The 144179-nt window shown below is 38.6% G+C and overlaps 2 protein-coding genes and 2 long non-coding RNA genes across 5 annotated transcripts; 2 read left to right on the top strand and 2 right to left on the bottom strand.

Annotated features, from left to right (window-relative positions):
- Positions 1 to 47021: 47021 nt before the first annotated feature.
- Positions 47022 to 60353, top strand: LOC311277358 (uncharacterized protein). The gene is made up of 3 exons (XM_084387652.1): positions 47022 to 47060; positions 58045 to 58225; positions 58383 to 60353. Exons 2-3 carry the CDS (start codon positions 58051 to 58053, stop codon positions 58511 to 58513), a joined length of 306 nt encoding a protein of 101 aa, XP_084243778.1. The 5' UTR covers positions 47022 to 47060; positions 58045 to 58050; the 3' UTR covers positions 58514 to 60353.
- A 23606-nt stretch (positions 60354 to 83959) lies between these two features.
- Positions 83960 to 86355, top strand: LOC311277515. The gene is made up of 2 exons (XR_014625277.1): positions 83960 to 84226; positions 84384 to 86355. It is a non-coding gene; the product is annotated as an uncharacterized lncRNA (long non-coding RNA).
- Positions 86356 to 96096: 9741 nt separating this feature from the next.
- On the bottom strand, positions 96097 to 98610 carry LOC311276649 (GTPase IMAP family member 9-like). Of its 2 annotated transcripts, XR_014625110.1 has the most exons (5): positions 98571 to 98610; positions 98343 to 98413; positions 97584 to 97644; positions 96224 to 97430; positions 96097 to 96176 (listed from the first exon to the last, which is right to left on the bottom strand). XR_014625110.1 is itself a non-coding variant. In XM_084386430.1 (4 exons), the coding sequence occupies exons 2-4, from the start codon at positions 98406 to 98408 to the stop codon at positions 96595 to 96597; spliced, it is 963 nt and encodes a 320-aa protein (XP_084242556.1). In that variant the 5' UTR covers positions 98409 to 98413; positions 98571 to 98610; the 3' UTR covers positions 96097 to 96594. The 2 variants fall into 2 exon arrangements, 1 of the variants encoding a protein (XP_084242556.1); XM_084386430.1 differs by having other exon boundaries at positions 96097 to 97430.
- Positions 98611 to 115229: 16619 nt separating this feature from the next.
- Positions 115230 to 121697, bottom strand: LOC311276622. The gene is made up of 3 exons (XR_014625102.1): positions 121651 to 121697; positions 116150 to 117490; positions 115230 to 116047 (listed from the first exon to the last, which is right to left on the bottom strand). It is a non-coding gene; the product is annotated as an uncharacterized lncRNA (long non-coding RNA).
- Positions 121698 to 144179: the final 22482 nt, after the last annotated feature.

Genomic DNA, 144179 nt, shown 5'->3' with positions numbered 1-144179 from the left:
CTCATCCACTCCTCGGCCCCTCGGCTCCTCATCCACCCCTCGTCCACTCCTTGGCCCCTCGTCCACCCCTCGGCCCCTCGTCCACCCCTCGGCCCCTCGTCCACTCCTCGTCCACCCCTCGGCCCCTCGTCCACTCCTCGTCCACCCCTCGACCCCTCGTCCACTCCTGGCTGGCTCGCTTATTATGTGGTGGCAAATTCAAAGTCGTTTTTGGTTCAGGTCTCAAAAAAACTCTCAGAGTCGAAGTTCCAGGTCAAAAGAATTAACTTTATTGTACAGACAACAAAAAAAACAGCTGGTCATCTGAGGATATCATGGCCAGTCCTCATGTCTTATACCTTTTTCTCATCGCTAGATGCCCAAAGTGCACCCTCATATCTATCTCTTCTTCTTTGTCACTCCTTGTGTCCTTGCCACCATTAGAAACATCTCCCCCTAGACCTTCTTCTATTGGGGGAACATCTCAAAACAGGTGTGTGTGTGTGTGTGTGTGTGTGTGTGTGTGTGTGTGTGTGTGTGTGTGTGTTTTAGTGATGTATGTCTCGAGATTGGTCTCGAGACCAAGACCGGCCTCGAGACCACTTTTACGTGGTCCAGGTCTTGTCACGGCCTTGACGGTCTTTGGTCTTGGTCTTGTCTTGGTCTTGGACCTCTCGGTCTTGACTGATCGCAAAAAAACACATATCAGTGACATGATGGGTTTTAACTTCATTCTGGAGATTTTGGGTAACTGCACAACTGACAAATGACTTTGAGCGCACCGCCAACGGTGTGTGTGTGTGTGTGTGTGTGTGTGTGTGTGTGTGTGTGTGTGTAGCGACAAAACGACCAACTTTCAGATCCTGCACTTAAGCCTATAATTTCGTTTTTAAAAAATGTAATTATGTATTTAAAAGTTACAGAATGGATTCATTTGGAGGCATTTGCTTAGATGAATTTGTGTCTTTGATATCTGTGTGTGTGTGTGTGTGTGTGTGTTGTTTGATTACAGTATTGTATTTATGATGGTGTTAGACTAAATAAATGGTCTTTTAAATATCATCTGCATATCTCCGTTGTGTTGACTAAACATTAGGCCTAATCCAAGTTTATAATTGTGTATCTTTAATTTGATGTTACGATTTCATCTACACATTAAGTATAATTTCAATTGGTTACATATTTCTCATTCTTTAGACAGTTGTTGGAGGAGCAAGATGGTGTTGGAGGTGTTTGATGTTTTGTCAGATGAACCAGTCAGTACCAGTCATGTCAGTCCTCAACAGTACACTAAAGTTAAGGGAGTCTCAATCCTCTAATAGTGCAGTAACAGCCGTCATGCGATTGCTACACATAGTTGATCTCACCCAGTCTGCAAAAACATTTACAGTGAGCTCACAGTCACACACATGACATGGTCTGTCTCTGTATTGTTCTTCCTGTGTAGTTGAAGTAAACCGTCTAATATGTATTGAATGTAAACTGCGGCTGAACCCTAGTATGCTGCTGTTCTTGAATTCATACAAGTTATTGCTTAGCTTCAACACTAGTCTGTTTTTTTTCCCTCCAGTCTCGACTTGGTCTGTCTTGGTCTTGGTCTTGCCTTGGTCTCGATACCCTCTGGTCTTGGTAGTGTCTTGGTCTCAGTTTAGGCGTCAAGTCTAGTGTGTGTGTGTGTGTGTGTGTGTGTGTGTGTGTGTGTGTGTGTAGAGAACTCTGTTTTCTAGTGGATTAATTTTTCGGTGGGGCTTCTGTCACTCTCAGACGAGCTGTTCTCCAGTGAACTGAACACACACATGAAGATTGTTTGTTGTGTAACGCGTTGTGTCCGGAGGAAATATGGAAAGCTCACTCAGTTGAGTTATTATTTCAGAGACCAGTGTTGTGTGTTCTTGAGAGCATGATGAAGGGTTTGGTCAGAATCAAACTTAAAGGCTCATCTGGATCACAGGAGACTAGAAATCACAAATATACATCAGATTATCCATATTGTTTATGATTTGTGTTTTATGTCCTCAATCTATAACACCTTCTGTCAATTGAACACAATCACACATCTGTAAACACTGATCTGAGACTGTAGAAAGTGATGAATCTCTGAATGTGGAACTTTAACATCATGAGTGTGAAGAAAATAATAGTAAATCTAGCAACACAGTAAGAGTAATAATGATCAAACACTCACAGTTTGGCGTTATTATTATACTCTCATGTCTATCAAGTCTCTGTCCTCTTTCCTCTGGTGATTCACTGGTTTGTGTCTCATTTCTGTTCTCCATTTTTCTCTCAGTCTTCTTGTTTTCTGCTGATCTGTGATTTCTGCTGATTTTCTTTCTCCTCTTCATTTGAATCTGTTCAATCACACAGTTTCATTAAAGATATATTCATGTCATGCATTCATTTCTCTTGTATTCAGATTCTGCACAAATCTGTTTGAAAAAATACAGAGATTTATTATATAGTTAAAATGAAAACATTTGTTAGTGATTTTTTAATACATATTTATCTTTCAGTTTCACTACTTTGTACACTCAGTTCATAATTTTTTATCTTTCAGTTTCACTACTTTGTACACTCAGTTCATAATTTTTTAAAGAAGCTCCAGTGTTACTTGAGAGTGTGAGGAGCAGAACTGACTTTATACACTTACACACGCCACTCCCAATCCTCATGAGAAATCTTATCACCGCATTTATATCTGACATGTTGCAGGTGTAAAGTGTCAGACTGAGGAATCCCACACATCTCTCTGACCTGTCTTACAGGTTTAGCCCCCACAGACCCTATAATGTCATTCCGCCTCTGGCTCAGAGTTAAGACACACCTAAAGTTCTGTATTTTGGTGTTTCTGAGGTGAATAACGCTGAAGGATCAGCCAGATATTTAACTGTACATGATGAAGAAACACACTGATGCAGATTGTTTACAAGAGATTCTGTGGACAGGATTATGGCCAATCAATAATATCATCTTATTTATGATTATCATCATTTATTATAAGAACATTACTGGTCATCCATATCTTTAACACACTCTGGCAACTTGGATAATATACAAATGTAATTTTGTCTGTAAGAAATATATAGTTGATTATTAATAATCATAACAGTGGAAACTAATCTCATGTTTTCTAATAATTTTACAGACCCACATTTGACACACAATAACACTTTACATTCAAACACAAGCTCTTCTTTCTGCTCAATCTTTATCAGCAGGAAATATTTACACATCATAGTAAAGTTGTAAGTTGTTACTGTATAATTCAGTTTTCATAAATCTTTTATTGTTCAGTCAGATTTGTGTCATCAGCTCTTCCTCTGCTCTAACATCATTTTACTCATTTTATCCTCATGAAGTTCATCATGTAGAGAATAACACTGGATCTGAGTCATTTAGACGTCAGATGCTGAACTCTTATCTTTACCTCACATCAAATCCTAACACTGGATCTGAGCCAGATTCAGACACATCAGTCCTGCCAAACCTGTTTCATATATTTCATATATTCTGTTATTCAAAACACACACAGATTTGTACAGACGTCAGAATGGGGAAGAAATGTGGTTTATTTAAACCTTTGCTTTGCTTTTATTGCTTTGCTTGAGTCATTATTGTTGATTTCAGAAACTCTTGATCTACTGGGATTTCCACAAACAGCATCTCTAGAGTTTACAGAGTAAAAGTGTGTTACTGTAACTGTGTGTTATTGTATGTTCTGTATCATATGAGGTATTATTTCTATATGTTGACCAATAGGCCTGTGTTTCAGTGGCCGACACAGAAACTGTTATCTAGAGATCCAGAGCTGATGACTGATATAATGATGATTTAAAGGATTAGTTCACCCCAAAATGAAAATTTCCTAATAATTTACTCTCCCCAATGCCATCCAAGATATCCATGTCTTTCTTTCCTCAGTGGGAGAGAAATTATGTTTTTTGAGGAAAACATTCGTGGATTTTTCGTCTAACAATGGATTTCATTGGTTACCATAGTTTTTAAGTCCAAATCAATGCAGTTTCAAACGTCTTTGAAGTGTTTAAACGGGCTGTACGCGATCACAGCTGAAGAAGAGGTTGTTATTTAACGAAACGATAGGTCATTTAAAAATAAATAATTTATAGACTTTTTACCTTCAATAGTTGGGATTGAGCTGATCAACAAACGGACAGGGAACTACGTCATCATGTTGAAAGGTCACGCCGGCGCCGCTCCACTGTTTACAATGCGACCGTACGTAGGAGGATAGTTCAAATAGTAATGTTTGCTATTATATATATAGTAATAGTATTCAGTACTCAAATCATCATAATCACCACGATCTTTATACAGTCTGTGCAGTATTTTACTGAGGTGTAAGTCCAGGGGTCAGACAGTAAAAGTCCTGCCATGTTTATTCCACTCATGAACCAGCGGATTTCACTAATTACTTCTTATCTATTATTGTCTCCTGGCTGGAAAACTGGGCTAATTAGCAAATCCAGGAATCGGAACAAAATACTGAGGAGGACTTTTACTTTCTGAACCTGGACTTTACACCTCTGGTATTTTATTATTGGTAACACTTTAAAATACGGATCCTTCGTTAATGAATAACTACACAGGAACAAATGAGTAACACAATATTAACAATCTAGTAACTACAGTTAACTAACAAGTAACTCTGATTAACGAATTAGTAAGTAATAGCACACAGATTTAAGTGGTAGTTCACTATTAACTAATCAATAACTACTATTTTTTAATACTTCCCAGAGAACTAAATAATTTTTAAGAATTGTTTTTATAAATGCACTTGTCTGGAACACTTACCCTGTGGCCGATTTTCCGGCATTCCTCTGGACTGGCTTTGAATAACTTGATCATGGTGAGTACTGGAACATACTGAGTCATCAGCCATCCAAATACCAGTTATTTTCATTCCTGCGTAATAATCAAGAAACTTTGCTGCCGTACCATGAGTCCAGCAGGCGTAATGCTGCAACACAATATTTATTGTATTTCTATACAATCACCTGCAGAAACGTGCAATCCTGTTCATTTCCTGATTCTTCAGCTTCTGGGAATGACCCGCCAATCTCAAAATCAAAGCTACGCCCTTGAATTGGAGAGGGAGAAGAATGTGTGTGTGTGTTTTCTGCCCCGCTCAGGTGTGTGTTTTCTGCCCCGCTCAGGTGTGTTTTCTGCCCTGCTCAGGTGTGTGTTTTCTGCCCCGCTCAGGTGTGTTTTCTGCCCTGCTCAGGTGTGTGTTTTCTGCCCCGCTCAGGTGTGTTTTCTGCCCCGGTGATCTTGACTTTGAGCTCATTGAGTCTGAGGAGAATCTCTGCAACTCTTCCTGACTCTGGGATTCTCACTCTGGACTTTTCCTTTATAAATATTCAGGGATTTTATTAACAAACCATTCCACATCTCTCTTCTTCTCACAGGTGAGATATACGTTTGGTTTTGAATAGTCTACATAATTTAATGATTAGTTTTAGCCTACTTAATTGAGGAGTTTCATTTTCATATATGGATGACTGGATTATTTGCCATTTTATCATACAATGTTTTAATTGCTTAAACATTTGTCTCAGGTTTAAAGTTTATATTATGAAGAAATGCATGAAAACACGACGAGTGAAAACATGAATCTTGAGAAGTTCAGACGGAGCAGCTGCAGTGATAAAGACTGTGAGTAGATTAATATCAGTCATTCATATCATCATATTTCATCAGTCAAGATGCAAAGAAGGAATATTTCAGGGAATCTTCTGCACATCACTAGTGTTTGTGTTAATGATGCAAATGCCATTGAATTTGTCCTTATTTGTACATTTTACCAGTGGAAACTGGAAATGACTTTTATTACAGAATGAATGCTGATGTTGGTGATTAATGTTGTGGTGAACAATTTCATTCTGATAAGAACAATTCTGACTAATCTATCTTGATCTACTTTAATGGTGTATTAAAGGCTTTAAAAGCTGAAAAATATTTTACAACAATAACATGAGCTAATGTGAATCTATCAGTTCAGTCTCTGTATTTAAAACATGAGCTGTTTTCTTCATTTCCAGTCTCTGTTGATCCAGTCGGAGCTGTAAAGTGTCGTTCTGATGAATCAAATATGATCAAACATGAGGTGAGAAGAGAAAGATCTACTGAACAGATTCAAATGGAGTTTATAAATGAAATCACACATCCAGAAAACTGCTGGAGCCTCAGAAATCACAGATCAGCAGAAAACAAGAAGACTGAGAGAAATGGAGGACAGAAATGAGACACAAACCAGTGAATCACCAGAGGAAAGAGGAGAGACACGTGATAGATGTGACAGTATGAAGAAACTAAAGCCACACTGTGAGTGTTTGATCATTATTGAACTTAATTTAATCTTTCATCACATTTTAGATTAGATTTTAGATTTTAAATTATCACATAAATTTATAGAACATAATCCCATAAACTCCAAACAACATATATGATGATAATCTAATATGTATATTTCTAGTCTCCTGTGATCCAGACGAGCCTGTAAAGTTTGATTCTTACGGGCCGGTGGTGTGATCACTGATGAGCGACTCCTGTGAGACGCACCGGTCTCGTATCTCTCACAGAGGAGCGGAGGCATAAGAGGAGGAGCGACGACAGTGGAGAGCGAGAGAGGACAGGCCTGGACTTATGTTGTGGTTTATGTTTTATTATATGTGACTGCAGTCGTCAGTGAGAGGCTGCTCTCTTTTACTGACGTTTAGTATTTGTTTCATTTATTGAATTAAAGTCTTTGAATGTCCCGCCTCCTTCTTCCCACAATAATGAAGTTTTCTACAATGTTGATCTACAGGTTTTGTAAACTCAGTGTGGAAGTCTTTGGCTGAGGTTTATCAGTACATCTTTCATAAGCTTTCATTTCCATCACACTTTCAGTTAAAGGAGAACTCCGGTCAATTTTAACATTGAGCTCATTTTTTTGTACATTTGGAGTGCTGTCAATACAGAGAACAACGACAAAAATCGGTGTTGCCTACACCGAGTTATTCTATTTTTAAAATTTGCACCCTATTGACTTCAATGGGGCAAGTAGTAAGCCTGCTTTTTAGCCTCTTAACATCCTTTAAGTGTCATTACAAGTGCACAGAAAATGTGAGTGATTCCTTCCGAGTGAACACGGGTGGATCTGACTGCAGTAGATGTTAGAGATATTAATAAAAATGAAGTTAATTCAGCCAGCGCACATACCTTTGTTTACATCCTGTTTTCGGTGGAAGTCCACAGTAGTCGATTGTCGAGTTCACGCGCATAGGTTTAGTACCTATGATCACGCGCGTGAACTCGACAATCGAAAAAAAGCAGGCTTACTACTTGCCCCATTGAAGTCAATAGGGTGCAAATTTTAAAAATAGAATAACTCGGTGTAGGCAACACCGATTTTTGTCGTTGTTCTCTGTATTGACAGCACTCCAAATGTACAAAAAAATGAGCTCAATGTTAAAATTGACCGGAGTTCTCCTTTAATAACAGACAAACAATATTTATGACCCACAAAAGCAACACACTTGATGTGATGAAACTTGCTCTATATGTATAGATTATGTGGTGGCAAACTAAATTCTACCTCTGAATATGAGACAAACATTTCCAATAGTGTTTGATGAGGTGTATTTTCTTGCAAGAAAAGGCCAGCAGAGACACAGACACACAGAGAGATTATAGACTGACGGTGAAGTGAATTGTTCCTCTTTTATAGTCTCTCTGTTATCTCTATAGGGGACAATGATGGTCTTTACAACCATACCTGGAACATTCTTAGACTTCATATACATAATATACTTCATTCTTACATAATCATATTTTACCCTTGAGTGGAGGCTCCAATATTAGAATAAGGTGTGTGTGCTCTTTTACTGTTATATGATGGTCACACACATCTTAAAGATAAAATTTCTTCCACAATTACAAAATGTAAAAATACAATAGAATTAAATGTATTTAAAACTAAAATTAAAGATCAGCTGTGAATACAAATGTTTGTAATCCTTGAGATATTTATGTGAAGAAACATCATTCAGTCTTTATATTGTCTGTGAAAGTGTGTTTAAATAAGACAAAGTGTGTCTGAGAAGTGCTTCTGTGTTTAACCTGTTAATGACCTTTCTAGATGTTTGACACTGAAACACAAGAGATGAATCTGGATCATCACATCCAGTCCAGAACCGCATTACCACATGTATTTATCACAAAGCTCGTAGATCATTGTAAACTCACAGATCTGATGCACAAACACACTGTAATCCCACAAGCTTGCTTCCACCTGCACATGTCCTGACACCGTCCAACATTTACGTGCTTCCCTCCATCACACACCTGACTTCTCTTCTTCTTCTTCTTCTTCTTCTTCTTCTTCTTCTTGTTTTACGGCGGACCGCAAACAAATATGTGCATTACCGCCACCTATCTCAAAAATGGACCATTGACACATACTTTAACCTATCAACCAACATAAATTCCCCTTATTTACCCACATAAAAGCTTCATAGAATTTCATCCGGCTCTGCATGTTCAGCTTCTCCGTCCACTCTCAGCCCCCACACCTGACTTCTCTTCCTCTCTGGTTACCTTTATACTAATTAGACTCAAACTCACCCGGTGTCCAACAGTGGAACTACAACAGACATTATATTATAGAGCATAGTGGCTCCTACAAGTATGAAGTAGACTGGCAGTCATTTATGTTTCTGGAAACCGGTTTGCTTTGAGCTCATACTACACAGATGTGTTCAGGCATATTCACTGAAAAGAGACACACAGGGAATGTTGCACATCTTTCCTGAACAGAGGAGAACTGGAGAGAGAGATGAGGAGCTGAGTCAGCACTTTCACATCTGTTGTTTCACACAGTTTTCCTGCTAATCTTCCTCTCGACTGCAAACACGTATTTAGAAAATGCAGCTCAAATATCCAATAAACCCTCATTACAACATATTTAACTAATTAAAAAAACGCATAAAGATACATGTAAATATAATTAGACATACTAAATGAATAAATAACTATACAAACAACTGGATCTCCTTATGACTCAAACTCAATGTTAATGGTCAAACACATACAACCACAACATAATGCTCAGACATGAACAACATTTAGTTCTTATTATTAAACAAATACCTTAATCTAACTTTCTACCTAATGGTATACACACACACACACACACACACACACACACACAGGCTGAAAATCAGAATTCGGTACAGAGAAATATCAGATAAGGAAGCTGCTCTTACAGTGACGTAAAACACTTTATAGAAAAGTTTGTGTGGTTTAAATGACAATGACCACACACACACACACACACACACACACACACACACACACACACACACACACACACACACACACACTCACACACACACTTACACTTACACACACACACACACACACACACACACACACACACACACACACACACATGCTGAGAATCAGAATTCGGTACAGAGAAATATCAGATAAGGAAGCTGCTCTTACAGTGACGTAAAACACTTTATAGAAAAGTTTTGGTGATTTAAATTACAATGACCACACACACACACACACACACACACACACACACACACACACACACACACACACACACACACACACACACTCACACACACACACACACACACACACACATACACACACACACACACACACACACACTCTCTCACACACACACACACACACACACACACACACACACACACACACACATGCTGAGAATCAGGATTCGGTACAGAGAAATATCAGATAAGGAAGCTGCTCTTACAGTGACGTAAAACACTTTATAGAAAAGTTTGGTGATTTAAATGACAATGACCACACACACAACACACACACACACACACACACACACACACACACACACAGGCTGAGAATCAGAATTCGGTACAGAGGAATATCAGGTAAGGAAGCTGCTCTTACAATGACGTAAAACACTTTATAGGATGTACAGTAAGTTTGGGTGGTTTAAATGACAATGACCACACACACACGTGCACACACACACACACACACACACACACACATACACGTGCACACACACATATTCACACGTTAAACACTTTATAGGATATAAGTTTGGGTGGTTTAAATGACAATGACCACACACACACACACACACACACACACACACGTGCACACACACATATTCACACGTTAAACACTTTATAGGATTTAAGTTTGGGTGGTTTAAATGACAATGACCGCTTTGTAATTCATGAAACTCTAACAAGCTGGGTGTCTGAAAAACATGACACACAACAAACAAACAACAACAAGATAGCAAATACTTTACATTTAGCTTATTAAATCTTTGTCCAACTGTAATCACTTGACATCAACACAAAATATATGGACACATTTGGAGGAAATGAAATATTTTGGCATTCCTCCACCACAAACTCACAATTTACAGCACTGGAGGAACTCGATGCAGAGACCCTGCACACCTCATCCTAAGAGGGGTGATTTTACCACTGTCTCGAATTTAGAGACGTATACTGCCTTACAGGGCTATGGGGAGTAGTGGCTTTAACAGAGAGACTCTAAGAAGAGGAGGCCTGCCATACTCACACCCAAGTGGTCTTAAACTGTTTTTTCTACTTGTGAGAAACAACTATGTTAGATAAATCCAGCTCAGAGCCCGAGAGGCGAAGGGCCAAAAAACCTCTCTGCCATTTAAGAGAGTGACCCCTTATCTACTGTACCTGTGGCAGGGCCGGCTGCCTGCATGGGGCTCTAAGGCCTCAGTATGATGACTCTCGCATGAGAGGAGACCTGAAAGAATCACCAAGTGGATTCAAATTTATAGACACTCTGTTGAGCTCTAGAGAGCGGAGGCCTCAGCAGATAACTCTCTGGAGGGAGAGGAAGCCTAACCACGCCTCTAAGCCCACAGGGAGGCAAACCTGCTACTTGTGCAATACTAGCCGACTTAAGATCTGGGCTAGAGACTCAGTGAACAAGTAGCCGAAAGGGAAACCCATCCTTCAAGGAGGGGAACAGAGACTGAATAACCCTGTAGATAAAACATATATTAAAAATTTTTTTTTTGGGGAACATTCTGTCTACGTTTGTTTTAACTGCAGGAGGCACCTAGTGCTATGCTAACAGCGCTGTGAGGCTACAGGGGTTGTTTCTCACTGTGATCGGTTGGTCTTAGGTTGGTCACACAAAAAAGACCTGAGCCAGACCATCAGAATAGATTATCCTCATCGGTCCAGCTCGTTGGGCCTGATGTTATGGGCGAAGGGGGAAAGAGAAAGAGGAGGGTGTGCACAGGGAAGGAGGCAATTACCTGCCTCTGCTTGTGCCAGGACGCTCGTGTCTACTTCCCTGACACCCTGCCTCTTCCTCCTGGACGTCTGGGGTTAGACCATGACCCTGGTCCAGGTCCACCTCTGCCATGGAAACTCAAGCCTGATGGTGGCGCTACATCACCTCCACCAGCTCCGCATATGCGGGGCAGTGGGGCTGGGCAGGTTCAGTTCCATTTTGGTATCTTTACCTGCTTCTGTCCCATCCTGCTCATCCGGGCTCGAAGCCAATAGAGCACTGGCTGGTGGACCAGAGGATGTCTCAGAGAGTGCATCCCCGCCCAACAGCTCATTCTCGCCACCCGACGACGAGTGTGAGAGAGTCACTCCACTCTCAAACTCGTCGTCGAGCTCCCTATGAGATCCCCACAATCTGAGTCTACTCTCGGACTCGGCACGAGCGGGACCTGAACTACGGGGCAAAGATGACAGTCCCTCTTCTCTCGAGAAGACAGACGAGAACGGAGACAGGAACACTTCAGAAACACTGCAGGAACACTACAGGAAAACTGCAGGAACACTGCAGGAACACTGCAGAAACACTGCAGGAACAGTACAGAAACACTGCAGGAACACTACAGGAACACTACAGGAAAACTGCAGAAACACTGCAGGAACAGTACAGAAACACTTCAGGAACAGTACAGAAACACTGCAGGAACACTACAGTAAAACTGCAGGAACACTGCAGGAACACTACAGAAACACTGCAGGAACACTACAGGAAAACTGCAGAAACACTGCAGGAACAGTACAGAAACACTGCAGGAACACTACAGGAACACTACAGGAAAACTGCAGAAACACTGCAGGAACAGTACAGAAACACTTCAGGAACAGTACAGAAACACTGCAGGAACACTACAGTAAAACTGCAGGAACACTGCAGGAACACTACAGAAACACTGCAGGAACAGTACAGGAACACTGCAGGAACACTACAGTAAAACTGCAGGAACACTGCAGGAACACTACAGAAACACTGCAGGAACAGTACAGGAACACTGCAGGAACACTACAGGAACACTACAGGAAAACTGCAGGAACACTACAGAAACACTGCAGGAACACTGCAGGAACACTACAGGAAAACTGCATGAACACTGCAGGAATAGTACAGAAACACTGCAGGAACAGTACAGAAACACTGCAGGAACACTACAGGAAAACTGCAGGAACAGTACAGAAACACTGCAGGAACACTACAGGAAAACTGCAGGAACACTACAGAAACACTGCAGGAACACTGCAGGAACACTACAGGAAAACTGCATGAACACTGCAGGAATAGTACAGAAACACTGCAGGAACAGTACAGAAACACTGCAGGAACACTACAGGAAAACTGCAGGAACACTGCAGGAACAGTACAGAAACACTGCAGGAACACTGCAGGAACACTACAGGAACACTGCAGGAACAGTACAGAAACACTGCAGGAAAACTACAGGAACACTGCAGGAACAGTACAGAAACACTGCAGGAACAGTACAGAAACACTGCAGGAACGCTACAGGAAAACTGCAGGAACACTGCAGGAACAGTACAGAAACACTGCAGGAACAGTACAGAAACACTGCAGGAACACTACAGGAACAGTACAGAAACACTGCAGGAACACTACAGGAAAACTACAGGAACACTGCAGGAACCGTACAGAAACACTGCAGGAACAGTACAGAAACACTGCAGGAACACTACAGGAAAACTGCAGAAACACTGCAGGAACAGTACAGAAACACTACAGGAACACTACAGGAACACTACAGAAACACTGCAGGAACACTACAGGAAGACTGCAGAAACACTACAGAAACACTGCAGGAACAGTACAGAAACACTACAGGAACACTACAGAAACACTGCAGGAACACTACAGGAAAACTGCAGAAACACTGCAGGAACACTACAGGAACACTACAGAAACACTGCAGGAACAGTACAGAAACACTACAGGAACACTACAGGAAAACTGCAGAAACAATGCAGGAACAGTACAGAAACACTACAGGAACACTTCAGAAACACTACAGGAAAACTGCAGGAACAGTACAGAAACACTGCAGGAAAACTACAGGAACACTGCAGGAACAGTACAGAAACACTGCAGGAACAGTACAGAAACACTGCAGGAACGCTACAGGAAAACTGCAGGAACAGTACAGAAACACTGCAGGAACAGTACAGAAACACTGCAGGAACACTACAGGAACAGTACAGAAACACTGCAGGAACACTACAGGAAAACTACAGGAACACTGCAGGAACCGTACAGAAACACTGCAGGAACAGTACAGAAACACTGCAGGAACACTACAGGAAAACTGCAGAAACACTGCAGGAACAGTACAGAAACACTACAGGAACACTACAGGAACACTACAGAAACACTGCAGGAACACTACAGGAAAACTGCAGAAACACTGCAGGAACACTACAGGAACACTACAGAAACACTGCAGGAACAGTACAGAAACACTACAGGAACACTACAGGAAAACTGCAGAAACAATGCAGGAACAGTACAGAAACACTACAGGAACACTTCAGAAACACTGCAGGAACACTACAGGAAAACTGCAGAAACACTACAGAAACACTGCAGGAACAGTACAGAAACACTACAGGAACACTACAGAAACACTGCAGGAACACTACAGGAAAACTGCAGAAACACTGCAGGAACAGTACAGAAACACTGCAGAAACACTACAGGAAAACTGCAGAAACACTGCAGGAACACTACAGAAACACTGCAGGAACAGTACAGAAACACTACAGGAAAACTGCAGAAACACTGCAGGAACACTACATAAACACTGCAGGAACAGTACAGAAACACTACAGGAACACTTCAGAAACACTGCAGGAACACTACAGGAAAACTGCAGGAACACTGCAGGAACACTACAGGAAAACTGCAGAAACACTACAGGAACACTACAGGAAAACTGCAGAAACACTGCAGGAACACTACAGGAAAACTGCAGAAACACTACAGAAACACTGCAGGAACAGTACAGAAACACTACAGGAAAACTGCAGAAACACTGCAGGAACACTACAGAAACACTACAGGAAAACTGCAGAAACACTACAGGAAAACTGCAGGAACACTGCAGGAACACTACAGAAACACTGCAGGAACAGTACAGAAACACTACAGGAAAACTGCAGAAACACTGCAGGAACAGTACAGAAACACTACAGGAAAACTGCAGAAACACTACAGGAAAACTGCAGGAACACTGCAGGAACAGTACAGAAACACTACAGGAAAACTGCAGAAACACTGCAGGAACAGTACAGAAACACTACAGGAAAACTGCAGAAACACTACAGAAACACTGCAGGAACACTACAGAAACACTGCAGGAACACTACAGAAACACTGCAGGAACACTACAGAAACACTGCAGGAACAGTACAGAAATACTGCAGGAACACTACAGAAAAACTGCAGGAACACTACAGGAAAACTGCAGAAACACTGCAGAAGCTGTTTCAGGATCTTTAAACCAGTCTCTGATTTATTGTCATCTTGATCAGATGATGCTGATCTGCACAATAAAGAGAAGCAGTTATTAAAATTATAATAATACACTTGTGATATAATGTGCTCAGAAGGGTTTAAGACGCTAAAATGTTATGGGTTACAAAAATGAATATGAACAAATCTGTTGAGTGTGAACACTGTGAAAGGTTGGTGATTTAAATCCGACACTACAAGTAAAGTAAATAAAGATGAACAAATAATAAAATACTGCACAGACTGTATAAAGTAAGATTACGGTGATTGTGATGATTTGAGTTTACAGTGACTGTATGAAATAATGACTGATAAATCAGCTGGTATTTGCCTATTTAACTGTCTGTACAAATGATTTTTCCGTCATTTGATGTTATTATTAAATCATCATTATATCAGTCGTCAGCTCTGGATCTCTAGATAACAGTTTATGTGTCTGTCACTGAAACACAGGACTATTGGTCAACATATAGAAATAATACCTTGTATAATACAGAACACTTTTACTCTGTAAACTCTAGATCAGTAGATCAACAGTTTCTGAGCTCAACAATAATGCCGTAAGCAAAGCAATAAAAGCAAAGCAAAGGTTTAAATAAACCACATTTCTTCCCCATTCTGACGTCTGTACAAATCTGTGCGTGTTTTGAATAACAGAATATGAAATATATGAAACAGGTTTGGCAGGACTGATGTGTCTGAATCTGGCTCAGATCCAGTGTTATTCTCTACATGATCAATGTGATGAGGCGTGATAGAAAAATGGTCCCCCACAAGAAAATAATGGCAAGGCCGCAATAGTACTTCTGGTGCAAGTTGTTTTATGTTTTGTTTTGTACTTATCTGGTGTTTGTGTGTGTTTATTAAGGGCTATAGGATAGGATGTAGTAATGGAGTGGACATGAATGCGTTATGTATGAAACTGTAGCGTTAACCTGACCCTAGTGTGCACCCAAGGGTAGGATAAACATGCGAACGGTTGAACAGTGGATCATATGCATGTGTGAATACAGTGTTGTCGCGATCGTGACAGAGCCCTCTGTCACAATCAACTTCATGAGGATAAAATGAGTAAAATGATTTTAGAGGAAGAGCTGATGACACAAATCTGACTAAATAATAAAAGATACATAAAAAACTGTGAATAATACAGTAATAACTTACAACTTTACTATGATGTGTAAATATTTACTGCATGATAAAGATTGAGCAGAAAGAAGAGCTTGTGTTTGAATGTAAAGTGTTATTGTGTGTCAAATGTGGGTCTGTAGAATTATTAGAAAACATGAGATTAGTTTCCACTGTTATGCTTATTAATAATCAACTACATATTTCTTACAGACAAAATGACATTTGTACATTATCCAAGTTGCCAGAGTGTGTTAAAGATATGGATGACCAGTAATGTTCTTATAATAAATGATGATGATAATCATAAATAACATGATATTATTGATTGGCCATAATCCTGTGCACAGAATCTCTTGTAAACAATCTGCATCAGTGTGTGTTTCTTCATCATGTCCAGTTAAAGATCTGGCTGATCCTTCAGCGTTATTCACCTCAGAAACACCAAAATACAGAACATGTTTCTGATGCAGAAAAGCTCATAAAGCGTTCATGACTGGATTACTGTAATGCATTACTAGATTATCCTGATCATTATCAATCAACAAACTACAGTTATAGTGCAAAATACAGCAGCTAGAGTTATTACCAGATCAAGACAATATCATCATATAACACCAGTTTACCATCTCTACACTGGGAATCTGTTACTGACTTAATTATTTGTGAAATAAGTTAATTTACAGATAAAAAACAATGCTCAATTAACCCAGAGAACGAAACACAGGTAATGTGTGTGATGCTCCATTGGCAGAGAAGGCCTAACAGTGCTTTGTTCCTCCTACATCTGTTATATAAGCGAGTGTGAGCGGTGAGATCAGCAGTGTGTTCTCTGTATTCAGTGTGTTCTCTCTGTCTCTACTGTTGTCACTGCATGACTTTATCTTTATAGTTTTCTCTCTTCTTCTCACAGGTGAGATACATGTTTCTAAATGCATAATTTAATTATTCATTCAAGCCTAATTTACTGAGGAGCTTTATTTTCTGACTGGATTATTTGCTATTTTAACATAGATGCTTTGATCACTGCTACTTGTAAATTATTGAATGTTTGTAATAGTGTAATCATCATGTCTCTCTATATTTATCGTCATTGATTAAATTAGATGTAAGCCAGGAAGAAACACATGAAGACAAAGGGTATGGAAGTAAAATAATGGCAAATGCTTTTGAAACCAAAAAAGCCTGTTGAATTGCACTACTTGAAAAAAAAAAAAAAAAATGCATTGTATTAACCATGCTTGTATTTTAATGCATTGTATTTTTAGGGCTTGCATTTTTATGGGCTGAAATTAAGCATGGCTGAATATTTAAGCTGTGAATATTTCAATTCAAATCATTTCAAACACATTTTCATCATTAAAAATGCAATAATCCATATTCATCTTTCATATTTCATTTCCAAAATATTCAAACTGTTTAAAAATACAAACTATAATATTCAACAGGCAATTTTCGGTCCATTTTATTTTTCTTTGCAAATTCGCTTGCACAAATTCAGTGGTTCAAATTCGACAGAAAATTCTAGTTGACATCCAGGAACTGCAGGAAAAGCAGTAGATTACCGAGCATACTCTCCATCTGCTGTTAGTCGACCTCCCCAGCAGGGGGTGCAAGCGCGTGTTGATGCATTCCCCAGATGCGGATGTACAGATCCAATGTTACATGTGAGGTTGACATATATTTTTCTTGGTTGTTTAGTTGCCTTAACTTTATATTGCGGCGATGTGCTGCATGCAGAAGGCATGGGTTTCCATGCAATAAGAAGGGTTTAAACCCTTAAGAAGGGTTTCCCTCAGTACTTCAGGACATATAAAACGCTTAGTGTAGCTTAATGGACTAATACAGTGATATAAAATACCAAACTCGCAGGCAGGCAGATGGACTCAGAATAACTTAACGCCAAAGTTTAATGCTGAGCGTTTCCCAGTGATATACTGGCATAAAGTTGACTTGACGTTTGCACATTTAGGGACCGTCTCTAAAGTTACATACATTAGCATTTTAATAGAAAGACTTACAGTCATAAAACCAACTGTAAAATCATGTAGTGTCAGGCATAATGCGCACCCTTTATATTTTTTATATTTAATCAAATAAGTTGAAGTTTGCTATAGAGGGTTTTCACGACGCGTCATCAATCCGGAAGTCGGCCATTTCGGAGGCACTGAACGTAAACAGTGCCATTGAACTGAACGGACTTGCACATTTGGCTGATTATTGCTTCTGAAAAATGGTCGAGTTTTTGGACTGTACTCATCGGTCGCACCGAGAAAAAACATTTCTAGTTCTATAGACTGGCGAAAGTTAAAGAGAAGAGTGCAATAAAACTGATGAAAGATGGCGTTTGTGGTTGAGAGAGGCACAGCATCAGCCACATGTGTAAATGCAGCGTTGACTATGGCTAAAATTTTGACGTAAAATAGTTAACTATGGGTACATTCACACCGTCAGTCCAAATCCGATTATCTTTGTATCCGACTGGAATATGATCTAAAATGATGTCCACACTGTGTATCGCAACTGTTCAGATCCGATTTGTGTGTCCACGCAGCTCTTTGACAATACGGCATTGATGTTGCGTTGATGGAGGGGTTTGCATTTGCAATATAAATGTTTTCTTATTTAAATTTTACTATATGGAAATGTGTCGCCGCCGCGCTGGACTACAGCGTCTTGAGCCTGCTGCAGAACTGTAAGAGGCTGGTATGCACAACTCTTTTACACATTTACCCAAATAATTATACGCCTGTTTAACCAAAGCTAATTTGACAATGTCACTTCTCTGTGTTTTACGGCCCTGACGAGAACGTCGGTCTCCTCGGCTGTGAACCGCGCCTGACAAATCCGCCGTTATAATAGCAATCCGCCATGGAACAAGCACGCCTGCTCTTAAAGGGAATGTGAAATGACGCTCTGATTGGTTTATTTCACGTTACGCCCAAACCACACCTATGAATAATGAAGCTACTTCAGACCAACACATTTTAGATTTGTGTCGGGTGCAAGAGTCATTTATCCCGCCGGTATAATAGCAACAGCGCCCGAGATCCGCCCACAAAGTTACTTGCATTTCATGTAATTTCACGTTTGATACTTGTGATTCAGATCGTTAAAATAGGGCCCAAAGAGTGAAAACATAGAGAAGGAGTGAAAGCAGATCAGTGAGACTAATATAGTAGACTAATATCTGTATAATTTAACCATGTGAAAACCATCTTCAGCTATTTATTCATGAGTGTTCTGCATGAAAGGCTTTAAAAACTGACATACAGAACATTTTACAACTATAACATGAGTGAATCTATGATCTGAACCTATATCATAAGTTCAGTCACTGTATTATAATTATGATGATAACGGGTTGATTTCTTCATTTACAGTCTCTGTTGATCCAGTCGGAGCTGTAAAGTGTCGTTCTGATGAATCAAATATGATCAAACATGAGGTGAGAAGAGCAAGGACTCACATAAAATCACATTTATATATTTGTCATTTATCATCAACATATACTTCAACATCTTTATTAAGAAAGAATATTGTACTGTTAATATGAGATGTTGTAATAACACTGAGCTCATGCAGATGTTGATCAGGAGTTGATCTGATGTCGTGATATAATGTTATATCGCTTTAATTAAACTGTGATTGATCTCTGAATTCAAATGGAGTGTAGAAAGAAAATCTCATATCCAGAAAACTGCTGGAGCTTCAGAAACACAGAGCAACAAAAAACAAGAAGACTGAGAGAAAAATGGAGGACAAAAATGAGACAAAAACCAGTGAATCACCAGAGGAAAGAGGAGAGAGACTTGATAGACGGGAGAGTATAGAAATAAAGCCAAACTGTGAGTGTTTGATCATTATGGAACTTCAATCCTTCATCATAGTTTTAATGTTAGATTTACTGTTGTTCCCTTTCAGTCGGTCTCTCGACGTTACGGTGGACCAACGAATAGGAATCTCACCAGTCTCGAGTGTAACTAATCGAGCCAATGAACATTGGCATGCAAAGATTTGCAGCGGCTGCTCTGCCCACTCAGAGCGGGTATATAATGAGCAGAAGGTGCAAATGCATCTTTAGGCTTTCGCTGAGGAGCTGAGCATCTGTTGCTCCTGCTTCTGAAAAATCGAATCATTTCGAGCCAAGGGAAGAAGCTTCTGATTGCTGTGTTTTGGCGATACGGTGCTTGCAGCGGTGGTTACACTCAGAGCAGTTCATTCCCCCTACGGAGAATACCTGGGATGATCTCAAGATTTCAGTGAGGGGATCTTCTGTTCTGCCCCTCCCTCTTCCACACCGCAGCCAGTTGAGCTTCCGAGGGAGCTTGCCGGACCGTCTAAACGATGTGCACCAGTCTTTCCTTCGGGGCTCCAGCCGATGACCGGATGTCAATCGCAGCATTGGAGGGTGAGCTTGAAGTTTCTGGGGAAAAAGATTCGGCTGCGCTGCCCCATTTGGGGACAGTAGCGTTGTCTGACTCAGAAATGATAGCTTTGCTTTCTACGGGCCGCCAAGAGCGGGGGGCTCATGTGGAATCCTCCACCGACCTCGAGGCTGGATGATTGCTTTCTGTGGTCGGACCGTGCTGGTTCTCAGCGCCCTACCTCAGTATCTTTCTTCCCGGAGGCGAAAGATGAGATTATTAAGTCATGGACGGCACCTTTCACTGCCCGAAACCAGCTTGGTAACTCCTCCCTAACTACCCTTGATGGCGGGTCCGCTGAGGGGTACACGGAGATTGGACGGGACACGGAGGTTCTAGGTGACCTACCTCATATGGGTAGTGAACACCACTTCAGCGTGAGCACAGTCTACGGAGAAGACCCCTGAACTTGCTTGATCAGAGCCATGCTTTCCTTCTTGCAGCAGGGGTTGGAGCGAAGGCTGTCTTCCTCCACCCTTAAAGTCGTTGCTGCCGCCATCTCAACTAACCATAACTTGGTGGAGGGTAAGTCAGTTGGGAAGCATGATCTGGTCATCAGGTTCCTTAGGGGGGGCGAGAAGATTAAATCCACCCCGCCCTCCTTCTTTACCCTCTTGGGATTTGTGTCTGGTGCTCAGAGCACTCCAGAATGCCCCATTTGAGCCCTTGCAATCAGTAGACTTGAAAATCTTCTCTCTAAAGACATTGCTCCTGGTTGCACTGGCCTCCATTAAGAGGGTAGGGGACCTGCTGGCTTTTTCTGTCGACGAATCATGCCTAGGGTTACTCTGAGACCTCAACCTGGCTATGTGCCCAAGGTTCCCACCAATCCCATCAGGGACCAGGGGCCTCATTTATAAACGTTGCGTACGCACAAAAGGCGGTGTACGCCGCTCTCTACGCAATAATTGGCATTTATAAAAAGCAAACTTGACGGGAAAATGTGCGGTCCATCACGCAAACTCTGACCCAGGCGTACGCACAAAAACGGGTGAAATGAGAAATGGCGACACCGTCGGCAGATGGAAGAAACACGTGAAAGTGTGTGAACCTGTAGACCGTTGTGCAAAAGAAATGGCAATACTGCCTCTCATAAATAACATGAAGACTTCACAAAGCAAGTCTTACAATTAAAAGCCTACACAAACACCCGTTTGATCGATCTGCAGTGTAAAACAAACGAAATCAAACGAAGATTACAACAGAAATGCAAATTAACACATATTTGCAAAAAGAAAAGTGAACTATGTTCTGCAATAATATTGGCATGTTATGCAATTCATCCTCATAACACATCTGTAGCTTGACAGATGCAATCAAATGGATGGTAATAAAATGCCATGATGCCATCACAATGCGTACTGACGCACAATGGCTGATCTTGCGTTATGTTTCTTGGTTTTCCTCTCTGTGTTTGCCATGATTTCGCAATCGATGAATATTAACTTGTGATCGTTTCACGGACTATTTATTGGCAACTATGGGCGTGACATGAAGCCGCAAAAGCTGCGCTACATTTAGAATTGATTGTGATTTATTAAGGGAAAACTGCGTAGGATGTGCGTGCGCACGGTTTTATAAATCCGAATATTTCTGTGCGTACGCACGTCCTATGTTTCATCCGTACGCCACTTCTGACGCAAACCCTACGCATAGTTTTATAAATGAGGCCCCAGGTGGTGAACCTGCAATCGCTGCCCGTGGAGGAGGCAGACCTAGCCCTGACTTCGCTGTGTCCCGTCTGCGCTCTGAGACGGTAAATGGACCAGATTACGTAGCTTTAGGACCTTCAGCTCTCCGTCTGTTATGGAGGCCAGCAGAAGGGAAAGGCTGTCTCAAAGCAGAGGATGGCCCACTGGTTGGTGGATGCCATCGCCTTGGCTTATCAACCACAAGGCAAGCTTTGCCCGCTCAGGTTGGGTGCTCACTCTACTAGGAGTATTGTATCCTTCTGAGCACTGGCGCATGGCACCTCTCTGACAGATATATGTAGAGCTGCAGGCTGGGCGACACCCAACACGTTCGCTAGATTCTATAGCCTACATGTAGAGTGGGTATCCTCCTGTGTTCTCATCTCAAACAGGTAGAAGACACCGCTTGGGCCCGGCTTGTGTCAGCTTGCTGTGCCAAGATATGCGCTATTGCTCCAGAGAGTTCCTACAGGTAAATCCTGTGAGTCCTCCATCACCCTCGGCTGCCGGACGTGGCAGAGCGATTATGTGTGACCCTATGGGGATCCCATATGTTTAATATTCCATGGCTGCTCCTAAACGGAAACTTGTGTCTTTCCCTTAGCGGTTCCATCACCATGGTTGCTGTACCACCGCTGGGCGGCCGGGTTACGGCTCGGCTCCTCAGCGAAAGCCTAGAGATGCAGTTGCACCTTCTACTCATTATATACCCACTCTGAGTGGCAGAGCAGCTGCTGCAAATCATTGCATGCCAATGTCCATTGGCTCGTTTAGTTACACTCGAAGTAGATTGGCTCTCTGGCTAGGTTCCTATTCGTTGGTCCGACATAACGGTTCCGTTCCTTCCTTCTGGCAAAGAGGGTTACATACGTAACCGAGACTTTTTCTCTCCTGTCATAAAATGGCACATTCAGACAGAATTATCAGATTGACTTTCTGCAGTTATGAAACATTTACATATTTTATTTAATTGAGAGATTAGTTACTGATCAAGAACATATTAAATGTATAAATTCAAAGCAATGTATATAATGATAATCTAATATATGCATATTTCTAGTCTAATGATCCAGACTGGCCTGTAAAGTTCGATTCTGATGTCAAAACTGAGGTGAGATTCTCTCATCAAACCCTTCATCAGTGGGACAATCAGGAGCTGCTGAATCATCATCATCACCATCATCATCTTCATCGGTCTATTCACTCGTGTTTTCTGGAATCTTCTACACACTCTTCTGAACACAAACACACTCACCAAGAGCTTCTTTTTCAGTCTGAACTCTCATTGTTCTCCATCACTAATCAATAGTATTAATCTACTGTAAATATTTCACACACACTGTTTCTGTCCCTTTAATGACAATGACTGATGAAGCTTTCAGTGTCCTGTATATAAGACAAAATACTTTTAAGAACAGTCTTTTAAGAGAAACACTAAAAGACATTCTCTCTCTCACTCTCTCACTCTCTCCCTCTCTCACACACACACACACACACACACACACACACACACACACACACACAGCATGTGTTTTGATTGTGTAAAACTGAAGCTGCTGAAGAAACCTGAGCTAAAACACCAGGAGAACAAGCAAACGCCACAGAAACACTTCAGGACTCAAACTGGGACTTCATCAGTCTTATCACCTGTTATTATAAAAAAAATTTTTTATGTAGATGGAAACAAATGTCTTTCTTTATTACTTGTGCTCCATTAAACATTATCTCAAAACTTCTTGTAGCTTTTCCTTGTAACAAACACGTACACACAAAGTTCATACCTCGTAGACACAGCACAAGAGTAATCCTCCAGCACACTACACTGCAGTGCACTCACAAACTGTGTGCTTCCTTATTACCAACCGCTCACACACTTGTACTCAGATGCTCTAATTATACACGGTCACAGCGCCACTCAGTGGACAACAGCAGCCTGCAACACAACAAACGGCTCCTGCATTCACTGCTGCATCATTTACATTTATTCATTTAGCAGATGCTTTTATCCAAAGCGACTTACAAATGAGAACAATAGAAACAGTTAAACTAACAGTAAGACAACAATATGCAAGTGCTATGACCCTTCTTAGTTTAATCTAACGCAGTACATGTAATTTTTTTCTTTTTTTTTATATAATAAAAAATAGAATAGAAGAGAAAGTGTTAGTATTACTGGATCAAGTGCTGCCGAAAAAGATGCATCTTCAGCCGTGTCTTGAAAATGGACACGGACTCAGCCGCTCTGGTTGAGTTAGGCAGATCATTCCTCCAGCAGGGAACAGTCATGGTGAAGGTCCGAGAAAGAGATTTTGTGCCTCTTTGAGATGATGCACCACAAGACAACGTTCGCTTGCAGGCGCAAGTTTCTGGATGGCACGTAAGTCTGAAGTAATGAGTTTAGGTAAAAGGAAACAGAGCCAGGGGTTGTTCTGTAGGCACTCGTCAGTGACTTGAATTTGATGCGAGCGGCAATGTGCAACCAGTGCAATCTTGTGAGGAGAGGAGTGACATATGCTCTCTTCGGCTGGTTAAAGACCACTCTGGCTGCATTCTGGATCAGTTGCAGAGGTATGACAGAGCAAGCTGGGAGACCGGCCAGGAGAGCATTACAATAGTCCAGTCTGGATGGAACTAGCGCTTGGACAAGGAGTTGTGTAACTCTGATAGGAAGGGCCTGATCCTCCTAATGTTGTACAAGGCAAATCTACATGACCGGGCAGTTCTATTGATCATCAATCACAACTCCAAGGTTCCTGGCTGACCTTGATGGAGTTATGAATGATGAATCTAGCTGAATGGAGAAGTTGTGATGTAGTGTTGGGTTGGCCAGGACCACAAGTAGCTCTGTCTTCGCAAGGTTTAGTTGAAGGTGGTGGTCCTTCATCCAGCCAGAAATATCTGTAAGGCAGGCTGAGGTACGATCAGCTACCGTCGGATCGTCAGGCTGGAATGAGAGGTAGAGTTGTGTGTCATCAGCGTAGCAGTGATGGGAAAAGCCATGTTTCTGAATTACAGATTCTAGTGATGTCATGTAGATGGAGAAGAGAAGCGGTCCCAGCACTGAGCCCTGAGGCACTCCAGTAGCTAGATGTTGGGTCTTAGACACCACGCCCCTCCACGACTAGGGCTGGGTAGTGACACAAATTTCACAATTCGATTCGATTTCAATTCACAAGGTTGCAATTCGATTTGATTTCGATTACGATTCAATTCGATTCAATATTGATTATTTTGGATATCAGGTACAATACATTGCAAATTTTCTCAAGGAAAACAAATCTCTTAACTATTATTGTAAACTATGGGAGTTGTAGCCTATTGGCTTCATTAGCCTACTATAATATTGAAGATAAAATGAACTGATTTGTATACAAACACTTAAAATACACTTTTATTTATTTTTATAATAATAAAGTTAATTAACTATCCAGATCGTTTCCAGCAGTAAAAGGTGCCATCCATGATCTAGTCAGCTCTCCATGCACCTCGGGAAAGAAAGGCACTGGGGTGGCGGGCTGAGAACCTGCACGACCCGCCTCGAGAAACCAATCATCCAACCGAGACTGAGTGGGACACAGTGGAAGGGTCCACTCAGCCCGACAGCCGCGGCGGCCCGCATCAGCATAGCTGATAACTGTGGATTCGACTTAGGCAACATTTTCACAGTACTGTAGCTTTGCAGAAAGGTTTCTTCAAGCATCTCAGAGACGTTCCCGCAGTTCTTCTGGATTTAGTCTGTCTCAGTTTCTTCTGTTTCTTCATGTAATCACAGACGGACTCGATGATGGTGAGATCAGATCATACCGGCTGTTGTCAGACTCCTTGTGCATACACAAATCTCACTGGATTATTACAATTAATGGCAAAAAGAATGTTTGGAAATGTAAACTGATATTTCCTACTGACACACTATAGCAAAAGATATAAATAACTGACTTAAAACACATTTTTTTTGGAGGGGGGGGGGGGGGGGGGGGGTATTAACATGCCTAAGACTTTTGCACAGTAATGTATTTTGAACACAATCTTTCAAGAGCAAGCGGTTTGCGAATCCTGCATTGAACTCCGAGATTTGAGAAGCAGTCGTCAGTGAAATAAAGGGAAAACAGCAAAAGTTTAGGATTATACTGCTGTGATACCGTGGTAAAGATGAACTTTAGCCTCTGATTCTTCACTCGTCCTTGGGCAGTGAAAAACACTGGCTTTACCTTCACATTATAGAGCACAGCGCCTCCTGGATATGATGCTCTCCAGTGTCGACATGATCAGCTGCTGGTTTGAGGCTCCAGTTTTCCCTGGTGTCTGAGTGCGCAATAAGTGGGCGGGTAATATGCTAATGTTTCATCTTGACGTCACAACGAAACGGCTTATGACTCGTTTGAAAATTGATTCATTTCATTGACTCAGAGTCGACTCTTACTTTTGAAAGACAATAACTTTATATACGGTGAACTTTCAGATTTAAAACTTTGCAGGAAGTTTTCATTCACTCAGAGCTGTGTTACACACTACATGAAAGGTCATTCACTCAGAGCTGATACACACTACATGAAAGGCCATTCTCAAATATCCATAATAGGGGCCCTTTAAGGACAAAAATATCCCCATTGAAACACATTAAAACTACATTTTTTATCCCAGGGCCATTTAACTATAAAATGATGCAATCTTTGTCAAGAGGCTTTCATTCTGTTGGCAAAGGCTTCAAAATGTAATCAATTGACGCCAATTGGATCAATCATGCAGTGATAATTGTGTGTGTGTGTTGGTATGGATGTCACAGTGTGGTTTGTATGCGTGTAATCAAGAAATCGTGTGTGTGTGTGTGTGTGTGCATGTAATATTTGAGAGAGAGAAACTCTACTGCAAATCCCAAATCCCACCGCTGTGTCCCAGAGGAGTGTTACTGCATCTAGTGTTGAAACTCTGTTACTGCACCAAACTAATCTTAAACACATCAACCTCAAATCTGGAACAACTTACTTAGATTTCTGGCTTTGATTTTCTAGCAGTTTTAGAGTTAGTGCTGCTAAAGTTTTGAAGTTGAAAGCTCCAGTGCTACCAACTAAGAAAGTTAATTTGAGCCCTGTAAATCTAGTTTTATATGTATTGTTACTGTATATGAGTTTTCATCTTAATGTTCCTCATCGGTCATTAAAGAGAATGAAGGAAAACACCAACCTGTTTGTTCCTCTGTATCTTCATCTCTCATTCTGCAGGGTTCCTCCTCAAACTTCATCTTTCAGTCGTTTCTCCTGTGGGAAGATGGGAATAATCCCAGGATTTAATCTCTCATGGCTTTACTGACTGAAGGAGTGAACTGTCATCACACAATCCTCTCAGTTATCCAGCTTCATTTACAAACAATTTAATTTCAGTTTCTAACTCATCTAGCTGCTTTCTGTGTCGCTTTTACATTATATTTATCATAGACTGATTCAGTTATAGAATTAGGGAGATTTATGCTTCAACAAATAAACATTCTTGAACTCAAAATGTCTTCATTATATGTTATTTCTGAAATAACAAATTCTTCAGTTGCTCATATTGTGTGACATCTTGTCTATCAGGTTTCAATCATTTATTACATACAATATTGCTCAACACAATTCATAACCTTCACAAATGTGTCATGTGATCATCCAGTCAGAGCTGAGTTTACGCGCGTAAATCTAAATCGGACATGACGACTAAAGGGAAAAAAATCGTTTTTAAACTCGGATTCGGATTAATTCAGAGTTTGACCAAACATTTGATATTTATATTTTACCTGGTAATTAATATAATTAATACAATGAATGTACTAACATTTTGACACAGCAGATTTCCAGCAGCGTGTTGTTCTTGTCCTCCAGTCTCCTCCGTTTCTCCTCTGACTGTGAATGAAAGCAGCGGCTCGGGTCAGTGTTGACACCTTGTGGACAAACTCATTAACACACACATGATTTAATATGAGCTACACTAGTTTTCTAGCCTGGGTTTCCCCATACTGCCTTGAGCAGCGCGATTTTATTCACGCTGCAAGGTAGTCTGGCTACCATGGGCTAATTCTTCCCCTGAAATAGGGAACCAATCACAGAACGGGGAGGGAGCAGCAAGACGATGACGAAGTATATGTGACACACCGAAGCAGTTTGTTTATCTATGGATCCAACATGACAGACGTAAAAATATATGCATATTTAGTTTAGCAAGCAAACACATCTACAAAAATATGCCTGTATTTCAAGTTGATAAAATAATTTAAAATCCACATCAGTTTATTTGTGCCGACGCGCCACGCCCTCCCAGGATCTATAACGTTACCTAGGCTACTTCCACTTTTAAAAATTCATCATAGCCGCGCGCGCGATCTGCTTGCAGTCGTCGAGATGCTGAGGAGTTGAAGAAAATAATAGCTAGTGGAGCTTGTAAAGTTGTCGACAATACGTCATCAAAAATCAAGTCCAGTGTGTGGGAGAAATTTGGAGTTATCTGAAGAAAATATTGTAAAAGGCTTTGCTGCAAACATTTTCGTGTTGGATAGCCGCAAATGTGGAACTTCATCCCTGAGGAAGCACACAGATAACTGGTAACAAAGCCGTTCTATCGAACGGTATTTTTCATATTTAACACTGTTAGTATGTGTGGTGTGCAGGGCGTGTTTGAACCCAAAATTGTCAGATGTAGGCTAGACGAAATTGCGTGGCATAGTGGTGTAGCCGCGTCTGTTCGATTTGTGTGGTAACGTTAGCCATGTTCTTCATGTACCGGCCTTTTGACAGCTTCGGCTGAAGTTGTCCTTGTGTTAATTGTCGTGTAATAACTTCTGTATGACCTGGCAATAAACATTTTTGTAAGTGTCTATAATGTGATAGTCTAAACTGATTTTATTTCGGGTGCGGGTCGGGGGTCGGTTTTTATTAGTGCTGCTGTTGGAAAACGGGTCGGGTGCGGATTTACAAAATCGGACCCGTGCAGGACTCTCTGGTGTACACATAAATCTCTGACCCATCGTCGTCTTCTTCGTTGAATATCTGTCGCTCTACTTACGTCATCTGGTATAATTTGAAACGATTGGCTATAAGCTACGTACAGGCGCATTTGATAGACATTTGTAGCGCCCAATAAACGGCTCTGGGCATTCGTAAACCACGCCTCAAATACGAGAAAATGAACATGTAGTATCCAGACCACAGCTGTGTCCCAAAGTGAAGGATGCGTCCTTCGAAGGCCGTATTTGAAGGCCGGATGGCCGTATTTGAAGGCCGATTGCGTCACCGCGGCGCGACGAAGGACGTCCCAATTCAATTCTCCATCCTTAGAAGGTCGCATTTGAAGGCCGATTGCGTCACCGCGGCGCGATGAAGGCTGTACCAATTCAATTCTCCATCCTTCGAAGGCCGTATTCGAAGGCCGGTTGCGTCATCGCGCCGCGACGAAGGCTTCCCTGATTCAAAAGCGACGCCAAATGCACCCTTCGTTTCCCCGTGAAAAGAAGGATACATAAATGGACACTTAGCGGCCTATTCTACCCCATAAGTCATTGCGCGCCGTTGACGACAGCATTTATTTATTTATTTTTAAAGGCGGCCGAGACTAGAGATCGGTGGTGGACAGCAAATTCACATTTAAATGTAAGTATTATGTTTTCATTTACTCGAACTCTAGCGAAACCAGAGTTAAATTTTCTTATAAACTTCTTAACTCCTTCGTCACCATTGCGTGGCTTCATTTATCAGGTAGTTTTAGGCAAAACTTGTGGTAATGACGTTATTAGTATAACAACCTATTTTTAATATTTGCACTTGTGTATTATAAGAAATATCACTCACCCAATAAAGCCCAAAACAATAAGAAAAGCAGTAGATAAGGCAATGGGGTTTCACTTTTATGTGTTTTTGTAGTGCTGTCATGCAAGCTATGTGGTTTTAACCAAATTTTAGTATACAGAAATATGATTTCTTAAGTATTTTGTATGCATGTCTTGATGTGTCATATTTTGCAGTGTTAACAATACACTTAAGATTGCTCCTCTGTGTTAAGTACCCTTTTCTGCTTTTTTAGAACAATTCAGGAAAAAATGGGTCTATATATATATATATATAAAGAACAGTAATACACACATCTTTGCTGAAATGTATTGTCCTGTTGTTGTTAACAAGCCATGGTTCATTTGCTCTGCCTTTAGGATTGCAAGTGTCCTGAGACAGGAGAGGGTGTGAGTGGGAAACCCACTGCTGAAGCTTGGCCCTGGTTTGTCCTCATGGATGAGGTGTTGGGACAGATGCATTGCACCAACCCCCCTGTCCTCATCATCGCCTCAATCCCTGAGGACACACCAGGGCCGAGTTCAGTAGTGGGTGCCCACGGTGAGGAGGAGCCAGGGGCAGCACCAGCACAAAGGCGGCGAGACAGGACGAGTTTTTGGACTTGATCAGAGAAGAAATGCAACTACAGAGGGAGGCAGAGGCAAGGAGTGCACAGGAAAGAAGGGAGAGGATGGACAGGCTGTTTTCTCTTCTTGAGAGAATGATTAAAAAATATATTTTCTACATATTCTTGTTTAACTTTTTTCACTTTTATTTTTTAAAAGAAAAATGATGTACATTTATTTGTATGCAACTTTAATTGTGTAAATAAAAGAGAATGAATTGTTCTGGACATTGTTTATTTTTGTAATGACAGTAATACTTTCTGCATGAAACAAATTCTATACCTTTTTATTTTTTCAAATAAAATTGGTAAATGAAAATCATTTGTTCTATAGGCTACATTAAAGTACTTTTTCCAACTATTTACAAAATACGTTAAACATATCAAAATCAACATAAACATTTAATTTTACAATACATAAAATAAGAAAAAATTGATGTAGACTCTATTGAGCTGAGCTGCTGGACCGGGATGGGCTGCCCCTGGTAATGCCTCCTGCTGGTGGGACATCATCTGGGATGGTCTCTCCAGAGTGTTAAAGTGCATATTTCCACTATCCACTAAGTTGTCTACCAACAGGTTTGCAGGGCTGATTCAATCGACGGCTTTCTGAAAAAAGTACTTTTAATAACTACTATTGCATTTATATTAGGCTACTACTGCATTACTGCGTAGGCTATGTTGCATTTTACTTCTGTATATTTTCAATATACAGTAATATCTGGTTGTTACATTATATATTTTTGTGTAGTGTAATGTAATCACATTGTGATGTGAGGGAAAAAAGTACTTCAGGTTACTTCACATTTGTAAGTGAATACTTAACGAAATATGCAGTTCCGAAAATTAAAGTAACAAAATGTAGGCTTATTGTCACAATATTAACAAATTGTTGCTAATTACAGCAGCGTCCCATATCAAAGGGCGCATCTGAAGCGCTCGGACCGGTCTAGCCTACGGGGGATTGTTCTTGTCGCCTGGCAACCGTGACAGCTGCAGATGACGAGCGCGAGAAATACTGGACTTTTTATATTAAATTGGGTTTTGTATTCAAACAGGGCTAAACCGAAAATACATGATTCGGCAGCGCCGGGGCACACCATGACCTCCAGTAAAATATAAAACATAAAAATGACAATAGCCAATTCTGGCTCCATAGCTGTTTACTCAGTTATCAAAATGAATGATCAGGATAGCAGCTGTCCTCTCGCACCGTTGCTTGGCGCCAGGAGCGGTGATCGGGAACACCTGGTTGCACAATTAGGAAATCATAGGAAGGCTACATGGTGCGTCCTTCGAAGGATGCAACCTTCAACTTTGGGACACAGCTACTGTGTTGTCGTCTCCTTTATTTGACACAAACAAGTGGTTTTGGTTAAGTTTAAAAAATGTTTAAACACATTTCAGTCTCGTCCTTTTTCGTCAACGATATTGCATGTGTTGATACAGTCACAGTTATCGTTTAATGACAAGGGTGTCGTCTCTCATCGTCTTGTCTTAGTCAGGGGAAAAAAGGTCGTCAACAAACATTTTTCGTCATAGTTTTCGTTAACGAAATTAACACTGGGCCCAACGTGAATTTGATGTCTAGCTAACATTGGGGTCTGACGTCAAACTGATTTCCATTTTCAACCAAAATGCAATGTCCAACGTGGGAGGTTTACCCAACATCGAGTTGACGTCATAACCCAACGTCAGACTGACGTTTACTTTCAATGTTGGACAGACATTGCATTTTGGTTGAAAATGAAAATCGGGTTGACGTCATAACCAACATCAGTCTGATGTCAATATCCAACGTTGGAAAGACGTTGCATTTTGGTTGAAAATGAAAATCGGGTTGACGTCATAACCAACATCAGTCTGATGTCAATATCCAACGTTGGAAAGACGTTGCATTTTGATTGAAAATGAAAATCGGGTTGACGTCATCACCCACCGTCAGTCTGACGTCAACTTCCAACGTTGGACAGACGTTGGATATTGACGTCAGACTGACGTTGGGTTATGACGTCAACTCGATTTTCATTTTCTATCAAAATGCAACGTCTTTCCAACGTTTGGGTCCTACGTCAATCTAACGTCATATTGACGTTGCTGGGTAGTCATTTGTGCACCTGCAATGAAGAACTGTTGTGTTTGTGGGAGAGAGAATTTTTTTTGCAAAAAGTTTGCAATTTTCTCCATGACTTCAAATGTACTGATACACACATGTGGGTGTTCTCTACTGTTAACAATTTTCTTGTATTTTTACAGTACAGTACTGGCAGCAAGGTTGCCAGCAAGTTACTATATTTTGATTTACAGTAGCTGTACTGTAATTTACTTTACAGTACACAAGATCAGTACTGTAAACTACAAAACAGTACTTTACTGTATTTTTACTGTATTTTTGTAATGTTTCTGCTTCTGCTGTAATTAATTATACAGTATTGTACTGTAATATCTATATTGATACAATATTGCTAAATATTATAATTTTCAAATTACTAATAATATATATTTATATAATATGTAGTTATTACAGTATATACATTTACAGGTAATAATATTATAATGCAACTTCAGAATAACTGCAAATCAATCAATCCAAACAATGTTATTGTCAAAAAAAAAAAAAAAAATTAATCAATTACACTGTATTTGTGAAAAAAAAACATTTAATTTAGGAACATTGCATGTCCAGTACACCAGCACTTAAGGGATAGTTAAAGGAACACGCCGACTTTTTGGGACTTTAGCTTATTCACCGTATCCCCCAGAGTTAGATAAGTCCATACATACCCTTCTCATCTCCGTGCGTGCCGTAACTCTGTCTGACGCACCCACCGCTAGCTTAGCTTAGCACAAAGACTGGAGGTAAACGGCTACAGCTAGCATACTGCTCCCAATAAGTGACAAAATAACACCAACATTTTCCTATTTACATGTTGTGATTTGTATAGTCACAGCGTGTACAAATAACAAGGTCACATGAGACACAGCCATCTTCTAACCGTACACATACTGGGAACTATATTCTCAGAAGGCGAAGCACTGCTACTTCTGCGGAGTGATTTGCTCGCAGCACCTGAGAAGCTCGGTGGTGAGGAGCAGAGTTCGCTCAGAGTGTTGCGCTAATCACTACGGCCATGTAGTAGTGCTTTGCCTTCTGAGAATATAGTTCCCAGTATGTATACGGTTAGAAGATGGTTGTGTCTCATGTGACCTTGTTATTTGTACACGCTGTGACTATTCAAATCACAACATGTAAATATGAAAATGTTGGCGTTATTTTGTTGAAGTTCCAAAAAGTCGGTGTGAGAAGTTGAGAAACTGCATGACTTGCAGCTGTAGCTGGACATACTTTAAAATTTGGCTGGGACTTTGAGGTGGTACTGGAACCTGGCGGTGACCAAAACATGACATGACACACAAAAACACGTATGACAAAACCTGTTATTCACAGCACCAATAAAGATGAGCAGACCGTGTAAGAGAGAAATTGTAAAAGAAAATTCTGTAGAAATAACAAAAATGTAAAAAAAAAACAAAAAAAAACAGCCAATTAAAAATAATAATAATAAAAATGTAACCTTTAGATTTTAAAAGTTTAAAACATTGTATTAACATGGCTAATACTTACAGAAAACTCCTTCCCAGGCTGCAAATAAAATTGTCCCACACTGTAGAGCTGTAAGAAATCAAAATACATATTATTCAGTAAACTGTTATGTTTTTGTTGAGGACATATATTTCATACATCTGCTTAAAATACATCTAGGTTAATAAAAATAAGATTCACTTTAAGCTTCACTTGACCTCTCTAAATATTCTAACTTGCTTTTTTGGCATGCTTTTTACTTGTCTTTGTTGCCTAATAGATCATTATTTACACCTTTATTCATATTTTTTATTATTATAATAATCATTATTTGTCATTACAAATCACAATGCTACAGAACTGGGTCTCCTGCCTAAATAGAAATGAAATAAAAGGCTAAACTGGTACCAATAGCCAAACTCTCTTAGCCCAAATCTCCCATTTTGTGTTGCAAAGGAAAGTGCAGTATTTTTAACCCTTGTTTTCACGTGTTTTTGTGTCTTAAAGACTTATTAAATTTGATCCAGTATTTATCATAAATGTTCATAAAATCATCAAGTTCGCCATCCGAGAAACGGACTGCAAATATAGCAGTTTGTGCAAAATAACGTTATGTCTATTATAACTTATAAGTGCTTGTTTTTACCACTGACGGGCTCGGATGTTATGGAAAGGATCCCTACAGATAAGTTAACAGTTAACGTTAGACATTTTTGTTATCATAAGATCCTTCAAACGTAACATGTCAAATGCAGTAGTTTTATCTCGCAGACCATCATATAACACATTTAACGTTAATTAACCACCTCGATTTGTCCTTCCACCGTTCCAACAATCACCAAGTCTGTTTTGGTGGAAATAAACCGTAAGGTAATGTTAATTCAATGTTCAAATCTCGAGTTAGATTTGAAAATGTCGGGACAAGCAACGGGGTGAAAGAGCAGATCTAACTAACGGTGTTTTTGCAACCGTCGCTGGCTAAACTTCCACTGTCATTTGTACACTATAGTGTAAAATCCTAAAACCTTATTATAAAATTCAAAATGAACTTACCAAATTTCCAGATATGAATGAATAGGGCATTTATATAGCGCTTTCATATGTACTACTGTACACCCAAAGCGCTTTACAATCATGTCAGGGGATCTCTCCTCAACCACCACCAGTGTGCAGCATCCACTTGGATGATGCGACGGCAGCCACAGATATCCGCAGAGTGAGATCCATCCATCCAGTGAGTGATCTGCATCTGCCTGCAGTTGTGCTCTGACGTCAGTGGGGCGGCGCGCGCACTCTCTGTTTACAGCAACCTTGTATTATTGCTAGGCATATTACAGCCAGGTTACAGCTAGGTTACAGCAACACTAAAATTTACTGTAAAATGTTCCCGCTCAAACAAAATTACCCACAATACAATGCAAATTACGGTACTTTACTGTAATATAGAAATGCAGTATTGTACTGTAGATTATTACAGTACTGTGCTGCTAAATCTACAGCGACATTTAAAGGGATACTCCACTTTTTTCGGAAATATGCTCATTTTACAACTCCCCCAGAGTTAAACAGATGAGTTTTACCGTTTTAGATGAGTAAACCATGGGTGCAGCAGGCGTAGTATGACGCAGCGCCTGAAAATAGGTCTAATAGGTTAGACAAACTTAGTCCCGGTCACGTTGGAAGAAGTTACCGAGCTGGGGACTATTTTTAGGCGCTGCGTCATATCACTACGCCTGCTGCACCCATGGTACAGCCGCACAGTTCCTTGATTATTACGCTGGAATGAGAGTAGTTCCTAGCCATATAGGCTTAGAAAATCGCAACTTTTCATTTTCCGTCGATCTTAGTACACGGTTTAACTACAGAAGAGTCAAGTTTTAAATAGGAAAAATATTGAAACTCTTTGGTCATTTTGAAAGAAATGCTACTGGACTCATCAGAATCAATGATCTATGCTAAGCTATGCTAAAAGTGGTACCGTCAGACCCGGAGTTCGGCTGAATGGATTCTAAAACGGTAAAACTCAACTGTTTAACTCTGGGGGAGTTGTAAAATGAGCATATTTCCGAAAAAAGTGGAGTATCCCTTTAACACAGATTCCCCTGTCACATGCGCTCAGTGTGTTTGGACTAAAATACCTTCATACGCAAGCTTAAACCTGTGAACATGAACGGAGAAACACACACACACCGCATCGGGTCTACACACTGCAGACGAGTAACAACAGCAAGATTACAGAACAAATGGACATAAACAGAGAACACACACATGATAAACATACACTGATTTATCTGAAAAAGTAGGAACAATACAGTAAAGACGACAGAACAATACAATATAAACAGAAAACACACACATCAACATAGGGTTGTAACACTTTATAATAATGTTCCTTCATTAATGAGTAACACACTATTAACATTCTATAACTACTATTAACTAACAAGAAACTCTGATTAATGAATAAGTAAGTGCTCAGTTAAATGTGTTATTTCACTATTAGCTAATCAATAACTACTATTTTTCATCCCTCACTGAAGACTAAGAACTAGCCTACAGGTTCATAATTGATATTAATAATGTATAACGGTAACCCATTAGTAATGAATCAAGTGTTACTACATCCTTCTAAAGGAACTAATAATTAGGATCAGTTTTCTAAAGTGAAGATCATGGAAACACTAGTAATGATTAAAGTGTTTCTAAATCCATCAGAAGGATTATATTCAAAATCTTACAAAAATATCAAAAGCTTATAATGACTTCAGTCAATATTAGGTAGTTATGCTTTTCACTCTAGAATACTGATAATACGAATACAAATAATTAATAGTTCCTTTAGAAGGATGAAGTTACTTGAGTCATTGATAGTGGGTTACCGTTACCTTTCATTATATATTATACTTTATTCATGATAATTATGAACCTGTAGTTTCTCAATGTTTCGATTTTTCTCAGATTCCAGATTTTCAATAGTTGTGTCTCGACCAAATATTGTCCTATCCTAACAAACCATACATCATTGGAAAGCTTATTTATTCAGCTTTCAGGTAAAGTATGAATCTCAATTTCAAACAATTGACCTATGTGACTGGTTTTGTGGTCCAGGGTCACATATAGTGTGTCAGCGCAAATTTAAACTACTATTGTTTATCGTTTCGTAACCGTTTATAATGTTTTTATTAGTTTGCATATTTTGTGTCCCTGATTGAATGCAGACATTCACACCATGTAATGTGTAAAGAGTTAAAACCCTGTTAATGATCAATAAGTTCTCTAGACGCCTGACAGAGATAAAGTCAGTCTGGTTAGTAATAAGTGAAGCTGTTTGTGGAGTTGTTAAATCCTCTGCTGAGATCTGGCTTTCCTCTTCAGGGGATTTCATCTGAGGCTGAAGTCAGTCGTAGATCTTGTGTTTCTGCTCGTCTCTTCTCCTGTTCTCTTCTTTCCTTGTTAGCAGGTTTGTTAAGGCTGAGATGACTCAGTAGATTTGGTGGTTAGTGGCTGGAAGTGGCAGCTCATCTGGTGCTACTCATATATTGTAGGTGTATAGGCATAACTCCCACCCCATTACTTTCTGTTTTATAACTGATCTGACTACAGAATCTCTCAGTGAAATGAGTTTCTCCCCATCTCTGCTCAGGCCATCACAACTTTTGAATTCCAGGAAATGCTGAAGACAATCCTTACTGAACAACACCACATTAAACCAACAAGGCACTCACAACAACAACACCAACAACAACAAAATCTCTCTATATTTCTCCTCTGCTCTTGCTTGTCTCATAATCTAGCTTTCTAAAGTTACTTATAGTTAGTAGAATGTCTAAAGTGGACTATCGAAATAAAGTGTTACCATGAATCATTCAAGTAAACAGAATATCGACCTGATTCTGTCTTGAGTCGTGAGTCCTGCAGTGAATACAACATATTACCATAACTGAGTCATTCCTGTCTCTAACACTAACAGTAAATCTCTGGTCATTTATCTCTAACTTCTTTTAACACGTAAGTGAAGAACGTAAAAGACCTTCTCCGTAAGTATATCAGGGCTTTAACACACAGATCATGCTTTGATTCAGTCATTTTATCATTCAGAAAACCATCGTATGACCCATATTATTATTCCCTTAAATACTTTAATAAGGCACATGGCTTTGGTAAGAATGGTTTATGTGGTTGTTTTGGTTGTTTTGGTGCGCCTACCTACAGTATATTAAAATAGCTCAAGAAATAACCCGCACATATGCAAATAAGACAAGAGTTTGCTCACACATGGACCTGGCTCTGATAAAGGGTTGAACTCAAAAATGTTCTGGACGATAAATTAATGTGAGATTTTGTACCTATTTTTCATGTGCAGATCTTGTCATTTTTTGATTTGAGTTATTTTTGGATCTACACACCGCAGTTTGTTCATTCATCTGTTTTGGACTATTGTTTGATATGCTTCTCCATTCTCTCTACAGCTCAAGAGAGAAATATATATGAAGTGCCAGTGGTAAAGTCAGATCACTCTGAATGAAGTCTTTTTATGTAAGAATACAATTAACCCCTTAAACCCTAAGTGTCCCGCCCCCAGCAAAAACAATTAATAACCAAATTACTAAGCAACCACTGAATCGAACAACACAAATGTACATTTTAAAGCTTAGAATCTCAGCTTTTTAATGCATCTGATCACTTTGATCAACTCCTAACGAGTGCTGAGTAATCCCTCTAAAACGGAGTGTACCGTCCGCAGGCGACACCTAGCTGCGAACAAAATAATCATAATATTTTTCAAAAATCTTACCTTGATCAACTTAAAATAAGTGTCATTTGAAAGCTTAGTCTGAAATTTACAATGAATGTAGGCAATTTGAAAAAAGTATTGCTGACTTATTTGCTGATAAATAGAATTCATTTTTTTCATAATCCATAAAATAAAAATGTACTATTTAATGCAATGTGTCAAAAACATCATACAGCTCATGAAACATTCACAGATCGTTGAAAATGGCACTTCATTTTTTACAGCATATTATTACCATTAAAATGAACCCAAAATGAACATAATCTATTGCTTTTATGACAAGATATTCTTCATGGAGAAACAATTTTAAAAACGGACCGTCAAGGACTCAACAAAAAGGCTATCTCTGTAACTTTTGATTCCTTTATCCAATCACCACAAAATGTTATCCAGATGCAGCTCACATGAAGAGGGACTTCACCAAAAAAAGAATTTTCCTCCTACCTTATTTCCTTCCTGAGTTATTCCATGACAAATAAGAAATATATGCAAAATCATAATAAAAATTATATATATATTTTTTGTCTTTATCAGCAGTTTCTCGGCAGGAGCTTCCTCTGTCTGACATATGATCCTCACATGGATCCATGCTATCTATAGTCTCCTCATGCATTCAACACATGCATATAAAACTCCATAAGATAATACAACTGATTATGAATATTAATAAAGAATAATAGTACAGATACATAATATTTGATAATAAAATAATGAAATTATATAAAAGAAGAAATTTTAGTCTTCATGTTCAATGTGTGAGGACTAAACAAAAAGGCTCCCTTTGTTCCAAATGCTGTAACTTTTGAGTACTTTATGCGATCACCACAAAAGTTGATCCAGATGCAGCTCACATTTATTTTTTACAGCCATTTTTGATCATATTTACCAGGGGTGCCATTAATTCTGACCACAACTGTATACCGTAAATTCAATCTGGAGAACAGAGCACAGATGTGCATGTTGTCCTTTTTCACACTATTACAGCTGAATGCAAAAGGAAACAAGAAATGAATCATGAGGAAAAGAATAAAGCGACTGAAAAAGAGCTCTTAGATATTCTTGTTATAGCATATCATGATAAAATAACAAACTGACAGCAAACTTATGATTTCAAAGTATTAATTTCAGTCTTTTTGAATGGAAGTTCCCGAACCGTAAGTGGCTCAGATAATTCAACACGTAGTAAGATCGTCAGGAATAAGGTGAATTGGCGCTATGTATTTTTAATAATAGGCTACACTTTACAAATTATATATACACACAACAGATATGATTATTTATTTGCAGTTTTGTTTTATTTTCAGACAATCAGTATTATATTCTGGCAGTTTCTCTGTCCTTATGTGTCCTCGCCACTGGTTTGTCACTGGAGCCTGGGTTCTCCCAAGGTTTTTTTTTTTCTCCATTAGGTCACCTGATGGAGTTTTAGGACACCATTGGATCACTTGATGGAGTTTTAGGACACCATTGGGTCACCTGATGGAGTTTTAGGACACCATTGGATCACCTGATGGAGTTTTAGGACACCATTGGGTCACTTGATGGAGTTTTAGGACACCATTGGGTCACTTGATGGAGTTTTAGGACACCATTGGGTCACTTGATGGAGTTTCAGGACACCATTGGGTCACTTGATGGAGTTTTAGGACACCAGTGGAGTTTTAGGACACCATTGGATCACCTGGTGGAGTTTTAGGACACCATTGGGTCACTTGATGGAGTTTTAGGACACCATTGGGTCACTTGATGGAGTTTTAGGACACCAGTGGGTCACCTGATGGAGTTTTAGGACACCATTGGGTCACTTGATGGAGTTTTAGGACACCAGTGGGTCACCTGATGGAGTTTTAGGACACCATTGGGTCACTTGATGGAGTTTTAGGACACCATTGGGTCACCTGATGGAGTTTTAGGACACCATTGGGTCACTTGATGGAGTTTCAGGACACCATTGGGTCACTTGATGGAGTTTTAGGACACCATTAGGTTCCTTGCCACTGTTGCCTTTGGCTTGCTCAGTTGGGGATATTCTGGGGATATTTAATTAGATTTTATTAATCAATAAATTCCACTAGAAACAAACCTTGTTGTATTATTTTAATTTAATACTGTGAAGCTGCTTTGATACAATCTGTATTGTGAAAAGCGCTATACAAATATACTTGACTTGATTTGACTTTGTCATGAAATCATTAAAGTCAGTTTAATTAAAGTCAAGGAATTATCATATATCAGGAGAACACATATGAAATCATTCATCACAAACTTTAATAGTGCATTCGAATTAACACAAATATGGACACATTCAATGGCATATATAGTTCAGAAACACAGATGATTCCCTCAAACATTTACTGATTGAATTATGAGTGATTGTTTTACTCACAGGACGGTCTAAAATCATTAAAGCTGCTCCATCTGACAATCTTCACAAGCTTCATGTCTTCAGTGGTTTGTGTCTTCATCTCTCTCTCTCTCTGCATGTGTTTACGCCTAGTTTCCATCTACTGTAATTTAAACAATTAAACAGATAAAAAGAAAAACAATCAATATTAAATCTCAAGAATATACTTAATGAAGAATAGATAAATAAAGCTGTTTTATTAGCTGTTTAAAAAAAAAGAAATTTTATTTGTTTATTTATTATTACTTATTATTTATTTTTATCAGTTCTAAATTGTTAGATGCCTACCGCCAATAGAGAAGGAGAAGAAGAAGAAGAAGAAAAACAGTTTGAGTTCAGTTTCAATTGCAAATGGAAAGTTTGTGCAATATGTTGTAAGAATGCCTCAAACTTTTAATAATTAATAATTAAGTAAATAATTACTTACTTTTTCACAGAGCACTGGTATACTGCAGTTTGTGTTAAATTGTGTTTGGGTGGTTATTAATAATAATAATCATTTTTATTTATATATCGCTTTTCCAACACCCAAGGCCGTTTTACAAAGATAGGTTCAGGAACAGAACAAAATGAACATCACCATTAAATCACAATACTGATACCAAAGACAGATACAGAGGTCATATCATATCATAACATATCCATAACAAGGTATAATTTAATTAATAAAGAGTAATATACATGGATAAAATGTGTTTCTAAGAGGTTTTTGAAGGAGAGAAGGGTGGAGGGTTGAACCACAACACTAAAAGACTTTTGGGGCATCCAAGGCTTGAAGGTTCCCATACTCTGGTAAACAGTGGTTAAGTTTTTAGTTTTCGGCTGTTTCGTTATGACTATTAGTGATCATGTTCGCGGTGTGAGTGGGTTTGTCAACTGAGCTTAATCTTACTTCTGGTAAACTTGAATGTTACAACTTTCCTCTTTTCTGCACTTTGGCAGGGGAGAGTTACGGGCGGAGTGTGTGTGTGTGTGTGTGTGTGTGTGTGTGTGTGTGTGTACGAGCCAGGTTCATACAACAGTCTGCTTCCTTTTTACTACTAAATCCTCCTTCAAGCACTATTTCATGTTGCATGTTCGGAGTGTTCTGTAATATGTAAAGTATTGGAGTAAATGTAATTAGTAATTGTACTTAAGAATCTTTTTGGCTACTTTGTAGTTTTACTGAGTATCAAATAAATTAGCAACTTTTACTCTCTTGACTACATTTTTGAATAAGTAAATGTACTTTTTACTCCAATACATGTGTGATGAGTAATGCAATTACACATTAGAAATGTATTTATTAGAAATTCATTTATTAAGATTAACCCCTTAATCATCTCGTTTTCGAGGGTGTCGCACCACACAGTGCATAACAGTCACTATTTCAAAAACACAACAAAAACAAAAAATAAACAAATACAAATTAACAATACATCAACAAACAACAAAACACAAACATTAATTGAAAAATAACACCACAAAGTCGGAATAATAACAAATAATAAATGTACAACAAAGTATATTCATCAATTAATCTAAAAATAGATAAACATCTGATATAAACCAAAAATATATAAAGAAAACTAACAGTCACCTTCAATGATAGCATGTACAGTCCACCGCAAAATGAGAGTTTGTTTAAACATCCAAAATGATGTAATAGATCGAATATCTGTCAATTATTCCAGTCTATTGGTGCTTTGAACATAAAAGCTATTTTACCAATTGTTCTTTTCACACGAGGAACAAATAAGTCTGGACAGATTGTCTCGCTTGATAATTTAAAAAGAAAGGTACTAAATATTGTTGTAAATAATTAGAATATTTAAAATAAGTAGATTTTAATATAAATAAAAAGCCAATGATAAATGTAGTCTAAAATGCAAAGATGGCCACTGAAGTGCATAATACATTGTACAGTGATGAGTTAAAAAAGAGCATTCCAAAACTGCAAAGTCTATTATATACCGTATTAAGAGGAGCAAGATCTGATTTTCATCACAATAATCAATGAGACATTTGAGTTGAGAAACAACTTTCTTACGAACACTGTATGAGAAACAATTTCGAGATCGATGTAAAATACAAATTCAAAAATGGATATGATTAATATGTAATTTGCAAATAAATATTTAAATTTAAATAAGTAAATAAATAAATAATAAATATGTAACGTGCAAATAAATACCCTCTTTACATGATACTAAGAACAATTTTTTTAGATTTAAGTTTCTGTCTAGAACCAAAAATCATAATATAAGATTTAGTTTTATTAAACACTAATTTATTATCCAAAAGCCAATCTTGTAAAATATTCAAATCATACTGAAGTGATAGTTGAATCTGTGAAATATCAGAATTAAATACATATATGAGGGTATACGGCATATAATACTCACCCTCTTCACTTCTGATTTGCTCCCATCTGGGCGTAGACTCAAAATTCCCTTGGCTAGAAGAAACGTGTATAAAAAAATCATTTTATCACCATGTAAATCTGGCAATTTATGTCCAATCATTCTACAACTACTGATTATCTTAAATCGTATAGCTTTCTAAAGTGATTCAATAGAACGGCTGGCATTATAGCGTATGTTTGTTTTGTTTTTTTAGTAAATTTTGTATCTGTGTTGTTAATGTGTGATGTGTGTTTTAAGCAGTAATGTGAATGCATGTACAGTATGTCACCAGTGTCAAAGATACATTTCCGCTCTGTGACAAACAGACTGGACAATAAAGTTCAACTTCTGTGAGTGGAATTCCCAGAGTGGCATTTAAACTCACCAGTGGGATTCTGGGTCGACACAAGAGAGTTTATCTCATCATTGCCTGTGATGTAAATAAAGTGACAGTAGTGTGTAGGAGTTTAAACGCCTCATTAGTTTTGATTTGACATCAAAATTGGATTGTGATCCAATCGACCAAAACGAATCTTACAGTTTTTTGTTTTTTATCCTTACGCATAATTTCTGAAACTATGGCTCCTCTTGTCAAAACTACAGAGCCCCACACATGACATGCAGGGAAGAGTAGGAGGCTGAATCATGTGCACGATTTACTTTTTTTTCTTGCATGTCACGTCCAGGGCTTCGTAAAACTCTACACACACACACACACACACACACACACACACACACACACACACACACACACACACACACACACACACACACACACACACACACACACCACATGATCAGCCACATACACACCAAACTACACACTGATGTGAAACATGTAAAACACTTCTCTCTTGTGTCTTTAGCTTGTTCAGTGCAGTGGAGTTTCCCAAAGCCCTCACACGTACATGTGCACAAATACACTGTATATACAGTATGTGACTGATGGATTTTACAGTTATGGAACTGAACTGAATCAACACTGAACTGACTTGAATTGAATGGCTTGTTTGAGCTGCTTTATAGCAGAATCTGAATTTACTATTGTGAAGCTGCTGCGAAACAATCTATATCGTATAAAGCACTATATAAATAAAGCTGGCTTTACTTGTAATATTTAGTATATATATATTTTTGATTTCTAAGTGATTAATTTAGGTATACTTACACTATAAATCAGAATTACAAGAGGGTAAAAAAATTTTTTTTCTTCTTCTGAAAATATTGAGTTTTTCTTTCTAAGTTATTGATTTATGTACTCATTAACGGTTGGGATTGTCCACATTTGACTCTCAAACATCAGTTGAAACAACCGCATTTTTAGAGTGTATTAACTATTGACTATTAACAGTGCCTAAAATTACTACTTACAATATTTGTAAATGTAAAAAAGTGCGTTAGGTAATGTATGATTTTAATGACACGTGTTAGCATTCAAATGTAGATTTTAATCATCAGTCTGTTTAAATCATTTGTAGATTTTTAAGAACTACATGATCATATGAATTGAAAGTTTAATGACATTTGTAAGCATAGTAATTTACATTAAATAATGATCTGTTAATGATCATGATAAATAATCTAATGTTTAATAAGTTCATTAGTAAACATTAACAAGCACATTATGTCACATTTCTAGCCGTGTAAATATAGGTTACAGTTTTTCAGCCGGTCACGTGATTATCACTTTCAGCGGAGATGCAAAGCTCTTGCCCACACACAATATAACAAACTGTGCAGTGTGTTTCTCAATAAAAAAATTTAAACAAAATTCATTTTGACCTCATCAGTTAGCCTATTTTTGCTACTTTTGTTTTGCTTTTCTTTGCTTTACCCCCGGGCTTAAAGTAAAAATATGATGTGAAAAATAGTAGTATAATTTAATTAAATGCATTATGGTGAGATTACTACATTATCTGTGTTAATTGAGCACGAACCATGCGCTGTCACTGTAATTCAGCACAGCAGAAATAGACGATCGCTGTAAATGCACTGCTAAAGCTCTAACCTAAACATGGGTACGGGAAAACACACACCACATATGGCAGACAGAGTGTGTGTGTGAAACAGGCGTACTTTACATTTGTCCTTACAGTCATTGCCTAGTTATTCAGATATGTTGGTGTGTATGTTCTCTGTTTATGTCATCTTGTTCTGTCGTCCTTGCTGGAGTTGTGATCTGTTACCTTGCTCTGTAAACCTTACTATCATTCATGTCCTTAATACCATTACCTCACACAAAGCTGTCAAAATAAAAGCATAGGTTTACAGAATAATTCCACTGATGTGAGAAGGTTATGAGTAGCAGGGGAATACCTCTAGCTCTAACAAGACTACAGTAAGGACAGCAGGGCAGGACGACAGTTAAGATGATAAATCGACATAAAGAACACATGAACATATGCTAATTTATGAGTTATATTATGAGTAGCTGGGGAATACCTCTAGCTCTTATAACAAGACGAAAGAACGACAGAACAAATCGACATAAACCAAGAACATACACATGAACATACTAATTTATATGAAAAGTAGGTACAATACAGTAAAGACGACAGAACAATACTCTATAAACAGAGAACATGAACATATTAATTTATTTGAACAACTAGGCAATGACTGCTGTTTACAAGGATAAACGTAAAGCACAAAGCAGTGACTCATTTGTGAAGATACAGGCAAATTATCAGTGCAGGAACCGCTCGACCTCAGCGCTGCATTAGACATGTCGATCAACACACTTCTAGACCGGCTGGAGAACTGGGTCGGGCTCCTAATGCTTCAGCTCATACTTAGAAGAGAAAGGTTTTTATGTGAGTATTGGTGCAATTTTGCGTTTAAAAGACGTCTAATAGCCAAACAAACACGGGCCAGACGTCTAGGCTAAAACAAGGCAACATTTGGGGTGTGAGAGGCGTGGTCTACATGTGAGAGGAGGAGTTTACAAGTGAGAGGCGTGGTCTACATGTGAGGGGAGGAGTTTACAAGTGAGAGGCGTGGTCTACATGTGAGGAGAGGAGTTTACAAGTGAGAGGCGTGGTCTACATGTGAGAGGAGGAGTTTACAAGTGAGAGGCGTGGTCTACATGTGAGGGGAGGACTTTACAAGTGAGAGGCGTGGTCTACATGTGAGAGGAGGAGTTTACAAGTGAGAGGCGTGGTCTACATGTGAGGAGAGGAGTTTACAAGTGAGAGGCGTGGTCTACATGTGAGGGGAGGAGTTTACAAGTGAGAGGCGTGGTCTACATGTGAGGGGAGGAGTTTACAAGTGAGAGGCGTGGTCTACATGTGAGGGGAGGAGTTTAGAACTGAAGATTTGCCACTCTGAACACTCTGATCTCTCAGAGCTGCACTGGATGTTTCCTCTTTTCTGCTCATCACAAGGTCAGTAAAACACTTTCTTTTTTGTTTTGTGAAGATATTTTATTTATTTATTTAAATCTGGACATTTATCTTTCTATTTTAGTGAAACTGAAGTGGAATTTTTAATGAGAAATTAATACATTTGAGAATATAGGCTATAAAACACATATATCACAAACTATTAAACATACAGACAAACAGATGAGAGAAAGAGAAAAATGGCAAGCAAAAAAGACTAAATATGCTAAATAGCTAAATATGATCTAATACAATATGTGTATATATGTATAATGACTGTGTATGTATATATATATATATATATATATATATATATATATAATAACTGTATATAATTTATATATATATACAGTGCTATGCATAAGTTTAGACACCCATGCTAAAGTTGACTAAAAAGAGGAATAAAAAATCTTCTTTTGGAAATTGAACTTAATGCCTTAATTTAAAAAATTAGGAAAAATCCAACCTTTAAGGACACCAATTTTCTTTGTGAATGAATAATGTATCGTAAATAAATAAATGTTCTTCCTTAAAATACATGTTGCATAAGTTTGGACACCCCTATGTTAAATTCCCATAGAGGCAGGCAGATTTTTATTTTTAAGTATTTTTTTTTATTTTTTGTTTAGGATACTATGCATCCTGATAAAGTTCCCTTGGCCTTTGGAATTAAAATAGCCCCACATCATCACATAGCCTTCACCATACCTAGAGATTGGCATGGGGTACTTTCCATAAGATCATCTCTCAATGCAAATCAAACTAGCTATTAGGCTAACTGAAATAAAACCATGCCAATCTCTAGGTATGGTGAAGACTATGTGATGATGTGGGGCTATTTTAATTCCAAAGGCCAAGGGAACTTTATCAGGATGCATAGTATCCTAAAAAAATAATTAAAAAAAATACTTAAAAATAAAAATCTGCCTGCCTCTATGGGAATTTAACATAGGGGTGTCCAAACTTATGCACCCTGTATTTTAAGGAAGAACATTTATTTATTTACGATACATTATTCATTCACAAAGAAAATTGGTGTCCTTAAAGGTTGGATTTTTCCTAATTTTTTAAATTAAGGCATTAAGTTCAATTTCCAAAATATGATTTTTTATTCCTCTTTTTAGTCAACTTTTGCATGGGTGTCTAAACTTATGCATAGCACTGTATATACAGTCATTATACATATATACAGTCGTTATACATATATATATATATATATATATAGACTAAGTTGATTCAATCTGTTAGGAGTAGCACCCATAAATACGCTACTCTGACTCCGTACATACATACACATATATATATATATATCGTTTGGTCAACCCTCTGGGGAAGGTCCTGACCCCTATATAGCCTATAGCACAATAATCTACACTGAGACTCTGAGCCTGTATGAAGCTTGAGTTCACCTGTCCTGACTTGATGTAACACAAACATACAGGCTCGTACACTTGCACCGCACATGATGAGAGATTAATCTCTAATGGACTTTAAAATACGTATTTGTAAGAGAAGTTTCTTTCATCTGTGACATCGCTTGTCATACGTCATTAACAACTAGTTTGTTTCGTATACAATGCGTAGAGTTCTTGTAAATGCAGTTGTCCCCTGCTTTTTTTGGGAGTTAATTCGGTTTTCACTCTTGTAAATGACTGAATTGTGTGTGTGTGTGTGTGTGTGTGTGTGTGTGTGTGTCAACACCTCAGTAGGATCAGTAGTACATGAACTGAAGGGTTAATTTTATTTTAGTGCCTAAGAATCAGAAACGTTCATCAAGCCATAGAGTCCTCATTACACACACACACACACACACACACACACACATGTACTGTATTCTTCTCAACAAGAAAATATGTTGTTTTTCTAGAACATCAGTTTTCCCGACACCGACAGGATCAATGTTAAAAAGACAAAGATCAAAACAGTTCTTTAGCTCGGAGTGAAGGTGTTTGCGAGTCGAGCCGGCGGGGGAAGAGTGAATCCTACATGTGTTTGTTAATGGTTTGTTAACAGTTGCTCAGGCTAGATGATTAAAGAATGACACTTCATCAAAAGCTTTCCTGTGATTCTCGATGCTCGCACACAAAAACCTCTCATACTGATTTTAGTGTATATATTTGTTTTTACTTTTGTTATTTCAGTGTTTTTTAAAGAAATGTTTCAGTTTTTACCCCAACCCATAGTGTGTGTAAATAGTTGTGCTAAAATCTTTGTGCGTATTTTACACGCAAAACAACTAGTCTACACCTGTTTCCTGTTTTTGTTTCCTGTGCGGTTTACGGCGCCTTTTTAAGAAAGTTGCAGGTTAACTTTGCTCATTCTTGTCTATTGCATATTAATTGCACATTAAGGTTTGGTTGAAAGTGATTCATTCTGATGTTTCAGAAATGAAGTGAGAGTCACACATCATATACAGAGACTAAATAAGGCTAGTTCTTGTGACACTGTTTTCTGTGTTTCTACGACCGAAACTCAGTGAGAAAAATTCATTTTTTCATCAGTGAAGCTTTTAACCTGTTAAGCTGCAACCCCACTTTTGAAAAATCCCCAGAAATGACATACCCAAACTGAAACAGATACAGTTCATGAACCCTTTGCATTAAAAGCACAAGTATGATCTCATTTGAAAGCTGACACCTGGCAGTTTATTGTAAATGTAGAATTAATTATTGTCATAATGACAAAAATTGTTATAAATAGCTTCAAAGTTTTGTAAAATTATTAGAAATTAATTTTTATGAAACATCCTCATGAAAATAAAATTGAAGTTGGCACTGGAGCAATCTAGAAATGCACTACAGCTAAAGCCATATGTCTAAACATTCTATGTTTAAAATCTGAAGATAATAAGTCCAAAACTCTGTATTTGGTTAAATGTTTTTCAAGACCATGTCAAATGACTTTATTTTGATTTGACGCTAAAATGCTACTGATGTTTATTGTCATCTTCTAACCATCTATCCAGTATATTGTCTCTATTGTTTTGTGGTGCAAACGATCCCCATTCAGTCTCAGTCTCTCCTGCACACATTCACACCTCTCCAGCCTGGTTATGGCTCGAAATATGCATTTCTTTTGTCTGCATTATAGCTACTAACGACTGGCTATTCACAGGCTATTCATAGGGTTTCAGTCCCTAATTTCTTTTCTCAAAGTTTACCACACATTTTAAACTGTATCAAATGCATTTCTTGAATAAAGACACATTTCAGTAAGCATTAAAAAAATAATAAAAGTATAACTTCTAGGTAGCAGGTGCACCTAGGGCTAGCTAGCATGTTAGCTTAGCACACCATCAATACACGACAATTTATGAGATTAAAACCATGTTTGTGCTCTAAACTTACTTTTTAACGCACGTTGAGTATTTTAAATAATCTTCTGTGATCTAATTTGGCTTCAGATAAAAAAATCAGACAGAAAATATACTATTGGATAGTGTTCTGCACAATGATAGTCTATATAGATTAGCATTACATTATAAATATAATCTATTATTATGAAAATACCTGGCATGGCTTGAAAAACACAGGTAACTCAAATATCAGTGCAATCATGTTTATTGTCTTCAAAACATCTGTATCTGCATGTTACAGCGCGATCTCTTGTTAGCTTTGTGTGTATCAGCAGAGCCCGTCTACGGAGAGCCTGTCCACTCCCTATTAAGCCCTATTGTACCGAATTTTGGTTGTAGTACCACCAGAGTTCCACTGGGGGCGCTCGCCATGAGTGCAGAATCAATGGGAGTCAATGGGGCTAGACGGCTAAATTTGTCTCTTTCACCCGATTGCCGTTGAGAAATCTCAGATCTGATTGTAGATTTTGCAAGTTCAACATGGGTTTTAGGTCGAAAGTTGAATGAACGAGTACTTATGTCGTTTTGATTTCTTACAGGTTGAGTTGTTGTTGCCCATAACACGCTAGCATTCTGCTAATGACGTCAGCATTCTGACGTCATTGACATTTTGAAAGACTTTTTTAAAGCAAATAAGTGACTCTAAAAAATCTAACACCCAGCAATGTGTAATTTCTTTGCATCTCCTTTCGAATACAACATTCAAATTACTAGATAAAAAATTATATCCTGAGAAAAGTGGATTTTGAGGGGTATACCGCCATTGACCTCCATTCATTCTGCACTCGTCCTGTGAGCGCCCTCATATGGAATCGGAGTGGAACTGCAACCAGTTCAGAAGCCGGAAGTGTAGTGAGAGTGAAACTTCTCGCCATATTAGACATTCTCTGGTATCAGTGACGTCCTGGAATGTCACATGGTCATGGCTCTTCTTCATGTTCCATATATGGACTATTATTGTGCATGTAGCGCCCTCAGGCTATTGGTATGAATTAAAAAACACAGTATCGGAATACCAAATGCTCATAAAGATTACATCGACGCATTTGGGTATAAATTCAATAAATATTATTCCTGTCTATAGAAATAGGATGTAAATCTATGAGAATCTATCAATATTTCTCCAAATCTGCACATTTTTGAGCTAAAGCCCTGAGGGACGTTGTTTTGTGTATCGCTGTCATGACGACAGCACGGAGTTTTTTATGAATGAAAGCGGCTGACGCGCATAATTCATATTAAAGGTATCGACTCATTTTTTCATTTCATAACTCCTGACACAAATTAAGACATAACTGTCACTATGAGTTTCTCAGAATACAATAGTGGTCAAATACTGAAACTTGAGTATTATATCTTTTTAATTATGTAGGGGAGAGGCGGGACGATTGAAACGCGGGACGGATGAAACACTGAGATTTTCTTGAAAACCACTCACGTCATGTACGTCAAATTTCGTCAGCACATACAGCACACAATGCCTAACATACCCGCGAAAACATTTCTTCTTTACTTCGCGTCGTTTTGGAGTTAAAGCCACAAAGCTGTTTTTGAATGCGGTGAGTGAATTCTTTCGTGCGGTACTTTTTTTTGACTGACAAGTTGGATTTATTGTTTCATGTGCCATTGTAATGATAATACGGCAGGTGTATTAGTACTGCAACACACCCTTAAGTGGGCAATATCAGAGTTTTTTAGTTTAAGAGCAAAAGAGGTTTAAATGACAGGATGCGCTGTCGGGACGGTTGAAACACTGTTTAAACCGTCCCGCCCGCGCGTCCTGCCCGTTAAACCTGGTCATAGCCTATACTGTTCATAGATTCATATACTGTTTCTAGACTTGTGTTTCTTTTAATGCAAATTAATTTTCAATTACGCAACACATGCTATCTCTGTAATAATCAGCAATTGTCCAATCTTCATCGTCTGGTTGACCTCGTTTTCTTCATAATAACAGGCTATTCAACTAGCAAACACTCAATATGACTCAAGGAAGAAATGTAAGAAAATTAATAGTAAACGGATTTGTCTGTCTTCGTCAAAATAGCCTGTTAGAAAGATTACAAAATGCGCATAGGCTTATCGCCTATTGTTTATTGGTGCGACAGAACAAAAACAATATGTACATAAGTTACTTGTCAGGTGTTGTTCACAAAAAAAAGCATTAGATGAATAGTTGCCATTTAAACTGTCATGTTTCATCCGTCCCACCCCTGTGTTTCAACCGTCCCGCACAGGCGGGACGATTGAAACAAAGCACAACTCCTGTTCAAAGTCATATTTTACTTAAATAAATCTATATTTGTACCGAATAACACATGATACTAAGAGAACACATATGTGAGTTGTTAATCACAAAAAAAATAAAAAATCTATCTGTAACCTTATCTTAAAACGACATTTATCTGAAAAGTGTTTCAACTGTCCCGGCTCTCCCCTATAGTTTGTCAAGGTATAACATTAAATCTGATAGTAATTTTGAATTAAATAAATAAATAAATAACGCTTCAGTGCGCGGGCGATGAACTGAGATCAGCATTAAATGTAGCATTAATGGCTTATTTTCAGTGTCGAGCAACAACAACCTTTCAATATCACGGGAATTACCCTAAACATGCAGACCCGACATCAACAGATGAAACACACAGAGAGAAACACAGAGACACACTTCCTTAAAGGACTTCCTGTGTGGTTTCTGTATATTCGCTAAATATTATGCACTCTTTTTGCAAATCTCTACACACGTTCTCACTCACTAAACTTTGCACTGCAATGCACTTGTGCTGCAAACCTACAACTACAGCACAACTAGAGTTAAACACAACTACAACAAGCGTCATCATTTACACACAACGGCTCAAAATTATTCACACTTGTTTCTAATGATGTAATCAAACCAACTGTACAAACTATGAAGTTTCAGAAGAGATCAGAGGAGATCAGAAGAAGTGAAAATGAATCATCAGACTCAGAATAAACAAAAATCGGCACACTGCTACTTCTGCTCCCAAAGATTTATAAAAAAAGCAACGTTTCGACCCAAACAAACGGCCTGATGAAGACCTTTAGGGTCGAAACGTTGCTTTTTTAAATAAATCTTTGGGAGCAGAAGTAGCAGTGTGCCGATTTTTGTTTATTTTGAGTTTACTTCCTCAATATGGCCAAACTTTATGGACTTATGATCATCAAGCATTATTTAATATCCGTTCATCTGTACCCGACCTCTCTGGCACTGGACAATACTTTCTTCCTTGGCTTGTGAGACCTCTGGTAAGGACGGCATCAGTCAATGCCAGATCCCTTGCAAACAAATCATTCACAACGACTTGGATTTTTTATTTACTGTCGAACATGGCTGAATGCTGTTGATCTCGCCCCTATTATGGAAGCAACTCCGGCTGATTGTGACTTTCTTAGGCTGGTGGACTGGCCATTATTTTTAACAAACGTTTTAAATGTCGCTTATTGCCATTTATGAACTATCAGAGTTTTGAAGCCCAAGTGATGATGTTGTATTACAAGAAACCAGTGCTTTGTGTAAATGTTTATCGTGCTCCTAAATATCACAAAGACTTCATTGAAGAATTCTCAGATTTTTTGTCTCACATTGTTCTAGAGCTGTAATCGGGCCTTAAAAGTTCGGCCCGAAAAGGCCCGAGCCCGACAGAGTTTGGCCCGAGCCCGACAAGTGCATTTTGATTGACAGCTTTTTAAAAGCCCGAACCCGTTTACAGCCCGACTGTCCAAAAGGCCGTCTATCAGCAGTGATAAGAGTGTCGGAGAATAGCGCGGACACGCGCTTCACACCGCGAGCCGGCACACGCACCACTCGGCGGAAAAGGGAGAGAAAGAAAAAAAGAGACTGCGCCGCACGCACACAGCACCTTTGTCTTTCGTAAAAAAAGGAGTAATTTATACATTTTTTAACATCATTTATTCATGACTAACGGAGGCTAGAGGCCACTTGGAAGTTGGAACAAAGAAATAAAATAAGTCCTCCAGAGACCAGCCTCCATTTCACCTCCTCAAGATCCATTTTCACGCTAATCTAAACACATCACCTGACCGCTCATTTACCACGCAACCCGAAGCGCGAGCCCGAGCCCGGCCCGAGCCAGTGTAAAATAATAGAAATTAAGACCGAACCCAACCAAACCCGTCGGGTCCCGTCGGGTTCGGGCAAAGATCTTCAGCTCTACATTGTACTACTGTCTGATTCAATCTTAATTGTTGGTGATTTTAGTGTATGTTTGCTGCCCAGGAAAACCTATGGTAGCTGAATTCATAGAAATGTTGGACTCTTGATTTAGTCTGTTAGGAGTAGCACCCATAAACTTGGCCATTCTCTCGATCTCGTTCTGTCTTTAGGAATCTCGATTTGTGATCTTAATATCATGCCTCATAGTTTTTCTGATCATTGTCCAGTGGTATTTAATGTGTGTCCTTCTGCTCCTGTGTCGATGGTATGTTCCCGTATATTCACTCCACTTACAGCATCAGAATTTCTAAACGCTTTTATTGCCTCTTCACAAATCCCTTGTATCGAGTCTGCATCTCCCTCTGTCGATCCAGATGAGTTGATTTCAACATTTAATTCTGTCTGTATGAACATCACGGACTCTATTGCTCCATAGAAAACGAAGGAAAGAAGAGCCAGAACAGACTCGGGCTCTTAGACGGGAATATAGAAGAGCAGATGTTAAGGGAAAGTCTTGCAAAATACCAAAAAGCTGTGAAATATTATAGAGCAAGTTACTTGTCTGATTTGATTGCTAAAAACCCGCCGCGTGAGCTTTTTGCTGTTATCAATAGACTGCTTTGTCCAAGTACAAAACTTAGCTTTACTTTATCATCGGCAACGTGCGATGTGATTTTTTGTTGAGAAAATAAATGGAATCAGAGCAAGTGTTTCATCTATGGTTGCTAACCCAGTGCTAACAGATTTAACTGGAATGTATTCTTTTAGTCAGTTTGAACTGGTGTCACTCTCTGACATTAGAGACGCAGTTGCACTGTCCATTCTTAAGGAAGGTGCTGATAGTCGGCTCAAGTATCTTATCTATTATTATTAGTGGTCTACAGAATGGCATCGTACTACGTTGCCTAAAGCAAGCTAATGTTAAGCCCTATCTTCTAAGTCTGGACCCACATGGTTAAAAAAAAATTATCTACCAATTTCAATTGTCTGGCTTGTCTAAGGTACTTGAAAATGTTAATAAAAGTACCTTAAAAATAATAATATTTTGGATAAATTTCAGTCTGGTTTTAGGGGTGGTCACAGTACAGAATCAGCCCTTTTGAGAGTTGTTGATGATCTTCTTTTAATTACGGATGCAGGTAATCATGCAGCATTTATTTAACTGGATTTGTCAGCAGCCTTGAGACTTTGCGTTTTCCCCCGTTCCACTGCCTGTGTTTGGCGTCTTGCGTCTTCGCTTTGAAAGATTATGCTTTCTGTGTGAACCGGCACTGAGTGAGTATCATAAGGTAATATGCAGATTTGTGTGCTGTGCCTTTTAAAATGTATCATGAGTTCTGAGCGTTCTCACAACTCTGTACTCATTCATTTGTATGTTCATCTTTTTGTTTGGGCTGTTTAATATTAGGATTTTTGTTTAAAAAAAACTCTACCATAGCACCGCCCCGCAATATCAAGCCCCGCCCATTAATCCCGCCCCCAGCACCCCCCTGGTAAAATATGTTCCCGCGGCTGGCGTGCGCCTGGCAAATCCGCCGTTATAATAGCAATCCGCCATAGAACAAGTGCGCCTGCTCTTAAAGGGAATGTGAGATGTCGCTCTGATTGGTTTATTTCACGTTACGCCCAAACCACACCTATGAATAATGAAGCTACTTCAGACCAACACATTTTAGATTTGTGTCAGAGAGTCATTTATCCCGCCGGTATAATAGCAACAGCGCCCGAGAACCGCCCACAAAGTTACTTGTGTTTTGCGCTTGATACTTGCGTTTCAGATCGTTAAAATAGGGCCCAGAGTGTGTGTAAGAGGAGGAAGAGGATGATGAGGAAGAGTGTGTGTAAGAGGAGGAAGAGGATGATGAGGAAGAGTGTGTGTAAGAGGAGAAAGATTGTGTGTAAGAGGAGGAAGAGTATGATGAGGAAGAGTGTGTGTAAGAGGAGGAAGAGTGTGTGTAAGAGGAGGAAGAGGATGATGAGGAAGAGTGTGTGTAAGAGGAGGAAGAGGATGATGAGGAAGAGTGTGTGTAAGAGGAGGAAGAGTATGATGAGGAAGAGTGTGTGTAAGAGGAGAAAGATTGTGTGTAAGAGGAGGAAGAGTATGATGAGGAAGAGTGTGTGTAAGAGGAGGAAGAGTGTGTGTAAGAGGAGGAAGAGGATGATGAGGAAGAGTGTGTGTAAGAGGAGGAAGAGTGTGTGTAAGAGGAGGAAGAGTGTGTGTAAGAGGAGGAAGAAGATGATGAGGAAGAGTGTGTAAGAGGAGAAAGATTGTGTGTAAGAGGAGGAAGAGTGTGTGTAAGAGGAGGAAGAGTGTGTGTAAGAGGAGGAAGAGTGTGTGTAAGATGAGGAAGTGTGTGTGTAAGAGGAGGAAGAGTGAGTGTAAGATGAGGAAGAGTGTGTGTAAGAGGAGAAAGATTGTGTGTAAGAGGAGGAAGAGTATGATGAGGTGTCCTTCACCATGTGTCTTGCTCTTCACAGACATTAGTGTGTGTGTGTGTGTGTGTGTGTGTGTGTGTGTGTGTGTGTGTGTGTGCACTGTGATTGTAGTGATTTGCTAAGGCTGATTATCCTGAGACTGCTCCTGTAACTCCGGTTCCTTTTCCCATGATAACGGAATCTGTGGATGAGAAGAGTGTGTGTAAGAGGAGGAAGAGGATGATGAGGAAGAGTGTGTGTAAGAGGAGGAAGAGGATGATGAGGAAGAGTGTGTGTAAGAGGAGAAAGATTGTGTGTAAGAGGAGGAAGAGTATGATGAGGTGTCCTTCACCATGTGTCTTGCTCTTCACAGACATTAGTGTGTGTGTGTGTGTGTGTGTGCACTGTGATTGTAGTGATTTGCTAAGGGTGATTATCCTGAGACTGCTCCTGTAACTCCGGTTCCTTTTCCCGTGATAACGGAATCTGTGGATGAGAAGAGTGTGTGTAAGAGGAGGAAGAGTGAGTGTAAGAGGAGGAAGAGTGTGTGTAAGAGGAGGAAGAGTGAGTGTAAGATGGGGAAGAGTGTGTGTAAGAGGAGAAAGAGGATGATGAGGAAGAGTGTGTGTAAGAGGGGGAAGAGTGTGTGTAAGAGGAGGAAGAGGATGATGAGGAAGAGTGTGTGTAAGAGGAGGAAGAGTGTGTGTAAGAGGAGGAAAAGGATGATGAGGAAGAGTGTGTGTAAGAGGAGGAAGAGTGTGGCTGCATTTCAACACCTTTCTTACTGTCAGTAAAAGTGTTGTTGTGTGATTACCTCTGTCTCCAACTCTCATGGTGATTACACCTGTGTGTGCCTTTAGAGGGCGTGTGTGTGTGTGTGTGTGTGTGTGTGTGTGTGTGTGTGTGTGTGTGTGTGTGTGTGCCTTTAGAGGGCGCTTTAATTCTGTGGGTGAAATTCCCAAGGTGGCGTAGTCGGGAAGTAATATCAAACTGTTTATGTTGTCTGTGTGATTCAACAGATTGAAATGGAGTGGAGAAAGAAAATCACCGGCTGGAGCCTCAGAAATCACAGATCAGCAGAAATCAAGAAGACTGAGAGAAAAATGGAGGACAGAAATGAGACACAAACCAGAGAATCACCAGAGAAAAGAGGACAGACATTTGATAGATGTGAGAGTGAGGAGATACTAAAGCCAAACTGTGAGTGCTGTTATAGTCTTATAGTCTTGCTAGATTTACTATTATTGTCTTCACACATACCAGATGTGCGATTGTGTTTAATATGTTTTATAGATTGAGAATATAACAACAAATCCCAAACAATATGAATAGTCTGATCTATATTTGTGATTTCTAGTCTCCTGTGATCCAGACGAGCCTGTAAAGTTTGATTCTGATGTCAAAACTGAGGAGAGATTCTCATCAAACCCTTCATCATGTTCTCAAGATCACACAACATCAGTGACGTCCAGATACCAGAAGACCTGAACATCTTCATCATCATCATCATCATCAATCTGTGATGCAGAAAAAAACTGCATATTTGTATTTTAAACCTGTTCTTGCTGCTTCACTGACACACTAGTGTTTCCTACCTCTGATAGTGTGTAAAAATAGCGAACACTTGCACATGCTTATATATATATATATACCTCATCCAGGTCTTACTCGAACCTGGGCCCGGTTCCCCGATAACGCTCACTCTTAGCGCGCTAAGAAGACTCAAAAGATATATCTTACCAAAGTTGTTTATGTTCCTAAGTGTGTTCCCCGAACCATACCTTAGGAAGCTGCTTAAGATATTCCTTCTTACGTGCGACGTTACCCGCTGCTGTCTGTGGAGATGCTGCTGAATCTGCTGATATCGATGGCTTGAGAATCAGTTATTCTCTCGTGCAGGGGCCGTTTATGTGAGAAAGCGGTGATCTTTATAAAAGAAGCACCTCAGAAATAGTAGAAATTACATTTATTAGGACTATATGACTAGATATTATAAAAAATAATCCAAACTATAATAGCCTATAATAGCCTAGCCTACATATTTTAAAATTGTATCATATATTTCTGCCATAATAACCATTTCAAAATGTTTACATGCTTTCTTCTCTTTCCCATTTTTGTTCGCTGAGGTGGAGCTGCGATGAAATATTGTTCTTGGAAATACTTTCCAGCATTTCAGTAATAAAAGCGTACATCTTGCGTACGGTGCTCGGCAGTGATCAAAAAGGATTTAAACAGTGGATTTTGAATCTCTTCTTGTAAACTCAGAGATGTGGATTCAGACGGCAATTAAATTCCCACACGACCTGTTTGTCAAAAAACAGAAGGTACTAATTTGGCCAGGGATTTTTACGCGGGTTGGGTAAGAAAAAACACTGATATTATGGATTCGGACGGCACTAAAATCACAGACTTACCCCTGTAAATGTTTAAAATACCGGACGAGCCCATGAGAAGCAATATTAGCGTCCGAATAGGACTTAGCTGACTGTAGCCTATGCTTTCACTGGCCTTTAAAAGCGCTTAATTAATTAAATTAATAATGTTGTATAATAATATAATTAAAAATCTAACAACAATCATAATGACAATTTTATTCTTTGCATGAAAACACTTGAATTAGCCTAACTGAACACTGTCTGTGTGTATTAAAACTTCAGAATTATATTCATATAGACCTGCAACAGTGATAAGGTGAAGCTAAGAGTGGTCCAGACCAACCTCACGAAAGTGTGACTTACAGAAGATATACTATAGTGTACGAACGTGTCGGGAATCGTGCCATAACGTTAAGAGAGAGGTTAAGGAATAGGTTAAGAACTACTTAGCGATAAGAACGTTTTGGGGAACCGGGCCCTGGTCCTTGTCCTCCAGGTGCTTTAACAAGGAGGGTAAAGACTAAAGACTCCAGCATTAAGTTTAAAACGAATAGCAAGTATAAGCTGACCTCCGTTAAATAAGAAAGAGAAACACACTGGACAAACGGCTGGTCCATCACAGAGAAACACAGTCATAAACACACTTCATGTGTCTTCAGGAGAACTGTGCACTGGAGAACATCTGTGAGTGACTGAAGCCCCACTGAAATATTAATCCACTAGAAAACATAATCTCTCTAAACACACACACCTAAACATGATATTCACGTCCCTTTGGGCCTTTGAATGACAGTGTGGTTTATTTGATTTGTTTGCTTTTGTAATTTATGTGTGTGGTTGTTTTGCCACATCATGCAGTAATTCAGAATTCGGCTTCACTACGGATGCCTGGCTGCAACTTTACACTCCTTTTTTATGTTTCCTTTTGACAATAAATATTTTACTTTAAATGTTTGGCTTTCTTGTGTCCCAATTTTGTTGCTCCCTCCTGAGCCAAGTAACAAAACTGAAATTACCTTTAGAACTCTGGATTTCCAGAGTAATTCACTGCAGCAACTGCAGCAAACGTGTGTGTCCGAGTTTCTTAATTAGTGATTTGTAGAATAGGATTAGTCATCTGTGCTCCTGCAATGAAGAACTGTTGTGTTTGTGGGAGAGAGAAAAAAATCTTCAAGTTCTCTGTGACTTCAAATGCACTGATACACACGTGTGGCTCTTCTCTACAACTACAAATTCCTACGGTGGCCCAGTAGTGCACAACAAAACGAATTTTAAAAAGCAAACATAAGTTCACAACACAACAAAATGAATCCACAACACAGCGGAAATGAATCCACAACTCGTCGGAGTCGGCAGTCTTAATATATCAATACCACGATTAGTTTTAACAGTATGTAACCATTGTATATCAACATAAAATATACTTCAGAATCACCTACATGAGTTATAGCTGCGTATTTATACTGGAGAATGCTTTGACGCGCTACCACAGCGTATCCCTAAGGGAACGTCTGGCAATTCCACCAAGTGGTTAAGAAGCTTATCTTCAGTGATCTGTCTCCAGCATGTTAACCACTTTCTCTATTGATACTGTATTCTGACGTACTGTACATGAAGCGAACAGCCTTAAAAATGAATCATCTGTTCTTCTCGGCTGCAAGGTAAATCACATTTTTATTTTGGTAGCAGTTTTCATGAGGTCTTTGAGATAAAACCATATCTGTTCAGCTTAAACCACTACTGGTGTTTGTCAAAGACCTGATCTGTGATATAAAAGGGAGATAGCTCATAAAACTGCTGATAATCATCTGTCAGTTTCTGTAACCCACACACAATGAAGAGAAACTCTCTTTCCTGCACTCAATGAAGAAGATTCCTCAGTGTTTGTCATTCGAAGGTGTTAAGAATCAGCTTGTCATTGTTCTTGTTATGATTGTATGTGTGAAAAGGTTTTTTTGAACTCTTGAAAATAAAGGTTCCAAAAGGGGGTTTTCACAGAAGAAACATTTTTGGTTCCTCAAAGAACCTGTCAGTGATTTTTCTTAGTTTGAAGAACATTTTAATAATCTGAAGAACTTCTTTAGCTTTTGTGGAATGGAAAGATGTTAAAGATTCTTCATGCATCATCAATGATAATAAATAACCTTTATTTTTAAGAGTGTATCTTGTAACATCAATCAAATAAATGTTAGATGTTTCCACAATTTGTTTTATATATAAATACTGGTTATGGAAATCTTTCACAAACCTCCTGAAGCCAATATATTTAATTTTATTTCACCTGTCTTAAAAACGTCTAATAGACCTTTTCTATTGAACTTACTCTGAAGTGCAGCAAGTTTTTCTATAATGAGTCAACTTTAATCATCATAACCAGCTGAAATAGAGGATTAACATCATAGTTTGATAATAGCGACTACTGGACACCAATTCTAACATTTTCTATGTCATAATCATTTGTTAATAAACAAGTATTCATTACTTCAATGAGCTCATTGTTTCTGCTTTAAATTATTACATTGTTTAATATCTCTATTATGTTCACCACAACTCTATTCAGTCTAGAAGCTGCCAGAAGAGCATGTTAGACACACACATATAGCATGTAAACCAGATCATGTGTGAAGTAATGATAGAGACGTGTGTGTGTGTGTGAGGCTCCAGATTCACACATTTGAGTCTGAAGCGTTTTTTCCGTTTCTGGAAGCGCAGTTATATCAACGAGCAATGAGTCCTCCAACAGAAATCAATGGGATTTTACAAAATGCCAAAAAACAACAACAACAACAACAACAACAACAACAACAACAACAACAACAAACAACACAGAAACTGTATTTCGCTACTTGTTTTGGAACATCAACAAACACCACTTACCACTCGGTGAGTTGCACAGTTTTGAAAACGTACATTAAGGGTTGTTTTAAGGACATGTTTGTGCATGCCCATATAGCCAGCCACTCTGAAGCGGTCAAAGGCGATTCTAAACGAGTCTAAAAGTCGAGACAGGACCCATCGTCAACATTTCTGTGTCCACCACTCTAGTTCATCCAAAACAAACTTGAAAAGAGACTCAAAGTGCAAAATACCGGAATGATCCTTTAAGCGTGTAGAAGAGGTCTCGATATGATCCTCAGACTGTGGAGTTTATCCTCCGTTACTGGGACACTTTCTCCTCCAGATTCACATCAGATGAGAGTCTCTTTCTGCTTCATATGAGACACATGATGATCCTCATTGAGCTTCAGATCAGATTCTCTGATTTCTCTTCACTGTCTCTGATCCTGAAACTAAAGGCCTTTGAGTTTCACCTCAAATCTACTTCTGACATCTAGTGGACAAAGATGAAAACTGCAGATCATATTCTGTGTGTTAGGAGGAATAGAAAACACACACTCATACACATTTATTTACAATGCCTTCATTTCTATTTTAAACAAGTGACATTCTCTCAGTTTAATTCACTGAATGTCCTTCATTATCAACTCACAAATAATAATGTGATTTTACATTTTGTGTGAATGACTGAACTTCTAGCAACTTCTGCTTTAATGTATACTATGATGTGTTTGTGAACAGTAGATATTGAGTATTGAGTAAGTGTTGATCTGTTGTTGTTCTGAACAGCTTCAGTTCGTCTGTTAAAGTCACTAATGTTCTGCTGATGGAAATCAGTGTTAATAAATCAGAGATGATTAAATGAGCAGCTGATGGAGTTTATCAGATCTGAGTTTTACATTTAACATTCAGACTCTTGAAACTCTTCAGGAAACAATACGGCTGCGTCTCACATCAGATATTCAGAGGAGATATTGATCTGAAGAAGTACTAAGGTATGTTCTGTGTGAATGAATGTGTGGATTTATTTTCATCTTCTAGAGAAATGACATCTTTCAGGAGCTTTTAAATGAGGAAAACACATTATACTGAGACTCATGATTGTAATGCATGTATGAGTGATCTGAGTTTGTCATATTGTTGAATCAGGAGCTGATGGAGATTTGCCTGATATGAAACATCATCATCAGCTTCTGCTAACAGAAGAATCCAGAAACACAGTCTCTGGGAAGAACATCAATTATTCCCTGTTTCTAACTCTATCAGAAAGAGAAACAGAGAGATCTTCTGTGTGAAACGACAGATGAAGCACATGATGGAGAAAGCGGAGAATAAAAGTGATTCTGTCATAAACTCATCATCATAATCACAGGCTGCTTTATGATATTAAAGCTGGAAGCGTCACAGAATTCACTGGAACTAAAGAGATCTTGATTCTGATCAAACCATTCAAACCTTCAGAATAATATCAAAACAGCAGAAGTCATATTTTATAGTGACGCACATTTGACATCTTTGTGTTTGACTTCAATAATGATTCCCTTCAAATTACAACTTGTTGATTTTCATATTCCCTGATGAACTGAAATCTGGAAGTGTTTTCATTTGTTGCTGTAAAACACATTTTCATCTGTAGCTTCTTTAACTCTGCTGTGATTCTGATGATCTCCTGTAGAGGGAGACACGAGACTGCAGCACAGGGGCAAAGGGCAATCTGGAGCCGCTTTAGTTCACAGGTTTAGTTTTATTTTAATAATGTTTATTTAGTGCTTATACATACTGTGACAAAGTAACGTCCATACATCAGAAATGTACAGATAATACAATCATGAGTTACATGGTTAACGACACATATTCATTTAGGCAGAAACAATGAACACATTAAAGATGATTACAGTATATTATCTTACAGTGTTCTACAGTATTGTACAGATTACAGTATATAGATGATGATGATGTGTTGATTCATCGGCCAATCAGTGATGACATGATGTCATTTCCGATCATGTGACATTTCCAGCTCAGGTGATTGGCTCGAGTCAGTCCAGCAGAACTCTTTACAATATGCATTAAAGACGACATCCAAACACTATCAGATATAATGTTGCCTTTAATGTGAGGTGAATATTACTAGCTTGTAGCTACAGTGCTATGCATAAGTTTAGGCAACCATGCTAAAGTTGACTAAAAAGAGGAATAAAAAATCATATTTTGCAAATTTAACTTAATGCCTTATTTTAAAAAATTAGGAAAAATCCAACCTTTAAGGACACCAATTTTCTTTGTGAATGAATAATGTATCGTAAATAAATAAATGTTCTTCCTTAAAAAACAGGGTGCATAAGTTTGGGCACCACTATGTTAAATTCCCATAGAGGCAGGCAGATTTTTATTTTTAAGTATTTTTTTTTAGTTTTTTTTAGGATACTATGCATCCTGATAAAGTTCCCTTGGCCTTTGGAATTAAAATAGCCCCACATCATCACATAGCCTTCACCATACCTAGAGATTGGCATGGAGTACTTTCCATAAGATCATCTCTCAATGCAAATCAAACCAGCTATTAGGCTAACTGAAATAAAACCATACCAATCTCTAGGTATGGTGAAGGCTATGTGATGATGTGGGGCTATTTTAATTCCAAAGGCCAAGGGAACTTTATCAGGATGCATAGTATCCTAAAAAAAAAAAAAAAAAAAATACTTAAAAATAAAAATCTGCCTGCCTCTATGGGAATTTAACATAGTGGTGCCCAAACTTATGCACCCTGTTTTTTAAGGAAGAACATTTATTTATTTACGATACATTATTCATTCACAAAGAAAATTGGTGTCCTTAAAGGTTGGATTTTTCCTAATTTTTTAAAATAAGGCATTAAGTTAAATTTGCAAAATATGATTTTTTATTCCTCTTTTTAGTCAACTTTAGCATGGTTGCCTAAACTTATGCATAGCACTGTATTATTAAAAATATGTACAATATATAAAATACATGAAAAATAACGTGCGTCTGAGAATAACACTGCTTCCTCACAGTCAGAAAGTCCCAGTTTGAGTCCTGAAGAGAGAGAGAGAGAGAGAGAGTGTGTGTGTGTGTGTGTGTGTGTGTGTGTGTGTGTGTGTGTGTGTGTGTGTGTGTGTGTGTGTGACTGTGTGTGTGTGCCCTTGTTTATATTACATTGTTTATATTACAAATGTCCCCATAAGAATAGTAAAACCTGAGATCACCTCCATTGTGGGGACCAGCCAGCGGTCCCCACTTTTCAAAAGGCTTATAAATCACACAGGATGAGTTGTTTTGAGAAAGTAAAAATGCAGAATGTTTCCTGTGATGGGTAGGTTTAGGGGTAGGGTTAGTGTGTGTGTGTGTGATGGGTAGGTTTAGGGGTAGGGTTAGTGTGTGTGTGTGATGGGTAGGTTTAGGGGTAGGGTTAGTGTGTGTGTGTGATGGGTAGGTTTAGGGGTAGGGTTAGTGTGTGTGTGTGATGGGTAGGTTTAGGGGTAGGGTTAGTGTGTGTGTGTGTGATGGGTAGGTTTAGGGGTAGGGTTAGTGTGTGTGTGTGATGGGTAGGTTTAGGGGTAGGGTTAGTGTGTGTGTGTGATGGGTAGGTTTAGGGGTAGGGTTAGTGTAAGGGGATAGAATGTACAGTTTGTACGGTATAAAAACCATTACGTCTATGGAAAGTCCCCACAAAAATGTGTGCGCCTGTTCGTGTGTCTGTGTGTGTGTGTGTGTGTGTGTGTGTGGCGTTTGCTTGTTCTCCTGGTGTTTTTAGCACAGGTTTCTTCAGTTTCAGTTTCAGTTTCACACAATCCAAACACATGCTGATCCATCAACTGAACACACTGAGGTGTGTGTGAGAGTGTGTGAGAGTCTTTCTCTCTGCGTTATATACAGGACACTGAAAGCTTCATCAGTCACTGCCATCAGAGGAAGAAAACAGTGTGTGTGAAATATTTACAGTAGATCAATACTATAGATTAGTGATGGAGAACAATGAGAGTTCAGACTGAGAAAGAAGATCTTGATGAGTGTGTTTGTGTTCAGAAGAGTGTGTAGAAGATTCCAGAAGACCGGAGTGAACAGATGAAGATGAAGATGATGATGATGATGAAGATGTTCAGGTCTTCAGCTGCTGATGGATGTCAGTGATGATGATGATGATGATGATGATGATGATGAAGATGTTCAGGTCTTCAGCTGATGATGGATGTCAGTGATGATGATGATGATGATGATGATGATGATGATGATGATGATGATGATGATGATGATGAAGATGTTCTGGTCTTCAGCTGATGATGGATGTCAGTGATGATGATGATGATGATCTTGAGAACATGATGAAGGGTTTGATGAGAATCTCTCCTCAGTTTTGACATCAGAATCAAACTTTACAGGCTCGTCTGGATCACAGGAGACTAGAAATATACATATTAGATTATCATCATATATATTGTTCTGAGTTTATGGTATTATGTTCTCAATTTAAAACCGACTAAAATGTGATGAAAGATTAAATTAAGTTCAGTAATAACCAAACACTCACAGTGTGGCTTTACTATCTTCATACTGTCACATCTATCAAGTCTCTGTCCTCTTTCCTCTGGTGATTCTCTGGTTTGTGTCTCATTTCTGTCCTCCATTTTTCTCTCAGTCTTCTTGTTTTCTGCTGATCTGTGATTTCTGCTGATTTTCTTTCTCCTCTTCATTTGAATCTGTTCAATCACACAGACAGAGTTTCATTAAAGCGATATAACATCATATCACGAGACATCAGATCAACTCCTGATCAACATCTGCATGAGCTCAGTGTTATTACAGCATCTCAGATTAACTCTACAATATTCACAATAATCAATGATGATGAGAAATGACAAATATAGAAATGTGAGTTTATGTGTGAGTCCTGATCATAAACATCTTTCTCTTCTCACCTCATGTTTGATCATATTTGATTCATCAGAACGACACTTTACAGCTCCGACTGGATCAACAGAGACTGGAAATGAAGAAAACAACCCGTTATCATCATAATTATAATACAGTGACTGAACTGATGATATAGACTCAGATCATCTAACAGATAACATGCACTTAAAATATAGAATTTAAAACATTTGTGATAAAATAGCAAATAATCCAGTCATCATATGAAGATAAAGCTCCTCAGTGTAAGCCCGTCTAAATCGGCCCAATGGAGGTTCCCGATAGAATGGGTGAAGGTCTCGCGCGTTACTGTCTTTCCGCGTGGCAAAGTAATTTAATTCCATTTAAGATTTAATCTGACTCCATTTTATCACAACCTCGAATTTGGGTTAGATTGGCCAGTTGGTTATTGGTCAATTATATAATAGTTTAGCAATACATTTGATTATTCTATTTAACTCTTTACTTTATATTTTACTTGTTCATTAGAAATCTATGTCGCTCAGAGAGTCTCGTGCCGGCCGTTTACGCAGATCTCACGGTCACAAACTCGCCAGTCTGACTGATGACAGTTGACTGATTTGATGCATGTTTCTCATTGGCTGGAAGTTACGCTGCTGTTTTAAACTAATAATAATGTTTTTTTTAAAAGGCAGTTGAATGTTGTTGTGCATAATTCATTGAGGCAAATAGGTTATTTAGTGTCTGACTCCAATAGAAACCTGACTGCATACAAGTTATTCTTTAACGTCTTGTTCCTGAAGGTTAAAGTGTTTCTCAGTCAGAGCTGATAGGAGAACAGATGTTTAGATAACGACAGGATAGTAACAGGACACATCTGTACAGGAAACAGGAAACACAGTATGCACTGGTGGAAAGGCCCAAAAGGGGATGTTTGTGTAACTGAATACTTCACAAAACTCTGGTGTGAAATGCGTGTCTGGATTGTAAGGCTGAAATGAAACAATAGGCCATAAGCCTGAAGGCAGATTTGTGCTGACAGAGAAACATATTTAAATTCCTCTTCAATGCTTGTTTGAGCAATAGTTCCTATATTGTACATTAGTATTTTATTATCTCTATTATGTTCACCACAATTCTATTCAGTCTAGAAGCTGCCAGAAGAGCCCAAACATGATGTACATGTTAGACACACACATATAGCATGTAAAGCAGATCATGTGTGCAGTAATGATAGAGACGTGTGTGTGTGTGAGAGGCTCCAGATTCACACAAATAGTCTCGTTTCGTTTCTGCTGTTTTGTGCTGGTTAAAGTTCTGTTATTGCTGCTATGGTTATTAAATATAAGACACTGAATTAAACTACAGTTCACATTTTCATAATAGTTTATTGGCGTTGGGTGAGTACAGTAATCTACAGCAGTGTCGACAACAACGCCTGACATAAACCTCTACAAGTGTGTCTGTGCCCTAATAAAATAGAGATAAGCTGGTGTGAGTATTTCAACTTCAGTTTATTTATAAAGCACAATTAAACACAACTACCATTAAAGGTCCACGACCCTTTAGATTTAGTCAGTCTCTGAACTACAGTATTCATGCCATGTGACTAAAGCCAGAAAAATATACACAAGTACGAGAAGTCAAACACAAGATTTGGCCAAACACTGTACAAATTAATGCTCTCTTCAATATGAAGTGAATATTACTTGGTAATTGTATACATTTACAAATATGAAAATTTAACTGAATATGTAAACTGTCATGAAATGTACTGAAATATTCAAAATACAACAACAGATTTCTGTCTAGCTTTGTCGTACAAAATTTTTATACAAAAATATATACAGAAATATATACAACATATACATAAATCCTAAACACAACTGTTCTTGAGAACATGATGAAGGGTTTGATGAGAATCTCTCCTTTTGACATCAGAATCAAACTTTACAGGCTCGTCTGGATCATTAGACTAGAAATCACAAATATATATCAGATTATCATCATTGTTTTGGATTATGTTCTCAATTTAAAACAGACTAAAATGTGATGAAAGATTAAATTAAGTCCCATAATAATCAAACACTCACAGTCTGGCTTTAGTTTCTCCATACTGTCACATCTATCACGTGTCTGTCCTCTTTCCTCTGGTGATTCACTGGTTTGTGTCTCATTTCTGTCCTCCATTTTTCTCTCAGTCTTCTTGTTTTCTGCTGATCTGTGATTTCTGCTGATTTTCTTTCTCCTCTTCATTTGAATCTGTTCAATCACACAGACAGAGTTTCATTAAAGCGATATAACATCATATCACGAGACATCAGATCAACTCCTGATCAACATCTGCATGAGCTCAGTGTTATTACAGCATCTCAGATTAACTCTACAATATTCACAATAATCAATGATGATGAGAAATGACAAATATAGAAATGTGAGTTTATGTGTGAGTCCTGATCATAAACATCTTTCTCTTCTCACCTCATGTTTGATCATATTTGATTCATCAGAACGACACTTTACAGCTCCGACTGGATCAACAGAGACTGTAAATGAAGAAAACAACCCGTTATCATCATAATTATAATACAGTGACTGAACTGATGATATAGACTCAGATCATCTAACGGATAACATGCACTTAAAATATAGAATTTTAAACATTTGTGATAAAATAGCAAATAATCCAGTCATCATATGAAGATAAAGCTCCTCAGTAAAGATGAGAAATGAAATATGAAACATGTTTCTCGCCTGTGAGAAGAAGAGAGATGTAGAATAATCCAGAGTTTATTAAATCACACTGAATATATAAAGATAAAGTCCTTCTTCTGTAGTTTGTGATGGTCCAGATATATTCCTGTCATGCATTCATTTCTCTGGTGTTCAGATTCTGCATAAATCTGTTAGAAAGAAACACAGAGATATAATATATAGTTAAAGTGAAATTTCACATTTGTAAGTGATTTTTAAAATACATATTTATCTTTCAGTTTCACTACAATACTTTGTACACTAACATCTCTGTTCATAATTAATATCTAAAAATACTCTTACAAAATGTGTAAAGATGAAAGTGTTTAATTACCTTGTGATGATCTGGACAGAGAGAAGCTCCAGTGTTACTGAGAGTCTGAGGAGCAGGACTGAGACTTTTATACACTTACAAAACGCCCACGCACACAATTCCTCCGGAAATATGTTATTACCGCAGCTTTCAAGAGTTCAACCTTATCACCGCATTATATCTCAAGAAGTACACCCACTGAGAATGTGTCTGGCTCTAAGCCACACGTTATGTTCTGTGTTGTTTCAGTTCCCTCTGTTGCACATTGCTCTATAACGCTTGTTTCACACATCAGTAGTGTAACAGATTCCCAGTGTAGAGATGGTAAACTGGTGTTATATGATGATATTGTCTTGATCTGGTAATAACTCTAGCTGCTGTATTTTGCACTATAACTGTAGTTTGTTGATTGATAATGATCAGGATAATCTAGTAATGCATTACAGTAATCCAGTCATGAACGCTTTATGAGCTTTTCTGCATCAGAAACATGTTCTGTATTTTGGTGTTTCTGAGGTGAATAACGCTGAAGGATCAGCCAGATCTTTAACTGTACATGATGAAGAAACACACACTGATGCAGATTGTTTACAAGAGATTCTGTGGACAGGATTATGGACAATCAATAATATCATGTTATTTATGATTATCATCATTTATTATAAGAACATTACTGGTCATCCATATCTTTAACACACTCTGGCAACTTGGATAATGTACAAATGTAATTTTGTTTGTTTAACAATATGTCCTGATTATTAATAAGCATAACAGTGGAAACTAATCTCATGTTTTCTAATAATTTTACAGACCCACATTTGACACACAATAACACTTTACACTCAAACACAAGCTCTTCTTTCTGCTCAATCTTTATCAGCAGTCAATATTTACACATAGTAAAGTTGTAAGTTGTTACTGTATTATTCATAGTTTTCATGAATCTTTTATTATTCAGTCAGATTTGTGTCATCAGCTCTTCCTCTGCTCTGAAATCATTTTACTCATTTCTATCCTCATGAAGTTGATCATGTAGAGAATAACACTGGATCTGAGCCAGATTCAGACACATCAGATCTGTCTCTCCTGTCTTTACAACTCTTTCCTCAGATTTCTGGTTATACATTTCTTAAAGCTTTAGTCTTCAAAAGAAATGAAGAATGACAGAAATAATGCCACACATGAATATATGACTGATGCTGTTGTCCTGTTTTATGATCTGTAGTTTATCTGTGTGTGTGTGTTGCTGTGTTTATTCTGTTACTGGTTTTTACAGCACACTGGTCAACAGTAGTTGTGTTTAATTGTGCTTTATAAATAAACTGAAACTGAAATACTCACACCAGCTTATATCTATTTTATTAGGACACAGACACACTTGTAGAGGTTTATGTCAGGCGTTGTTGTTGACACTGCTGTAGATTACTGTACTCACCCAATGCCAATACACTATAATGAAAATGTGAACTGTAGTTTAATTCAGTGTCTTATATTTAATAACCGAAGCAGCAATAACAGAACTTTAACCGGCACAAAACAGCAGAAACGAAACGAGACTATTTGTGTGAATCTGGAGCCTCTCACACACACACACGTCTCTATCATTACTGCACACATGATCTGCTGTACATGCTATATGTGTGTTTCTAACATGTACATCATGTTTGGTCTCTTCTGGCAGCTTCTAGACTGAATAGAGTTGTGAAAAAAAACATGATATAGATATTAAACAATGTAATAATTTAAGGCAGAAACAATGAGCTCATTGAAGTAATGAATACTTGTTTATTAACAAATGATTATGACATTTAGAAAATTGTACAAATGGTGTCCAGTAGTCACTATTATCAAACAAAACATATAACTATGATGTTAATCCTCTATTTCAGCTGGTTATGATGATTAATGTTGACTCATTATAGGAAACGGTCCTCTTGGTTTTTCTGCTGCGCTTCTGCTAGCGCTCTCAAGATATCAGATAACATCTGAACTGGAGGAAGGTGAACAAGCGTCTTTGAGTGTAACCGGTTTCTCTGTAAACCAACTCAACGAGTGAACAATCAACACACAAGCTCTTGAGACTTACAGCCTGGAGTGACAGTAACACACAGTGACTAGGTGTGATAACATTCTTTTCAAAAAGAAAATAATTTCAGGCATGTGCTAAGCTGTGCTTTTGGCGGTGAGCCAAATAGGAATGGGTTTGTTTTTGGGCGAGTCCGTTACTGATTTTTGTCACTTGCAGTTAATGATTCTTAAAAAACTTAAACATGAATCTGGAGGCTCAGGGGTGTTCCCTGTTTGTTCACCTGGGCCCGTATGTATAAAACTTCTAAGAAATGCTCTTAAGAATAGTCTTAAGCTTTGACTTAAGTGTCAGAAAATACTTAGTAAAGAGTAGGACTTTTCTAAGAGTAGGAGACTTTTATAAAGCAGCTAAAAGCAACTTTCAGTAAAGTATAAGACTGATTCTTAAGTGCTGACTGAAGTGGCACTTAAGTGTTGTGAACTAAGGACTACAGTGATGTCAACCCAAAATGGCCGCCCTCAACCACTGAATCAGCCAATAGTGAGCCTGCAAGGATGAGGTCACTACAGCATGACACCAATCATTTAATTTTATTATAATAAAATCGTTTAATTAAGACACTTTAATATTTAAATTTATTTAAAAAAATGCTTTGCATTGTGCAAAATTTTCGCAAATTAGTATTTATGCTGTGGAATCCTTTTCTATTGATGTGTCTCCTCATTTACAATTATGCAAACATGTGTTCCATCAATGGATCCAACAACTCAGGAAAGCCCGAAATACTCATTAAAGTGGCTTTATTTTGCTGCGAGATTTGCAAAGTCAATGAACTGCCATACAGTAGTGGCCAAAAGTGAGGCAAAGGAAAATTGTCAGATTCACCCTTTATTCAAATAGGGTTACAAATGTGTTAAAGATTTTGTACGCGTATTGTGTAGTTGTGCTTAGAGTCAATTGTTTATTTGTGATAACACAATGAAACATGTCAAATTGTACAGACATAATTTTTAGCCAGGCTTTCCAGATTTTTTTTTCTCCTGTGAGCTCTTTAGTGTTTTTTTTTTTTTTTTTTTTTACCTGTAGCTGTAGTTAGCCCTTTTTTCAACCATATTATTGATCTGCCTGCATTGACACCATTGTCTCTGAACTGAACTGAGCTGAATGATGACATCACTGTTTTCTCCAGAGCGACTGTATAATGAACTAAATAGATAACTAATGACTAATGATCTTTTACAATGGAAATGAATCATCATCGAACTTAAGCTGTACAATGGCACTATGTTCTTCTAGAGCTGCTGTACAGCCCAAACTAACTTTGTTGCATTATTTTCCTGTTATCACTTTAAAGCTGCTTTGAAACAATCTGTATTGTAAAAAGCGACTTGAAATAATTTAGTCAGATAAATATTTTCACTAAGTTTATTTTTATATATATATATTTCAAATATTGTAAAATATGAGGGAAGAACAAAACACCATTTTCCTCATATTTTGATGGTTTAAGCAAACTTGTAGGGTCATTAAAAAATTAAAAATAAAAACTCCGCACATCACTTTTAGCCACTACTGTATTTGATGTGGTCAGTGCCACAATAGTGCTATTGAGGCCCTACTTACAGTGGACTGATGAGCTCAAGTCATCACTGGTGCACTGCTGCTTTTTTCCAGTCAGCAACAATGTAATTATTACTACTTTCCTTTAATTTCATTGCTATAAAATTTCTTAAAAGTCAGTTCGAAAAAGGATCCCTTGATGATCAAACTTTTATTGTTTGATCAACTCCGTCATCATTTACTGTAACTCCAATACATCATATTTTCATTGAAAAGTGCGTGGCCTCCTCCTCTCTGTGGCCATCTTGTTACTCCTAACTAGGTTAGGAGACCTCTTCAGCTCTCTTAAGTAATTTAGGAGCTGAGACCTAGTCTTGACACTTAGGAACCTTTATGAATCACACTTATTTTTAAGTCTAGGAATAAAAGTAAAGTGACGTCATTCTTAGAATTTTGAGAGACTTAAGACTAAAATTTTACTCTGAGTGGCTTTATACATACGGCCCCTGATGTTTTATTTCTTCTCATGTCTGTATGATTTCTGTCATTATGTTTCCTGTACAGTTTTATCAGAAGTGATGTGTTTCACAGAGGACGACGTTTAAACAAACTCAATAAATAAAACTGCATAAGTTGCTGCACTTCAGAGTAACTTCAAGAGAAAAGATCTATTTGACATTAAGACAGGTGAAATTACATTAAATATATCTGCACTGGCTTCAGGAGGTTTGTAAAGATTTCCATAAACAGTATTTATATTTTAAACAAATCGGGGAAACATGTAACATTTATTTGATTTGCGTTACAAGATACTCTATTAAAAATAAAGGTTCTTCATTATCATTGATGATGCTTGAAGAATCTTTAACATCTTTCCATTCCACAAAAGCTGAAGGAGTTCTTCAGATTATTAAAATGTTCTTCAAACTAAGAAAAATCACTGACAGGTTCTTTGAGGAACAAAAAAACGTTTCTTCTGTGTCATCACTGGGAAAATCCCCTTGTGGATCCTTTATTTTCAAGAGTTCAAAAAAGCTCAAAAATCAGTCCAAAAAAAACCTTCTGACACATACAATCATAACAAGAACAACGAGCAGCTGATTCTCATCACCTTCGAATGACAAACACTGAGGAATCTTCTTCATTGAGTGCAGGAAAGAGTTTCTCTTCATTGTGTGTGGGTTACAGATACAGACAGATGATTATCAGCAGTTTTATTAGCTATCTCCCTTTTATATCACAGATCAGGGCCCGTATGTATAAAATTTCTAAGAAATGCTCTTAAGAATAGTCTTAAGCTTTGACTTAAGTGTCAGAAAATACTTAGTAAAGAGTAGGACTTTTCTAAGAGTAGGAGACTTTTATAAAGCAGCTAAAAGCAACTTTCAGTAAAGTATAAGACTGATTCTTAAGTGCTGACTGAAGTGGGACTTAAGTGTTGTTAACTAAGGACTACAGTGACTACGTTTACATGCAGCCAATATCCGGGTTATGGTCGGGTTAGGGTCACTATTTGGGTTTCTGAAACATTCGGAATAACCCGTTTACATGCGTGAGCAGAGAGAGTTACTCCTGTATACATGGAATTTGTAATCAGTTGGGAATATCCCGATGAAAACGGCGACGCACGGTTAGCGTCAGGACGTATGGACAACCTTAAGACGCAATATGCTTCATTTCCAATTCTTCTTCCTGTATCCAAAGACAACAACAACAGCAGCAGCACCCGGATAATGAATAGTTCGGGGCAGATAGCGATCGCCTTTGTTTGCGCTTTCCTTCTCGCTCCAAAAGTGTGTTGCTGTGCTGCGTCTCGCCATGTTAACCTCTACTTCTTGTTTACTTCCGGTATACTGCACGCGGGTTTCTGTATGCGCCGTCTCTACTCAAAAGACCAAGATTCCTTGTGAATAGAACATGCGCAGAACACAAATCAATGTTCCTTTTGATGGGGATATGCCGATACGCGTTTACATGACCAAATATTCGGGTTAGAAAAGGGGTACCCCAGGGGTAATATCCGGGTTTTTAAAAACCGGGATATGAGCATATCCGGGTTTTTGCCGGTGTTTACATGGCTGTGCGCGACCGGGTTATTGCTAATATCCCGGTTTTGAACGGGTTATTGGCTGCATGTAAACGTAGTCTGTGATGTCAACCCAAAATGGCCGCCCTCAACCACTGAATCAGCCAATAGTGAGCCTGCAAGGATGAGGTCACTACAGCATGACACCAATCATTTAATTTTATTATAATAAAATAATTTAATTAAGACACTTTAATATTTAAATTTATTTTAAAAAATGCTTTGCATTGTGCAAAATTTTTCGCAAATTAGTATTTATGCTGTGGAATCCTCTTCTATTGATGTGTGTCTCCTCATTTACAATTATGCAAACATGTGTTCCATCAATGAATACATTAATACATTTAATTTTAGAATTTACAGAATTTCACTTGGGCCAATTGAAAAATTTTGATGTTATCGGTCAATTGAAATTTTTGATTTGGGAGTGTTACAAATTTTTTGCAGTGTATGTTTTCAGGCACTGTGCACTTTGCACGACAGGTTCATCTCAGTGGTCAGTTTTTGAAACAGACATCACAATGTCTTGAATAAATACAAATACTGTGAACAAACACTTTTTGCCTCTTCTGTTACACATAGATCTACAGGTGAAACTCGAAAAATTAGAATATTGTGAAAAGGTTTTCATAAGCTGTAAGCCATAATCAACACAATTATAACAAATAAAGGCTTGAAATATCTCACTTTGCATGTAATGAGTCTATATAATATATTAGTTTCACCTAAGTTGAATTACTGAAATAAATTACACAGTATTTGCACAGTATTCAAATTTTTCGAGTTTCACCTGTACATCAAGATATATCGTAGATCAAATTGTCTGGCGATGAATAGAGTATTTCAGAATCACTGTATCATGATAGCATCGATATGATGGACAAAATTGTATTGTAGTTGCGAGTACACCAGAGTCCTGTGCAACATTGTCTCACTAAATGCCGCAAAGTGTCCTCCTGTTTGGTGTCAAGGAAATGGCCACCCTAGAGACACATGATGATCCTCATTGAGCTTCAGATCAGATTCTCTGATTTCTCTTCACTGTCTCTGATCCTGAAACTAAAGGCCTTTGAGTTTCACCTCAAATCTACTTCTGACATCTAGTGGACAAAGATGAAAACTGCAGATCATATTCTGTGTGTTAGGAGGAATAGAAAACACACACTCATACACATTTATTTACAATGCCTTCATTTCTATTTTAAACAAGTGACATTCTCTCAGTTTAATTCACTGAATGTCATTCATTATCAACTCACAAATAATAATGTGATTTTACATTTTGTGTGAATGACTGAACTTCTAGCAACTTCTGCTTTAATGTATACTATGATGTGTTTGTGAACAGTAGATATTGAGTATTGAGTAAGTGTTGATCTGTTGTTGTTCTGAACAGCTTCAGTTCGTCTGTTAAAGTCACTAATGTTCTGCTGATGGAAATCAGTGTTAATAAATCTGAGATGATTAAATGAGCAGCTGATGGAGTTTATCAGATCTGAGTTTTACATTTAACATTCAGACTCTTGAAACTCTTCAGGAAACAATACGGCTGCGTCTCACATCAGATATTCAGAGGAGATATTGATCTGAAGAAGTACTAAGGTATGTTCTGTGTGAATGAATGTGTGGATTTATTTTCATCTTCTAGAGAAATGACATCTTTCAGGAGCTTTTAAATGAGGAAAACACATTATACTGAGACTCATGATTGTAATGCATGTGTGAGTGATCTGAGTTTGTCATATTGTTGAATCAGGAGCTGATGGAGATTTGCCTGATATGAAACATCATCATCAGCTTCTGCTAACAGAAGAATCCAGAAACACAGTCTCTGGGAAGAACATCCATTATTCCCTGTTTCTAACTCTATCAGAAAGAGAAACAGAGAGATCTTCTGTGTGAAACGACAGATGAAGCACATGATGGAGAAAGCGGAGAATAAAAGTGATTCTGTCATAAACTCATCATCATAATCACAGGCTGCTTTATGATATTAAAGCTGGAAGCGTCACAGAATTCACTGGAACTAAAGAGATCTTGATTCGGATCAAACCATTCAAACCTTCAGAATAATATCAAAACAGCAGAAGTCATATTTTATAGTGACGCACATTTGACATCTTTGTGTTTGACTTCAATAATGATTCCCTTCAAATTACAACTTGTTGATTTTCATATTCCCTGATGAACTGAAATCTGTAAGTGTTTTCATTTGTTGCTGTAAAACACATTTTCATCTGTAGCTTCTTTAACTCTGCTGTGATTCTGATGATCTCCTGTAGAGGGAGACACGAGACTGCAGCACAGGGGCAAAGGGCAATCTGGAGCCGCTTTAGTTCACATGTTTAGTTTCACTTTTACGTTTGTTTATTTGTATAGTGCTTATACACACTGTGACAAAGTATGTTCATACATCAGAAATGTACAGATAATACAATCATGTGTTACAGTGGTTAACGGCACATATTCATTTAGGCAGAAACAATGAACACATTAAAGATGATTACAGTATATTATTTTACAGTGTTATTCAGTATTGTTCAGATTACAGTATATAGATGATAATGTGTTGATTCATCGGCCAATCACTGATGAGAGTGTGTGTAAGAGGAGGAAGAGTGTGTGTAAGAGGAGGAAGAGTGTGTGTAAGAGGAGGAAGAAGATGATGAGGAAGAGTGTGTAAGAGGAGAAAGATTGTGTGTAAGAGGAGGAAGAGTGTGTGTAAGAGGAGGAAGAGTGAGTGTAAGATGAGGAAGAGTGTGTGTAAGAGGAGGAAGAGTGAGTGTAAGATGAGGAAGTGTGTGTGTAAGAGGAGGAAGAGTGAGTGTAAGATGAGGAAGTGTGTGTGTAAGAGGAGGAAGAGTGAGTGTAAGATGAGGAAGTGTGTGTGTAAGAGGAGGAAGAGTGTGTGTAACAGGAGGAAGAGTGTGTGTAAGAGGAGGAAGAGTGAGTGTAAGATGAGGAAGTGTGTGTGTAAGAGGAGGAAGAGTGAGTGTAAGATGAGGAAGTGTGTGTGTAAGAGGAGGAAGAGTGTGTGTAACAGGAGGAAGAGTGTGTGTAAGAGGAGGAAGAGTGAGTGTAAGATGAGGAAGAGTGAGTGTAAGATGAGGAAGTGTGTGTGTAAGAGGAGGAAGAGTGAGTGTAAGATGAGGAAGTGTGTGTGTAAGAGGAGGAAGAGTGTGTGTAACAGGAGGAAGAGTGTGTGTAAGAGGAGGAAGAGTGAGTGTAAGATGAGGAAGTGTGTGTGTAAGAGGAGGAAGAGTGAGTGTAAGATGAGGAAGAGTGTGTGTAAGAGGAGAAAGATTGTGTGTAAGAGGAGGAAGAGTATGATGAGGTGTCCTTCACCATGTGTCGTGCTCTTCACAGACATTAGTGTGTGTGTGTGTGTGTGTGTGTGTGTGTGTGTGTGTGTGTGTGTGCACTGTGATTGTAGTGATTTGCTAAGGCTGATTATCCTGAGACTGCTCCTGTAACCCCGGTTCCTTTTCCCATGATAACGGAATCTGTGGATGAGAAGACGAGTGACGAGTGAACGCTGGCGCGCTTGGCTGCCGCTACTCGCCGGCTTTCTCTGCTTGTTTTGTTTTTCTCAGTACGTTTGTTTTGTGTTTTGTGCGCTCCGTCAATCCAAAATGCAGACACTGGACTGAGCCCTATTTCCCTGGAGGCTATTTCGTGCTGGATAACGTTTTAACTACTGGATTACACTTTGTGTTTTGTGTGACACTTCAAGTTACTTCAAACGGCAGACACTGGACTGAGCCCAGTTTCCCTGGAGGTTTATCTCATGCTGGATTACTGGCTACCGGATCAACGTTTGCTACTGTCACCCGGCCCTGTCACGCATATTGATTAGTACCTAAATGTGGAATTATTATAAATCATTCATCTTGGATTGCTGACTCGAGCAAGACTGCTAGCTAAGTGTTTGCCAAACCGACGGGCAGCTGCTGTGCCTCCCCTTTCCCTGTTTTGCTTATGCGAGCCCTCTCAGGAGTGATCCACTAACACTGTTCGCTGGTAAGTCTCTGCTTGCTTGTTCGAGTTTGCTTGAGTTTTGCCTATTTGAACTGTTGTCGCTACTCTTTGGCTTGGCTACCTCCGTTGCTGTTCCCTTGAGTGCAAAAGTGGTTGCCCTGTTGGCTAACGTATTGAGTTTACAGAGGCTGGGTTGAGTGTGTGGCTGTTTGCTGTTGTGTTTGGTAACGTTATGCTTGTTTGGACTGAGCCAGATGGTGCTCAAATCATACCCCCTCCTAATGCATGTAACAATCGTGACGCTGCTCTGGTCTCTTGTCTATGGGCCAGACTGCTTATACTACAGAGAGCCTAATCACTCGAACGGGCACCTCTTTGAATCCGATATGGCATTAAGATACTCGTCATCCTATCTCCATTGCCTTGGAAACAAAGTTTACAAAATTCCAGATGTTCTCCGCGCGCACCAACATCTCGGTCTGCTGCGTCGTCCCAAGTATTTACACAGGGGCTCTGGTCGGAAGTTTGCTCGCTACAACCACACTAACAACATCGATTCACTATGGAGTCTGTCTCGTAGAGAGACGCGGCCTGTTGCGGGGCGAACTGCCGACGTTGAGAACCTACACGCCATAAAACTGTTAAAAGCCTCCTCAGACTACCCTACTTTCAGAAATACCCAGTTTGGTCTGCTTAATGTGCGGTCTCTGAACAAGAAAGCAACTTTTATTAATGATGTCATTACTGATGCTGGTATTGATTTATTTTGTTTGACTGAAACTTGGCAGATACCAAATGATTTTATTACATTGAATGAAGCTATCCCCTCTGGTTATGAGTTTGTTGCTAAGCCACGTTTCACTGGCCGGGGTGGTGGCCTTGCTGTGATCTTCCGCTCATGCTATAGGGTTCTATCAGTGCCTGTCCAGGATTATTTATCGTTTGAATGTCTTGCTCTGAAATTCACTGGTGGGGCACCGCTCCTGTTATTACTTGTTTATCGACCTCCAAAAATGTCTTCTGCTTTTATTAACGAGTTTTCAGAGTTACTCTCATCTGTCAGTCCTATGTACTCATCCATCCTGGTGCTTGGTGATTTCAATATACATGTTGATTCTGGAAACTGTAATTTTGCTGAACACTTTTTAAACCTGCTGGACTGTTTCGATCTCACTCAGCATGTCGACTTCCCTACCCATTCAAAAAGCCATATATTAGATCTTGTCTGCACTGCTGGCATCATGCCAACTCACGTATGTCCCAAAGATCTTTTTGTGTCCGACCATAGAGCCATTATGTTCAAACTTCCTGTTCCTGAGCCTCTCCATCGCCAACGTCCCTCTCGTTCCATCGCATATAGGAACACAAAGAACATTAACTCAGCTGCCCTCTTAGACACTCTAAATTCAAAACTCAGCTCAGAGTCATTGGATGTCTGTACTGATGACTTAGTCCTGATGTACAATACACATCTTGCTGACTCCCTCAATCTTCTTGCACCCTTGAAGACACGCCATGTCTCCTTTACTCAGTCTGCCCCATGGTTTACACCGGAGCTTCGTAAAATAAAGGCGGCTGGACGTCAGCTGGAGCGACTTAGTCGGAAGACTGGCCTAACGGTTCATGCCCTGGCTTACATTGACCATGTCACTACTTACAAAGAGTCTCTTAACCGGGCTAAAACCCTGTATTACACCTCCATCATAGACAAAGGTCGTCATAATCCGAGAGCCCTCTTTTCCACTATTAACAAACTAACCCAACCGAATAAATCTTTTCCACTTACCCCATCCACTGAACTCTGTTGTGAATTTCTGGTCTTCTTTAACAGTAAAATTAATTTGATATATCAACAGCTTCAAACAACTCACTCCCCCCAAGATGACGCCCCCCTTTTCCCCTCCCCCTGTGCTACACTAAACAGGTCCTTCTCTGCCTTTACACCTGTTGACGAACGGGATGTTCATGACCTTGTCAGTAAGTCTAGGCCTACCACCTGCCTCTTTGACCCTATGCCAACTGCACTGATTAAGGTCTGCCTTCCTGCCATCTCACCCCTCCTGGTACAAATAATAAACTCCTCCCTTTATTCGGGCTCTGTTCCTGTGCTTCTCAAAAAGGCAGCTATCACCCCTGTTTTGAAAAGGCCAGGAGCAGCCGCTGAGGATTATATGAACTATCGGCCCATTTCTAACCTACCTTTCCTTGCAAAACTCCTTGAACGCTCGGTTGCAAAACAGCTCCAAGAGTACCTAAATTGTCATGGTCTTTGGGAGAAGTTTCAGTCAGGATTCAGGGCCATGCACAGTACTGAGACTGCCCTTGTTAAGGTAGTCAATGACCTACTATTGGCTGCTGACTCTGGCCATGTCAGTATTCTTATTCTCCTTGACCTCACAGCTGCCTTTGACACTATCTGCCACAATCTCCTACTTTCTCGATTGGAGGCGTTACTCGGTATCACTGGTGTTCCACTGTCTTGGTTCAAATCATACCTTACTGACAGACAACAGTTTGTTTCGATTGGGAATTACAGATCTCCAAATTCAACCCTGTCACATGGTGTCCCCCAGGGTTCCGTTCTCGGCCCCCTGCTCTTCACAATCTACATCCTTCCCCTTGGCCAGATAATACAACACTATGGTCTCAATTTTCATTGCTATGCTGACGACACACAGATTTACATTCACACCAAACCCGCCAATATACTATCATTATCCAATCTGGTTCATTGCTTAAACGCCATAAACAACTGGATGACTCAAAATTTTCTCAAACTCAATCAAGACAAGACAGAGGCTATTCTTATCTCCACACCCAACATTCTTAAGAAACTTGAAAATCTGCAGGTATCTATTCCTGACTATTTCACTACAACAAATTCTGAAATTCGAAATCTAGGAGTAATATTTGATCCGACCCTCTCTTTTGAGTCACACATTAAAAATATCACCAGAGCATCTTTCTTCCATCTCAAAAGCATCTCCAAACTCCGCCCCTCCCTCAATTCATCTGCAGCAGAAACACTAATACATGCATTTATAACGTCAAGGCTAGACTACTGCAATGCCTTACTCTACGGCATCCCGGAAAAAACCCTCAATAGGTTGCAGCATGTTCAAAATTCGGCTGCAAGACTACTCACCCGCACACGGCCCTGGGATCACATTACCCCTATCCTTCAGCAATTACACTGGCTTCCTGTCCACTATCGCATACACTACAAAAACCTTCTACTGTCTATAAATCCCTACATAATCTAGCCCCATCTTACCTATCTGATCTCCTCACCCCATACACGACCTCACGCACCCTTCGTTCTACTGATACATGCCTCTTATACGTCCCCACATCTCGCCTCCGCACCATGGGCGACAGGGCGTTCAGCGTGGTAGGCCCCAAACTGTGGAATGCTCTGCCACTTGAGTTGCGCCAATGCACAGGTTTATCCACTTTTAAAACTAAATTAAAAACCCATCTTTTTAGCCTAGCTTTCCTGCAGTCCCATAATTTGACTTGATTGATCTCATTTTACACCTTGTGCGCAGTGTATTCCTATGTCTTGTGTATGCATGATAACATTTTAAACCCTGTATGTTCTTTATGTTTTTGTCTTTATATTTTCCTTGTCTCTGCCTATCAAACTGTACAGTGTCCTTGGGTACCTTGAAAGGCGCTTTTCCAAATAAAATTTATTATTATTATTATTATTATTATTATTATTATTAAGAGTGTGTGTAAGAGGAGGAAGAGGATGATGAGGAAGAGTGTGTGTAAGAGGAGGAAGAGTGTGGCTGCATTTCAACACCTTTCTTACTGTCAGTAAAAGTGTTGTTGTGTGATTACCTCTGTCTCCAACTCTCATGGTGATTACACCTGTGTGTGCCTTTAGAGGGCGTGTGTGTGTGTGTGTGTGTGTGTGTGTGTGTGTGTGTGTGTGTGTGTGTGTGTGTGTGTGTGTGTGCCTTTAGAGGGCGTGTGTGTGTGTGTGTGTGTGTGTGTGTGTGTGTGTGTGTGTGTGTGTGTGTGTGTGCCTTTAGAGGGCGTGTGTGTGTGTGTGTGTGTGTGTGCCTTTAGAGGGCGTGTGTGTGTGTGTGCCTTTAGAGGGCACTTTAATTCTGTGGGTGAAATTCCCAAGGTGGCGTAGTCGGAAAGTAATATCAAACTGTTTATGTTGTCTGTGTGATTCAACAGATTGAAATGGAGTGGAGAAAGAAAATCACCGGCTGGAGCCTCAGAAATCACAGATCAGCAGAAAACAAGAAGACTGAGAGAAAAATGGAGGACAGAAATGAGACACAAACCAGAGAATCACCAGAGAAAAGAGGAGAGACACGTGTTAGATGTGAGAGTATGGAGAGACTAAAGCCAAACTGTGAGTGCTGTTATAGTCTTATAGTCTTGCTAGATTTACTATGATTGTCTTCACACATACCAGATGTGTGATTGTGTTTAATATGTTTTATAGATTGAGAATATAAAAACAAATCCAAAACAATATGAATAGTCTGATCTATATTTGTGATTTCTAGTCTCCTGTGATCCAGACGAGCCTGTAAAGTTTGATTCTGATGTCAAAACTGAGGAGAGATTCTCATCAAACCCTTCATCATGTTCTCAAGATCACACAACATCAGTGACGTCCAGATACCAGAAGACCTGAACATCTTCATCATCATCATCATCATCAATCTGTGATGCAGAAAAAAAACTGCATATTTGTATTTTAAACCTGTTCTTGCTGCTTCACTGACACACTAGTGTTTCCTACCTCTGATAGTGTGTAAAAATAGCGAACACTTGCACATGCTTATATATATATATATACCTCATCCAGGTCTTACTCGAACCTGGGCCCGGTTCCCCGATAACGCTCACTCTTAGCGTGCTAAGAAGACTCAAAAGATATACTGTATCTTACCAAAGTTGTTTATGTTCCTAAGTGTGTTCCCCGAACCATACCTTAGGAAGCTGCTTAAGATAAACCTTCTTACGTGCGACGTGACCCGCTGCTGTCTGTGGAGATGGTGCTGAATCTGTTGATATCGATGGCTTGAGAATCAGTTATTCTCTCGTGCAGGGGCTGCTTATGTGAGAAAGCGCTGTTCTTTATAAAAGAAGCACCTCAGAAATAGTAGAAATTACATTTATTAGGAATCATGAGATATTATAAAAAATAATCCAAACTATAATAGCCTATAATAGCCTAGCCTACATATTTTAAAATTGTATCATATATTGCTGCCACAATAACCATTTCAAAAATTTTACGTGCTTTCTTCTCTTTCCCATTTTTGTTCGCTGAGGTGGAGCTGCGATGAAATATTGTTCTTGGAAATACTTTCCAGCATTTCAGTAATAGAAGTGTACATCTTGCGTACGGTGCTCGGCAGTGATCAAAAAGGATTTAAACAGTGAATTTTGAATCTCTTGTAAACTCAGAGATGTGGATTCAGACGCAATTAAATTCCCACACGACCTGTTTGTCAAAAAACAGAAGGTACAAATTTGGCCAGGGATTTTTACGCGGGTTGGGTAAGAAAAAACACTGATATTATGGATTCGGACGGCACTAAAATCACCGACTTACCCCTGTAAATGTTTAAAATACCGGACGAGCCCATGAGAAACAATATTAGCGTCCGAATAGGACTTAGCTGACAGTAGCCTATGCTTTCACTGGCCTTTAAAAGCGCTTAATTAAATTAATAATATTGTATAATAATATAATTAAAAATCTAACAACAATCAGTGTAATGACCATTTTATTCTTTGCATGAAAACACTTGAATTAGCCTAACTGAACACTGTCTGTGTGTATTAAAACTTCAGAATTATATTCGTATAGCCCTGCAACAGTGATAAGGTGAAGCTAAGAGTGGTCCAGACCAACCTCACGAAAGTGTGACTTACAGAAGATATACTATAGCGTACGAACGTGTCGGGAATCGTGCCATAACGTTAAGAGAGAGGTTAAGGAATAGGTTAAGAACTACTTAGCGATAAGAACGTTTTGGGGAACCGGGCCCTGGTCCTTGTCCTCCAGGTGCTTTAACAAGGAGGGTAAAGACTAAAGACTCCAGCATTCAGTTTAAAACGAATAGCAAGTATAAGCTGACCTCCGTTAAATAAGAAAGAGAAACACACTGGACAAACGGCTGGTCCATCACAGAGAAACACAGTCATAAACACACTTCATGTGTCTTCAGGAGAACTGTGCACTGGAGAACATCTGTGAGTGACTGAAGCCCCACCGAAATATTAATCCACTAGAAAACATAATCTCTCTAAACACACACACCTAAACATGATATTCACGTCCCTTTGGGCCTTTGAATGACAGTGTGGTTTATTTGATTTGTTTGCTTTTGTAATTTATGTGTGTGGTTGTTTTGCCACATCATGCAGTAATTCAGAATTCGGCTTCACTACGGATGCCTGGCTGCAACTTTACACTCCTTTTTTATGTTTCCTTTTGACAATAAATATTTTACTTTAAATGTTTGGCTTTCTTGTGTCCCAATTTTGTTGCTCCCTCCTGAGCCAAGTAACAAAACTGAAATTACCTTTAGAACTCTGGATTTCCAGAGTAATTCACTGCAGCAACTGCAGCAAACGTGTGTGTCCGAGTTTCTTAATTAGTGATTTGTAGAATAGGATTAGTCATCTGTGCTCCTGCAATGAAGAACTGTTGTGTTTGTGGGAGAGAGAAAAAAATCTTCAAGTTCTCTGTGACTTCAAATGCACTGATACACACGTGTGGCTCTTCTCTACAACTACAAATTCCTACGGTGGCCCAGTAGTGCACAACAAAACGAATTTTAAAAAGCAAACATAAGTTCACAACACAACAAAATGAATCCACAACACAGCGGAAATGAATCCACAACTCGTCGGAGTCGGCAGTCTTAATATATCAATACCACGATTAGTTTTAACAGTATGTAACCATTGTATATCAACATAAAATATACTTCAGAATCACCTACATGAGTTATAGCTGCGTATTTATACTGGAGAATGCTTTGACGCGCTACCACAGCGTATCCCTAAGGGAACGTCTGGCAATTCCACCAAGTGGTTAAGAAGCTTATCTTCAGTGATCTGTCTCCAGCATGTTAACCACTTTCTCTATTGATACTGTATTCTGACGTACTGTACATGAAGCGAACAGCCTTAAAAATGAATCATCTGTTCTTCTCGGCTGCAAGGTAAATCACATTTTTATTTTGGTAGCAGTTTTCATGAGGTCTTTGAGATAAAACCATATCTGTTCAGCTTAAACCACTACTGGTGTTTGTCAAAGACCTGATCTGTGATATAAAAGGGAGATTAGCTCATAAAACTGTTGATATTCATCTGTCTGTATCTGTAACCCACACACAATGAAGAGAAACTCTCTTTCCTGCACTCAATGAAGAGGATTCCTCAGTGTTTGTCATTCGAAGGTGATGAGAATCAGCTGCTCGTTGTTCTTGTTATGATTGTATGTGTGAGAAGATATTTTGAACTAAAGCGGCTCCAGATTGCCCTTTGCCCCTGTGCTGCAGTCTCGTGTCTCCCTCTACAGGAGATCATCAGAATCACAGCAGAGTTAAAGAAGCTACAGATGAAAATGTGTTTTACAGCAACAAATGAAAACACTTACAGATTTCAGTTCATCAGGGAATATGAAAATCAACAAGTTGTAATTTGAAGGGAATCATTATTGAAGTCAAACACAAAGATGTCAAATGTGCGTCACTATAAAATATGACTTCTGCTGTTTTGATATTATTCTGAAGGTTTGAATGGTTTGATCAGAATCAAGATCTCTTTAGTTCCAGTGAATTCTGTGACGCTTCCAGCTTTAATATCATAAAGCAGCCTGTGATTATGATGATGAGTTTATGACAGAATCACTTTTATTCTCCGCTTTCTCCATCATGTGCTTCATCTGTCGTTTCACACAGAAGATCTCTCTGTTTCTCTTTCTGATAGAGTTAGAAACAGGGAATAATTGATGTTCTTCCCAGAGACTGTGTTTCTGGATTCTTCTGTTAGCAGAAGCTGATGATGATGTTTCATATCAGGCAAATCTCCATCAGCTCCTGATTCAACAATATGACAAACTCAGATCACTCATACATGCATTACAATCATGAGTCTCAATATAATATGTTTTATAAAAGCTAATAAAACACATTGAATAATGCAATTATTTCTACAGAATATGTTAGAAATTTTAATCTAAGTTGAAAATAAATCAACACATTCACAGAAAGTACCTTCTACGTATGGGAGTCTCATTATAATATGTTTTCCTCATTTAAAAGCTATTGAAAGATGTCATTTCTGTACAGAAGATGTTAGAAAATGTCAAATGTTAGTTCTATTCCTCCTAACACACAGAATATGATCTGCAGTTTTCATCTTTGTCCACTAGATGTCAGAAGTAGATTTGAGGTGAAACTCAAAGGCCTTTAGTTTCAGGATCAGTGTTTCTGAAACACACACTTGCGGTCTTTGCTTTGAACACTTTTACATGATGTATTTCCTCTATTTGACACAAGGGTTCATGTATAGACGAATCCGGCGAAACTACCGGAAGTAAGCGGGCGCCATAACTGAGCTGTTGCTGGGTAGCGTTGCGCCAGTGCCTCCTATCTTTCAGCTTGTAAAGTAGACCTGCCGTATGACTGCAAAACTTCCCTCTGTTAGCCATGCAATCACAGTGCACATCTACAGCTTTCCCATTCTTCCTCTGCAGAGTTATTTGTACAGTATGAGTGTTGTTAATGGTCTGTGAAAATCGGACAGGTCCTTTTGGAGCTATGTGTTTATCATCTAGAGTGTGCATTATTTGACCAACCCATCCGGAGCTCAGATAATAATTTTAACCCTCTATCAGTGACCTGTAGTTGGCATTTTGTTGATCATCGGATGCCAGGCGAAGGAGAAAATACTCTTGAATACCTTAAAACAACAGAAAGGGCGCGTTGGGGCAGTAGTAACATTACTATTATGTCTGTTGTTAATGTTTGATTTGCTTGACTGTGACTCTCACTCTGAGAACCAACAACGCTAGCAGTTAGCTGTACCTTACCCTTTCCTTTTGAAATGTGAAAATGAGATAAATAATGGTCACAAATGAAAAACATGAATTTGTTTATTTGATATCATTCATTTATTTATTGTTGCCAAATGGACAGATCTTTTTATAGTTTCCTCGTTAGCTAGTCTAGCTAGCATAGTTATTGCCAAGCTATTTTCATAAATAATCTGTAAGATCGTTTGCACCTTCATCTGTGACTGGAGGCCACTGTCTAACATCATCAACCCAACAAGTCATACTGCCTGGCTGTAGCTGTCATCGAGGGTGCGTTATCACGGAGGTTTGTTTACATACCAGTAACAGCTCAGTAATGGCGTCGCCACAAGATGGCAGCCTACACAGAACGCTCGTCGGAAGTGTGTGTAGAACCTTTGATTACTCGATGGCACACACTTAAGGCTGATTTATACTTAAGCGTCGGACCTACGCCGGAGCTTCTACGCTGTAGGCAACGCATTGGTTTTCATTTATACTTCTGCGTCGTTGTCCGCGTTGACGCGCAATTACACATGCAGAGGGAGCGGTCCTAGCAGACCAATCACAGCGCTTGCGTCCGCGTAGAGTTGACGCATTGTTACATTTTTGAAGAGGTGCATGTCAGGTTATGCCGAAGGGTACGCGCGCTACACACAGCCTACGACGTAGCTACGGCGTGAGTTCGACGCAGAAGTATAAATTGGGCTTTAGTCCTGCAAAAAATGCAAGTGTTTATAGAGCTTTTATGTATTATATTTTCAATACTTTGCATTTTAAAATAAACTTCTACATGTCTGTTCAGTAGTCGCTATAACTAACAGAAGACACACATTTTAAACTGTAGTGCTTCTAATAAGTGATAAAAACAGTTGCAAATGTTGTACAAAATAGGCCTACACACACCATACTCATCTCTGCACCAATAACATGTGCAACACTTTGTTTTTACTACCAAACTGTAAATTACAGTGGAATGTTTTCCTCGTCATCTCGAAGAAATCAGATAATCTGATCTGAAGCTCAATGAGGACAAACTCACTGACACTCAAACACATCAGATCTTATTCATCAGTTTTATGAGGAAACTAGTTTTAGAGAACAGAAAAGTGCAGACAATGCAAACTAGCTGATCTTAAATATACTGTCATGAAAACTGAGATTAATACTGAATGACTGTATAAAGACTGAAAGGCATGTAAGACTAAGACAGTTTTAACTTAAATAGTAAAGGTGAAATAAATAAAAACTATGGACTATAATGTAAATGTTCTGGTGAAAGTGATTCTACAAGAAACAAACACATTTTGAGAAATAATAGTGTAATAATATCTATAATGTTAAATCTTCTCATTAGATTATTATACAACATTAAGCCTTTATTTCTCTGCTTTCCAACAAACACAAAGAAAGTGTTCTTCTCTTCTGGAAGAGGAATTATATTACAGTCAAACCCATCACTGATTCTGATCTACAGTAAAATAATAAAGTCTAATCAGCCGTCGATCATTACAATAATAACACACTTGTGATTCAGTGAGTTCAGAAGAGCTTTGGTGGATTTGAGAAAGTTGGAGCTTAAAGGAGAGAAATATGAAGAATATATGTGAGAAAATCTGTTGAATCGACTTTCCTTTAGCCGGAGAAAATATCAAATAAAACTGGTAGAGAGGTCAATGAACTGTTGACAGAATGATTCTGTTGGTACTTTATAGAATAATGACAGCCAGCCCAGATAAGAAAATGCAGAAGTACTCGAATTCAGTCAAACAAAGAAGAAAGCAGAACCACTGATCTGGAAGAGTGTTTCCTGTTTTAGTCTGTCATGCTAATGTGGCAGCTTTGACTAGAGGTACACTAAAGATTTAGGAAGTTGTAAACGCAAAAAATGTACTATAACAAAAGTCGACCGGAATAAGCCCAGGCAAGGCAGCAGTGCGTTACATCAACAGACGCACATCTCGTCCCGCAATACAGAGGTGAAACCCTTGATCCGGTCACTCAATCTGTCGAACACGAAACAGAAAAATTACTAATAAAACAAAAAAAGACAAACCACGCGAATGGCTCTGATACATACCGGAAGTGTTCTCAGCGCAGCACCATACGTGAACGCTGACCTCAACATGCCACCGTATGCTCGTCAATGATCAGACTCGGAATAGTAAATACACATTCCATTGACGAAAAATCCTCATTAAAACAGACGTACCAACCTCAAAACCCGGGGCAGCCTGTGCACAGCCGTAGCCGAGACGGCACTCCAGATCTATCCCATTCATAGATGTACTTCCGTAAAAGGGGCGGTACGGATGACAACGCATCCCATAAGCGACAAAAGTCCCCCCATTGTATACTATGACATCAGACTACTGATAGGTTCAACGTTTTCGCATGACGCTGGCCAATAAATAACAAGGGTACACTTCACCCTGCTACACTTATATTGGTCTGTGGACAGACTCGACCGACTCGACTCAGGAGGAACATAAACATAACGGTAGAGTTTAGACAACGAACCAGCAAAGGACTGAAAACACTGGGAGAATACATAGGGAGAGCAAACAAAAGAGGGTAATGAGGGAGGAAAGGTGGGGCAAATGAACCAATAATCAGGTAACAAGGTGGGCAGGGTTAGACAATCGACAGGAGAGCACATGGCACAAGGAAACATACATGACTCACACCAACATGACTAAAACACAAGCACATGGCCAATAAAACAAACGCTCGCTCACATGACAAGACAGAACAGGAGTGTCAGGGTTTAGTCACAAGAAATAGACTAGACAGAAGTGACAGAGCCCTGACAGTCGCTCATCTTTGTTCATCTCCAGAACACAAATGACAATATTTCTGATGAAATCCGTCGGCTCAGGAGGGGCTCCACTGACAGCTATTTATTACCACTTTGAAGGCCCAGACAGGTAGGAAAGAAGAAATCGTTTTTTTGGCGCACAAAAATTATTCTCGTCGCTTCAAGGTCGCTTAAGGTTGAACTACTGGAGTCACATGGACTATTTTAACAATGTCTTTTTACTACCTTTCTGAGCCATCAAATAACTAAAGGAGGCTAAAGACTGCAGACTCCAGCATTCAGAGAAACACATCCATAAACACACTTCATGTGTCTTCAGTTCACTGGAGAACATCTGCAGCTCGTCTGAGAGTGACTGAAGTCCCACCGAAATATTCATCCACTAGAAAACATAATCTCTATAAACACACTCACCTAAACCTGTCGTTCACTTTCCTCAGGGCCTTAAAAGACGGGTGCGTCCTGTTTGATTTATTTCCTTTTGTTATTTGTGTGATTGTTTCATTTTGCACACACCACATCCAGCTTTCATTCAACATGGTGAAACAATTGAGGCTCTGAACTTCATAAGTTGTACACGGCTACGTGAGTTAACCCTCTGGGGACCAAGGTGTTTTTGGGGTCCTTGAGATGTTCTGACATGCCTTGACATTTGTGCTTTTTTCAGTTATTTATAAACATGTTAATGGCAAAGGTGTAAATTCACTCTATATAGCACAAACAGGGCTACCATAATATGCGAGCAACGTGTATGTAGATGTTTGTATTTTTAAGAGAATAATGTTTATGCATGGTTATTGGAAAAAATAAAAATGAAAGTTGCTGAATTAAGACCACAAAACACATATTAAATATGTGTCCACAAGACTTTTGACTAATGGATGTTGTCCCTTTGAGTTCTAGCTTCAAAATGATGTGAAAATAGTCTTGCTTTATCGTTCACAAAAAAAAATACATTGATTTAAATGGTGTAAAACAGGTTTTGCTTGGAAAGCCAATATGCGAGGAGGAGGAGTAGTTTACACCTTAGATTACAATGTCCCACCCACTCTGCATAATGACTCTGCCTAATGAGCCATTCATTCAGGTGTGACACTGACTGAGCCACAATGCAAGGACAAAAGATGTATTTAGACTTATATTGACCATTTAAGATTTCGCTTACATCTCTCTTGTAAATATGTTTTGCTATTTTATTAAAAATGTTACAATTACAACAATAATTACAATTTCAACAATATTTCAAGTGTACTCTTTCTTTGTAAAAAAAAAGAAAAAGAAAAAAAAGATTATAGGCCTACATTTAATCATATGTATTCATTAGTTTGAATATAGCCAACATTGGAACATCTAACATCTTAGTCTATGACTTTATTTTTGACAAAAATAGTATTTTATATATATATATATATATATATATATATATATATATATATATATATATATATAACGTTAGATATGAGCAAAAATTGCTAAACAAAAGCTTATTAGATGTGGCAGTATATTCTACAGTAGCCTAAAAACTGTTTAATACGTTGCTTATACAAAATTCATTTTATTTCAACATATTCCAGTCGATTTTTACTCATCTCAGTAGGCTACAGCAAAGCAGTTTATTCTTTCACACACAGACGCGCGATTCATATTTAGGCAAAACAGTCTTTACAAATATGTACCCTTCATTCATCTCACAGAAAGGCGAGTCATATTATAGAAATGCGATTCATCTTTTTGCGGTTTACATAGGCCTACACTAACGTTATTCCAAAACGTTATTACACATCAACACTTGAGAAAAGAAAACAGCCTACCTCACTCCTCAGCGGGATCTGCTGCTCATATCAATAAAGTAGGCTACATGTAGGAGCGGTCGAAGTCTCGGACGTGGAGCTCTCGGCATCTCGAAAACACCGCGCTGATATTGATTCTCGTTTTAGTTCTCCTTTTTTATCCAGAGTCTGCTTGCCATGGTCCATAATGTTTGAACGAAACAACAACAGCGTGCAGATAGACATTGCGAACTACACAGTGGTCCACCGTCGCCTTGGTTACTATCAGAGGGCTCTGGTTCATGGCTCTGGTTGCTATGTACGAGCGGAAACCAGGGAGAACGCGGATATGACGCCATTGACGGCGACAAAACGGAAATAAAGAAACGGGACGTGTCTTCGAATTAAATTACAAATTTCTCCTGGTTTGAAAGTTGTTGGAAACAGTCGGGATAATGTAAGTACACAACTAAAAAACATATCTAACATAGATACAGTGATTTTTGCAATTTTTTATGCAAAAAAGTTACATATTGTGCCTTTAAAGTCGGCATGAAACGGAAGTTGAGATTGTCATTTTTTTCCTTGTTGTGACGTATATCCGAGTGAAACGGCTTCTGAAATTAGAAAAATAATTTAGGGTGGGGCTTGATTTCGTCCATCGGGAATTGATTGGATCGTTGGAGGTTGGGCGTTGCACACAAAATGGAGGCAGATTTGAATGCCAGTTTAAATTTGTGGAGGATTTCTGAGAGGCGGTGCAGACACCGATAGCCGCATCCTCATCGGCTCTGGCCGCACCCTTTCGCCATGGCACGTGACCGAAAGAGAAGAGAGGTCGTTTCGAGGGGGTAGGGAAGGGTAATGTATTTGATTAAAGATTATAAGGGTACACGAATTAAAAAAAAAAATTATGAATTGCACAGATAAATCATTTATAACAAACACTACAATATTACATATAAAAAGAAGATTTGTCAAATTTGATTTCATGCCGACTTTAAATGTTTCCAGAAACAGTCTATCTATAGTCTAACAGTCTATAAGAGAGAAAATGAGGGAAACAAATCCAGAAAATCACATTGTAGGATTTTTAATGAATTAATTGGTAAATTCCTCGGTAAAATAAGTATTTGGTCAATAACAAACAAGCAAGATTTCTGGCTCTCACAGACCTGTAACTTCTTCTTTAAGATGCTCCTCTGTCCTCCACTCGTTACCTGTATTAATGGCACCTGTTTGAACTCGTTATCAGTATAAAAGACACCTGTCCACAACCTCAAACAGTCAATCAAAGACCAAAGAGCTGTCAAAGGACACCAGAAACAAAATTGTAGACCTCCACCAGGCTGAGAATCTGCAATAGGTAAGCAGCTTGGTGTGAAGAAATCAACTGTGGGAGCAATTATTAGAAAATGGAAGACATACAAGACCACTGATAATCTCCCTCGATCTGAGGCTCCACGCAAGATCTCACCCCGTGGGGTCAAAGTGATCACAAGAATGGTGAGCAAAAATCCCAGAACCACACGGGGGGACCTAGTGAATGACCTGCAGAGAGCTGGGACCCAAGTAACAAAGGCTACCATCAGTGACACACTACGCCGCCAGGGACTCAAATCCTGCAGTGCCAGACGTGTCCCCCTGCTTAAGCCAGTACATGTCCAGGCCCGTCTGAAGTTTGCTAGAGAGCATTTGGATGATCCAGAAGAGGATTGGGAGAATGTCATATGGTCAGATGAAACAAAAATAGAACTTTTTGGTAAAAACTCAACTCGTCGTGTTTGGAGGAGAAAGAACACCATACCTACTGTGAAGCATGGGGGTGGAAACATCATGCTTTGGGGCTGTTTTTCTGCAAAGGGACCAGGACGACTGATCCGTGTAAAGGAAAGAATGAATGGGGCCATGTCTCGTGAGATTTTGAGTGAAAACCTCCTTCCATCAGCAAGGGCATGAAGATGAAACGTGGATGGGTCTTTCAGCATGACAATGATCCCAAACACACCGCCCGGGCAACGAAGGAGTGGCTTCATAAGAAGCATTTCAAGGTCCTGGAGACTCCAGATCTCAACCCCATAGAAAATCTTTGGAGGGAGTTGAAAGTCTGTGTTGCCCAGCGACAGCCCCAAATCATCACTGCTCTAGAGGAGATCTGCATGGAGGAATGGGCCAAAATACCAGCAACAGTGTGTGAAAACCTTGTGAAGACTTGCAGAAAACGTTTGACCTCTGTCATTGCCAACAAAGGGTATATAACAAAGTATTGAGATGAACTTTTGTTATTGACCAAATACTTATTTTGTTGCACTTATTGTATACTTATTTTAAATTCTTTAAAAATCAGACAATGTGATTTTCTGGATTTTGTTTCTCATTTTGTCTCTCATAGTTGAAGTGTAGCTATGATGACAATTACAGGCCTCTCTCATCTTTTTAATTGGGAGAACTTGCACAATTGGTGGCTGACTAAATACTTTTTTGCCCCACTGTGTGTGTGTGTGTATATATATACCTCACCCAGGTCTTCAAACCTGGTCTTTGTCGTCCAGGTGCTAGAACAAGGAGGGTAAAGACTGCAGACTCCAGCATTCAGTTTAAAATGAGTTTTACTCACACAGCAAGTATAAGCAGACCTCCGTTACATACAGTAACTGTTGCATATCGTCACCTTCCTAAAATAATTGCTTAATAATAATAATAATAATAATATGCTACATAAAAATCATATTCAATATTCGAACTGAAAAAAAAAGACACCAACTATCACAGAATGACTGTTTACATAAAGCTAATAAAGAGTGCAATATTTAAAGTGTAAAACCTTCAGTTGAAAAGATATATAACAGTTGTACAAATAAATATGCCTTTCGTCCTCTACATTTGAAAGTAGACGGGCTTCATTTACAGCTTGGTGAGGAATACAGTACAATCGAAACATTTTTTTCAATTTTTGGATGTTTCAGCAGAATCAGACCTTGATTTATCAATTCCGCTTTTTAAACAAAATTGGTTTAAAACCTTAAAACCTTATAGTGAGATATCTTAGTGAAGATCATACATTCAGATAATGGAATGAAAATAAACATTTACGGTATATTGAAAACAAATTTGACGACGTCCTTGATCCCCTTTACTAGTTTCTGAATGAAACCATTGTTTAACTCAGCTTGTAATCTTGCCATTTCCATTTGATTCTTTGCTAATTCTGCTCGCATTTTCTCTAGTTGTTCCCCTCGAAATTTGTGCTCTAGAGCCTCTGATTCCCTCTTTCGCTGTTCTTCATTCTCTTTCAGGATCCGTTGTTTCTCTTCCTCAATTGCTCTCTCTGCCTCCTGAAGCAAGTCATTAGTGTAATATTTTCCACCATTATCAAGGACCATTTCATCAATCTTGTGTAGCAGCTGCGTAACCTGGTTTGAATCCTTCTTCTTATTATCAATCACAAAATATTGTCCTCTGCATCTATTGACAAATTCTAGTAATTCTGGACTGTTGCGCACAAAAGTTTGAATGTCCTGTCCTTCTAGTTGATCTCCATGAGTGAACACTACCATGGTGTAATTTAATGCATTTTTACCAAATAATCTTTCAATGTATTCTATTGCTTTTGCATTTTCTTCTGTGTATCTTTCCAATCTAATAACAATCAGAATGGCATGCGGACCAGGAGCAGAATGAGAAATACACGTCTTAATTTCTCTCTCTACCGTTTCTTTACTCAAACTTGTGTCAAAAACACCAGGAGTGTCAATAATTGACATTTTTCTTCCATTAATAATCCTAAATTTCTTTTTAGACTCTCGGGTTACAGATGAAGGTGAAAGACATGATTCAAAGACTTCTTCTCCCAGGATGGTGTTTCCAGTGGCACTTTTCCCAACGCCGGTCTTTCCAACCAGGACAATCCGGAGCTCATTTTGTTCTGTTAAATAAATCACCACATTCAAGGCTTATTATTGATTTTCTGTTATTCATGACAGATAAAATAATTTAATTTTATATTAAAGCTATGTTTTGTTAATGCATACAAAGCACAAAAAGAACAACCAATAGAGGAAAGGATAATGATTATTACCAATCCCATTTTCTTCGAGAACACATTGATTGAGGGAAGTTTCGGTCTCAGTCGTCCACATCTGCAAAAAGTGGATTTGGGGAAAGTGGTTGAAAGTAGATGGTATGCAAATAATTTTGGACAAGTAAATTCTATTAATTTTATTAACAAAACAAATAAATCCTGAAAATTTGTAAAAAAAAATAAACCGATGTCCATGTATTTTTAATAGTATAACAACTGACCCTGCGGAAGAGGTATGAGGACATCCCCATCATCATTACATGAAAACAGTTTTTTATTAGTCGTTTCATTTTATCATTTTTAAGTGAATATGAGTGGATTTTAAATAATGTGTTATGGTGAGCAGATGCAGTTTTAAAATGAAAATCTTGTTCATTAAGAAATGTTTTTATTTTTATTTGTTCTCTCTTCAAAATGTTTTTATCAAAACATGTGTCCTAATTTCACTTTTAATATTTGTATTTGCAGTGGAGTGAATCTTGTGACGATTTGTCAGATTATTTAAGACGTTCTAGGCTGTTTGATGAAATTACAAGATATCAACAAGAATCTTAAAAATCCTAAAATGATGAAAATATGAAAATGAACATTACATTGCCTTGAGGATTTTAATATTTAAATACTGACAGAAAGACTGTGATTGTTGGTTTGAATCACACTAGATCTCTTGTCCTAATATTATTATTTCAGTTTATTCTGAACATACAGAGCAACAGACAAAACAATATGCAATTATATTTTCATAGTGATAATTACCTGTAAACCAAATGCAAAACCACTGCAGAGAGACAGAAACCAGATTCTGGATACAATCAGTTTCATTTTAGCTGTAGTTGGAGATTTGGAAGTGTTAAAAAGATGTAAATATAATGTAATTTATTTATTAATATAATACATACAAAGCATTATTGGCAGTTTATTTATAAAACTAATTGCATTTTGTATTTTTCATGCTAAAAGGCAATTCTGTAAGTTTAATCCTACCTTTCAGTGCAGATATGCTGATCAGAATATATCTCTTCTGCTTTGTTCAGTTTTAGTTTCATCGCTGTTATTTATATCAGTTCTCTGTGAAGGGGAGGAGCCTGATGACGACTGCATGCTTAAAGACACAGGTTTACTTTCTGTTACTGATGTCTCCAGACAAAAAGTTAATATAGCTCAATGCAACACTGTTTATCTTCAAGCATTTTATGTTAGCTTTTGCATTGCCGTGAATTACAACTGATGACAATCACTGATCGTCCTTGCCGTTTTGTGATGTTGAAAATAAATGAAATCCTTTATACAGGTTCAGGGTTAGTAACTTTGTGGCCAGTTATTGCCATTTCTATCCACCTTATTCCTACGCCCAATGATGCTTTGTGTGAATTATGTAACTTCAGTTAAGCTGTAAACAATCAGTGAAAGGCTCACTCTATGAACGCAATAATACGTTTAGGGTCTACTCACCCTTCAACCATCGAACATTAAATCATTTAAAAGTGTAAAAGCATCAACAAGATACTTTCAACAGACCATGAATAACCCCAAACGGATGGTTAAATATCACTGTAGTAATATTTATCTGTAATATGTAACATGTTTGTACAGTAGCACTTGTTTGGATTATCAGCAGTTATTAAAGTTATAATGGAGGATTTTTTACTTCCGGTTGGATCACCTATACTATTGGTCCTCCTAATTGTCAATCATTCTGGTGAATCAATCAAACTTATTCAAAAAGTGGAGAGGGTGGGTCTTATCTAAAATTCGGAAAGATCCTCCACTATACCTTTAAGTAGCTTTTTACTTTATTATTATAATACAGATAATATTTGAGTCCCACAAGCCAGCCAGCCTGAGGCAGCTGATGGGTACCGACGGGCCAAGCGGACTGCAGCCCGGGTGGTTGTGGAGGCAAAAACTCGGGCCTGGGAGGAGTTCGGTGAGGCCATGGAGAAGGACTATTGGTCGGCCTCGAAGAGATTCTGGCAAACCATCCGGCGCCTCAGGAGGGGGAAGCAGTGCCCTACCAACGCTGTTTACAGTGGAGGTGGGCAGCTGTTGACCTCGACTGGGGATATCACCGGACGGTGGAAGGAATACTTCGAGGATCTCCTCAATCCCGCCGTCACGTCTTCCATTGAGGAAGCAGAGGCTGAGGGCTCGGAGGCGGACTCGTCCATCACCCAAGCTAAAGTCACCCGAGGTAGTTAAGAAACTCCTCGGTGGCAAGGCACCTGGGGTGGATGAGATCCGCCCTGAGTACCTCAAGTCTCTGGGTGTTGTGGGGGTTTCTTGGCTGACACGCCTCTGCAGCATCGCGTGGCGGTCGGGGACAGTGCCTTTGGACTGGCAGACCGGGGTGGTGGTCCCTCTTTTCAAGAAGGGGGACCGGAGGGTGTGCTCCAACTATAGGGGGATCACACTTCTCAGCCTCCCTGGGAAAGTCTATGCCAGGGTACTGGAGAGGAGAATCCGGCCGATAGTAGAACCTCGGATTCAGGAGGAACAGTGTGGTTTTCGTCCCGGTCGTGGAACACTGGACCAGCACTATACCCTCTACAGGGTGCTGGAGGGCTCATGGGAGTTTGCCCAACCAATCCACATGTGCTCTGTGGATTTGGAGAAGGCATTCGACTGTGTCCCTCGCGGCATCTTGTGGAGGGTGCTCTGGGAGTATGGGGTCCGGGGTCCTTTGCTAAGGGCTGTCCGGTCCCTGTACGACCGGTGCAGGAGCTTGGTTCGCATTGCCGGCAGTAAGTCAGACTTGTTCCCGGTGCATGTTGGACTCCGGCAGGGCTGCCCTTTGTCGCCGGTTCTGTTCATAACTTTTATGGACAGAGTCAGGTTTTGGGACCACACGATTTCATTTCTGCTCTTTGCGGATGATGTTGTCGTGTTGGCCTCATCAGGCGCCTCATTTATAAAGCTTGCGTACGCACAAAACGGGGCTGAAAACATGCGTACGCCAGTTCCTGCGCAAAAGGTGGGATTTATAAAGAAAAACTTGACGTTAAAATGTGCGCACCTGCACGCAAACTCTGACCCATGCGTACGAACGTTTTGGAGATGGAGCACTTTGGCGACACCGATGGTGAGCTGGAGTTAAATGTATTTTTGGTCACTTTTATCCAGAAAATCTAAAGAAAATTAAACATATACAGAAAGATTATACAAATACAATCTCAATCACCAAGCCTGTCACTTGAAGCAAATATCCATTCCTTCTTAAATGTCCGCGGCAGCGAGCGTGTTGAGCCGTTTAGTGAAACTGACGCAAATAACAGTTTAAATAAATAAAATACTTCTGATATAAACATTTATATTAAATATGCCATTCAAATTAATGGAGTTAAACACTTAAACATGAAATCGTTACTGAAGTTACAACAGTTTTTTAAATTCAATCATTAGAAATATTTGTTGTGGATGCGATTGTTTTTGAACACTTTTCCTGTGGCGTGCTTTAATGTTTTAACCACAGAGATAATTGCTTATCATGATAATACCAGATTGTCTGAGAAAATAGTTTCGTGTAAATAATGCCCAAGGCCTATCTGTTTCCATTAAAAATATAAATCAATTAAAAATACAATTCGGCAAGTGGAAAAGATTGAGAAAAACTTTCTCTGAAATGTATTTTACACTATTTGATTTATAGGCTATTCAAAAACAAGGCAAGGATAGACAACTACTTGATTTGTATTAATGTAATGTTTCTTGTACCGTTTATATCATTTGCATATGATTATTCATCCACGTGATAACGTTTAAGTTATCACGTGGATGAATAATCATATGCAAATGATATGTAGATGAGGATCTGCATAGTAAAACTAGGCGTTGTAAGCTCCATATATGGTTATTTCGGGTGGAGACGCATGTGCGCACAATCTTCTGCTGACTGGGATTTATAAAGTGAATTCTGCGCAGGTTCTGGCGTACGCACGGTTTTACAAGTCTGAATATTTTTTTGCGTACGCCATTTTTGGCTTTCGGGCGCACGTACACTTTTAGTAAGGTTCCTACGCACAGTTTTATAAATGAGACCCCAGACCAGGACCTTCAGCATGCACTGGGACGGTTTGCAGCCGAGTGTGAAGCGGCTGGGATGAGAATCAGCACCTCCAAATCCGAGGCCATGGTTCTCAGTCGGAAAAGGGTGGTTTGCCCGCTTCAGGTTGGTGGAGAGTTCCTGCCTCAAGTGGAGGAGTTCAAGTATCTTGGGGTCTTGTTCACGAGTGAGGGAAGGATGGAACGGGAGATTGACAGGCGGATCGGTGCAGGTTCTGCAGTAATGCGGTCCCTGTACCGGTCTGTCGTGGTGAAGAAAGAGCTGAGCCGCAAGGCGAAGCTCTCGATTTACCGGTCAATCTACGTTCCTACTCTCACCTATGGTCATGAGCTTTGGGTCATGACCGAAAGGACAAGATCCCGGATACAGGCGGCCGAAATGAGCTTTCTCCGCAGGGTGGCTGGGCGATCCCTTAGAGATAGGGTGAGAAGCTCAGTCACTCGGGAGGAGCTCAGAGTAGAGCCGCTGCTCCTCCACATCGAGAGGGGTCAGCTGAGGTGGCTCGGGCATCTTTTCCGGATGCCTCCTGGACGCCTTCCCGGGAAGGTGTTCCGGGCATGTCCCACTGGGAGGAGACCCCGGGAAAGACCTAGGACACGCTGGAGAGACTATGTCTCCCGGCTGGCCTGGGAACGCCTCGGTGTCCCCCCGGAAGAGCTGGAGGAAGTGTCTAGGGAGAGGGAAGTCTGGGCATCCCTGCTTAGACTGCTGCCCCCGCGACCCGGCCCCGGATAAGCGGAAGAAGATGGATGGATGGATGGATAATACATTTAAAAAGTTAAATTGTTATCATTCTGAAAATAGGTCTCGTGCACTGCAGGTCTTGATGCCCAATTCTGATTTGTTATCTTTACCCAATTTCGGACTCAGTGTGCAAGGACCTTAAGACAGTGGGTCTCCCTTTTGACACAACTTACCCAATGGTGTTGTGGACAAACGTTGGGTTAGCTGTGTCAAAAGGGAGGCCCACTGTCTTAGACTTTGAATACCCCTGATCTACACCATATTTATTTTATTTATCCTTTATTTTTCCAGGAAGGTCCCATTGAGATTGAGAAATCTCTTCTCCAGAAAGTCCTGGATAGCCATACTAAAAATGTTCTAAAATAATTCACTAAACAAATTCTAAGATTTAAATAGAGTTTAAGAAGTTTATCTACATGAAAACTAAATTACTGGAAGTGCAGGAGTAACTTTATATATATATATATATTAGAGGTGGGCATAGATTAATCTAGATTAAAATGGCTCATTTGAATTCTGCCGAAGGCATTCAGAATATGTGTGCTACCCAAATAATGACTATAAAAGTAAGTCTTTGAGAACGGGTTTCTCAAGCCAGGTGGTGCATTAGACCAGGGGCTCATCTCCTGTTTCCAAAATGCATCACAAACTGCTTGAGAAAGCTGTTCTACTCATAGACTGTAAAAGGTTACTACTGTACTGTTACCGTCCGTAGGCAACATTAGGTAGGCCTATGTTATTATCAACTACTATAGGCTATCAATTAGGGATGGGCGATATGGCCTAAAATCCATATAGTGATATACATTGCAGCCTCTTGCGATAACGATATATATTATAATAAACCCATTTCAGAACAGGTTACACAGACCCTGCTAAACAACTGCTAAATGTTTTTTTTTTTTTTTTTTTAAGGGTGTATGTAGTTTTGAGAACAAATATTGTCTAAAACTGTAAGTATACAACATAATTTTGCAGATAAATAAAATGTAAGTACACTAGCTGCAGAGACTTAAGTAGGTCTAATGTTTATTATGGCTTGGAGCTTATGAAACCCCAAATTTAAAATTAGAATATTGTCTAACTGATGTCTTTTCAGTTAAAAAGAAACACAACAACGATTCTTAAAATCGGGCGCAGACAGAGATTATGTGCTACACCACGATATATTGGGAATAATACGCACGCGCTGATATTCAGTGATATCATATGTTTCGTTTTGAATTTTAGGTGGTAGAAGGGATTAGTCGTGTGTTAACCACTGATATAGATCAGTGGTGTTAACTTACCGAACTGTTAGGCTACCCCACACACTCTGTCTAGTTTGCTGCTGCTCGTCGGACGGCTTAAATCCAAACCAAGTCCAAATAATGTATGTTGCACCGATCTTTTTCACCAGCTTTCACTTTCAGCCGTGTTTACTTAAGATGACGACGAATATGATGCGTTGCAGCCGGGTGTACCTCGCGGCCGCGAGTAGATTGCGTCATCATAGCTTGTGTGGTATAGAACCAGCTCCCAACCCAACTTTGAGAATAGATTAACGGCGATATTTTTTTTATCGCGCGATAAGAGTCTCGCGTTAACGCAGCACGTTAACACCGATAACGGCCCACCACTAATATATATATATATATATATATTTCTATGACAATATCAAAAAAAAAAAACTTGTGGACACAGTAGCTACAGTAATGAGAGGCCAATATTGATAAATATGGAGGCCAATATTCATATATTCAATATTCATGGTAAATCATACAGCAGGCAGTGATTAATATTCAGTGCTGGCTAGGGGTTGCACGGACTAGTCGAGTAGTCGAGAGATCGACTACTTCAACCACTACTCGGAGCTGTCGAAAACAATCGACTACTCGAGCGTGCAATATCCATAAATGAATTGAAAATAGCGAACGTCACCAACAGACACCACACATCAGATGTGTGGAAGTATTTCATCAAGAATGACAGAAATATTGTAATTTGCCAACTCTGTAAGGGGCCGTTCACATATGCGTCTAAAAATGAGTGGAAAGCGCGGCTGTGCCACTGTCTCCTTCTTGCGCCCCCGTGGCGTCTTTCGTTGCTATGCAACCACCATGAACCGCGCTCTCTATGAAAACAAATTAATTTAAAATGGCGAACGTCACCAATAGACATCACACATCAGATGTGTGGAAGTATTTCATAAAGAATGACAAAAATATAGTAATTTGCCAACTCTGTAACACTACTTTAAAATACAGCAGCAGTACGACATCTATGCACAACCACCTACGACTGAAACATCCAACAACAAAGGCAAATGTTAGTGAGACGCACACCACGAAGCAAACAAGCATCGGTGAATTCTGTAAACGCCCGATTACAGATAAGAGAAAACAGGTAATCACAGATTTACTCGTGGATTTTATAGTGAAGGATATGAGACCACTCTCGGCAGTTTCAGGAGAGGGATTCAGGGGAATTATCAACTTCTTTGAACCCAGTTACACCGTTCCATCGAATGCTACACTCTGGAAAGTAATTGGCCACAAATACGACTCTCTAAAAGCGGACATTGCGTCTGAAATGAAAGGCAAGAACGTCTCCCTCACTACTGATCTCTGGACTTCTTGCACCATGGATCCATATATAACAATAACGGCTCATTACATCAATGAACTATGGGAGTTGAAATCAAGGGTGTTATGCACCACTATCATGCCAGGGAGACACACTGCTGTCAACATTTCGCAGATGCTCTCAGAAACCATTAATGAGTGGGAGTTATGCATATTCTGCACAGTTCATGACAACGCAAACAATATGAACTTGGCCATGGAAATCTGCGAGGCCTTGCCCCACCACATTGGTTGCAGCGGACACACGTTACAGCTCGCAGTTAAGGCAGGTTTGGATTTACCTGTGGTCTCGAAGGCTATTGACGCTGCCAGGCGTGTCGTCAGTCACTTCCGTCACTCTTCAGTGGCGACCCGCGCATTGAAAGCACGTCAGGAGCAGCTATCCATCAGAGGGAGAAAACTCCAAAGTGATTGTGCTACTAGATGGAATTCCACATTCGACATGTTGGATCGTCTTTACGAGCAGAGAATCCCAGTGCAAGCTGTACTCAATGACGAAGCGGTAACTAATGTCCAGTATCGAAAAACTCTGGCAATAAAGTCATCTTGCTGGGATCTGATTGAGCAGCTGCTTCCCATACTGAGTCCGCTGGCTAAGGCGACAACAATCATGTGTGGAGAGCTGCACGTCGGCCTGTCCTTTCTATATCCAGTGCTTATCAATCTGACAGAAAACACTCTGCGGCCCAGCGCGGGTGATCTCACAGCCACTCAGGCATTCAAAGAGACAGTTCGGAAACAGCTGGTTATGCGGTTTAAACTGGACTCTGAAACCGTAGCCAAATCTCTACCCATTAGCGCGTGCATGTTGGCTCCACGGTTTAAGCGTTTGCTGTTCCTACCAGAGAGAGCCAGAGAGGATGCCAAAGCTCATCTCGTCGAAATATTGCATGACAGCGAGACACCGCATTCAGAAACTTCAGGTGAGCTAATAATCCATAGTAAATGTTTTTTTTGTTTTTTTTAAATATGTTTAAACCACTTCTTTGCATAATTCACTGTCGCAACAGGTGAACAGGAGGTTGCCGCGGGCTGCAGTGGGACAACCAATGCGTTGTCTAGTGAGCATAAAAAACCAAGACTCGAGGCTGATCTCGAGGAGCTCTTTGGATGTAACTACAAAAGCCGCAATCCAGCAAACACATTTACGTTGTGGCAACGTCTCTGGCACGTTGCATTTCTGCTATGGCAACGTCGCTGTATACGTGCTCGCAACATTGTAACAACGTAGAATTGTAAGACGTGACAGGGCTGTAGCAACGTTGTTGCGCGACATTCAGCAACTGAGAGACGACGTTCTGGCAATATTTTTATATGGTGTATTTTGTTAGATAATTATATACTTTTTATCGTTTATTGTTTATCTATAGGGTAGAGTGGGGGAAAACGCCCCCCTGGGGTAAAACGCCCCCCACCTGTTTTTCCCAAAATAACCACTAAAAGTAGTCAAGATACATTTTTACTGTTGCTATGCACTACGTTGATAACGGGGATATACAAATCTCTATGGAGAAGCTGACACCAGCGACACATTTGAAGAGAAGAGGATTACAGGGTAAATGCTATAATTTTCAGATATTAGTAAACAAGTGTTTAAGAGAATATTGTTCTGCAGGATATCGCAGTGATGTATGATAGATGAACAGTGAAGTCTGTAGTTTGAGATCATATATTATTTATAAGGAATATAATTATATTTAAAAAAAAAAAAAATTTTTTTTAAAACTCATAGCTTGTGGGGTAAAACGCCCCCTACGCTGAGGGGTAAAACGCCCCCCCTGGGGGCATAGTTTCTCTATCATAATTACTATAATAAAATATTTCTGTCTATCAAATCCTTTGTTTTACACTTAATGCAGTATAACTAGGTGGTAAAATCTAAATATTTGAACAAAACATGAAAAAATTACCTCAAGTGAGCATTAACTAGCTAGCTTGCTAGCAAATTTAGCTCACTGATGGAAGGTAGTTCAATTTGGCTATTTTGGACATTTCTGAAATAAATATTAATATATATACATGTTGATACATTACTTGCCTTTTACCTTTAGAGATTAAAAACTATTGTCTGTTAATTTTGCTGTTGATCTATGAAGCAAACTGGTTGGTAAGAAAGGGGGCATTTTACCCCACCTTGGGGGGCGTTTTACCCCACCGCTGGGGCAAAACGCCCCCTTTGTACAAAAATATTTTCAGTGAAAATACTAATTAATTATGAAGGCTGAGCAATTTTAATATTTGGTGAATAACTCCTGCCATAGTCACTCAAAACCGGGATGGCAATTCTAGTCACATTTATGTTTTGTTTCACTGTAATGTCACATTTTCCTTAAGGGGGGCGTTTTCCCCCACTCTACCCTATTATTTAATGGGGCTATCAACACCTGCAAGTGTAGCCTACACTTTGAAGAGTAAAAATGACAGAAGGTTTCGTTAATTCAACTTTATTAAAATTGCATATAATCAAATTGCACTTCCAAAAGTCATACATTTGTGAAAAAAAGAAAGAAATAAACGAATACACATTTATTTTAAGTATAATAAATAAAACATGAAAAGCAAAGGCAGATCAGAACATTTAATGAACAAAACCGGGTGCGGACAGTAGCCGAGCAGGTGTCACCGGGGAAACATATCCACAAATCCAGAGGAGCAAAGAAACGAATGAGACTAAATATAGCGGAAAAACTTAACAGTGCGAGCGATGCTTCATTAATCACATTAGAAATTAAAGCTGTAGGTTGTGTTTGATAGCTGAGGTAGGCTAAACGCAATACTCACGTATCCTTGCTCGATGATGAATGAGAACACAATGAGCCCAACAACAGGTGGTTGGAATTTAAAAGGCTGATTTTCCCGCTTCAGGGCAGTGACGAGTACATTATGTAGTCCAGTGGTTGTCAAGACACCCTAGGCACAACCTTAAGCAATGGCCCTGAACGATGGTTTAATGTCAACATTGTGACAACGCTGTAACAACTTCACCACACAACGTAGTTATAGCAACCTTATGTTGTTAAAACATTGTTAGAAGGTTGGCTACGTTGTGCCAACGTTCTGTGTTTGCTGGGAATCCTACGACAAAGCAGCCAACTACCAGTGAAGATGAGATTCAAGATTATTTTCAGATGCCTGACATTCCCACCATGGGGAATCCTCTCGGATGGTGGGCATGTAATGGACGCCGGTTTCCTCGGCTATCCAAGCTGGCTAAATCGTATCTTGCTGTCCCTGCCACCAGTACACCAAGTGAAAGAGTTTTTTCCTTGGCCGGCAACACCGTCACAAGGCAAAGATCAAGCCTGCATCCCTCTCACGTCGATGCGCTTGTATTTCTAAATGCAAACCAGCGATCCACGAGCTCGACCAAAGACTGCGTGTGGTGGCGAGAGGACAATAGCGACGATGACTTGTGTTAGTCTAAACTTTCAAGACAATTGAAGTAAGATACTTCTTGTTATTACTGTTGATAATTTGGTAAATATAAAATGATTAAATGAAATGTACTCTGTGATTAAATTAACCGTTTTAACTGTTTTAAAAATGAACCGTTTTAACTGTTTTACTAATGTTTTAATTTGGTTTATCAAACAGTTTAGAATGTTTGAATGACGCGAATTTATTGCGTTAGCAGTTACTTTCTATGCATTTTTCTTTTAACACGTACATTTCTCTGTTACATGTCATAATTATAATGTTTTTGCATTACTTTATTGTTGCATTAGGCTATGAAATTAATAAACATTTATTGATAAGAACTATTTCATGTCTTTTTTTACATTTACAGTAGCATGAACCACGAGTAGTCGAGTAACTCGAGTATTGTTTTGATAAGAAACCGACTAGCAGAAATCAGTAGTCGTGCAACCCCTAGTGCTGGCGATGTGTGAGTGAAAAAAATGTTTACAACCTTCATACCTTCATACCTGGTCATTATACACATTATAACAACTGAAATGAGAAAAGAATGTCTGGCTTCTGATATTTTTTTTTTTATGTTGTAAAGAGTCGCTAGTGACCCTGAGGTATGTAATAGTGTTTTGGGTTTTTTACGCAGCAATAATTGAATCTCTGATGACTCAATAAGTGCAATTCAATATTCACATTAAGTATACTATCAGAAGTATTATCGATTTACTTGTTATCGATGAGCTCTGACGATAAAAGTCATGATGGTAAAAAGGATCTGCTCAAATTGAACCCTTCTAAGTTCCAAAAGGTAACGAAATATGCTTTATTTGATTGTTTTCTCATTGTTATTAAAATATCAGGAGAGTTTATTACTGCATTTAGAGATTAATCCGCATTAGTTATAGATCCAGGTCACTAAAGACCCGAATATGTAATAATGATACGCAAAACTTTCATGTATTTAAGGACTGTGCCAGACTGAAAGCTTAATTTACATCAGAAATGACCCAACAAATCCCGATCCCCAGGGAATCTGCTGTAGATAGTGTTGAGTCCGATGAGGTCATGTGAGGATTGTGTTTCCTCCATTTCCAGGGCGTGTCAGAGGACATGTGTGTACAAGCTCACAGAAAATGACCCACACACTCAATACACACGCAGAGTGAGGAGAAATGTCCAGACACTAGGAAACAACACTGATAATATCATGGTTATTTTCCATACGGAAACTACAAACAAAATATTTTTGCACTCCCATTTTCTCCAATGGCAAAAGAAAATATTTTTTATAAAAATTGTATTTAATGCAAATCTTTTACCACGTCATCACAGTCTATTTGCATTAAATACAATTTTTATAAAAAATATTTTCTTTTGCCATTGGAGAAAATGGGAGTGCAAAAATATTTTGTTTGTAGTTTCCGTTCACCACTATGTGAAGATATGAATAGATTTCTGTGTTTGCACGCTGTGAGTGTTTGATCATCACTGAACTTCAATCCTTAGTTTTACTATTAGATTTTGTTTTCTCTTTCCTGATATAAAGTGTCACATTCAGACTTTCATCAGACTGACTTTCAGCAGCACACAGACGATCTCTCTGTTTCTCTTTCTGATAGAGTTAGAAACAGGGAATAATGGATGTTCTTCCCAGAGACTGTGTTTCTGGATTCTTCTGTTAGCAGAAGCTGATGATGATGTTTCATATCAGGCAAATCTCCATCAGCTCCTGATTCAACAATATGACAAACTCAGATCACTCATACATGCATTACAATCATGAGTCTCAGGATAATATGTTTTCCTCATTTAAAAGCTACTGAAAGATGTCATTTCTCTAGAAGATGAAAATAAATCCACACATTCATTCACACAGAACATACCTTAGTACTTCTTCAGATCAATATCTCCTCTGAATATCTGATGTGAGACGCAGCCGTATTGTTTCCTGAAGAGTTTCAAGAGTCTGAATGTTAAATGTAAAACTCAGATCTGATAAACTCCATCAGCTGCTCATTTAATCATCTCTGATTTATTAACACTGATTTCCATCAGCAGAACATTAGTGACTTTAACAGACGAACTGAAGCTGTTCAGAACAACAACAGATCAACACTTACTCAATACTCAATATCTACTGTTCACAAACACATCATAGTATACATTAAAGCAGAAGTTGCTAGAAGTTCAGTCATTCACACAAAATGTAAAATCACATTATTATTTGTGAGTTGATAATGAATGACATTCAGTGAATTAAACTGAGAGAATGTCACTTGTTTAAAATAGAAATGAAGGCATTGTAAATAAATCTGTATGAGTGTGTGTTTTCTATTCCTCCTAACACACAGAATATGATCTGCAGTTTTCATCTTTGTCCACTAGATGTCAGAAGTAGATTTGAGGTGAAACTCAAAGGCCTTTAGTTTCAGGATCAGAGACAGTGAAGAGAAATCAGAGAATCTGAAGCTCAATGAGGATCATCATGTGTCTCATATGAAGCAGAAAGAGACTCTCATCTGATCAGATTATATTACAGGATCAGTCGCATAATCAGATTCATCACATTCATCAAAGAATGAGGGCAAGATTATGTAACGCTTTATATGCCAAACAAGCATACTTGAAATGTTTGAAATTGTCAAAGCTTAAAAATGTAAGTCACTCTAAAATATCGCAATGGTGAAATGACAATGCCTTTTTATCAAAAGTTTTTATGGCTTTCTTAAATAGAGATTCAATAGATATGCTAGTTAATGACCAATTTGTAAAACAATACTCTGTGTAAAAATCATAGTATGTAAGAACAACTTTGCTACCCTGGAAATCCAGAGTTCTCGAGAGAGTACAAGTTGAATCTGCTCAGTGAGTTACTCTGGCGTCGAGTAATGATGCTCATTAAATATGCCCCTCGATCTGAGCTGCACCAATCACAGCGGGTTATCTGATATAGGCGGGCCAGAGGCGAGATGACGACAGCGCTGTGACGTCCAAGTCATTAGTAACATTGCAGGAGGGCTCTGGTTGAACACCAGCTGTTTGAAACGCTTTGGCCGCTACAATGAACGAGTTAGACTTGGCTTTTTCTCTAAAAGAGGAACAGAAGACGGCGCTCGAATCCTTCCTTTGCAAGAAAGACGTTTTTGCTGTTTTGCCGACTGGATACGGCAAGAGTCTAATCTACCAGTTAGCTCCGCTGGTAGCTAAGCGATAATTTAGCTCACTGCAGTGAGATTTTCCTCAAACGTACACTGTAAATTTTTTTTAACTACAGCTGTTTGCCAGTAACTTACTGTAGATTTAAATTTATGCTATTTACTGGCAACAGTTTGTTCAAAGTTAAATGAACATTAAACATTAACAAGTCTTTGTCTTTACAGAATAAAACTATAAAATAACAATCTAATGCAAAGCATTCTGGGAACCAGAAATCTTCATCAACCTTTTTCTGTTTTTCCTTCAGATTTTGGTTCCCAGAATGCTTTGCATGAGGCTGTTATTTTAGTTTTATTCTGTAAAGATAGAGACTTGTTAATGTTTAATGTTCATTTAATTTTGAACAAATTGTTGCCAGTAAATAACATCAATTTAAATCTACAGTAAGTTACTAGCAAGTAGCTGCCAGTAATACTGTAATTTCTACAGATTTTTCTAACAGTGTAGGCTTGGTGCCGCCCCTCGAGCTGGCCGAGTTTCATTACTTGACGCCAGACCATTCATCTTTCAGATTTAGGTCTGGATTTCCAGGCTATAACTTGCAGCTTTAGTGTCAAGAAATGGCCTGACTTGTTTATTCTGCAATATAGGAGCCAAAACACTGTACATATTATTTGGGATATGGAATAACCTTATATTTGATTTATAAGGGTTATATTACTACATTAATAGCTTATTGCTAATAGTAGTCGAACATAGCTTTATTAAAAGATTATTATTTCTCAGTTATGTTTCTTAGTAATGTTAAGGAGGTTTACAGAAAACTATCATTGATATAATTTGAATTATAAATGCTGTTTTTGTGATTTGGAAACAATGAAAACCATTTTCTGTTTAGCTCAGGGTTTAGGTTGAATTTAGGGCTACCGCCCCTTTAAGAGAATTGTGCTGGGTTTCCCGCAATACCGTTGAAGCGTCATAACTGACTTTGGACGCTCGGAGCCAGCTGTGAACTAGTACCTGAGCGATATAGTTTTCTTACCGTAGCCTATGGACGTTACATTGTCTTAGAAATATCAGACAGCATTAGTTTTGGTTTAAGAAACATTTATTTTATTACTCCTGTAAGAAGATTTCACTGTGGGACCTAAATAAACGGTCATTTTTGTTATCCTTTGACATTGAAGTCCAGTGGAGCTTTTTTTTGCCCTGATACAACGTTCTACGGCACGAGTAATTAACCTATGCAAGGGATTGGACTGCTGGCCCTGACATGCAAATTGAATTTAACTTTATTTGTCACCTTTTTACATGAAGTTTCGAATGTTAGGGTGGAGTCATATGACTCCTAAATACTTGAATTCATTAGCAATATCAAGCTCCTGTCCTCTAAGGAACACATTAGAATGTGACACCTTCATATTTTGTTTGGTAAACGCCATACAGACTTTCTCATACAGACTGTTTTTATTTTTGGTGTTTAGAGACATGACTTAGTGCTCCAGTCATCAATGTGAGCCATTGCAGATGTAAGTGTGGATGCTATCTCTTGGTAGTTCTTAGCATGTGAAAAGATTACAGCATCATCTGCATACATCTGAACGTCAGGTCAGGTCATTTATATACAGTGCAAACCAGATTGGACCACATATGGAGCCTTGGGGGACCCCTACTGGACATTCACAGAATGGGGACTTTGAATCATTAATACGAACACATTGCTTTCTTCTGGACAGGTATGATTTTATCCAGTTGAGAGCTTGCTCAGAGAAAAGAAAATATGTTAATTTAGATGAAAGAACTTTGTGATTAACAGTATCAAAAGCTGGCTTTAGGTCTAGGAAGACAGCACTAACATAAGACCTCTTATCTAGGTAGCCTTTACCTTTTCCTAAAACAAATTAGCTGCTTCTGTTGAGTGATGGACCCTGAATCCAAATCGCATAGGGTGGAGTGAATTTTTGCTTTTATTGAGATGTTGAATCAGTAATTTAGCCACCCACTTAGTGTGACTGGGCTGCTATTTCATTTAATAATTGAATAAAAACTTCACGTGATGATGATGTTCACCGTGCAAATGTAGGCTACTGTATGTGCAGCTCCACCTAGTGCCTGTAATGCAGAACAGAACAGGACATGGATTACACTGTATTATAAAGTACTACAATTTAGTAATAAGTATAATACATTTGTGTAAAAAGGCTGAAATATGGCTTTTAATATAATTTTATCTTGAAAAGAAGCCTTGGAAAAAGAAAAGAAAAACTACACAGTTAACAGTTTAATCAAGTACCTATCCTGCACGTTAGCAATTAGTGAAATAAAAAACTGTCAGCAAGTAGGCTAGATTTTAGATGTGTGTTTCTCTGTAAATGATTAGCTTTAATTACGAAAATGCTATAATTGTACATAACATTTAATGAAGTTATCATATTTATGATTACAGAGAAAGCACCCACAGAAACTAAGATTATGAAGATTGCATTGCTCAGCGAAGTAAAAGAAAAAAGGAGACTTCATCTAGTTTAAGCAAGCAATGCAGAATTGATCAGATTATTTCATTATCAAGGGGAGCGAAACAAGTTTCTCAGGCCACACTAGATAAGTTGGTCATCAACTTTATTTGTGAAGGCCTTCAGCCATTCTCAGTAGTTGAACAACCTGCCTTTAAGACTCTGATTAACACTCTTCACCCCAGTGCAACTTTGATGTCACGACCAACGGTGCGATGTCACGATCAACAACAACAGACTGTTGGAGTGTGAGGCAGAGAAGCTTCTGAGGTTGTGGATGATGAATGCCACCTGCAGTTTATAAGACCAAATCAAACCAGATGGTGTTCACTCTATACCTGGCTGTCGAAAGGGTGGTCCGTATAATTAAAGACCAAGATGAGGAGGCGATTCGTAATGTGTGTGGGGCCTTCAAAAGAAACTTTGTTATTTTACTGAATAATTCACCTTTATTAATCAAGGATATTGCTGAAGCTTGATATGCAAATAAACATATCTTTTAGGTTGAATCCAACTGAGATTACCTTTCTCTCTGATTATCTAGCAGTGATGAAGCCTGTGACAGCAGCGCTCACTGTCCTACAGTCTGAGAGCAACACCCACATGTTTACTCCCAAAGGTTTTCCAACTACGGGCAAAACTGAGGAGAATGGAGGCCTCCAGTAAATTATGTTTGCCACTGCTGCAAGCATGGACTCCAAAAGAGATTGTACAGGTTACCTTTGTAGTTAACATGGTTTATGTATAATATATTTTTATGGGGTTATCTGTAACTTTTGCTTATCTTTGTCATGTTCTGTAATCAGTGAGCTTCACAGTCTTTTTCTTGCATTAAACCTGAATTTACATACCTAAAATTGGAACACAACATGGTTAGATATATGGCTTTGATTTTATATTAATTTTAGAGTAAAAAATATTTAGTAAAATAGATATTTTATATAAAAGAATACTAAGTACAGTATATTTGATTTACTGTAAATCTAAACTTCCATAACTTCAGCAATAATCTGCTGAGTGTTTTCTTTAAAACAAGACCGAACTTAGATCTATACCCATAAGCATTCTTGAATTACAACCATATAAGTTTGAATAGTGCATTTTAATGTCCATTCTCAAAAAGGGGCTGACAGTTAAGGGGTTAAAGTACCATTTTTATGGTAAGGCAAGGTCCGATTTCAAAACAGTTTTCACAGGCTGAATCTTGAGTTTGTAAGCTTTCGAATGATATATAATTTGTCAACAAATTAGATCAGATGAAGTATAGGATATAATTGTTTTAAACATGCAGTGGCAAGTGGGCCAGTAACAGTTAACAGATTAATGACGTGGTCCTTTTCCCTAATCAGGCAACGTGACCTGGGAGTCACAACTCATTAAATCCAAAATATTTCAAAAATTCTTTTGGATATGTTTTACTTAAGTCCAGATGATATAAAAAATTACATGAAATGATTTTTTGCTTATCATTTTCTACTCTTGCCTGTTATATTAGATTTAGATATCAAACATTTATAATGTGTCTTATTGCAAAACATTCTGTTGCAGCTTAATACAATTAACAAAAACTGAAATCAAACGTAATTTAAAATGTTTTTTGTTTTTTTTAATAACAATGCATTGTTTTCTTTTTATTAAATAGACTATAGACTGCTTTCACTTAAAAATCAAATACACACATCCAATATAATGATACGTGTGTGCTTTCTTTCCCAACTGTTCACATTTACTTGGGACAAAACTGATTGCGTTTATGAGGATATTTTGGCATAATTTTGTGTTTATTTATGATCCGTTCAAGCATAAGAAGATATGAAAAGTTATATTTAATATCTGTGCAAAGCCATTAAAATCCATTCGTACACATTCTTATTATACATGAACTTAATATTTGTTGAAAAAGGAACATGATGGAGAATATTTATCAGGTTAGATGAATCACACTGCTGCTTTCTGAAAGGAGGAAAACAGAAATATAACACAAAGATCAATATAACATCAGATTTCTGCTTCAGTTTTCACTCTATTTCTCTGTATATGGTGTGTGTGTCTCACCTTTTATGTGACTCCACCTGACACATCAGAATAAATCTGTGAATCACGAGAAACTGCGAATGAAAAACACGGAACATCAGATTATAGATATTCCAGTGGGTCAAACAGCGACAATTAATAAATCAGACTTCGAATGAAAGCATCTGCCACATGCTTACAGTTGTGGTGATAAATTTACATAATTTAATAAAATATTAAGAATGAAGCACTTGAACTGAATTTCACATAATAACATGATTTCATAAAGTTCACCAGACAAAATAACTATAAACTTAAGACCATACCTTCAAGTGTGAATGATGCTTTTCCTGTATATAGAGTGACTGAAAAGTTATAGTGTAGAACGTTTCGGTTACGTCTGAAACCCCTGTTCCTAGTCGACGTATCGACTGATTGGGATCACGCTTAGGGAGCCTGTCATCTTTGAATATTGTTAAAACGAGCCAATGCACATTGCCATGCGTGAATTGCATCACAAGCTCCGCCTCGCAGTGCGGGTATAAATACGGAAGTGGATGCACACACCAGTTGTATTTCGCTGAGGAGCCGAGCAGAGCCCGGAGTCAGCAGTGGTCCAGCGATAGTGGCGACGGGACTACGTCTCACAAACACACCCGTGTTGCTCTTTCAGGAAGTGGGACCCGTCACCAGTGCCGGAGCACACAGGGGAACAACCGCGGCAACACTTCACAAACTCAACCTGTCGTCAACAAAACACTCTTTATAAAAATGCTGTTAAAACAGCAGTTGAGAGCTTCGTGATCACCGCTGCACTCGCTATAGAAACACCAGCACTGGGAGAGTCTTCCAGAAGAACACCAACACACTCGCTCGTTGTACACACAACTCACTTCTGAGACATCAGAAAACCCGATCGGCTCCGAAGTGAAAGACAACTGGTGCGTGCAGCCACTTCCGAATTTATACCCGCACTGCGGGGTGTGTGTGATGCAATTCATGTACGCGAATGTGCATTGGCTTGTTTTAACAACACTCGAAGATGACAGGCTCCCTAAGCGTGATCCCAATCAGTCAATACGTGAAAGAGCGACTGAAAGTGAACTGATTTTACACATTCAGACACTAGAGAAGATATGTTAATGAATAAAGATACATAACAGTGTTTGATCTTAAACATCATAAATACTCACAGTTTGGTTTGCCGCTATTAATGCTGTTGTGTCTGAACATCAGCTCCATTTCCGGCTCATTAGATTGTTCATGTTTGTCCTTTTTGTTTGCCATTTTCCTCCAAATGTATTTAATTGTTCTGTAGTTTCTGAAGCTCCACACATGTTCTCCCATGCGGTAATTTCTCATATATTTTGACTTTGGTAATATCTGTTTAAAAGAATACAGTGGTTCAGTTTAGAGTGAAGTTTAATATTAATGATTGTTGAGAAATACAGGTTTACATTTCAGTTTCACTATAAAAATGGGCAACACTTTACAATAAGTAATTATTGTAATTATTCCATTCATCAAGGGGGAGAGGGTGTTCTTTAATACTTTAGTCTCAAACGTCTATTGATATAGTTTTAATATCATAAATGTAAGGCAATTGTTAGGGTCGTTTGTTTGTTATTGTTGTGTTTGTTTGTGTTTTCTTCATTATAATATTTTGTGTATATATTTTGCAACTATTTAGTAACTTATATATAGATTAAAATGTTTAACATGTTTATTTTTGCATTCCCTCTTTTTGATTTTGTAAAAAAAAAAAAAAGTGTATTTTTTTTCCTTAACAGATCTTGTATCAATTAAGTAACTTTAGATTTGATAAAAAGGGCAGGTCTTTTAAAATAACTATTTACATCACTATACCATTTACAACATCAGCTTTTTGCTCGTTTTAGAAAACTGTTACAAACTAAAAATGTAAATTTCATCTGAAATACTGTTTTTCTAAAGAATTGTTCTCACGTCTGTTAATATAGTATACCATTACAGATTTTTGGCCATTGTTATTTTTTACATTTTTATTTTTACATTCTTATATTTAGAATATATGTAAGGGATAATGTATAGCGAGGCGTTTTTTAAAGCAAATACAACCCCGATCTTTAGTGGATCTTGGATCCTGAAGGGGTTGTATTCGCTATATATATATATATATATATATATATATATATATATATATATATATATATATATATATATATATATATATATTTAATTCTTTTTTTTAAACCACACAACAGATCTGGTATCAGTTTAGTAACTTTAGATTTGAGGAAAAAGGGCAGGTCTTGAAAAAGATCTACTTATATCACTGTAATATTTACAGCTTTCTCAGCTTTAGCTTTGTACTCATTTTAGAGAATTCTGTTACAAACTCATCCATGTCCAGTTCATGTATTATTGCTTTTTCATGAGCTAAAAACACATTTCCTTTCGGAACAAGAAATCTGTGCATGTTGTGTTTTATTAGGCTACTATGGCAATCAAGTTCACTAATAGTTCTAATAAAGTTCATTGGCTGTTACTGTCGTTAAATTGCTTCATAATTCAGCTCGTCCGTTACCTCAGAGGTAGCGAAGTTAAAGGGGGTTGGGAAGACAACAGAAAATAACATATCTGGAGCTGAATTTGAATATCGCACCAATTTTGTGATTGGCTGTTATGGCGTTATCGGCGTAGGGCCAGGGTGGGCCAAGCTTCTGATTGGGTGGGCCAGGCCCCCCGTGGAGCCGAGCCTGTTTTGGAGTTTGGTTTACCTTGTGCATCAACACATGCAACAGGATGTTCTGTTTATCTGCTGTGGTTTGCTCATGCAGGTTAGGCCCATAAAAAGGCACAAGTTCTTCAGACTGCAGAGACTCAGCTGTGTTTCGCTCATGTAAGATATAAACGGCACAAGTTTCGTCAGAGACTCAGAGCTAAGTTCTGTCTTGCTGGGTGTGAATGTCACACTGAACAGTGTTGATGAGATATTACTGCTGTAAAAGAGTGTGTTGTCAAGAGAGTTACTGAACTAACAAGCGCTTTATTGAATATCTTTGTTAAATAATATTTAGTGGAACATTTCTTTTATAGAGAGATGAATGCCAGTTTATTGTGTGTGCCCTTCATTTCTCTTTTTTTTATTTTATTTATTTTTTACTTTTGATTTGAGAAGTTGTTTCCTAAACATGATAAGGAAGGCTGCATGTATTTTGTTTGGCTGTCCTATTTTTACATGGTTTTATTGTAGTATTTGGACCTGGAGATGAGAGAACTAATGTAATGTTAACATGAGCAGACATGAACATACTGTTGTAAGGCCTGCCCAATCGGTCCAACGTCAGTTTCCAAGCGGGTGAAGGTTTACTGCTCGTTACTGTCATTCCCGTGTGGCAAAGTAATTTGATTCCAATTAAGCTTTTACCTGACTCCATTTTATCACGACCTCAAATTTAGGTTAGAATGCCCATTAGTTATTGCTCATTTATATGACAGTTTAGCAGCACATTTGATTATTCTATTTAACGTATTATCTTCGTGCCCACCATCACAAACTCATCAGTTTTTCTAGGATATTTTGCATAGCCCCCTTGGTTGTATACACTTCTTTTCACTACATTTCTTTAGACAGAGGTCATGGCCACTATTACAGATATAAGCTGAGCAATATACTTCTCTGATATAGTAGCTTTAGTTTGTTTGGTCATGCCATTGTTTCCCACGTACACTAAAGTAACATTACATTAAACAGAGGTAAGACTCACCCTATTTAGGTTGGTCGTTCAGCAGTTTGCTGTCCTAAACGGAAATTCCCTTTTAGCCTTAACAACCTAGTACAATTAGTGCCAAATATTAGCCAGAACTGTAAATCTCAGTTGGTGTGCCCAATGCTCCACTCAAAACTGTTAGTCCGTTACTAATCTGACGCAGATTTGCGGTAACAGTGGATATAACGTAATCTACTAAAGTTATTAATTTCAGAGTAAGTCAGAATAAGTCCAAATGTAACAATTTATTATGTCAGGTAAATGTATCATGCCAAATACATAATCAGTTCAAAGATAATCAATACAAAACATCAAATGCTCTGGAATAAAGAGAAAAGATGTGAACCTGACAATAGAAAGTACATGATGCCGAGAGTCTCGGCCACGCTCAGCATCAGGGTTAATTACAAATCTCCCTGAAGATTGGCATGGTTTTATTTCAGTTAGCCTAAAAGCTAGTTTGATTTGCATTGAGAGATGATCTTATGGAAAGTACCCCATGCCAATCTCTAGGTATGGTGAAGGCTATGTGATGATGTGGGGCTATTTTAATTCCAAAGGCCAAGGGAACTTTATCAGGATGCATAGTATCCTAAAATTAAAAAAATAAAAATACTTAAAAATAAAAATCTGCCTGCCTCTATGGGAATTTAACATAGGGGTGTACTCACTTATGCACCATGTATTTTAAGTAAGAACATTTATTTATTTACGATACATTATTCATTCACAAAGAAAATTGGTGTCCTTAAAGGTTGGATTTTTCCTAATTTTTTCAATTAAGGCATTAAGTTCAATTTCCAAAATATGATTTTTTATTCCTCTTTTTAGTCAACTTTAGCATGGGTGTATTCACTTATGCATTGCACTGTATATATATATATATATATATATATATATATATATATATATATATATATATATATATATAATACATATATATATATACATATATATATACATATATATATATATATATATATATTAAGCAGCACAACTGTTTCTACATTGATAATAAATCATCATATTATTCTGATTTGTGATGGATCATGTGACACTGAAGACTGGAGTAATGATGCTGAAAATTCAGCTTTGATCACAGGAATAAATTACACTTTACTGTATATTCACATAGAAAACAGATGATTTACATTGTACAATATTACAGTTTTTTCTTTATTTTTGATTTAATAAATGCAGGCTTGATGAGCCTAAGAGACTTTTTTCTAAAATATCAAAAAATAGTATTGTATCCAAATGTTTGACCACACACAGTGTATATGTGTGTGTGTGTGTGTGTGTGCGCGTGTGTATATATACTGTATATATATATATATATATATATATATATATATATATATATATATATATATATGATACTTTGTCAAAGAATTCCATAACCAGAATTTATTAAAATACTGGAAAATACTCTATACATATTATCAATCCATAAGCCTTATGGAAAATCTCTAATCAGCAGTTTCTGATTCACCTTCAGTGACATTTGGAAAATAATATTCATAGAAACTGTCAATAGACATAATAAATGAAAAAATCAACAGTTTCATTCCCTGTCTTGTGTTTTTACATCACTGTAAACTGTTATGGACAAACTCTATAGATATCGTACAAAACATAAAAGAAAACAGAAAACTATAAATTAGGGTTGATAATCAAATCACAATTCATAAATCATCATTTGTCTATAGACATAAATGTCTTGATTTAAATAATTAAAAATTGATTTAAATAATTAAAATCTCTTCATTAAAGATAAAGTGTTTTAATCACCTTGTGCTGAGCTGAAGAGAGGAGACATCCAGTGCAGCGCTGAGAGATCAGAGAGATCAGACAGATCAGCTTTATACAGTGTGTGAAGGTTAAACTCCTCCCTCTGGTAATACTATAGGCTGATACAGGATCAGTGTCATAAACTCCTCCCTCTGGTGCTGCTATAGACACTGATGCAGGATCACTAAACTCACACAGTCACAGTTATTCACGCTAACACTCTTTACTGAACAACACAACATTAAACCAAAAAAGCACTTCACATCAACAAATAAATCTCTCTACTGTATATATTACTCTCTCTGTTTTTCTGCTCTGCTCTTGCTGGTCTGCTAATAGCTTTCTAATAAACCTGATATTATATTCTATAAATATTGTGGCTTTGTGGCAAATTGTGATATTCCTCATTTTTAAGTGGATAAAAGCATCTGCTAAATTAATAAATGTACAGTACAGTATATTAGCAGTATTTTGTGTACTCATTTTATTTAGTATTTCGTTGTTTAATTTATTCATATCTATGCTTTGTATTCACTCAGTTGTTCATCTTTAGTGTGTTTGTTTTGTGTATCTACAGTAAACATCAATTTATTTGTTCTGTTTTTCATGAAATTATGTTTCATTAAACAAAGTTCGGGAGGAGCACGTATCAGCATGAGAGGAAGCATATAGCCTATAGGATATGTGGCCGCGGAAATGTGTACACTATACAAAACTCAAACACAACCAAACATCTAAAAAAAGGATTCTTTATTTCCGACCGCGTATGAGAAAGATGCCGCATTAATGTCTGGGATTTCCATTTGTGGGCAGGTATATAAACAAAATGTATACAGCAAGTAGCCTAACAGCAGGAAAAGAACAAAAGGGAACACTTTTTCAAACACGTACGGTGTGAATCACAATGTTCCACAAATGTACAAAGAAACAAACCAAAATAAAAGATATTAGTCACACTTCCATATCTTCCCCTCAGTAAGTTCTCTTTCACAATACTCAATTTGTGTTAATTTTCCCTTTTCAGCTTTATGCAAATAATTGTAACGTTCTCAAAAATAAAACAGAATACCCAGAACTGTTTTGTGAGCACTTATACCCCAAATAAACAACGGTAGTGGCTTTTTATGCTTTCTGGATAAAGAACAAAACAGAAACATGATTAAAGGGGTCATATAATGGTACATGCACATTTACAAGTTGATTGTACTGAAGTGTGTGTTGGCAGTGCCTGTACACAACCATCATATAATGATAAAAATCCATCCAGTGTTTTTTTTTTTTTAATCTTCTTATATGTTTCCTCCTGTCTCAAATCAAGCCGTTCGATATTGTGACGTCACACGGTCAGACGCCCCTCCCACGATTGTTGATTGACAGCAGCGTTTCAACACAGACCCGCCCTGAGCGAGCTGTCAATCATAGTCCGCATTGTTGATCCGCTGGAGCACTGTCTATGAGCAGAATGTCTCTAAGCGATTGTGGTGTTCTGTTCTTGGGTGTAATAAGGAACACAGCATCATTTTGATGTTCCTAAATCCGAACCGCTGAAGACGCAGTGGCTGAGTTTGTTTTCGAAGGGAATATTCCCCACAATCAACGTCAATGCTTTCATATTTGCGCGAATCATTTCACACACCAGACTGCTTTACAAACGAGAATATTGAAAAAGGTATTAGCTCCTGTCTGAGTATGTGTTGTTTATGTGCCTAATGACTGTCATAGTCTCACAGACTGGTTATTTTTTAAACAGATCAGTAAAATGTGAGTGCTTCAGCCCTGACAGTTGTACCTAACACTGCATAGATAACATTACGCATCACGGACAATCCTACATTTAGCTGACCATTAGCTGTAACATCAATCTGTCTATGAACTAACGTATACATCAGTAAACACATAGCGTTCGTATCTCACTACTGCCAGTACACACAAAGTGACATTACGTTAACCAACCATTCAAAAACGACCTGTTTTCCAACTCCGGTTCAAATTGATATGTTCAGTGTCCTCAGAGACTCCCGCTGCCATTCTTCAAAATATAACGTTACCCTCAACTGTTGTCAAGTTAACACTCCACATGTGTTGTTGTGTCAAAACGCCCCACAGAACAGAGGGGCGGGGTGAGCAAAGCTCATTATCATTTTAAGACACATGCACTTATACGGCGTGCTGAAAACAGAGCTGTTTTTGACCAGGGCCGGGTTTCCTGATAACGATGTATCTTAGCTCTTTAGAGCGCTTTCTACGTGCAAGGTTACGAACGCTCGCAGCAATTCCACGAGCATTTCCCAAAAATGCACTTAACATGAACGCGCAAGAACGCGCTCTACGTGCTACTTAAAGCTATAGTAGGTAATGTTGGAGAGCTAGCCAGATTTGAAAGTGGCACCTCTTCTAAGCTCCGCCCCCTCCTGTCAGTGCTCCGTCCAAAGCTACGCCCCCACAAACATGAACGCGCATCCACATGATGGATCCTTCTCGTAGCTAACAAAACACATATGCCACATCACCACAGTTGTCCCATTTATAAGCAATATATTAACGTCATTTTATCACAATTATAATGCAGACACTTGCGACTATGGCTGTGCAATATGTTCAAAATGTCATGTCCTAAAAGTCAGATAAGCAGACCTGTAACGCAACTGGCTTACACTGACAGAGAAGCTAATGTTAGCATTGGGCTAATACTAGCTACAAAAGTAGCTACGTTGTCTAACGTAACATATATCATGGAAATAACAAATCCCCCCAAAGCAAAACAAATAATTACCTGTCCAGCAGAAAGAACGCAACCTTGGCATCGCTTTTCAGCTCCCTCAGTTGTCTCCACCGTTCAAATGCTGCAATGTTGACGCGAGTTTGTTCTCTGGCTTTATCCAGTGCCTGTTTCGTTGCAGCCTTTTCTGCCTCCGATTTTCTTTTTTTAGGCTTTTTATCAGGGCGAGCAGTTACCAGCAAAGCTGGCATTGGTAGTTTTTGCTGCATTTTCTCTTCCATTGTGCCGCAAACTCCTGCTTACTCGGTGTAGTGAGCCATATAAATTGTCTCTGAGTGAGCTGAATGTTTCCGGGAACGGTGACATGTGAGGAGTGCACGCAGGGCAGCGCGCAGTGGGGCTCGGGCACGAGACATGAAGGCATCTGATTGGTTCTTTACATTCGCACCGAATGGCAGTGATTGGTCAGAGTTTTTACTGTCCTGCAGCTGCTACAGAGGTCTGATTTTTTTCATTCCTTTTTCTGAACACATAATGTATTGACTACTCTCAGGATGGAAGGACCATTTCACCCAGTATAATTTTTTTTTTTTCTGAACAGGATCACCTACCCTAGCTTTAAGAGTTGCTGTCCATTCGTGAAGTGCTGAAACATAACCTTATATGGAATCGTATTCTGAACGTTTAACCTAATAATTGTCATCTGTTGTGGATTAGCAATCAAGACAAGTCTATATAAAGCACCTACAGGCGGAGGCACTGACAAAATGGCTGAAAAAAAAAACAAGAAAAGAAAAGTTCCCTTTCAAAAAGAAGAAATTAATGTCCTTTTAGAGGAGATAGAGCAAAACAAAGATGTAATTTTTAACAGATTTAAAGGATTTCTTTTATTTATTTTTTGTTCATTCATTTAATTTTGATTAAAATTATTAGATTAAATTATTTATATTTCTTTGTTTTGTTTTCTGACCTTTTTAATTATTTAATTTATACATTAATTTAACAAAAAAAAAAAAAAAGAGTAATAAAATGTACAATTAAGTACAATCAAAACCTTATATTATAATCACATTGCATTTGAATAAAGTTAAAGGTGTAATCTGCCGGTTGTCCTGCAGGTGTCCTCATAAATCTATCTTCTTACGATGAACTTGAGGATGAACGATTACTCCAGAGCACTCGTAGATCTACGAAGATTTTCAAGTGCTACTTAAGCTACGATGCTTTTGGGAAACAGACCGTAATATTAAGATCAGTCGTACGATCGTTTTTACGATCAACTTAGGCTTACGATACTTTTGGGAAACGCAGCCCTGGTAAAATTAGTGTTTTCTTACAATACTAATGAGAATTTTTAATTAAAGTATATTACAAACTTTTAATTTAGACCCTAAAGAATCATATTAGCTTGTACAAAAATGGCATGAGCTGGAGCAGGAGACACTTTTGCTAAGTATTCTGATTAATTATTTTGTCATTTTGCCTCCACGTCCCCCCGATTGCCCGCGAGCTTCTCCTCCTGTCCATACGGTAATCTCTCTACTGTGCGACAGAGAGTCGCGTGGTTATGACGCAATCGTTAGCCTACTTTTACAAAAACTGCTTCTACGGGGCCATAACGTAAGATACAAGGTAATGGAGCCTTTTATAAATTGTCGTGTTTCTTTAGAAATAAATAATGGACAAATGGAGTCTTTAAACGCCTCAGATGTAAAGTTATTCGCTGTCAAAGTGACGCCAGAATGAATGGGAGTCAATGGAATGCTAACAGGTGGGGGTCCGCTAATCAATGCCGGCGCCCGGGGAAGTTTCAATGTTTTATGAAACCCTGCCCCCTGGCTGCACCGCACTAGAAAGCTCATGCAGCGGTCATCTCACGTGAACTCATGACTCTTCGTTCTCCTCTCTGATAATATTTTATCACAGAGACAGAAGTATTGTTTACATTCTCCTCAATAATAACATGAGCTGTAGTAATAAGTTCAAATAACATGTAACGATTCAATTGAACAAACACTCGATTACCGTCACTGTGGAATGTATGATCGTTCCACACAGAAATCTCTGGCACTCGGGAGAAATGCGGAATTTGTGCGTTCAATCACTGCTCCAGCTGCTCAACAAACAAAACACCAAATTGGAAGGGATGACGTGAAACTGACGTTCCGAAGCTTTTCGAGATCCCGAACATAGACAGTAGGCTTGTTTGAGATGAGCAAAATCTGCGCAGAACCGATCACCGGTGATCAGCGCGAGATGCATGTCAGTTAGAAATGTGTCCGAGTGCGGTCCGCCTTGCTCTGATGTCATGCTGACGTATGTCAAAAAACTCTCGCGATCGCAAGGACGGATTCTGCAGTCGAGCGCTTGCTCTCCACGACTACGCTGATTAAAAGCATGATGGGAAACGACTTGGTGACAACACAGCTTATGCTCATTGATTTAAACAACCGTGATGTATTGTTCTCTTTTAAAATGTTTTCTCGTTTAGGCCATCTGGGTAAGGGCAACATGCTTGTTGCTGAAGGCTTTCTGGTATTGTTTGCAACATGTTGTCGCTCAAGCTTTTCAGGTACATGCCGTTGCCTTAGCTCACTCAGGTAACTGCATTAAAAAAAAATGTTTGGGGGATATTGGCATATGATTATGGTTTGGGGGGTTATTGCTGCTATGCACAGGGAGTTCTGGCCCAGAACAGAACCATACCGCCAATCCAAACTATGCTAATGGTCATTTGTATTTGACAAAAGTGGTCCTGACAGAATTTGCTTCCAAACGAACATAGGGATTCCACAGCGCAACTTATGCGAGTAATGCGACGTACTGCTGATATTTAGGCTACGCCATGATGCGCTTCGCTACTTCTGACGTCATAAGTTGCGTAAGTTGCACTTTATACGCAAGTAAGCTGCGTATGTTCGGCCGGAAGCTAGAATTTTACTTAGTATTAAATATAAATCTTTTTCTTACACAGACTCACCGCTTTGCTTCAGCAGGCCTTTAGTAACCCCCCAGAGCAGTGTGGAGCACTTATATAACGGAATGATTCACTTTTATGAGCTTCAATCTGATGTTGCAATTCACTGCCATTATAAAGCTCGGAAGCATCAGGGTGATGTAAAAAAAATAAATAAATAATTGCATCACAATAAGTGTATTGTGATTGTCACTAACATTTTAGTAACTAAACTGAATTTTATTAGGTTTAGTGACATGTTACAATGTTTACATAATTTCTGGTAAGGTACGCTTTTTTATTATTTCAATTAAATTAAATTATTGTGATCTGATTTAATATTGACTCATTTGGATAAATATTAGGTACACAAGATGTACCTAATCTCAAGAAAAAAACAACTCACCTAATGCTGTAAACACACAGAGAGCCCCATCAGCTGGCAGTATTATTTAAGGTTAAAAATAACTCAAATTAAAAATAATGCGTTTTTTATTATAATAACAACAACTTTATTTAATGATATAAGTAAAAATATAATAAATATGTAATATAGTACACATATTTAGCAAAATACTCTCTATAGCTCTTTTTTTCTAGCCAACTAACGCGCCTATATTATGGTCATTAAATGGCTTTCCTGAGGTAAATGTTATGTGACATAATTGTTCTTCAGCTGTTTTAATGACCCCTTTGTTTGATTGATTAGTTGATATTATGGATGAGGAATATACATTTCGGTAAGTTGTACTGTATCTTTCAACAGTGTTCATTCGTGTTTATATACTATTAGCTAGTAGAGATGATCGGGTCACGTGCCGTTAGGGATCTGTCACGTAACATTTACAAGCGCCAAAACGGTATTGTTTGAATTTCGTAATAAAAGTGACAGAATCTGAGAGCTGAGATTTTTAATATCATAAGTAACCTGCTCTGTCTAGTCTGTCGGTCTCCGTGTCCTCTTTGTTTCGCGTTTATTCTGTGCATGAGAAAATAGATGTGTGGCGAGAGAGCTTGTGGAAAGTGTCAATTGTGTGTGTCTCACGGTGAATGCGTGAGAGTTGGCGAGTGAGATGCTGTGTGTGCTTCATGTTTTGCAGTACCCTACTTTGGTTTACCTCAACAATGTGCATCAACAAATGTCACATGTTTTCCTGTTGATCTGCTGTGGTTCGCTTTTGTAGGGTAGGGTGACCTAAAAGGTAAAAAGATTTCTTCACACTGCAGATGTCACGTGTAGTGGTTTTGTGTCATGTTGTACACATGTCCTATGTTGTCATTGGGTAATTGTCTTGATTATTGTGCACAGCAGTGGCGGCTTGTCAATAGGGGGCGCTGGGGCGCCGCCCCCATCAACATTTCAGAAATTAACATGTGTAAAAACATTATATTAAAATGAAATAAAAAAAATAAAATAATAGTTTACTCATGTGCCGGCTGGTAGTAAGAGCCTCAGAATGTAATAAAAACTGTCTTTAATCGATTAACTATTTACTATGTTTTTCAATACGTTTCATGGGCGAGGGACGCCGGACACATGGATGTCTATGTGAGTACACAAATTCTCGGGCAGCATGTGACCTGAAGCTGGTCTCTGATTGGTTTCTTAAAGATCCTCCTCGGGGCGCAAGTCGTTGCGTCCCTGGCCAATCATAATTGGATACATGTTTTTTTATCCAATCTGATTGGTTCTCGTCACCTGTCATTCAACTGTACGCGGCGGAAAATAACCAACCTTGCTTGCTACTACGCTGATCACTTTTTATTACGCAATGGCAGCAGTTAATCCAAATTCTGTTATTTATTTACAAAAAAAACTTTTCTCAAGACTTTCGCTTGAAGAAAAAAAAAAAAAGATTAAGGATCTCTGACCGAAACAACCAGATTTACACATCCAGCAGCAGGCAAGTGACAGAGGACGAAGCATGGTAACGTTAAGTGTGTGCGCCATGGTGATGCAGGATTGACTGACAGCAGATGAACTCTGACACGGTGGGCTTCGCAGTACAACAGCCACGTTACAACAAACAAATGCTAACTTATGAGACGTTGAAGAGAGACAGGAATATGATGGAAGACATCGCAAACATATGTTTCAATGTGCAGTTTTTTTACATATAACGTACGTCGTCTTTTTGTCTGGTACTAATAATCTTCACTAAGTTAGCTAAACACTAAGTTGGCATGAGTTTTATTTATTTAGTATTTATTTGACAGGGACAAATGCATAGAACATTGCTTTATGAAGAATACAAAGTAGATGCCATGCAATTCATAAAGCTTTTCTGCTGAAGGAAGCATGAAGTGCTCTAATGTCCTGGAAGTCCAGAGTCAATGCAGCCGTCTGCTACCAGGACATTTAGAGCACGTCAGGCTTCCTTCAGCAGAAAAGCTTTATGAAGATGCTTTATGAAGATGAAGATGATTTTCCAGCAGGATTTTCACCTGCCCACACTGCCAAAATAACCAAAACCTGGTTCAATGACCATGGGATTACTGTGCAACTACTACAGTGTGATTTCATGTAATATTCTAATTTTCAAAAATTTTGATTTCGTGGGTTCCATAAGCTGTAAGCCATAATCATCAAAATTATAACAAATCAATGCTTATAATATCTCACTTTGCAAGCAATCAGCCTTTTTTATAAAATTAGTTTCACATTGAAGAATTCCTAACATAATTGAACTTTTCCATGATATTCTAATGTTTGGAAAGGGTCTGTATAAAGGAGAGCAACATTATATTCAATAGGAAACATGCTTTTTGTTACTACTTTGTTGGTCTGAAATGTAAATAAAAAGAGATCAAAATAGCTTTTTAGTTTCTGCTTTGTATTTTGTATTTTGCTTTTACAACCCAAACTGTGTTGGTGCTTCGAAGCTTTTGGCACAGGTCTCTACTTCACCATCTGGTGCTCAATAATGTTCCTACACCAACTGTGTCATTCAGATGTATTGTTCATTGTAAGGTTTATTTGTGTATTTAATAAGCATATATGTCATTAGCAAAATGGTGGTGTGTGTGTGCAGAAAAAGAGTTTCCTAATTTCACTGTATTTCACACAATACAATCAATGACAATAAAGACTTTCTGTTTTTCACTATTACTCGTATCAAACTTGTCTTTTCACTTTCTAAATATAATGTTTAATACTCCAGTAAATTAGGCCTATGTGATTTCTTCATTGCACCATTTGCTCATTCTCTCCGCGCTGTCCAGTGCGTCACACAGCTCCGGCACTCATATTCTGAGAGTTGGTCAGATCAATAAAACAGGCGGTGTGCCAAATATAGGCTAGGGGAAGTTGTGAGAGCCGATGCCACGTAAATTATTATTTAATATGATGAATTAGTATTTCATTGCATGCGAATTTCTGTGTACACAGAAGAAAGCTCTGTCTAGGCTGTGTCCTGGTGCGGTTTGTGTCGAGACATTTATTAGTCTGGCTGTTTGATGAGAAAGAGATTAAATGTAGTTGCAATAAACTCTGTTATAATAAGTATAAGTATAAGATTTGATGACAGCACGGCTTGATCTTCGGTTGACCAATCAGTGGAAAGGGCCGTTTTATTCCATGTAGAGATCCAATATTCAAACTTATAAGAAGGTCTCTTGTTTTGTGAAATTGTTGACTCCCTGACGAAGGCTTGTATGCCAAAACGCGTCGGAGTTTTTAAAGGTTTATGATGACCAAGCCATAAAATAAAGGCTTTTTAATTTTTCTTAAAGAGAGTGCCTTGGAGTTTCCTAATTTGTTCTATATTCAAGCTTTTTTATCCTTTTTTTTTTTTAAATCCATTTTGGTTTTATAGTCTAACCATTTGGCAGAATAGAACCAAGTGCAATGAAAACAAAAATATGAAAAAACTTTGCAAGATTTGTTTATTAATGTGCATGAGAAGGGTTGAATATGTGATGAAAAGTTTCTTCATTTCTATGTTTAGAAGACAAAAACGAGAAAACAAATGACCCGAAGGTCCCAGACCATCCCTGCGTCTCAATGTGCATACTATCCACCCTATCTGCCCTAGTACTGACAGTTACTAATGTCACATACTATTTAGGATGGATAGTATGCACATTGGGACGCAGGCCACGTTTGCGGCAGAGAACGACTCCAGCGCTGTGATTGGCCAAAATGCTCCGATCGACTTTTCTGAGATCCTCTACTCTTCCCTGAGGATGAGCTTTGACTTACTTTCTGTAAGATCTGAATTTCCATGTTTTGAATTTTAGAACCAAATTTCTTCTTCATCTTTAAAACATTGAATACAAATCTATATTTTTAACAACTGGATATTTGCAGTCTAAGAATTCAGAACAAAACACCCTATAAAATTGAGCCATAAAAACATTTCAATGCGTTAAATTTCAAATGTTCAATATTCGTCTAAAGAAATCAAATTCAGAACTTCATAATATAATAATTTATTACATTATAAACTCACCAAAAACGTCATATTTTCATAATTTTAATAGCTTTTAAAACGTAAAAATATCAGTATTCCCATACAGTACATTAAAAAAAAATCTAAATCTAGTCTTCAGCTACCTGCGAAATGCAACAAATTTAAACATTTAAAAATTTATTAAATCATAAAACACAACTTCTTTTTCTCTTATAAACGAAGAAATATCGTTTCCTTTTTATATGCTTTACGTCAGTGGTCACCAACCTTTTCAAGCCCGAGATCCCTGATGAAAGGCAAGATTACCTATAGTTTTTTATGGCTGATTACAATTTTTTTTTTACACGCAAATTGTCCAATTCTGATGCCTTTTTTACTTCTTCTTCTTTGTTTAACCAAATGTATTTGTTAATTTGCTCTATAACAGTCCAAACTGGCCTTAAAAAGCTGTAGCCATTTGAAATTAGAGTCAACCACTGCATTTTAATCACAATCCAGACAAAGATTCTACACACATGAAGCATGAGCAGTTGTTTTTGATTTAAAATAGATTGCATAATTTCAAGACTTAGAGCAAATTCAGAATGGTCTGATTTTAGCTTTGTGAAATTGTTACACAAGACAAACCTGCATGGCCGGTCGACCGGTGCATCTTGTCGTGGATTTTTTCCTAAACCTAACTATCTGGGGCGTCTGCACTCGACACCTGCCTTAATATCCGGGGCGTCTACACTCGACACCTGCCTTAATATCCCTGGCGTCTACACTCGACACCAATACCTTTATACTCTAGCTCTTGCGTCTTCAGTCGGAAACTGGCCGAGTTTCTAACTAACTTGCTTCCCTAAACTAGCTTCCTGCGCAGGAATAAATTGACAAACAGACCTGCAAATGTCCTTTAAATGCTTTAATCACGGCCAGGAGATCTTCCCGAGCAGTTCTCAGGGAATCTCTCCCAAGAAGCAAAGGCCGGAGGATCTCAGACAAATTCCATTGAGAATCCCACCGAAAAACACATACTGTATACAACAGTTTTTATAGAATGGAGGTATGGCATAAATGTCAGGCTGCATTACATAATTTCCCCACTATTTGATTGGTTCTTCATATGCAAACCCCTCTGTTACTAGGTAAAGAAAACTCTGATCTGGTGATTACTTATCACAAGGTTCTAACGATGACTTAATTCGTTAATCACAAGATTCTAACAGACTGTCTAGTTTTACTTCCCATAACTATGTTATTAATATACATAGACACATACTGTCACAATTCACAAGTTTTTCCCCAAAGAGTTTTGACACATTAAAAGCATATGAATGTTGTTCCTGCAAGAAAAACAAATGTTAGTTGATTAATTTAAGTTGATTAATTAAAATTTCATTGACAATCTCTAGAAAAAAGGTCACACTTAAACAATTATTTGTTCTCTCACAAATGCTCCCAAGACCTCAAAGCAGAAATGAGTGAGAAACACCCAGAAACTCCTCATATGAGCTGATCACAGTATAAGAGGCTTTCCTTCCCATTAAAGCTTGGATAACTACGTCTCCTTCAATTGAAAATAATGGTTAATGCGGTGGCTGCGATATACATAAACCTACTTGATTGTATTTGTGATTTTTCAGTCATCTAGACTAAAATAATCTAAATGTTTTTACTCATTGTTGCAGTTGGTCTGATATTCACAGTCATGCTTAACTCATAATGCCTTTTTTTCGTGTTTGGCCCCTTAATTGCTGCTTACATCTATATTTTTATCCATTGTTTGCTAGTTAGGAATTCAGATAAGAGTTCTGTTGTTTATTCATTCATTTCTGCCAGGTTAAAGGGTAAGTTCGGTATTTTACACTTAAAGCCCTGTACAGATCGTTTCTGATGAAATAGAACGGTTAAGATTGAAATTTGACACATGCTGCTGTCCCGAGAGTTTTAGGTTTATTTCGCTTTCCCCAACACCAGTAGACTGGTTGTATAGGTGCACTGGAACAATTCTTCATAAAACGCATTAAACTTTCGTTTACAAAGACGTGAAACTCACCGAGTGGTCAGGGGTGTTCACTGATATGCTCACACAAAAGTCGCTGCAAAAGATGCTTTCCAACAGGTTTTATCGTAGTTTTTGTCCAACTCCATTGACTTGTATTGGATGTGCTGTGAGGTACGGTATTACTCCGCTGGGCTGGAGTGTCTATTAGTCAAGCTCTCAACGGAAGAATGTACGGGTGTGAGGCGTTTGGAAAAATAGATCCACAGTTTTACAATGAATGGTAAAACACCTGTTGGAAAGCATCTTTTGCAGCGATTTTTGTGTAATAACAATAGTTATTCAGAATGCAAAGATATTGTTTGTGGAGTCCCCCAGGGCTCCATATTAGGTCCACTTCTTTTTATTTTGTATGTAAATGACATTATAAGCTCATCAAATATTTTTCATCAGGTTATCTTTGCAGATGACACTAATCTTTTTTTGTCCCATAAAAATCTTGATATTTTACAAAAGCTTGTTAATGAGGAATTAGTTAAAGTAGATAGTTGGTTTAAATACAACAAATTATCTGTAAATGTATCTAAAACCAAATTTATTATATTTCGTTCAAATAGAAGCCGGACAAACATTGAAAGGATACAAATCAAAATACATAGTAAAGTAATTGAAAGAGTAGAGAACATCAGATTCATCAAAATTGTCAAAATATGTTGGTCTGTTCTATAAATTAAGATATGATCTTCCTTTTGATGCTCTTCTAACATTGTACCGGTCACACCTCTAAATTATTGTAATATTAAATGGTGTAACATGTATCCAAGCCATCTTGAAAAATTGCAGATTCTACAGAAGATAGTTATATGTGTTATATCATGGGCAAATTATGATGCTCCCTCTGGTCCGCTTTGATTGATTGATTGATTGATTCCTTTATTGTCATTGTACAACCATACAATGAAATTTTTATACTTTCCATCGTTCACGGCAAGAGTAGTTACAGTCATATTGCAAATTGCCCATTATTAAATAAGGTGCTTAGTATTATTTCACTTAATTGTCTACATGTCAAAAATGTCTTGTGGTGATAATTTGAGGATTTAGTTTCAGTTCATGATTCATTATCCTGATGGCATTAGGATAAAAACTGTTCATGAATCTGGTTGTGCGTGTTTTGATTGACCTAAAGCGTTTTCCAGATGGCAACAATTCAAAAAGCTGATGGGCTGGATGATTCGGGTCCGTCACAATGTAGCGTGTTTTCTGCAGAGAGCGGGAGTTAAAAATGTCATCCAAGGCAGGTAGCTGTTGATTTGTGATGTTCTGTGCGGTTTTTATAACTCTCTGCAGTGCCTTTTTATCACCAGCCGAGCTGCCTCCATACCACACCAGCATATTATATGTGAGGACACTTTCAATAGAACAGCGATAGAATGACACCAGGAGACGCGCTGACAGGTTTATTTTCCTAAGCATTCTGAGAAAGTACATTCGCTGTTGAACCTTCTTGACTAATGCTATGATGTTTGTTGTCCATGAAAGGTCCTCAGAAATGTATGTGCCCAGAAATTTAAAGCTTGATACTCTCTCCACTATCTCCCCATTGATATGCAGTGGTGTGTGAACAATCTGTTTCTTCCTGAAGTCAATGATAAGTTCTTTCGTTTTCTTGATGTTTAGGGTAAGATTATTCTCCGTGCACCACGTCGTCAGCCTCTGTACCTCCTCCCTGTAGGCATACTCATTTCCTCTGGTGATCAGCCCCAGCACAGTTGTGTCATCCGCAAATTTGATTATGATGTTGTTGTCATTAGATGGTACACAATCATGAGTATACAAGGAGTAAAGAAAGGGACTTAGCACACAGCCTTGTGGGGCTCCCGTGCTGATTAGCGTAGTTGTGGAATAATGTGAGCCCATCCTCACTGACTGTGGCCTCTTTGTTAGGAAATCTTTAATCCACAGGCAGATGTTATGCTGTATGCCTAGGTTAGACATCTTATAAAACAGTCTGTTTGATAAGATGGTATTAAAAGCAGAACTGTAGTCAATGAACAGAACCCGTGCATACGTCCCTTGATGTTCCAGGTGGCTCAGTACAGTGTGGAGTGCAATGTTGATGGCATCGTCTGTCGACCTGTTGGCCCTGTATGCGTACTGGTGGGGGTCCATGGTGGGTAGCAGAGCAGACCTAATATGATGTAAAACCAGCCTCTCCATGCATTTCATAATTATAGATGTTAGTGCAATGGGCCTATAGTCATTGAGGGATGTTATAGCAGCATGCTTTGGCACCGGCACTATTATAGACGTCTTCAGGCAGGTTGGAACAGTGCACTGCAACAGAGACAAGTTGAAGATGTTTGTGAGTACCTCACCTAGCTCAACTGCACAGTCTCTGAGTGCGCGCCCTGGAATGCTGTCTGGTCCAGATGCTTTCCATGCCTTGATCTTACGGAGAGTGCGTATCACCTCAATAGGTTGAAGAATGAGCACCTGGCTATTTGTATCTGGTACAGGGTTGATGGTAGTCTCAGTACTTTCCACCTCAAAGCGGCTGAAGAACCGGTTAAGCTGTTCTGCCATTAAAGCACTGCTATTAGACAGGCAAGTGGTGTTAATCTGCCCCGTGATGTGCCGGATCCCCTGCCAAGCCCGGCGGGGGTCGGAGTTGCAGAAGTGGTTCTCAATCCTCTGCTTATAAGCGGCCTTAGCATCCCTGATGCCCTTCCTTAAGTTCGTCCTGGCTGCACTGTAAAGCTGCCTGTCACCAGACCGAAAAGCAGAATTACGGGCCTGCAGCAGATGTTTTACATTGTTGGTCATCCACGGCTTGTTGTTAGGAAATATACAAATCCGTTTCGTGGTGGTGACATTTTCAATGCAGCATTTTATATAAAATAGTACAGAGGATGTATAGATGTCGATTTTATTGTCCACAAATACGCTCCAGTCAGTGCGTCTAAAGCAGTCCTGCAGCTGCTCTTTTTTATACTTATAAGCTTCTGAAGCTCGCTGAGTGCAACAGTTTTCAAAATGCTTGTATTATGTACAATGTAGTTTATAAATTGCATCCAAAACTTTGCCATCTCATTCCAGTCACCTTGTCTACTCATGACCATAACACTAGAAGGAGAACTCTATTACGAGGGGAAAAGCGTAAGCTGAAGTGTACTAGCTTTAGTATAGCATGTAAGGGTCCTGGGATCTGGAATGAGATTGACAATTCTATAAAGGAACTACCTTCTCTTGATATATTTAAAAAGCATTTTAAACACAAATTGTTACAACATTATGCATAATAGACCCCATAAGGCTGAAGGTTTCATATGTTATTGACTTATCTGACTTTCTTTTTTGTGATGTTTGAATACCCTTATTATTGGATTTTGTTTGAGGGATGGATGAGATGTGTGATGTATGCTGGCTGGTGGGAGGATATTTTGTGGTGAATGATGTTGTTGTTGGTGTGGATGGGTATTGGGTGGGTGGATTATTATTTGTTGTTATTAGTGCTGATTAGCCTATGTGTCTTGAAGGGCCCATTTATAAGCCGGTATGGCTTCTGGGGAGTCCTTTTTTACAGAATGGTATCTTCTTTAAATCTGTAAATATGAACTTGTTGTGTTTGTTACCGGTCTCAAACAGGGAAGGATGAGATATAGTAACTGTATAAAATTATGAGAAACACACGTTAGTGTCTGCAGCGTTCTGGCGCTTTCTTTTAATGACTTTGCCCTTTGACCAGAACTCATTTCTCATCGCTCCAGTGCCATGCGCCACCTACAGGCCTATTTCAGAATAAACTTAAATCAATATAACATTAGAATAACTTTTTTTAGACTCTTGTAAATACTTAAACTGAAGAAAGAGAGAAAAAAATAATTTTGGGGTACCTATTATAACTCAATACTCTTATCTTTCACTGTAATATTTTCAGTCCGTCACATGTTCTGTGAATAAGAATCTAAAAGAGCACGAGCGTGTTCACACCGGTGTGAGGCCTTATATGTGCTTTGGCTGTGGAAAGACATTTCTTGCACACAGCAACTTTACAGCAGAAAACTCATTCTGGAGAGAAAGCGTACAAGTGCTCACACTGAGGAAAGAGTTTCTCTCGCTCCAAACCCCTGAAAGGTCACGAGAGAGGTCACACTGGAGAGAAGCCGCACCAGCGCTCTTCATGCGGGAAGAGTTTCACTCAATCGCCCAATCTACTGGTTCATATGAAGAAGCATTGTCCAAATCTGTGTGAGTGAGTGTGAGACTGGCCACATCACGCCATTAAATCCTCCATATCACACACTTGATTAGATGTGATGCATTAACAACACACTGACGAGATGAACTGAAATCACTCAGACTCTTTTCATGCTGTTTTAAACTCAATCTGTGAACAACTCTTACAGTCTGGAGGAAAATATATCATAAATCATCCACGTTTCGGCAGGAGTAGATTATGATTAATTTGGGTTTATTATGATGTCATTTATTCCCTCCTAATGTTTTGTGTAGTTTGAAATAAAAAAGCATCAAAACTAATTACGTGACTCAGTTAATAAACAAATGTACTTTAATTTGCATGAAATCAAGAGGTTTAATAATGTATTCAACATTGCAATTGATAAACTAATAAATGTTTACTAAACTAAAACACTATAAACTAGATGTAAGCACTAGGTTAGGGTTAGGTTAGGCACTGAGCTCCAGGTGTTTTTCCATATTATATATATTTAAACAGGTAATTCCTCTTAATTTGCCCCTATTACTGTATGTCTTTTGGAATATTCCCTTTCAGTGTGTGACACAGCTGTCTGTGAATGTAAACCGTCTGCAAAGTTGTAAAGTCGAAAGTGCACGATAAATAAAGTTATCGTCTCCCAAAAGAAAGAATCGACTCTGAACCGCCTAAATGTGTGATCTGGAGAACATGAAGGGTTTGATGAGAATCTCTTTTCTTTCTCCTCTTCATTTGAATCTGTTCAATCACACAGATGACAAACAGTTTAGATGAAGGCATTGGTGTCAGTTTGTTCATTTGGTCTGTCAGCAATCAGAACATCAAGATTCCTTTCCCATCTAGAAGAACGATACCCTGGAAATCCAGAGTTCTCGTGAGAGCACAAGCTGAATTTGCTCAGTGAGTTACTCTGGCGTCGAGTAATGATGCTCATTAAATATTCCCCTCGATCCGAGCTGCACCAATCACAGCGGGTTATCTGATATAGGCGGGCCAGAGGCGAGATGACGACAGCGCTGTGACGTTGAAGTCATTAGTAAAGATTGCAGGATGGCTATGGATGAACACCAGTTGTTTGAAATGGCTTTGGCCGCTACAATGAACGAGTTAGACTTGGCTTTTTATCTAAAAGAGGAACAGAAGACGCCGCTCGAATCCTTCCTTTGCAAGAAGGCTTTTGCAATTTTGCCGACCGGATACGGCGATAGTCTAATCTACAGTTAGCTCCGCTGCTAGCTAAGCGTATGGGGCTTGTTGTGATTGGTCGTAGTGTTATCCAATTGCGTGCAGTGAGATTTTCCTCAGATGTATGCTTGGTGCCGCCCCTCGAGCTGGCCGATTTTCATTAGTCGATGCCAGACCATTAATCTTTCAGATTTAGTTCTGGATTTCCATAATGACAGATGAGAGGAAAATAAGAGTTGAGTAAACATTAACCATCAGCATCAGCCTTTCCTCATTTCCTTATTTCATCCCATCTAAAGATATGAGACAAGAAACAAGGAACTGAAAAAAAATGATTTTGTATGAATTGATAAAGCACATCTTTAAAGAACAGGGAACTAAGGGAAAGATGCGGTTGAAGTTTCTCTGATCAGAGTCAATCATCACTAAAGCACATCAGTATGATCATAAAGCCAGGGTCAGCCCGAGGCATAAGCGAACTAAGTGGCTGCTTGGGGGCCCCAATCGATTTTTTTTAACATACCTGTATTAATTAACTTAAACAAGTGACATAAATGAATGAATGAATGAATGAATAATTCAGGACAAGAATATTTTGATTTCATGATCAATATACCTGCCTACAACTGCTGCTGTGTCTGCCAGTGTTTGAGTCATGCGCATAAACTAAACACCTCGCGTGCAGACAATTCGTGCGCAAAGTCACGGTAATGTTAAGCCAAGTCACAAAAATTTGATTTGATTGATGATTGACATTTAAATCAATGATTTATCCTTTAAATTTAATAATATTCAGAACAGAACAAGAATAAAAAGATAACTGTAAACAAGCCAAAGCAAAATAATTTAAAGCGAAAGTGAAAGTAAGCGGCGTTGGGCTCACGTATATCTCTCATTAGAATCAAAATGTTCCAACATTGGCGATGTATTTGGATGGTAAACTATTCTTTATTATAGGCTTTGTTCTTCACTCACGATCCAATATCGATGGAAAAAATCATCCTCTTCACACGCGCAAAAATGTGAATGGTACGAATTGTATTACTGACTATTTAGAGCAGTGTCATTTTTATAAGTTAGGTTGACTATTTTATTCATATATTTTATTACGGCTATAATTAACAGGCTGCGATGTCAAGATTGCAATGCTGGAATATGGAATATGAATGTGTGCATGTGAGTGTGAGGCGCGGGTGCGATCGAACAGTGGAAACATAAAAACATACTCCATAATATTCATACAAGACATCATTCAAAACGTTGCAGGATATTTTGCAAATAATTTATTTAATATGTTTTGTGACAGTTTGTTTTCAGAAGTTTCAAAGAGTTAGTAAAAGAGTAAAGAAAAAGTTACAACTTTTTTATTTAAGCATCTATTCTTTATTAAGTATTTATTTTGTATTATCCCCATTCTTTTTCCATACGAGATCTAATGGAGACGCATATTCACTGGTGGACTTCCTGATGATTTCTCTGTCTTCCATCTCACTCAGCACTTGGCGCAGCTTCTGATATTGACTTGGGGGCACCCGCCTGAAAGGGAGTCGGAATGGCCTGCGATCTGGGAGGTGAATGCGATGGACAAAATCCATTAAGACCCCAGTGTGTGTGTCATCCATATCTTCAAGCGCAATGCAGGGAAAAACATCAGCTAACTTATCATTGCGTCTCTCCAAGACGGGTTTATCAGAGATGTTGATCAGCTTTAACGGAAACCATCTGTCTCCCCACAAAGACGTCACCATTCTCGCCACCAGAATTCCCCTTGGAGCTGAGCGGCATGATGTGAGTTCAGCCATCACAGTGCTACCAGGAGATACAGCAGCAGACTTGGGTAGCTTTCCCCACATCAAGTACTCACGACCAGGTTCAAGGCACACTGCCGAGTTGCTTCTCACAGTGCCTATCTTGCAGGGAACTTCCTCACCCCTCCAACGGTCCACACCAGCAAGCATGGAGAGGAACTGTTCAGATTCTGGATCGCCAGCAGGACAAGGGGCAGAAAGTGAACTGGTATAAAAATATATATATTTTTTATACATATATTTTTACAACTTTCATTACACTGAACCTGTGTGTGATGCGCCATCGTGTGGCGAACATGGAAACTACAGGGAAGTTTAGCAAGACATAATGGACATGTATTAATCTAAAAGGATCTTAAATAGCCTACATAATCTAAAATGTTTGAACAATATTAATTTACATAAAACAATTTAGGCTTTGTGAGAGATCTGTTCAAAGGGATCTTTAGGGATATAGTGCCACTTTCAACCACGAGATGGCAGCAGCGGACCTTATTTTCACTTTATTTCAACTTTATTAAATTTAACTTAAGTAATGATAGCAACATACTCTATTATTAATCATTTTGGTGTCAGAGCAGTTTTTTTATACTACAAACAGTATTTTAATTTGGAACCTGAAAACTAGTGTAGCTCATTAAATCGTGTGTGTGTTAATGAGTTTGTCCACAAGGTGTCAACACTGACCCGAGCCGCTGCTTTCAGTCACAGTCAGAGGAGAAACGGAGGAGACTGGAGGACAAGAACAACACGCTGCTGGAAATCTGCTGTTTCAAACTGTACATTCATTGTATTAATTATCTGGTAAAATGTAAATCTCAAATGTTTGGTCAAACTCTGAATAAATCTGAATCCGAATTGGAAAACGAAATGATTTCATTGCTAACTATAGTGCAGGATAGGTAGGGGAGAGCGGGGCACAACCTAACGCTTTTTGACTTTCTCAGTTTGTGTAAATATACTTATGGTTCAGAGTATTTATTTTTTCCACATTAATTTCCCACATGTCTACTACAATTATGTGTTTTTGTTTTATTAATACAGTATATACTTTTTTCTTGATATACCCCGAAAGAATGGAAGTGAAATGTGACAACATGCCCCATAGGTGGGGTACATTGTAACGTGTGGGGCACATTGTAACATAACATATGGCAGCTTAAAATGCTATCTGATCTAATAAAAAAAATATACAAAACAAACTACAATATTTTCTAAATAAAATACAATTAAAAAACTTTATTCATATAAAATAATGGCAATTTTTAATAATTAAATTTAAACTCATTTTTGAGTTTTGACTACGAACACATGAAAACACAGCTATAGTATTAGTTATAGTTATAGTTCAAAACAAATAAATAATTAGTAATTTCTGAACATTGACACTCAGTCTTTATTCACCTTTTTCTCACGTTTTCTCAATAAAATTAATAAAAGTATATAATATAATAGCATATTTCTAATAGGGGCACATTGTAACGCAGTGTTACAACATGCCCCGACTGCACAACTGGGATTTAAACCCTGCTAGTGTCTTCTGCTAGTTAGCGAAGCATTAAAGAACTATCTCAACTGTTAAATAACATATTGGAGATTAAAATAATATCAGATTTGTCTTATTTTAAATCAGGGGTTCTCAAACTATCTGGAGATAGGGACCCCTCATAGGGCAGAAAAAATTCCAAGGACCCCCTTATAACCGCAACACAAATGTAATAGCTAAATTTACATTTACATTTACATTTATTCATTTAGCTGACGCTTTTATCCAAAGCGACTTACAATTGCTATATATGTCAGAGGTCGCACGCCTCTGGAGCAACTAGGGGTTAAGTGTCTTGCTCAGGGACACATTGGTGTCTCACAGTGGATTCGAACCCGGGTCTCTCACACCAAAGGCATGTGTCTTATCCATTGCGCCACACAACCCCCACCCCCCACCCCCACCCCCACCCCCACCCCCAGCTAAATCATGTGTGTGTGTGTTTGAGAGAGAGAGAGAAAGATGGGAAAGGGGCAGGGGCGTTTCTAGGTTTTAAAAACATCAGGGGCTGAGCCCGAAACATCAGGGGCTGGGGGTGGGTTACAAGATAAGTAAGTAAGTAAGTAAAGTTTATTTATAGAGCGCTTTTCACAGATACAATCACAAAGTGCTTTACAAAGTGCAATCATACAAAATAAAACAACGATTATACAATTTAAATTAAAAGGCAATAAAGCCCAGTCAACTAAAAGCTTGTTGAAATAACAGTGTCTTTAGTTGCTTTTTAAAAGAATCGACAGAGTCGGCCACACGGAGGGACAGGGGCAGGGCATTCCACAGTGTGGGTGCTACAACCTGAAAGGACCGGTCACCCCGGGTTTTATAGCGAGTCTTTGGGACCAATAAAAGACTCTGGCCTGAGGATCGAAGGGCACGGCCTGGGGAGTAGGGGAGCAACAAATCAGCAATATATTGTGGGGACTGACCATTTAAAGCTCTAAAAGTTAAGACTAATATTTTAAAATCAATTTGAAATTTGATGGGTAGCCAGTGTAGGGAGGATAAAATGGGTGTGATGTGTGTCCTTCTGCTAGATCCTGTTAAAAGCCTTGCCACGGCATTTTGAACCATTTGAAGACGGTTTAAAGCAGATTTGTTGAAATAAGTAAAAAGAGAGTTACAATAATCTAAACGTGACGAAATAAAAGCATGGATAACCATCGCAAGATCAGAGTTCGATAAAATTGACCTCAATTTGGCAATATTTCTTAGATGATAAAAACAATTTCTGACCAGAAGTCTAGAATGGTAGTCCAAAGACATTGACTGGTCAAACCAAACGCCAAGATTTCTGAGACTCGACTGGACAGTTGAGCTCAGAGAACCAAGGTGTTGGAGGATTGATGGGATTTTGTTATCTGGGGCAACAATTAGGGTTTCAGTCTTTTCTGAATTTAATTGGAGACAGTTACTAGCAAGCCACGATTTTACACAAGAAATACTATCCAACAAATCTGTTAGTTTGTGGAACTCAGTGTCATTGAACGAGCAATACAACTGTAAGTCATCAGCATAAAAATGATATGACACATTCTTAAAATGGCTCAAAATTTTTCCCAGAGGGCTAATGTACATTAAAAACAAAAGTGGACCTAAGACCGAGCCCTGGGGGTACACCATACAAGAGTGGAGTAGCATCAGACAGTACCATTTACATAAACAGAAAATGTTCTGTC

Source organism: Rutilus rutilus (genome assembly GCF_951802725.1).
Source record: "Rutilus rutilus genome assembly, chromosome: 18".
NCBI lineage: Eukaryota > Metazoa > Chordata > Actinopteri > Cypriniformes > Leuciscidae > Rutilus > Rutilus rutilus.
Note: the sequence above shows the minus strand (reverse complement) of the source record. Positions and strands in the feature narration are given on the sequence as shown.

Coding starts and splice junctions, on each gene's coding strand:
- LOC311277358 (XM_084387652.1), top strand. CDS start 58,051: ATGGAGTGGAGAAAGAAAATCACCGGCTGGAGCCTCAGAAATCACAGA. Junction 58,226..58,382: donor GGAGATACTAAAGCCAAACT/GTGAGTGCTGTT, acceptor TGTGATTTCTAG/TCTCCTGTGATCCAGACGAG.
- LOC311276649 (XM_084386430.1), bottom strand. CDS start 98,408: ATGAAACTGATTGTATCCAGAATCTGGTTTCTGTCTCTCTGCAGTGGT. Junction 97,645..98,342: donor GTTTTGCATTTGGTTTACAG/GTAATTATCACT, acceptor CACTTTTTGCAG/ATGTGGACGACTGAGACCGA. Junction 97,431..97,583: donor TCTCGAAGAAAATGGGATTG/GTAATAATCATT, acceptor TTTATTTAACAG/AACAAAATGAGCTCCGGATT.